Source organism: Populus nigra, chromosome 2, assembly GCF_951802175.1.
Source record: "Populus nigra chromosome 2, ddPopNigr1.1, whole genome shotgun sequence".
Classification (NCBI taxonomy): Eukaryota; Viridiplantae; Streptophyta; class Magnoliopsida; order Malpighiales; family Salicaceae; genus Populus; species Populus nigra.
Window position 1 is genome coordinate 33,472,368 of NC_084853.1, and position 114,567 is coordinate 33,586,934.

The 114,567-nt window shown below is 35.7% G+C and overlaps 3 protein-coding genes and 2 pseudogenes across 3 annotated transcripts; 1 reads left to right on the forward strand and 4 right to left on the reverse strand.

The window, feature by feature from the left end:
* Nucleotides 1-18,028: 18,028 nt before the first annotated feature.
* LOC133682932 (glucan endo-1,3-beta-glucosidase 7-like) lies at nucleotides 18,029-31,758 on the forward strand (annotated as a pseudogene).
* A 6,404-nt stretch (nucleotides 31,759-38,162) lies between these two features.
* LOC133681401 (probable cytokinin riboside 5'-monophosphate phosphoribohydrolase LOGL10) lies at nucleotides 38,163-40,884 on the reverse strand. Its single transcript, XM_062104440.1, has one exon. The coding sequence runs from the start codon at nucleotides 40,882-40,884 to the stop codon at nucleotides 40,231-40,233; it is 654 nt and encodes a 217-aa protein (XP_061960424.1). The 3' UTR covers nucleotides 38,163-40,230.
* LOC133681402 (uncharacterized) lies at nucleotides 38,163-41,854 on the reverse strand. The gene has a single exon (XM_062104441.1). The coding sequence runs from the start codon at nucleotides 41,683-41,685 to the stop codon at nucleotides 41,137-41,139; it is 549 nt and encodes a 182-aa protein (XP_061960425.1). The 5' UTR covers nucleotides 41,686-41,854; the 3' UTR covers nucleotides 38,163-41,136.
* Nucleotides 41,854-111,285, reverse strand: LOC133681400 (uncharacterized; annotated as a pseudogene).
* LOC133682426 (deoxyuridine 5'-triphosphate nucleotidohydrolase-like) lies at nucleotides 52,321-53,161 on the reverse strand. Its single transcript, XM_062105776.1, is given in 4 exon segments — nucleotides 52,321-52,565; nucleotides 52,646-52,727; nucleotides 52,808-52,978; nucleotides 53,117-53,161. Coding segments are annotated over 4 exon segments (543 nt in total).
* Nucleotides 111,286-114,567: the final 3,282 nt, after the last annotated feature.

Consider the following 114,567-nt stretch of genomic DNA (forward strand, 5'->3'; position numbering starts at 1 on the left):
TGAGTTGTCTCTTTCTTCTTTTGACCCAAAATAATGTCACAATGTCCCCTCCAGCTTTCCATCCATGTGCTTGCCCTCTTGGATCAATGAATTACCCAAATAAATCAAATGTTATTTATTGTGTGGACAATAGGATCATGGATTGTGTTTGGGCTGATTTGGAGGGTGATTTGGGGCTGAATTTAAACATCAAATAAGGATACAAATATACCTATTATTTGGGCTAAGATTGATATTGAAACCTTGAGTGTTTGATGGTTGAAGTTTGCACACAACATAAGGCATGTTTGGGCTTGAAATAGATCATATGATATTCTTTTCTAGAATTGGACTAGAATTGATTTTTGGGGCAAATTTGGAGCACTTATTTGAACCAAGATTTGCTTCAATCTTCAACTTAATTTCTCTTCAATTCTTTGTTCCGAATTCCGACGTTGAATTTTCTGAAATAATTCATTTAAGCTCCAAAAACCTATCGAGACATTAAAAGAAACTTCATTACTAAAAAGCACATCAATTATTATAAAAAACCCAAATAAAAATAATAAATACATATGTAAAATAAGAGACTTAATGATACTTTTGATGCACAATCAGTATTCATAGCTCAAGATGTTGTCATAAGTTCTTTGTTGAACTTCTTTTGCAAAGTTTCAATGAAATAATGAGTTTGTCATTCAATCGTGTTTACGACCAAGCATTATTCATTTTTCTGAGAGAGTTTTCTTATAAAGACTCATAAATACATCTTTAAAGCCTTGCGCGATCTCATAGACGCAATTCATCTCTTTTACCAAAATCAGTTTCCCTATTGGAGTTTTGAAAAATTGATCTTGCATTTTGATTTCGAAAATAATTTGATGTTTATTCAAAAACTATATTTTTGACATTCTACTTGTATAATGACAAGTGAATCAAGCAACTCCATCATTGAGGTGACTAAATTATAAACCAAAAAAGAAAAGAAAAAAGAAATGAATAAACACCCTTACCCCATGACTCTTGAATCATGTGTTTTTAAATGTATGAATAATGGTATGTAGTGAACTCGTTGCTCATGATTCATGAAATGCATCTTTGCAAATACCAAACCATCATATTGGATGAGGTCAAAGTTTATTGATCTTAACTGCTTGCGCTTGAAATGAGGAAAGGCCATCTTTGTTATTCCTTTCACGTTTTGAAATAAATATATCCCTTGCAATCCTTTTTTGAGACTGAATAATTTTTCTTTCATGAAAAAAATCTCGACTAGGATCACACCCTACACTAGGGGGCAAGAGAAAATTTCAATGAGAAAAGAGAAAAAGCCGTGAGAAAGCAAAAAAGGCATAAGAGCTCAAGAAACTCAAATGCTAGGAGGCATGCCCAAATCACTAGAAAAAGTGACATCTAAGATAAAGTAAGTATGCCATAGCAAAGCAATAAAAAAGAAGAAGCGGCAAATCAAAGAAGAGCGGCAAAATAAAATATGAATGACGTCAAGAGTCAAACTGTTAATAGTGATCCTCAGTCTTTGAAACCCTGAAACACTCTTTGAGCCTTATGAATCCTTTTTCTTTCATAGCCAAAAACCACAGCCTACGTTACGTGCCTGTAGAAGTCCCTTCTAATCAAGCAAGCAAACAAGCAACCTAGAACAATAAACAATGCTCTCAAAATGCAAAGAATAATTTTTTCATAAGATTCATGGCATCAAGAACAAACTATTCATTATTATTCATGCTAATAAAAATGAGTGTTAAAAAAGAGACAAGTTTTTCTCAAACAAAACCTTGAGCTTTTTCTCGAGGCCTTCACTTTGAAAACCTATAAAAACAAAAGGTCACCTCATGGCGTATTCTCACCGAAGACAATAATGCCAAACACAAGAGCAAGTCATCTCTTTTCCAAGAAAAAAAATAATAGCCAAGGAGTTGCAAGATTTCAAAAACAAATTGTTTTAAACTCACATCGAAAGAATTTTTGTTTTCAAAATGCAAGATCAAGATTTTAAGCTTTATTCTCGACCCATATTCTTTCACCAAAATGTAAAGAAGAGAAATGAGAGATTGGTCTCTTAAAACTATTATTTGTCTAAGTCGCTGATAGAGCACACTTGGGGCCAATGGCCAGTACAAGGGGGCAACAGTGTGTTTAGAAGGAAAAAATTCTAGAAAAAGATATGGGGGCATTTTGATGTATAAAAGACAGCTTCATCCTTTCAGCAAGTGACACCGAATGTTTTTAGCAGTGAAACGAGGAGTAATGAGTGATCCTCTCAACTTACTTGACGAGACAAAAAATCCTTAGCAAGCAAGTGGGTCATGATGGGCATCACAAAGGCTAAGTTGTGTAAACAAATCTGGGAATAAACTTACATGGGCCAATTTGAGTGGGCTAGAAGCCAAACGACAAAGATGATCCAAATCAGAGGTAACAAGTCCTCATCAATCAAGTAACAAGAAGACTAAGAAGAAATGGGGGCCTATATTTCAAATCAGGTAAAGATGCATGCATATCATCTAAACTTTGAGACATTGGACAATGAGTTTTGCAAATTTCATAAGAGAAAATTCTGACAGAATCCATCAAGTGGAAGGCCAACTTGAAATGGCCAAGATTGAAATTGCTTTTGAAAATTTTTCACTTTTGAGAATTTTTCAACCTGGGCAAGCCGCCCATAAGAATTAGGCCACCTAAAAAATCTTTGTATTTTTCCACCTCTTTCGAGTGTGCCTTCGAGCTCTCATTTCCTTTCAAGTGCGCCTTCAAGCCCTCGACCATTCAAAGTAGTGCGTTTCCTAACCCTACCTCCTTTTGAGTGCACTTTTGAGCCCTCGACCATTCAAAGTAGTGTGTTTCCTAACCCTACCTCTTTTTTATTGCGCCTACGAGCCCTCACCTCTTTCGAGTGCGCCTTCGAGCCCTTGACCATTCAAGGTAGTGCATTTCCTAACCCTACGTTCTTTTGAATACACCCTTGAGCCCTCATTTCCTTTCAATCGCGCCCGCGAGCCCTCATTTCCTTCGAGCTTCCATCTCTTGAACAGTGCACCTTCAAACCCTATCATGTCATCTTTTGAAAAATCCTTGTATTTTTCCACTGGGAAGGTTACCCATTACAATATGACCAATCTAAAAAAATCCTCGTACTTTTCCACTGGGCAGGTAACCATTACAATGTGACCACTTTTGAAAAATCCTCGTATTTTTCCCCTGGGCAGGTAACCCATTACAATGTGACTATCTGAAAAATCCTTGTATTTTTCCACTGGGCAGGTAACCCATTATAATGTAACCACTTTTGAAAAATCCTCGTATTTTCCCCTAGGTAGGTAACCCATTACAATGTGACCACTTTTGAAAAATCCTCGTATTTCCCCCTGGGCAGGAAACCCATTATAATGTGACCATCTTGAAAAATCCTTGTATTTTTCCACTAGGCAGGTAACCCATTACAATGTGACCAATCTGAAAAATCCTCGTATTTTTCAATCATCAGGCAGGTTGCCTGGAACAATTAGACAACTCGCGAAAATCTTCGCATTCTTTTATCATCGAGCAGGTCGCCCAAAACAATTTGATCCATTAAAAAAAACAAAACAAAACAAAAAAAGGGGTCGTCTTCCAAATGACTTGTTTCTTGATTTCTACATCTCCATGTGAAAGTCATATCTCAATCTACTGTTTTCAAAGTTTTCAAGACTCTAAAAAAAAAAAGCAAAAGTTCTTTTCGTGTCTACTTTTCTTTATAAATTTACTATGCAAAGCCAAAAGAAAACAAAATTTTCCAATATCTTTGTATCGTAAATATTATGAAGAGGGGGCAACTTTCATAACCCAAATTTTGACTTCTTCTATTTTATTAAAAAAATAAAGAATGAAATAAATAAAGAATGAATTAAAATTTGGGTTAAGGGAAACATGTTTGGAAGTTTAGAGATTAATTAAACTCTTGACTAGTTTAATTAATCAAATCAAGGGCTTAAATGAAGAATTGATAAGTTTTGAGACTTAATTGAACTTGGAATTAATTTAATTAATGGAATCAGGGACTTAATTGAAGACATATCAAAGTTTGGGGTTTAATTGGGGTCCAAATTGCTAAAATTAAAATCCAAGGACTAGCTTGAAAATAGCGCGGAAATGCAAGGATCCAATTACATTTTAACCAGGGGCTTGATTGCAAAATTACAAGAATTCCAAGGACCAAATTGAAAGCAGCCTTTAGAATTGGAAAACGGAGTCGTTTTGCAGGCGACCATTCGCTCGTCTTCTTCCTCTGCAACGACTCCTCCATTAAAGGTAGAGATGTTTCTCTATTGAATGGAGCGCCCCACGCCATTACTGCCGACCGTTACCACCACCGGGGCTGTCTATGGCCTTATAAAAGCTGGGTAAAGGCAACCTCGCGAAAGAATGGAGAAAAACACTGAGGAGCAGAAATAAGAAACCTAGAAAACAAAGACATAAAAATAGTACACACAGCAAAAACAGAGACAAATACAAGCAGTAAACCCAGAAAACCAACGTTAACATCACCGTCTTCTCGATCACCCCCTGCAAATCAGAAAAAAGAAGAACCCAAGCAGCAAGACGTCACCTTCATCATCACCAAAACAAAAGGAAAATTGAAGGGGAAAGTCATACACAGACGAGAGCAAAAATAAAAATGTATTTTTATTAATTTATTCACTGATATTAGGATAAGGAATAATATATATATATATATATATATACACACACACACCTTTTTTTTAGCTATGAACTTTTACCAACGCCAGAGTTTGGATTATTCATGGTGGAGTTTTTAATTGGAGTTATTCGTGGTGGAATATTTACCAACGCCAGAGTTGGAATTATTCGTGGTGAAATTTTTACCAATGCCAGAGTTGAAATTATTGATGGTGGAATATTTACCACCACCAGAGTTGGAAATATTCGAGATCGAATATTCATTGACGCCAGAGTCAAGAATATTATGATTAAACCATTATTTTTTAAAAAGTAAAAAAAATAAATATACATGCATTGATTTAAATTTATTTCGTAGGTTTAATCATTGATGTTAGAGTCAAGAATATCATATGTTTTTACACACAAATCAATAAAATTTGTTTTTGCAATTTAAGACTAAAACAGCAATGCAGCTTACTTGATGTACGCTAGGAGTGCTAATACCTGTCCTAGCCTCAACCGGTCCCGTGCCATAGGATCTCTCTTGACCCGTTAGGGTTCCTAGTGACCATAATACTAGGTGGCGACTCCTAAATAAAAACATTTTCCTAAAAGAATAAGATGGTAGAAATCTGTTTTCTTTAAAAATAAATCAAGATTATTTTTAGGGTCGCCGCGATGTTGGGTGCGACACATGTCTTATCATTTTTATCTTATTCACTCTTAATACCTTGCTTGTTAAATGGTTAATCTAGATTTATGTTGTATAATAATTGGTACAATAAATGTTTGATCGTTCATAGTCTTCGGTCGACATCGTTGTTATGAGAGGAACTTGATTTGTTGTTAACATAAGTTAGCATCATGAATACCTGACAATATTTACAAGTATGATGTTACTTAGATAAGATGATTAATATGATCATGTGAATAATTTATAATGAGCTAATAACGATAAATCATCCAATTGGATCCTCTTTTGTGTGTGGTTTCCAGTTGAGTAATAAAAAGAGTTTATATTATATTTATTTGAAATACCATTAGTGGATCCTTTAACCTTGATAATTGTTTTTATCTTCGATTAAATCTTTACATCAATATCACATCTCAAAAGTTCTCTTCAACTTTTCTCCTTTTATTATTGATAATTTATATAGTTCATCTCCCTGTGGTTCGACCTCGGTCTTTCCGGGTTATTTATTACTTTGACACTCCCGCACCTGGGATAAGACATCAACTCTTTGATCGTGTCAATGACTAGATAGAAAGATTAAGGATAATGGTGGATGGATGGGGGGACTTATTCTAGAAATAATGACAAAAAAGAAATGGATGAACATGATGAACAACAACTAGACTAAGGGCCACCCAAGGGAAAAAATTAGAAAAGGATGAAATGAAATGATAAAACCTGAAATTTGTGACCTTGTTTAACTCATGGAAACATGCATGAGCTGAGTTGAGGCAAAAATTCATGTTCTTGATAATTGATGGATTTAGCATGCATGAGTGAAGAGTTGTGTGAAAATAAAATGGAAGAATGTGCAGAATTATGATCTTGTTGAACCCTTAGGATGATAACTGAGTTGAAATAGAATTTGTGTTAATGTTAATGCTTTGATTTTATTATGAGGTTAATGAACTTGCATGAATATGGTTCAAGTGAATGAGAATGTGGTTGCGACATGATTGTTGTGATTATACTTGTGTTAATGACATAAATTCTACATACATGGTGGATGAAGTTATGCGAAAATGTGTTGAAATGATAATAAATGTGCAGAATTGTGTTGTTGTTAAGCCTTAGGGGCATGTTGAAACTGAAGTGGAAATCACACCATGTTAATGCCTTGATTTTTGCACAGGTAATGGATGAACTTGTTTAATTAGAAATCAAATGGTTAAATGTATGATCATGTCATGTTGTTGGGAATATGTTTGTGTTAGACTTGATAAAATGCATGCGAAAGATTGAATAAAATGGGGCAACTATGTTTCGGCCATGAAGAGTAAAACTAGAAATGACTTAAAAGTCACTGACGATTACTGAATCGGTAGCGACATAGATTGCATTCACGATTTCTAGATCAGCAGCAACTCAATTTTTGTCAATGATTTTTGTATCAATAGTGGGACATGTGCTGATGAATTATGTGTCAGCAGTGAACCAGTTTTCGCCGCCTAATTATATTGTCAGCAGCGAATCAGTTTTCTTGAGCTTAATAAAAAGGACAGAATCATGACTACTAGAAAAAAATCCAATAACGAGAAAATTTCTGAAACCAAGAACGAGGTGCTTGTTTGAGACCATATAACGCTTTCTTGAGCTTAGAAACATACCCAAAGTCATGTGAAACACCAGGACGGGGTGCTATATAAACTTTTTCTTGAAGATCTCCATTCAAGAAGACACTTTTAACATCAAGTTGAGAGATGTGCCACTAACAAACTGAAGCTACAACAATAAGAGCATGAATAATAGTCATTTTTGCAATTGAGGCAAATGTCTCCTCATAATCCATACCATATTGTTGCATATTGTTTAGAGTATGCTTTTGCAACTAACTTAGCTTTGTATCGCTCAATAGACCTATCAGAATTAGTCTTGATCTTATACACCCAACATCGTTGTCGATCCAAAAATCGGTAGCGAAAACCATGTTGCTGCCAATTCAAAAATCAACCATAAAACCGTGTCACTGTCGATTCAGAAATTGCGTCACTGCCAATGTAGAAATCGGTAGCAAAAATAGCGTCGCTGTCGATGCAGAAATTGGCAGCGATAGTGGGGTTGTTTGGACTTTCAAATTTTTTTTTTGGTGTTTACATTCTCCCTCTCTTAACATGAATTTCATCCTCGAAATTTAAGAGGTTTCAAAATCCATACCTAGTAGTTCAAATAAATTAGGGCACTTTTCCTCATTTCAGACTCCCTCTCACAAGTTTCCTCTTCTATTTGAGCATTTCACCATAAGATTCTGATGATGGGGATGTAAACACCCAAGAGAAAATATAGGCATATATATAAATTGATGATGCAGTTTTTGCTACCGATCTTAATTTTTGCTGCCGATCATGAAATCGGCAGCAACACAGTTTTCGCTGCCGCAGCGACGCAGTTTTCGCAACCGATCTCAGTTTTCGCTGCCGATTTCATGATCGGCAGCGACACAGTTTTCGCTGCCGATCTTAGTTTTTGCTGCTGATTTCATGATCGGCAGCGACACAGTTCTTGCTCCCGATCTCAGTTTTCGCCGCTGATTTCATGATCGGCAGCGACGCAGTTTTCGCTGCCCATTTCTGCATCGGCAGCGACGCACTTACTGTTTAAAAAAAAATTAAAATTAAATTAATTAACTTAAAGAGCTGGGAGGGAGGGGTAAAACCGGTTTTCGATAAACCAAAACAAGGATGAGAACACATCTAAACCAACCCCCAAACAACCCACCTCATTTCATGGGGAGTATAAATACAAGGAGGAGAGAGAGAGGATGATCCATCCTCTTCCCAGAACAGCAGCTGCATGTCATTCTTCCCTTCCTCTTTCACAACAGAAACCTAAACCAAACCAGTATAGAGTGCTTTGTGAACGTGTGAGGGTAAGATGAGACCTTGAGAGAAGACTGGACAGCTGCCTAGAGGAAAGGAAGAAGAGGGCTGGAAAACGTGAGAGGAAGAAGAAGGAGGAGAACCAGCAGGAGAAGAGAAAGAATAGTGTCAAACCTTCCTCAAACTTAGTTAGTTTCGAAAGGTATGGGTCATGAAACTCCCTTCCTCTTCCCCTTAAGACCAAAAAATGGAAATGAAGAAGAAAAACCCTAAGGAAATTGACCTAAGACCTAAGCTAGCTATGAAGGAAACTGAAATTAACTAGGAGAACAAGGAAACTGAAATGAAATGAAGCCAATTTCAGAACATCTAACAAAGAAATATGAATAAAATGGAAATAACAAATCATGGTAGAGGGCTGACTTTAACTAGGGGGTTGGCCAGCATACAAGTGTGTGTTATGTTGGGATTTGTTGAAGGATTATGTGCTGAAATTGATGGTTTCGGTGTGTGTGTGTTATGCTGGAACTTATTGAAAGATTATATGCTGAAATTGATGGTTTTTGATGTGTGTGTTTTGCTGGAATTTATTGAAAGATTATATGTTGTAATTGATGGTTTTTAATGTGTGTGTTCTGCTGGAATTTATTGAAAGATTATATGCTGAAATTGATGGTTTTCAATGTGTGTGTTTTGCTGGGATTTTGTTGAATGATTAGGTGCAGAAATTGATGGTTTCAATGTGTGTATTCTGCTGGAACTTAGTGAAAGTGTATATGCTGGGGTTGTTAAAGCATGTGTGGTGTGTGTGATTCGCTGCTGAATTGTGTGTTGTGCAGCGAAACTCTTATCCGCTGCCGAAACTGTGTCAGCTGCAGCGAATTTGTGATTCGCTGCCGAAACTGAGTCTTCTGCAGCGAACTAGCATACGCTGCCGAATTGTGTGTTGTGCAGCGAAACTCTGATTCCCTGCTGAAACTGTGTCAGCTGCAGCGAGTTAGCATTCGCTGCCGAAACTGAGTCTTCTACAGCGAACTAGCATGCGCTGCTGAATTGTGTGTTGTGCAGCGACACTCTGATTCGCTGCCGAAACCGTGATGGTTGCAGCGAAATTGTGATTCGTTGCCGAATTGTGTGTTGTGCAGCGAAACTTTGATCCGCTGCCGAAACTGTGTCAGCTGCAGTGAATTTGTGATTCGCTGCCGAAACTGAGTCTTCTACAGCGAACTAGCATACGCTGCCGAATTTTGTGTTGTGCAGCGAAACTCTGATTCGCTGCTGAAACTGTGTCAGCTGCAGTGAGTTAGCGTTCGATGCCGAAACTGAGTCTTCTGTAGCGAACTAGCATTCGCTGCCGAATTGTGTGTTGTGCAGCGAAACTCTGATTCGCTGCCGAAACCGTGATGGCTGCAGCGAAATTGTGATTCGCTGCCAAATTGTGTGTTGTGCAGCGAAACTCTAATCCACTGCCGAAACCGTGTCAGCTGTAGCGAATTTGTGATTCGCTGCCGAAACTGAGTCTTCTGCAGCGTACTAGCATACGCTGCCGAATTGTGTGTTGTGCAGCGAAACTCTGATTCGCTGCTGAAACTGTGTCAGCTGCAGCGAGTTAGCATTCGCTGCTGAAACTGAGTCTTCTGCAGCGAACTAGCATTCGCTGCCGAATTGTGTGTTTTGCAGCGAAACTCTGATTCGCTGCCGAAACCGTGATGGCTGCAGCGAAATTGTGATTCGCTGCCAAATTGTGTGTTGTGCAGCAAAACTCTGATCCACTGCCGAAACTGTGTCAGCTGCAGCGAATTTGTGATTCGCTGCCGAAACTGAGTTTTCTGCAGCGTACTAGCATACGTTGCTGAATTGTGTGTTGTGCAGCGAAACTCTGATTCGCTGCTGAAACTGTGTCAGCTGCAGCGAGTTAGCATTCGCTGCCGAAATTGAGTCTTCTGCAGCGAACTAGCATTCGCTGTCGAATTGTGTGTTGTGCAGCGAAACTCTGATTCGCTGCCGAAACTATGATGGTTGCAGCGAAATTGTGATTCGCTGCCGAATTGTGTGTTCTGCAGCAAAGTAGCATTCGCTGCTGAAACTGAGTCTTCTGCAGCGAACTAGCATTCGCTGCTGAATTGTGTGTTGTGCAGCGAAACTCTAATTCGCTGCCGAAACCGTGTTGGCTGCAGTGAAATTGTGATTCGCTGCCGAAACTGTGGCGCCAGCAGCGAAACAGTTTTCGCTGCCGAAATAGCTGCCTGCACCGAAACAGTTTTCGCTGCCGAATTGGGCAGCCTGCAGCGAACAAGTTTTCGCTGCCAATTTCTAAAATAAGCCTCCTAGGCAAAAATGACTTAAATGCTAGTAACAATTTCATAGTATGATGGTGTAAAATGTGGAAAACTTGAATATGAACATATGAACTCTTGAAATAAGTGTGGTGACGAATGTGATTCAAAAATATAAATGTGTTGATTTATGACCGTTGATGTCTTAGGTGGTGCGGTCGGGATTGGACCATCGTCAAGACAAGAACAACCCACAGGTGGAGCAGGTAGGTGACTTGCACCTTCTTTTTTTTCATACGCTAATTAATGAAATACTTTAACATGATTATTATCATATTGTGTTAGAACTGATATTAGATCGTCGAACGTTTAAATGTTGACAAATGGTTGATTAGCGTCGGCTAATGGCATCCGAATGGATGGCCGAGACAAAGAATGATTAGCTTCAGCTAGTGGCATCCGAAGGGATGGCCGGGACAAATGAATGATTAGCTTCGGCTAATGGCATCTGAATTGATGGCCGGGACAAAGAATGATTAGCTTCGGCTACTGGCATCCGAAGGGATGGCGGGGACAAATGAATGATTAGCTTCAGCTAATGGCATCCGAATGGATGGCCGGGACAAAGAATGATTAGCTTCGGCTAATGGCATCTGATGGGATGGCCAGGACAAATCAATGATTAGCTTTGGCTAATGGCATCCGAATGGATGGCCGGGATAAATGAATGCTTAGCTTCGGCTAATGGCATCCGAAGAGGATGACCGGGGTGAGTGAATGGTTAACCTCAGCAAATGATGCCTTAAGAGGATAGCCGGGTTTAAGATTATGGTTGATTGCAAAAATTGGTGCATTTATATACACTACAAGTTGTTTATACCAAGTACATGAAGAAATTATAAATGACAATGCTTCACTTAACTGCCAGACTGTTTAGTTACCATTATTATTATTTAGTAATTACATTCTCTTAAATGTTTTGTACTGCTGCAGGGACGTCACACCCACGAGATGTCTAGGGAACCCGATACACGGGGACCTACTTTGCAAGGGATCATGTAGATGCATTCTAAATCACAATTGTATTTTGTATGAATCAATGTACTGAATGTATAACTTTTATTAGATCCTTTTTGTTTAAATTTGTAATGGCTATTAGTAGGATAGGAATGCAAACTCATGTCTATGTGTGTATATTTTTTTATTATGAACTTTTAATCATGCAGCCATAATATTACGTGTTTATGTAAGATTCACTTTTAAATGAAATGTTGATTGTATGGATTGTATTTTGATGATGTGAGGGATCAAGTTCGCTGATTATATATATATATATATATAAAACCGGGTTGTTACAGGGGGATCTTTTTGTTTCGTAGCTCCTTCACTTCCCGATCTAGTATCCTTATGGGCCTCAATTCGAGCGTTAAATCTTTCTTGACTTCTACTGGAACTTGAGGTAGGATCCGAGCGGGGTGCACATCAGCCTTCCTTAACAATGAGACATGGAACACATTATGGACCTAGGCTAATTGTGGGGGCAAGTCCACTTTGTAGGCTATTGACCCCACTCGTTGTAAGATTTTGAAGGGTTTGATGACGCGGGGAGTTAACTTCCCTTTCAATCCGAACCATAATATGTTCTTCCACGGGGCTACCTTTAAGAACACCTGGTCCCTCACACTAAACTTGAGAGGTCTCCTCCTCACATGAGCATACTTCTGTATATCTTGTGCGGCTTTGATGCGATCCTTGATAGTTCTCACTTTTTCCGTGGTGACTTGAACCAACTCTGTGCCATCCAACTTCTGGTCCCCAACTTCTTCTCAACATAAAGGAGTATTGTTGTAGTATTGTTGTGTAATTGTCTATAACTTTGAGGTGGTCTATGAGCATTAGATTGTGATTGGCTGGCAAACTTCCAAGCTTGATTCTATTGTCTTAACCTGGGACATTGAGCCTTCCAATGACCTTTCTACTTATAAAAACTACACTCGTCGAAGGCAACCTTTGTGTAAGGCTTATTTTGATGATTAGAGAATGGCTTGGAGGGTACTACTAGTACAGATGAATTTGAAGTAGAAAGAATTACATTTTCAGAATAAGACCAGATACGTATTTCTTCAGCCAATAACTCACTAACAATAGAGTCAACAGAAGGCAGTGGAGAATGATGTAGAATTAAACCTCTGAGTCCTTCAAAATCATTGTGAATTGCTATTAAAAACTGTACCAATCATTGTTGTTCCCTACGATCAATATAAACACTAAATGCCTTTAATTCTGCTATTCTATAAGAGCCAATTGATCCTAAAGATTTGTCATTGCAGAATAGAACTCATGAATACTCATATTCTTCTAGTGAAGAGCTCGTATGTCATTCTCTAATTGATATTGTTTTGTAAAGTTTGATTGCATGAATAACCTTTGCAGATGATCCCAAACCTCCTTCGTTGTCTCTTACTTCGCCAACTGCGTACCTATGGAATCCTCAACAAAATTGTTAATCCAAGTAATTATCTTTGTATTGTTTGCTTCCCATGCATCTATCAAAGCAACATCCCCTTCCTCAGTATTCTTAGGTATCACATAGGTTCCACTAACATATTCCCACATCTTTTTACTCTTAAAGAAATTTCGCATTACATAACTCCAATACGAATAGTTCTTCCCATGCAACCTCACACTCACAGACTGAAGCGATTAATCTCTTTCAGTAGCCTTAATCAACAATTACAGAGAACTAGAATGCAAAAGCAATAAAGAACAAAAAACCAAATTGAAAAAGCTGAATAGATATCGCAGAAACTAAACAAAAATTTTCTCGAAGTTATATGATTACTCCAAAACAAAAATTGTAGAAACAGAATGCAAATACAAAGTTACAGAAACCGAAGAGAAGATGAAATACAAGATTTGCAGAAACTAAAGGGAAGAAAAAAAAAATACTAGATTTGCAAAAATAAAGCAAATAATACTCAAAATAAAACCAAAAACGATCAAATCGACAAGATTGTGCAACCGAGTCTCTTCAAAATCCATCTAGTTCTAATTATTATTTCTATTTCTTTTCAGTTTTATCGCATATTAATTTAGTCTTTTGAAAAAACCAAACTGATTAATTATTCTATTCAATAATATTTTTTATTGCCTTGGTTAATCCTATATATTCGAATCTAATACATAACTATGTTTTCAACCATTTTTAAAGTGTATTTGCAGTTGTTTTTTTTTCTTAGGACCATTGACCTGCCTTTTGGTTATGTGGAAAACAAGAGGGAAAGGCAAAGAACTCAAATCGATTGGAAAGTTATGGTACGACGACAAACACTTCAAAGCTAGCTTGTTAACGTATAGTTCCTGCAGCCCTAACAACTAACACTAGGCATTGTCACAACCATTGCATTTGCTTATAAATTCTTTGAAGACAATTTCTCCTTCCAAGTTTCAAAGCTTCTCTGTGGAAATAAACATCCATAGTTTTCCTTTATCTGAACCTACTAATACGTGGGCACAACGTCATCTATCTTTAGGGTTCTAGAACTCTGTTGCTTTAATAATAGTTTATGTAGAGCTCGTGAAGATAAAATAAGGATCCGAGATCAGGGTTAGATAAAGGAACAGGGTTCTAACGCTTAAAATAAGGCAGGGTAAATTGTGAATTGAGAATAATTAGGAGGCTTAACCTAATGGTTAACCAACCATTTCTATATATATGTGTAGGGCAATATACAATAGCAATAGTGGAGGTTACCACACAAGAGTATGTCTACAATATTTCCTATATACAATATTTCCTATATAAGTACTGTTGCGATGTCGCGGTCGCACAAATTAATCACCCTAGCTTAAAACACAACACACAAGATAGTATATAGCAAGCAAGGGGTCGATCTCACGAGGAAGGTTCAAGTCAGATTTTTATGCTAGATGATATGCAATTTGGGGGGGGGGTTTGGACGTTATCTAGGATAAAGCAAAAGAAAATAAAAAACTATCAAGGAAAATTAAATAAAATCAGAAAATTATCAAGAGAACAAACCTTGGATGCAAGCACACATCCACCTACAGAAATCAGAACTGATCATGAAAACGAAACATCAATTTATATTCTGAATATTTATCTCTTCTTACCATTGGTTAGTTAACGGATCCATGCTCTTCCATGTTTTATTTTCTTGCCTTAGATTTCTAGAAAGGTATGGATGTTAGATTTTTAATTCCACTAGAATCACTTCATTTCAACCTCTAGAGCTCACGCTCTGCACAAAACATCGACTGAAGGTCAAATCTGCCAATTATCTCAAATTTACTCCTTTTTGCATCTTTCATCTAAAAGTGCCTTCAAAACATAAAACAAAGAATATCAAGGCATTTTATATATAAAACATAGGCAAAACACTAGTTAAATGTGGGTGAAACTATCGAATAATATGGTTGCATCAAGTACATTTTATAATATGCCCCCTCAAGCTGAGGGTGGAGGATCAACCCGAAGCTTGAAACGAAAAACAGTAAACGAAGAAGTAGGAAGTGGCTTAGTGAAGACATCGGCAAGTTGATCCTGAGAGGAAATAAAATGAATCTGAATCTCCTTCTTTGCAACTCTATCTTGGACAAAAAGTAGGAAGTGGCACCAAGGTTGTCACACCAGATGCTAGGAGTAGAAGCAAATGGAATCTGAAGATCTGTTAATAAGTACTGAAGCCAGATAACCTCAACAGTGCCATCATCTAAGGCTTTGTACTCAGATTTAGTAGAAGAGCGAGCAATTGTGCGTTGCTTATCGGATTTCCACGAAATCGGTGTCTGACCAAAGAACATAAGGTAACCACCCGTAGATTTTCTATCCTCAACACTGCCGGCCCAATCTGCATCTGTAAAACCATGTAAGGCATAAGAAGAACTGCGAGTAATATGTAAGCCATGTGATGTCGTACCCCGAAGATAACGTAAGATGCGTTTCACAGCAGCCCAATAACAATCTGTAGGAGCATGCATAAACTGACAGACTCTGTTAATAGCAAAGGAAATATTCGGGCGCGTAAAAGTGAGATATTGAAGAGCACCCACAATTTGAGTATGAGGACAGATTAACCGATGATGAATACCAATGGTCTGAAATTTTTTATTTAATTTACGATATTCATCGCCCCAATCAGTTTGAATAGATTTAATTTTAAGTGAAAACTGACGCTTAATAAGTGTTTGAAAACGTTGAAGAGTGGAAAAGACATCAGATTTCGCAACAAGCGGATAATACCATAAATGTTTGGTATGCACATCGACAAAAATAACAAGCGGAAGCCATCAAAAGAAAACATAGGAGCAGGGCCCCAAACATCACTAAAAATTAAATAAAGTGGGGCAGAAGTTTTGTGACCTGTAGGTCGCAATGAGAAACGGGACGACTTGCCTAAAGGACAAGCTTGACAGTGGGTAAGAGAACGTCTAGATGTATATATGATTTTATTGTCAGAAACTAACAAATTTAAAATGTGAGGGGTTGGATGACCCAAACGACGATGTCATAGGTCGGCAGTCGCGAAGATGCAAGGAGACCAAAAAGCTTGAGGAACTGACATGACAGAAGACTCGGAGAGAACATAAAGACCATCATGACTCTGACCGGAAAGGAGAACTTCCTCGGTGATGAGATCCTTCACATAAAACATAGAAGCGTGAAATTCAAAATAAACATGATTATCACGACATAATTTTTTAACAGATAACAACGGTTTGGTAATGTGAAGCACATGGAGAACATTAGATAATGTAAACATGTGTTTTGGGGAATGTAATGTATTATGTCCAATATGGGATATGTCAAGGCCCTTACCATCACCAACATGCAAATAGTCATTACCAAGATAGTGTGCAGAATCGGTTAGAGTTCCAAGATCAGGTGTGACGTGTTGATTTGCACCGGTGTCGGGGAACCAAGTCACAGCAAAAACATTCCCAACAACAAGGTGAGCAGAGGGCTGCTGAGTGCTGCTACAAAACTGGGAACAATGGGGAGCTATGTGACCGAAACTAGAGCACAATTGACAGCGTACATGCCAATCTGCAACAGATTGGCCCTTGTTCTGGGGAGTGTAACGATTGCTGTTGGGACTCCAATTACCTCTAGAGCGACCCCTATTGCGACTGAAGTTGGGGCTGTGATGAGACATAGCATGGTGAGCAGAAAATTGTGGTGTTGGCAGCAGTGGTGGCTGCTACAGCAGAGAGGAAGAAGACAACAGAGAGGGAGCGGCAGTCATGGAATGGAGGAGTTCTTGTGCAGAAATTCATGGGTAAAAAGATGGCTGTGAAGATCAACATATAGTAGCAGTTCTGCCTTGGTTATGAGACTCATTACCAAGTCTTTGAAATCACCACGAAGGCCACGAAACACATAGAGATTGAAGTCTTCAAGAGACATTGGGCGACCAGCAACAACCAATTTGTCAAATAACGATTTGGCTTGCTGCATGTATATACTAACCGATGAGTCACCTTGCCGAAGGTCTTGAAAGGAGCCATTGAGTTGAACGATGGGAGAATTAGATGGAGAGGCAAACGTTTTCTCAAGAGTGCGCCAAACACAATGTGAGGTAGAACAATCTACCACGAGATGGAACACATCTACGGAGAGAGAGGAGAGTAAAGCACTCAAAATAAGTTGATCATGTTGCTTCCATTGAAGAAAAGATGGGCTGATGGCAGAGGAAGAACTAACAGAACTATCAAAAATATGAGATGGAGGACACGACATTGAGCCGTCAACGAAGTGAAAAACACCTTGACCAAGGAGATATAGCTTCATCTGCATTCGCCAATAGAGATAATTTGTGTTCGTAAGTTTCAACAAAACAACTTGGTGGGTGTTTGATAAAGGAATGGTAGCTGGAGTGTGTGTTCCCATGAGAGGCAAAGGAACGACAGAGACTTGTAAAGAAGAATAGGAGACATGCTCTGCAAGTGGAGGCTGCAGTTGGGGAGAAAAGACACCATTGGTAGCAGCTTGGGGATGGTTGGCCGGCTGTGTTGCACCACTAGTGGAGAGAGAGAAGTCGGCGGCAACAGTAGAATCCATGTAGGAAAAGTAGAGAGAGGGCTGGCTGCAAAGGGAGGGAGGGAGAAAAGAGTTCTGACTGCATAAAGCTCTGACACCAAGTTGAGAATAATTAGAAGGCTAAACCTAATGGTTAGCCAACCCTTTCTATATATATGTATAGGGCAATATATAATAGCAATGGTGGAGGTTACCACACAAGAGTATATCTGCAATATTTCATGTATACAATATTTTCTTTATAAGTACATTCTCTAATATTGTGCAACAAAATAAATCAAATTTTCCTTTATTATCAACAGAGTAATTTGATTTAATCCAATTTGCGTTCTGTTGCACAATTTTCCTTTATTACTCGCTCAGGTGAGAGTAAATCAAATTGCAAGTGCGAAATTTTTGTATCAATAGATGATCTAATAAAAATGCTAGTGACAAGTAGTTTAATCAATTCTAGGTGGATACAGTTTGTTCTGCACTGAATTCTATGGGATTTAAGAATGTTGAGATTGTGGTTGCTGAGACTGGATGGCCATTTAAAGGAGATGACAACGACGTAGGACCAAGCATTGAGAATGCGAAGACTTACAGTGGCAATTTGATTGCACACCTTTGCTCTTTATGACGAAGACTTGAAACCTGGACCTGGTTCTGAGCGATCATTTCGACTTTTCAAGACTGATCTCACCATGGTTTATGAAGTTGGACTCTCTACAGAGCCTTTTGGAGGTGATGGGTGCTTTATGCCATTCACTTTCTCACTTAAAGCGGTGAAGCCATCATCTTTTTACTAGTAAATTAGGGAGATTCAGTGTGTGTGTGTGTAAGCTTGCAAAGAAATGTTCATACCGTATTTTTTGCTAGAACGACCTATCCTCCATGTATTTGTGAAATTAGTCGGTCAAGTTTCTTACAACTGAGTAATGCTTCAGGTTATGGAGCAAGATAGTGTGATTTGATGAATGCAAACAACAATAAAATATATATAGCCTTGTTGCAACTTGTACTGCTTAGTCCACCATACGTGGCAGGGCATGATTGCCTAGCACCAGGTGTCTACAACCGGGTCTGTAGTCCTACTATGCCCTATCAAAATTTACATTGATTATTTTTTTCTAACCATTTCTTTAATGTTAAATGTATCCCAATAAAAAGACAACCCGGCCCACCCTCCCTCTATAGTCTTTGCACCTCTCTGTGACAAGGACAACTCTGTTATTACACTACTCCAATACACAGTGCCATGAATCTTGATGAACATGACTTTTGTTAACACTGTTTGAATTCACGGTACAATTAGTCTTTATAAGTAGGATTTTCCTCACATGATATAGTTTTATGTATAATAATTTGCAGTTATGGGGAAAACAAGAGGGAAAGGCTAAGAACTCAAATCCATCCAAGTCCTTGGAAAGTTATGGTGGGACGACAAACACTTCAAAGCTAGCTTGTTAACGTATAGTTCCTCCAGCCCTAACAACTAACACTAGGCATTGTCACAACCGTTGCATCTGCTTATAAATTCTTTGAAGACAAGTTCTCCTTCCAAGTTTCAAAGCTTCTCTGTAGAAATAAACATGCACAATTTTCCTTTATCTGAACCTACTAGTACGTGGGCACAACATCTATAGATGACGTTGAAATAAACCACGACTTCTAGATTTAGAAACGCGTGCTAACTAAGTACGCTACAACACAAAATTATTATCATATGAATCAAATAAATATATTGAACAATGAAGTACAAAAAAATAAAATCGAAGCTCAGCATAGCAATTTGTGCTAATAAATAGATGATTTCCCTTGTTGTTGTTTAGTGTATACAAATCAAAGCTCAAACAAATTTTCAGAAGTTTACATAGCAATTTGATATATGGATTGCACACCATTAACACTTTGTGAGTCTCAAAAAAGAGAAACCTTCTCGTCTAGTTCTCCGTTTCACTTGCAGGATTGAAGGGTGGAGAATGCTTTTCAGTTTGCAATACTTCTTTTCAACATGAACTTGGCCCCTAACGATCTACATACAGGATTTCAACGTCATCTACGGTGTGCCCACGTATTAGTAGGTTCAGATAAAAGGAAAATTGTGCATTTTATTTCTACAAAGAAGCTTTGAAACTTAGAAGGAGAACTTGTCTTCAAAGAATCTATAAGCAGATGCAATGGTTGTGACAATGCTGCTTAGTGTTAGTTGTTAGGGCTGGAGGAACTATACGTTAACAAGCTAGCTTTGAAGTGTTTGTCAGCGTACCATAACTTTCCAATCGATTTGAGTTCTCTGCCTTTCCCTCTTGTTTTCCACATAATAACCAAAAGCCAGGTCAATGGTCCTAAGAAAAAAAAAAACATAGTTATCTATTACATTCGAATATATATGATTAACCAAGGCAATAAAAAAAAAAAAGAAGAGAATAATTAATCAGTTCGCTTTGACTAAATTAATATGCGATAAAAGGCAAAAGTACATTATTTTCTTACGAATTCTAGAAAAGCCATGCTATTTTTTAATGTTTGGTATTTTTTTCTTTTAAATATGTTTTTAAGCTATAAATTTAAATTTTTATCTCATCAACTTCGCTTCCAAGAATATATAAATTTAAGAGATCATCAACTCAAAAAAATCACATGAAATAAATAAAAAATTTAATTCCTAAGACATAATGTTAAGGGCCTTACCTTTAAAGAATTAGTTTATATAAATTTAACTTGAAGTTTCACAACCCATATTCTATAATAAGAATATATCCGAAGTCATCATTACGCTTCTGCCCTCGACTTGTAGCATCTTCTATATTTAATGCCCACTCCAGTTTCAAAAAATGCAGAATAGAAACCACTCCTCCTGAGCCATGGTGGTGCTTCCTTATACTGTTGCTTTCCTACTCCTTTCCTCCTTACAGACTGTAAAAATCGCAAGTAAGTTTGCGTCTCTTTCTATTTTAATTACCTCCTTCCATTTCTAAAGAATTTACCTTAACTGAGCTGTCTTCATTTCAGTCTATGAAAACAAAAAGTGTTGGTGTTCTGTTTTGTCGTTTAAAAATTGATGTTTCATCATCTGCTTTAAATTTTGCTGCTTTCTGTGCAGCCTCGCAATCATTCATCGGTATAAACTATGGCCAAGTTGCGGACAACCTTCCACCACCACCATCCACTGCAAAGCTTCTTCAATCCACTTCAATCCAAAAGGTCCGATTATATGGATCGGACCCCGCCATAATCAAAGCCTTAGCCAACACTGGAATTGGAATTGTTATCGGCACTACAAATGGTGACATCCCAGGACTAGCCTCTGATCCCAATTTTGCCAAGAGCTGGATCAACACGAACGTGCTTCCCTTCTATCCAGCTAGCAATATCATCCTCATCACTGTTGGCAACGAGGTCATGACTTCCAATGACCAGAATCTCATGAACAAGCTCTTACCAGCAATGCAAAATGTACAGAATGCTCTAAATGATGCATCGCTCGGGGGTAAAATGAAGGTCTCCACAGTTCATTCGATGGGAGTGCTTAAGCAGTCTGAGCCACCTTCTTCTAGAAGCTTTGATCCAAGTTATGGGGATCTGATGAAGGGCTTGTTGGAGTTTAATAGTGCGAATGGTTCGCCTTTCGCAATCAATCCCTACCCTTACTATGCCTACAGAAGCCATACAGGGCCTGAGACTCTTGCTTTTTGCCTTTTCCAGCCGAATGCAGGACGAACGGATGGAAACACTAAGATCAAGTACATGAACATGTTCGATGCTCAGGTGAGAGTAAATCAAATTGCAAGTGCGTAAATTTTGTATCAATAGATGATCGAATAAAAATGCTACTGACAAGTGGTTTAATCAATTGCAGGTGGATGCAGTTCATTCTGCACTGAATTCTATGGGATTTAAGAATGTTGAGATTGTGGTGACTGAGACTGGATGGCCATTTAAAGGAGATGACAACGACGTAGGGCCAAGCATTGAGAATGCCAAGGCTTACAATGGCAATTTGATTGCACACCTTCGATCGATGGAAAATCAGTGGATACATACCTCTTTGCTCTTTATGACGAAGACTTGAAACCTGAACCTGGTTCTGAGCGATCATTTGGACTTTTCAAGACTGATCTCACCATGGTTTATGATGTTGTACTCTCTACAAGTAGTCAGGTAAGAACAAAATTTACGTGCATTTCATTGGTATTTCGAGTTTTCAACAGCCAAGTGTTCTATTCCTGAGCTTTCCTTTGATTTGGCATTTAAATTTCTGTGTTTGGTTGGGTTTTAAAACATCACTACGCATTTTGTTTGTTAACAGAATGGACAGTTCCTTTTCAGGAAAGAAAAAAGCCAAATTGTACTAAAAAAAACACCTTGAACTTAACTTCTGAACAAAAAAAATCCTGATTTTCTATCCTAAACATTATGATTTTTGGAATAGGCTTCATCTGTTACGAAATTAACAAAAAAAAAACCCAGCCCACAACATCTTTTTAATCTTTTTAATTGCTCTATATATCTCTATTAATAATGATAAAAAAAAGATAGAAAGAAATATTTAATTTTTCAATCTAAAATCTTTATCAACAATATTTGAAATACATGAAATTATTATTTTTAGACAAATAAATCCAAAATATTCTTGCATATTTCACCTGCAAAAACCTAATTAATTTATTAAAACAGAACCAGTCACTAGCAGCAGCACAACCGCTACTAGCAGCAGCACCACAACCGTTAGAAGCAGCAGCCACCAACACCAGCACCAACACTAGCACAAGCAACAATAACAGCAGCACGAGCACGAGCACGAGCACAGGCACTGGTACAAGCACGAGCACGAGCTCGAGCACGAACATCATCAACATCAGCAGAGGCAACAACAGTAGCAACGAAGTATATTTAAATAGGATTTTCAATTTAGGTTTGTTGTATGGGTTTATGGGACTTTCTTTGATTTGCCTTTTGTTTTTGGTGTTTCTCGGGTATCCTCACATCCTTTTTAAAGGGTGAGACTAGTCTCATTCGAAGCTTGTGGCTGCCTCTCCCAACAAGCACGCTTCTCAATGATTGAACTTGTATTCTCATCCTTGCAGGGATATAACGGTACCTAACTACTAAACCAACACTTCATTGGTTTTTGCCTTTTCTTTTATGACTTGAAAACTTAGAATATGAAGTTGTAAAGAGATGATGAAGATGGGTTAAGGTTTTTCTCTCTATTTTATAAGTTTCTCACTTAAAATGGTGAAGCCATCATCTTTTTACTTGTAAATTAGGGAGATTCAGTGTGTGCATGTAAGCTTGCGAAGAAATGTTCATACAATATCTTTTACTAGAACGACCTATCCTCCATGTATTTGTGAAATTAGTCGGTGAAGTTTCTTACAACTGAGTAATGCTTGAGGTTAAGCAGCAAGATAGTGTGATTTGATCAGTGCAAATAGCAATAAAATATATATAGACTTGTCCCCCAGGTCTTGTAGCCCTTCCTAGCACCAGATAATTGGGTCAAGAGTCAGACCCTAGGTTAATGGGTTCACGTGAGGACCCAATGCTCTTGAGTTTTTCGTCTTCACCCAACTCTAATGGGTTCGGAATGCAATAAGACTCAAGGCTTTTAGATTCGTTATTTAAGAGGGGTCCAAAACTTTCGGCCTGGTGTTACAGCCAGATCCACTTAAACTTGAGTAATTGTATTGTTATTATTAATATTAAAAATATTATTATTTGTATTATAATTAATATTGCTAATATTAAAAATATTATTATTTATATTATAAATTTTATTGTTTTTATTAATATCATAATTACAAAATTTTAAAAATATATAATTAATTTTGAAAAACAATCATAGATTTGATTTGAAGGGGAAAAATATTATTATTACTACTAATATTATTATTAAATTAATAAATTTGAAGAAAAATATTATTATTATTGAACAAAAACAACAAGTTTTATTTGAGGGGATTAAAATTTATAAAAACTTAGGTCAGATAAGTTTAATATTATTATTAATATCATAAATATTATTAAATTTGAAATAAATTTTATTACTATGAAAATAAAAAACATAGATGTTATTTGAAGGGTAAATTAAATTATTTTTATTATTTTTAACTTGGGTATGGAAGGACTTACCAGACCCAAGTTGCTTGCGACTGGTAAGGGGCAGACCTAAGTCCTTTAGGTTGTGCAACCTTCTGTGGCCCAAGACAATCGGGTAAAGCATCAGACCCTAGGCTAATGGTTCCACGTCATGACCCAATACTCTTCGATCTTGCGTCTCACCCAACTCTAATAGGTTCGGATTGTGGCTATACCCAAGGCTTTTGGGTCCCTCATTTTAGAGGAGCCTAAAGCTTTTGAACCTTGTGTTGCAGTCAGACCTACTTAAACTTGGATAAGTTTATTATTCTTATTAATATTTAAAATATTATTATTTATATTATAATTAATACTGCTAATATTAAAAATATTATTATTTGTATTATAAATTTTATTTGGTTTTATTATAATTAATATTTTTAATATCATAATTAAGAAATTTTAAAAATATATTATTAATTTTGAAAAATAGCCATAGACTTTATTTGAAGGGTAAAATTATTAATATTATTATTATTAAATTAATAAATTTGAAGAAAAATATTATTATTATTGAAGAAAAACAATAAGTTTTACTTGAGGGGATTAAAAACTATAAAAACTTAGGTAAGATAAGTTTAATGTTATTATTAATATCATAAATATTATTAAATTTGAAATAAATTTTATTACTATAAAAAAAAACATATATGTGATTTGAAGCATAAAATTAATTATTTTTATTATTATTAACTTAGATATGGAAGGGCATGCCAGAGTCAAATTGCTTGAAAGAGACTGCGGGAAGACCTTGTTGTTTGTTGTTGTTGTTGTTATTAAGTTAAGTTAATAAATTTGAAGAAAAATATTATAATTATCGAAGAAAAACAATAAATTTTATTTGAGGGGATTGAAAACTATAAAAACTTAGGTAAGATAAGTTTAATATTATTAAATTCATTCATATTATTAAATTTGAAATTAATTTTATTATTATAAAAAAACATATATTTAATTTAAAGAATAAAATCAATTTTTTATTATTATTAACTTGGATTTGGAAGGGCATGTTAGACCCAAGTTGCTTGAGAGTGACAGGGGGTAAACCCAAGTCCCTTGGGTCTTGTAGCAAAACCTGACCCACGACAATTAGGCCAAGAGCCAGACTCTAGGTTAATGGGTTCGGAATGCAGCCAGACCCAAGGCTTGTGGGTCTGCCATTTAAGAGGGGCCGAAAGCTCTTGAACCTGGTGTTTAGTCAGACACACTTAAACTTGGGTAAGTTTATTGTTATTGTCATAATCCATTTTTGAATTATTCTCAAATTCATTTTCTTTTGTTTTTTTTTTAAATGAAACAGTGTCGTTTTAAACCACCCTATTCATATCCACACAACCAATAAGTTAGCTTTTTATTCAATCAACATGTTCATATAGCAATGTTTCTTCCTATTCTTACACAATAATTGTTGTTACCCATTTTTTCTCTCATCTTTTTGATAAAATTTTTGAAAAATCTAAAAAATAGTGAAAAACAATGAAAATCCAAAAAAATATGTTTTTAATATATTTGCATCGTTTTTAGTATTTTCAACATCGTTTAAAAAAGAATTTAAATTTTCAAATGTCTTTGGAACGCCTTCGACTTTTCACGCGTCATTTTTAAAAGCATTGATTTTCCTCATTGAGTCGGCATTGATATTGCTCATTTTCAAAAAATACAAGAAAAAACAAGAAAAATTAAAATTTACAAAAAAAGAAAACTTGAGGGACCAATTGTGAGGCCCAGGCAACATTTTACCTATAAATATGGGTCCACAATTCACACAAGAGAAGGGGGCAATTTTGAAGCATTAAAAAAAAAACCCTAACCCTACAAACCCATCTTTTCCAAAACACCCGGCCGCCCCCCACTTGGCCAAAAAAGAAGAGCACCGCCGGCAGTAAAGTGAAGAGGGGAGCAAGCCGTGACTGACCCCTACTTGCCTGTTTTTTCTGGTCCACGCGCCGCCAGTGGCAGTGGCGCGTGCAGCAAACACGCCAAAACTGTCTTGTGGCTCCAAAAGTCTGCCTGCCTCTATTCTTGATGTCCTTGAGGCTTCACAGAACCCTTCATGCAATTCCTGGAGTTTTAGGGGTTGTTTTGTAATTTTTAAAGTGTTTAATGTAATTTTTGTTCAGTTTTTGAATTTTGTATAATTTGTAGTGTGTAAGAAAAAAAGAAAAAAAATATAGTACTAGGTGTATGTGTGTGTTTGTATTTGTTTTATGGATGTTTTTTTTATTTATGATAAAATTGCAAAGAATAAAGAAGAATTTAATATTTTGATTTGATCACGGTCAATAATTATGAATTGACACGTAAGTTGTATTTCTAATATCTGATGAAAAGACAAAATTTTTAAAACTTCTTTAACACATCAAAGCCACGAAGCAGCTTACCTTAGGTAGGGTGCGTTAGGGGTGCTAATACCTTTCCTAACAACAACCAGTCCCTTACCCGTGAATCTCTGACAAGACCAGTACACCCGGGTTTGGTTTCCTAGTAACCCTCAATGAAATACTAGTTGGCGACTCCCAAGAACCAATCAAGCAACGAACCGAAAGATCGCCAAATAGACGTCGCACGGTTGACGTGCGACAGAATGACAACTTCACTAAGGAAGGTATTGTTTCTGACGATATTGGACTAAGCTTTGTGTATTTGATGTGTTTAAGTTTTTGCTTTTTTGTCTCTTTTTTGTTAATGTATTTTCCATGCATTTTTGTAGAATTATCTCATGCATCATATGTTTTTAGTTTTTGAAAGCGCACACAAGCGTCTAGGTAAGGTGGGGAACTAGTGATCTGCCCTATGACTATTGGTCAGGGTTCAGATGTGTGAAACACCTAACTCATATCTGAGTGCCTGTTTGGTAATGGTGGGTATACGTGCCTTAACCATTTCTTGCAACGCCCCTATACTATCTTTATGAAGATCATCATTAGGTAGATATGAGACCCTTTTGAGACCAGGTAGAAAACCCATCCATGTTCACATAATGAATAGAACCTGTCCTTAGGTTGTATGTGCTATTTTTATTTGCATCAGGGCAAACCCTTCTTGAAGTATCTTGAACTCAAGACTTGTGGGTAACACAATGATCGTCACTCAAAAAATTTTCATTGTAGAGTTTGGGCAGGAATCAAGATTCTTGTTTCATAATGCAATAGTTACGATCATATATCACCCCTCAAAGAGCGAGTTCATCATATAGATTACATGTCATATATTTATCATGCATGTACCGGGATGAAAAATAGGTCCCCCGCGAGTTTACAACACCCGACTGTGAGCGAGAAACATGAAAGATGAAGAGCGTGCTCACCGTAACGTCTATTTTCAAGAAGAGTTGGAGTCTCTGAAGACAAACTTGACTCACCTCTAGCTTACTCCAGCAAATACTAAAAAATAACTCTAGGGAATGTTCTTTCCAATCGACCTATCATCTTTGTTCAAACTCCAACAACGAGTCAACCTAAAGAAATTGGGGGCAAACATGGTCAAGAGCCTCTACACAATCCAACACTTCTGCAAAAGCTTTTGTAGGAAGGCTGATCGAAGGGGAATTGCACCACATTTGCATAATGGAGCCTATTCTTTTTCTGTCAAAAAAAAAACTACCTCTGTTTGATCATGTCTTCAAAGCTTCTTGTTTTTTTTTATTCAACCTATTTTAGTCTTGTTGGTAAGCTCGTAATGCCACAAGACTTTCTCTGTCAAATGAGCCTTTCTTGTTAATAAGATCATGTGTTTTCCTGTGTTCTTGACATACCTTTATTTTGTTGCTGTTTCATACAAATAACGCATTGAGCATAACCTTTAAGCATGAAACTATTGCGCCAAAAATCTTTTGGTGTGTTTCCCTCTTTCTTCCAAAACTATGTATGATCACACATGTTCACAAGGATTTTTGGGAATTCAAAGTTTAGTACAAAACAGAAATCATATTGGTATTTGTCCAAACAAACAAGTTCTGAAAATTCAAGTGATTCCTTAGAAAGGTAACCATACACCTAGAAAACCTGAAAAAAAAAAGTTTGAGCAAAACAAAAAAACACCATGAAGTGACTTAAAAGTTGAGTTTTATTTGAATGAATAATGAGAAATCACTTTGCATACTCGCATGTAAGCAAGGCTTACCGATCCTAAATGCATGCATTTGGAATGAAGAAAAACCATCTTTGATAATCTTTTCACGAGGCTAAAATATATCATTCGCGATCCTCTTTTGAGCCTAGTAATGTTTTTGAAAATAACCTTGACTAGGGTCACACCCTACACTGAGGGCAAGTGCAAGAGACAGAAAAAACCTCAATGATTGAAAGTGTCCAAGCAACACTGGGGGTATAAAAGAAAATTTTCAATCATTAAAAGTGTCCAAACAAAGTTGGGGGCATGAAGAAAAAAAAAACCAAAGGGTCCAAAAGAATTGAGCTTCTCACAAAAATAACTGATATAATGATGCTCAACCAAGTGAAGAAAGAAAAAAACAAATGAAAAACCTAAGCCCAACACTGGGGGCACAATAGACCATTTTGAAAAGACATTCAAATGACAAAAAGGTCAAGAAATAAGCACAAGCGATCCTTAGTCTTGAAATCCCTTAAACACCTTTTGAGCTTGTAAATATCATTTTTCTTCATAACCAATAGCTCAAGCCTACATTACGTGCCTAATCAAGCCCTTTCTGATCAAAGGCAAGCAATTTGGACGGTAAGCAGTGTTTTCTCAAGCAAACCAAATTATTATTCATGCAAATAAAATGAATGCCTTGAACATTGGTTCTCTGTAACCCTCAAATTGAATTTTGAACCATTTTTTGACCAACCAAACGTCACTTCACATTTTTCACCAAAAGCAAAACAAAGAGTTTTCATCACTTTTGAAAACTTCTTCATAGGAATCACTTGAATTTCTTCAGAATGAGTTTGCTTTGAATTGATTTCAAAATGATTTTTGTGTCTAGAATAGCTTTGAAATTCCAAAAATTCTACATGTAAACAACTCCTTGTCAAACCTTCCTTCACATAGCCTCATCCCTAAACCCGCATTGAATACTTGGGGGCATGATCAAGCTGGGGGGCAATCAAAAACTCCTTATAGGGCTGGCTCTATGATTCCCTTCCTAAGAAAAATGTTGGGCAAAATTGGCAACCCTTGAGATAAAGGGGCGGTAGACAAAGAAGTATGATGATATCAAGTCTTTCCTAGAGGTCAAGATCACAAGAGATGACTCAAGTAAGAGCGAAAAAGCCATCAAAGTCTAATGCTAACACTCCAACTTTTGAGAAAAGAAAGACACCATGAAGGAATGGGGACCTATATTTCTCAGGTATATTGATCATAATGCATTGCTTTCAACATTGTCTGATCGGTGTTTCATCATCACCTTTTGGGTAGTGTGTTTTCTAACCCTGCCTCATTTCGAGTGCACCTTTGTGCCCTCACTTCCTTTTGAGTGTGCCTTTGAGCCCTCACTTCTCAGGTAGTGCGTTTTCTAACCCTACCTCATTTCAAGTGTGCCTTTGAGCCACCATCTCTAGGGTAGTGCATTTTCTAACCCTACCTCCTTTTAACTGCGTCTTTGAGCCCTCACTTTTCAAGTAATGCATTTTCTAACCCTACCTTCTTTCGAGTGCGCCTTTGAGCCCTCGCCAACATTTTTTCTAGGTAGGTCACCCATTACAACGCGACCATTTCACCATGTTTTTTTCACTTGGGTAGGTCACCCATTACAATGAGACCACTCTTTCACTTGGGTAGGTCACCCATTACAATGAGATCAACATTTTTCTGGGTAGATCACCCATTACAACGCGACCAATTCTCCATGTTGTTTTCACTTGGGTAGGTCACCCATTACAATGAGACCAATTTTTTCTTTTTTCCTTGGGTAGGTCACCCATTACAATAAGACCAACATTTTTTATGGGTAGGTCACCCATTATAACGTGACCAATTCTCCATATTTTTTTATCTGGGTATGTCACCTATTACAATGAAGCCATTCTTCCACATGGGTAGGTCACCCATTACAATCACCCATTACAATGAAGCCATTCTTCCACATGGGTAGGTCACCCATTACAATCACCCATTACAATGAAGCCATTCTTCCATCTGGGTAGGTCACCCATTACAATGAGACCACTCTTTCCTTTTTTTCTTGGGTAGGTCACCCATTACAACGCGACTAATTCTCCATGTTTTTTTTATCTGGGTAGGTCACCTATTACAATGAGACCATTCTTCCACTTGGGTAGGTCACTCATTATAATGAGACCATTCTTTTCTTTTTTCTTGGGTAGGTCACCCATTACAATGAGACCAACATTTTTCTAGGTAGATCACCCATTACAACGCGACCGATTCTCCATGGTTTTTTTATCTGGGTAGGTCACCCATTACAATGAAGTCATTCTTCCACCTGGGTAGGTCACCCATTACAATGAGACCACTCTTTCTTTTTTTCACTTGGGTAGGTCGCCCACAAAATAGACCAGGGTAAGTGTGTGTGGGTGGTCGCCCCTGAAAATAGACCATTGTGAGTGTGTATGGGCAAGTCGCCTGTGAAAATAGACTAGTGTGAGTTTGTAGGGGCAGGTCGCCCGTGAAAATAGATCATTGTGAGTGTGTGGGTTGGTTGCCCCTGAAAATAGACCACTTTTCTTCAAAAGGGGCAGGTTGCCCAAGATAATAAGATCTTTTTTTTTTCTTTATAAAGCTTACTATGAAAAACATTGAGGAGTTTTGCTTCGTAAGCATTGTAAAGAGGGGCATCTGTTGTTATCCATTTTTTGACCCGCCTTTTTGATAAAATTTTTAGAAAATCCAAAGAATAGCAAAAAACAACAAAAATCCAAAAAAAATATGTTTTTAATATATTTGCATCGTTTTTAGCATTTTCAATGTCATCTAAAAAAGAATTTAAATTTTCAAATGCGTTTAAAACGCGTTCGACTTTTCACGCGTTATTTTTAAAAGCATTGATTTTCCTCATTGAGTCGACGTTGATATTGCTTATTTTCAAAAATATAAGAAATAACAAGAAAAATCAAAATTTACAAAAAAGAAAAGAAAAGTTAAGGGACCAATTTTGAGGCCCAAGTAACATTTTACTTATTAATATAGGTCCATAACTCACACAAGAGGAGGGGGGTAATTTTGAAGCATTAAAAAAAAAAACACAAGAAAAAACTCTAACCTTACAAACCCATCTTTTCCAAAACACCCGGTCGCCCCCCATTTGGCCAAAAAAGAAGAGAACCGCTGCCCCTCGGTCTCTCTTCCCTCACACTACATCACCAGGCTCCCCTCTCCCAGCCAACAAAAAGAGGTCGTCGTTCTCCCTCTTAAAAAATAAAGTCGTAGCCCCCATCTCCTCCCTGCACACAACCTCTCGGCCAGCCCCTTCTCCTCAGCCAAAAAAACCAAGACCAACCCCTCACTTCCTTTAGTTCTCCCTGAAGCCGACTAAGAAGAAAACTAGCCCTCATTTTCCTTCCTTCTCCCAAAGCCCGGTCATCAACACACAACCCTCATTTCCAGCTTCTTTTCCCAAACCAGAGCAGCCACATCTGCACTCCCCCATCTCCCCGTCATCTTCCCTCTCTCGGCTGTCTCTCCCTACTGTTAGCCTCTCACCCTCCAAAACCAAAGTCATTTCCCCCTCAGCCGACTTAGAGCATCCGGCCAAGACCAAAGAGAAGTCGCGCCTTCACTTTGACAGAACAAAATCCCCTCATCTCTCTCAACCACCGAGAGCATCACCTTGTAGGGCACAACCAACAGATCTTCCCTCTTCAATCAGCGACAGACCCACAGTCTCCCTCTTCAGCCTTAGACGCCATTTCTCCCTTTCCCCCTGATCGGAGAGCCACACCCATCTCCACCGCGGCTTCAGCAGCCACGGACGACAACCGCCAGATGTAGCACCGGAGGAAGAGAGAAAATAGAAATGAGATGGACCTGAAAAAGAGACAGAACTAGATCTGAGAATGAGAAAATAAAATTAAAATCAATTATTTGTGCATTTTTCTCTTGTTGCAGGTGACGGTGATCCTTATCGCCGGCAGTAAAGTGAAGAAGGGAGCAAGCTGTGACTGACCCTTGCTTGCCTGTTTTTTCTGGTGGCGGCGGCGCGTGTAGCAAACGCGCCACAACTGTCTTGTGGCTCCAGAAGTCTACCTACCAATGTTCCTGCTATCCCTGAGGCTTTACAGAACCCTTCCTGCAATTCCTGGAGTTTTAGGGCTTGTTTTTTAATTTTTAAAGTGTTTAATGTAATTTTTGTTCAGTTTTTGAATTTTGTATAATTTGTAGTGTGTAAGAAAAAAAGAAAAAAAGAAAAAAAATATAGTAAAAGTGTATGTGTCTGTTTGTATTTGTTTTATGGATTTTTTTTATTTATGATAAAATTGCAAACAATAAAAAATAATTTAATATTTTGATTTGATCATGGTCAAGAATTATGAACTTACACGTAAGTCATATTTCTAATATCCGATGAAAAGATAAAATTTTTAAAACTTCTTTAACACATCAAAGCCACGAAGCAGCTTACCTCAGATAGGGTGCGTTAGGGGTGCTAATACCTTTCCTAACCACAATTAGTCCCTTACCCGTGAATCTCTGACAAGACCAGTACACTCGGGTTTCCTAGTAACCCTCAATGAAATACTAGGTGACGAGTCCCAAGAACCAATTAAGCAACGAAATGGAAAATCGCCAAACGGATGCCGCGCGGTTGACGTGCGACAATAATAATTCTTCCCCTTATATAAAGAATACTCAATTAATCTAAAAAATACTAATAACAAGAACATATTTTACCATTACATCTTCTATAAACCCTAACACCCACACAATTCTAATTTCATCAAAACATGTATTTAATCAAGCTTCCTAAATTTTTCCAAAACTAGCAATCGATTTAAAAGGCAATACATCATCCACCTTAGATTTTATTTCCAAACCCAACGGTCAGAATATAGAGCTTAGAGTTGCGCATAATATATTTTAAAATCAGAATCATCCAACGGTTGGAGCTCCCTAGATCTGAATAAAACTGAGTTAAACTGAAAATTGACGAGCTACTATTAAACATGTACGAACCCTTGCCAGAGAGTGGGCTTTCAATCTCCACCATCCAGAATGAAGGCAACATCTAGATGCACCACATATCCAAAAATAGACATGATCCAACGATGGAAGAGAGAGCAATCAATCGACAACCAAAACTACCGTGCAGGTTTATTTCCTTTTGTTTTATAGGAAATGTCCAATGATGCTTTCTAACAAACACATTGTGTGCCTTAAAATCCCTCATGTCAGTTAGTAGAGGAGTGTGATAAGAACAGTATATCCAAAAATCAGTATAATCCAACAATGGATTCCAGAGATATAGCCATCGGAGAATTATTGGCTCCTCTAAATTCTGCACTTCTCTCTCTAGCTGAATTTTCGCTATTGTCTCTCACCTTTTTTTTTTTTTTGAACTGGTGGCCTCTTTGCTGTTTTAGAAGCATTTTTACCCCTAATTACAATTTTTTCCCCTCATTTATGCCTTTATGTCTTTTATTTTATTTTTCATGTAAACTATCCGGTTTGTTTCTGCTTAAATCGCTGGTCTTTATCGAACTCTGATTGGGATGAAATCTTTAATCAAGATAGGAAAACATATTAATAGACTTCATGTAAATTTTCATCCCGATCCAACGATTGGATTTAGAGCTCTACTTTCTAATGTAAAATTGATTAGGTCATGACTTTTCACTAACGATCCAAATTTTCTTGTTTAATTTTCACATAAAATCATATCAATTATCCTTCTAAACCTTTAAGCTCATTTTATTATTTTATAATGTATTCATTTTAAAATTCCACCTTTATTTATTTATCTGATATTATTATCGTTTCAAAGTAGCGTCCCTGATTTTTAATCGGTGCTTGCACCTTCAGTCTTGCCATTTTGATTGCACCATCCCTTATTATAATTTATTCTTTATTACCTCACTTATTCCTTAGATCATTTTCCTCATTATTTTATCCATCAAAATTAGTTACAAGTTTCTCTATACTTGTGAATTCCAAACCAAAATTTATTTTATGGAGGTCATCCCCTTCATTATATATCATTATTTATCTATTATTTCTTATCTTGGTTTTTATCACTAATTGAGATCATATCACTTTCAATCTTATGTTTACATGAAAGTTTACACATCTGCATATTTAAATTATAAATTTCTAGGGTTTCACAATTATATTATATTATATATGAATTCTTTTAATGGATTTTATTGTTAAAAAAATTATCTTATATAATACAAATATATAAAGTATATTATGTGAATAAATAATTTATTTAGAGCTCCATCAACTTTAATATGGCAATATTAGAATTATAATTTTTCTGAATGCTTTTATTTGAAAAAAAAATTCAAGAAGAAAAAAATTTAAAATAAAGAAATAAATTTATTGTTAAAACATTCTTTTATATAATACAAATATATAAAATATATTATGTGAATAAAAAATTTATTTAGACGAGAAGGTTTCCTCTTTTTTGAGACTCACAAAGGGTCATTGGTGTGAAATCCATAGATCGAATTGCTATGTAAACTTCTGAAAATTGGTTTGAGCTATGATTTGTATACGCTAAACAACAACAAAAATTGTCTCTTGTCTAGATCTCTTCATAAATTAATCATTCACTTGCAAGAAAGACATCTCATCAAACAACTGAAACCTCAATTTCACAAAACTTAGGTTAACTTCGCACTTCTTTAAGTACTAGACTTGTCTTCCTCCTAAAAAAAAACCGTCATTAAAGGGAAGAATTTGAGTATTTTTTTGAAAGGTGGTGTTGTTGGGTGTGATAGTTTTTCTTTTAAAAAATATACAACCCTTTTAATGCACAAAACATCATAATTAAAAGCAAGTTTTTCATACTTTTTTCTATTTTTTATGTGAGTTTCATAAAAAAAAAAACTCATCATATCGCACTCTCAAACACACACTTCATAAAATAACAATACATCTTCAAAACTATAGAAAAAAAATAATAGAGATTATATAGTTTTTAATATAGTTGTTAAATTTAATTCGAGATCCAACCTAACCTAACTTAGAGTTTGAATTATTAGTTGGTTAAGTTAATTTATGAATCATTGGGTCAATTTAAATCTATTGTTGGTGGTTGTTATTATATTTTGGTACTTCATTGTTCAATATATTTATTTGATTCATATGATAATAATTTTGTGTTGTAGCGTACTTAGTTAGCACACGTTTCTAAATCTAGAGGTCGCGGTTTATCTCAACGTTCTGCCCACGTATTAGCAGGTTCAGATAAAGGAAAATTGTGCATGTTTATTTCTACAGAGAAGCTTTGAAACTTGGAAGGAGAACTTGTCTTCAAAGAATTTATAAGCAGATGCAACGGTTGTGACAATGCCTAGTGTTAGTTGTTAGGGCTGGAGAAACTATACGTTAACAAGCTAGCTTTGAAGTGTTTGTCATCGTACCATAACTTTGCAATCGATTTGATCAGTTCATTTTATCCACATAACCCCAAGAAAAAAAAATTAATGAACAGAATAATTAACCAGTTTGGTTTGACTAAATTAATTTGCCATAAAAGACAAAAGTATATTTTCACATGAATTCTAGAAAAGCCATGCTATTTTTTAATGTTTTTATGCTATAAATTTAAACTTTATCTCATCAACTTTGCCTTGGATCAAGTTCGAACAATTAATTGCATGAAATAAATAATAATAAAAAAGCATTATTGAAATTTGTTGGGATTTATAAGAAGCATAGTGTTAAAGCGTACTAGTAAAACACCTTTAAAGAATTAGTTTATATATATATATATATATATATATATATATATATTAAAGATTGGAATTTAACAAGGCATTCTTTAAAATTTTAAAGAATTAATTTTAATAAATGTTGGATAAATAATATTACTCACTCATTTACAAACATATTTAAACATATTAGAATACCATTCTTTTTTTTACTTTTTTTTTTGAAGTTCGATAGTCAATTTAAAACTTGATACGTTTTAGAAATACCTTAAATTTAACTCCAATTGTATTACTTAATTATAAATTACATCTCAAATATTTTTATTTTATCATTGATATGATTCAAGATATTGACAGATTGTATAGCTATAATTTAGGCAATTGATTATATCTCTTAGCTAACATCTAGGTTATAAATTAGACAAACAATATGATATTGTATAACTGTTGCAGATTTGCATCGCCATGTATGATGACTATAAATACAATAGAATCCCAACCTTCAAGGGTTGAGCTATTCTTTCAAAATATTCTCTCTATTCTTTCATGGTATCAGAGCTCTGACTATGTATTCTTAAAGGAAATCTCTTTCTCACACAATGACCACCCTTACAGATCCTTCCTTTGTCTCTGTCACCTCCTTCGACCTTCCTATCTCTCCAACTGCTTTAACAAATAACTTTTACACCCACCTCAATGCTGATAACTACTTGCTTTGGCATGATCAAATCACTCCCCTCCTCATCTGCAATGACCTCTATAGCCATATTGATGGCACTGATCCGCCCCCTCCAAAAACCATTCTTGTTGACGGCACTACTTCTCCAAATCCAGACTACGCTGAAGAATATGCTTGCTGGTTTAAGATTGATCAACTTGTTGTAGGTGGTATTAAGAATACGCTTTTGTCAACCGCTTGCGTGGAGGTCCTAGGTAAAAAATGTCACCAAGGATGTTTAGGACACACTAGAAATGCTCTTTCATCAGCAAACTTTATCTCGTGTTGATATCTTGCATGATATCCTTCTTGACACTTACAAAAATGATCTCCATTGAAGCATACCTCGCCAAAATTAAAGGTATCGCGGATCAACTTGATACCATTAACCAACTGATTCTAGACAGTTAATTAGTAAACAGGACTCTTCGTGGCCTTCCTCATACACTTGAGTATCAGCCATTTGCTCAAGGCATTACTAATCGACATACTCCAATTTGCTTCACAGAGCTTCATGCACAACTTCTTGTTCATGAACAAGAACGTGAACGTATTCGTGGACGTGCAACTCCACCATTGACTCCACTCTCACATCATACTTTGGTCGCCCAACAACATTATCAACCTTTCCGTAATACTACTCATGGAAACTCTCGTCGCTCAAATCATCCAAAGCAAGGTACTGCTTCTCAAAATTTTAGTAGTTCCTCTACAAGCATACTTGGTCAGTATCCTACTCATACCTCTTCACCTCTTGATGGCTTCCCTAATAAAACTTTCAGTAATAGTTTGCATAATGGTAAACACCAATTCAATAATGGATACAATCATCCTTGGTTTAGCAGGTCACGTTATCATGGTCGTTGTCAAATATGCAAACTGGAAGGTCATTCTGCTTCCAATTGCAATTATCGTTATATTCGCCCTGATTCAAATCACAATGATAATATATCTACTGAGTTTGCTGGCATTCATGTCTCTGAATCGCTAGCATCAATAAAGACTTCTCTTAAATTGTGTCTCACCTCTTTGGCTTGGAGATACAGGTGCAACAAACCACATGGCTTCTCACATTGATCTAGTTCAACAACCTATTCCTTTTACTAGTCACTCAACTGTGTATGTTGGTAATGGTGACTCTCTCTGTATTTCACATATTGGTAATTCTTTAATCAAAATGGGTGACACGACCAAAAGATTGATGTCTTTTCCCAAGTGCAGGAGTGTCGAAGTAATAAATAACCCGGCAAGACCGGGGTCGAACCACAGGGAGGTTAATTGTATAAATTATAGATAACAATAATACAACAACAACAATAACAACAACAACAACAATAATAATAATAGTGTTAATAATAATAGTGAAGAAGAAGAGGAAGAAGTCGATGAGAACTTTGAGATGGCAGATTAACGTAAGAATTAAACAATGATAACAACAAATGTCAAGGTTAGAGGATCCACTAATGGTATTTCAAACAAGTATAGTATAAACTCTTATTATTCAATTGGAAACCACACACAAGGAGGTTCCAATCAGATTATAAATTGTTAACATGATTACATTAGTTATCTTATTCGAATAATGCTAATACTTGTAAATGTTTTCAGGCATTCATGATTATAACTTATGTTAACAACAAATCAAGTTCCTTTCATAGCTCAGGTGTCGGTTATACCATACAGTATGGGCTATGAAAGTGCCAAGTATTTGTTGTACCAAATGTTATACAACATAAATCTAGATTAACCATTTAACAAGCAAAGTATTAAAAGTGAACAAGATAGCAAATATAAAGCATGTTAGTATCCAACATTAAGGTCCATGTTGAGTTTATATTATACTTATCCTTACACCATTAGTGTAACCTTTTCACCTTGACATAATTAACTTAGCTAGACATAATGAAAGAAAGAAACATAAATAAACAAGATAAGAACATAAGTAAGATAAAAGTTAACTAAGTAAAGGAAAGGAAATGAAAGGCATAAACTTGATATTAATGAAAGCAAAGCATAAGCAATACAAAGAGAGAAAGCAAGAGCATGATCTTGATCTGAACACCAAGATGCCTAAATACATGGCAAATGCCTCCTTTTATAGGCCAAAATTCGGAACTATTGATTTGTTGACTAATTGATGAGTGGGTGGCCACATCTTGACTTGGTGACAATTCTTATCTTCTTGTCTGCCAAAAACGTCATTGATGACGTCATAATTTGAACAAACTTGAATCATGAAAGTTCTAGGAAATTGTCTCATCTTTCCAGGGTAAAAATTTGAGATCATTTGGACTTCTAGAACTCGAGATATGGGCTGAACACTGAACAGTGTCTGGGCTGCAGGACAGATTCGGACTTCTTCTTTGTTGCTACAATTTGGACTTGAAAACGGCCTTGTTAAATCTTGGGCTCCACATGAAAGTTGTAGGCCTATGTCTTATCTTTCCATCCATATAAAATGGACCTAAATCCAAGATCTACAGCTCCAGATATGACCCAATTACCGAACCGTGTTCCAGTTTGGATTGCACCAGCATCTCTTTGGCCATCTTTTTGTCCTTTCAATTTCAGTACTTCAACTCATCAATCAATTCTTTCATTTATGTGATAGGCCTGCATTTAAGATGAACATTTACCATAAATTAAAGGTATCTTATATAATTAGATATGTTATTATAAAACACGCTTTAGTTAAGGAGTTATTGATACTTCAAGTGCAAAATGATGATATAAAACCTTGATAAAAATGCACTTTTAAGTACTAATCACACCCCCCAACCAGCTTATTACTAGTCCCTAGTAATTAAAGCGTTAAAATAGAAAAACAATTTGCAAAATCCACAAAGCAAGGCATTCATCATTCAACTTCCATTAATCTATCCAGATAAACAAACTCTCATTAAATTTTATATATCTGCTCAATACCTCTTAAACAAAATATTAATAAACCTTCCTTGTTATGTGCTCAATGTATGAAACATAGATGATGGGGCTTTTGTTGGAAGAAAACAATATTTTGTTCTAATGTTTAAGGTTAACTTCCTTGGGTTGGGATTATTTTATTTTATTTTACTCTTTTTTTTTTTTTTAATATCTATACATAAAACACAATGCATCTTTAACCCATGTAACGAGCTTTCGGCTAATGACTCCCAGACCAGTTGATCTTAGGGCATTAGGTGTTGAGACACCCCTACGAGCTTAGTAACTCGGGTTGCAGATACTGATACGTAGATAGTGCAATGTTTGATTCCCTTAAGCTTTTCTCCTTAACCCATGTAACAAGCTTTGGGCCAATAACTCCCAAGTCAGTTGACTTTAGGGTATTAGGTGTTAAAACACCCCTTCGGGCTTAATTGCTTAGGTTAGGGAGGCTACGAAATCAAACTTATCTACGTTTTTATTATCATCATTTTCTTCTTTTTTTTTTTTTTTTTCTTTCTTTTTTTTTTTTTTTTTTTTTTTTTTGCAAATTATAGACTATCCCTATCCCTTAGTTGTTACCTTTAACAAAAGAACATAAATAATGTAATAATCCAATGTGCAACCCACAATCATATGTTAAAGTGTGTGTGTGAAAATGAAGGTTTACGAATACTTGTTAAATGAGTATATGAGCAGAATTAAGTGATAGCAATGCGAGAGTTTGTAAACCTGAATATTTCAAGAAGTATTCTAATAGGCCTTGTTATGAATATTGCAAATAACCATTAGAAAATGTTTACTAAGATGCGTCTCAAGAGTCATTCCCCCTTACTCTACCATCCTAGTAATAACAGTTTTGCCCAATGGTTTTTAAACAAAAACAGTTAGTTGGTTAGTTTTTTTTTTTTTTTTTTTTTTTTTTTTTTTTAATTACTACTACCCTCTCCCCCCAACCAAAACGAGACATTGTCCTCAATGTTCTAAGGTAGAAAGATAGAGTATAGAAGACATCACCTGAAACAACGAACATTAACAAACCTGAAACACACTTAAACAAATATAAAATATAACAGAACAAAATACTATGTTAGAAATAAAACCAAAAGACACAAGGATTCACAAACGAAGGCTCAAATCCAATCTAAGCTTTTTACGGCTTTCTGTAGTTGACCAATTGATGCGACTCATGGAAGGATCAATGACAGGGGTGAAAGATTGTAGTTTGTCGATCAATTGTTCAGCCGTAGCAGCAGAGATTATGATTTGTCGTGCCGAAGATGTTAGAAATTCCTGTTCCACAGCTTGATCAAGAAAAGACAACAAAGTATCATAAAAACCATTAACATTGAGCAAACCTATAGGTTTATGGTGAATGTGAAGTTGGGCCCAAGAGGAAATATGAAAGATCTCTTCCAATGTGCCCAGACCACCTGGTAAGGCAATGAAGGCATCAGCATGGTTAAACATTGTATTCATTCGATCAAACATTGTGGAGACCTGTAGTTCCTCTCCAATTGTTCTTCCAATGATGTCCCCTTTTGTTAAAGCTTCGGGGACGACCCCCAAAACTTGACTACCTCCTAAAAATGCAGCTATTGCCACACCCCCCATTAACCCAAGGTTGCCTCCCCCATACACTAAATGAATCTTTTTCTCAGCTAGTACCTGACCAAGATGATTTGCTGCTTCTAAAAAAGCTATTTCCTTCCCAGGACTGGATCCACCGAAAACACAAATATTTTTGATGTGATAACTTGAGGGACCTGCCATTTCTACACACTTCTATATCTGTCTAATGTAAGGGATAAGTAGAAATGAGGGGAAGGAAGAGAAGATTTTATAGATGAGAAATTGAAGATGCAATCATACCACCTATATGTAGGCCAGCTGGAGTCTCACACTCTTTCTCTCTCTTTATTTATTTATTTATTTATTTTGAAAAAGCATGTGTATGTACAGGTAGTTGTGATTGTGGCTCACATCTTCCCTTGGTTTTACGTCCAAGAACGGCTTAAACGCCCTCTATGGGTCGGGGATAGGCTTCCCATCCAGTTTTCTTAAAAACTGGCAAACAGGGTCTTTTTTAGTCAGATTCCCAAGACTAAGTCTATCATGTTCTTTATGAAAATGGGGCCATAAATCATGAATTGCACGATGCACATCTCCACTAGGATGCGTCTCAAGGGTCAACAAAAGATTATCTAAAGACCCCTTACTCAGGCCATCCTTAATGAATTGTATTTTATCTTCACGGTTTATAGATACCATTCCTAAAGAACGACATGTTGCATTACAAGTCCATCTGGCACATCGGTGACAGACTTTCAGTCGTTTTGCACGACGTTTCTTTGCAAAAGTGCTTTTACCTGTTCCAGGCATGTGTGAAATGAAAGAATCGGAGGACTCACCTAATAATCGGACCTTTGCTTCAATCAGCCAGCGAATATCTTCAGGAATTCCATGATTCATCAACAACTTCAATCTTGCACACCTAGCACGGTAAATTTTTGTAATCGCATTCTGAGGCAGAGCGGGAAAATACTTTTTCAATTTTTCAAGAGTGGTGTCCATTTTGAAATGAGAATTGGAGAAGAGATTCAAAGAAGAGAGAAAGAGCAAAGAATTGCACAAATATATACAGATATCAGTTATTATGGGAAACTGAAAGAACCGACTAAAGTCACGGAGTACCGTTATCCGCCTTTTGACCGGGGTGAGAGAAACTAACAAAACACAAAACAATGTGAGAAAACGAATCAATCTTTATATACAGGATCACTCAATTCAATAGAGGCATTTTCAACTGAAAAATTGTCAAAGTAGACTTTCAAACGATGTCCATTTACCTTGAAAACATTGCCATTCTTTGGATTCTCGATATCACAGGCCCCATATGGATACACATGTTTCACAATGAAAGGACCACTCCATCTTGATCTTAGTTTTCCAGGAAATAAATGGAGTCGAGAATTATAAAGCAAGACTTTTTGACCAACATTGAATGTTTTTCTCAATATTTTCTTGTCATGCAACTCTTTGATTCTTGCTTTATGAATTCTTGAATTTTCATATGCATCATTTCTTATTTCCTCAAGCTCATTTATTTGTAATTTTCGTAGTTGACCAGCATCATCAAGGTTTGAATTAAAAGCTTTAATAGCCCAATAAGCTTTATGTTCAAGTTCCACAGGCAAGTGACAAGGTTTTCCATAGACTAGTCTATAAGGTGACATACCTAATGATGTTTTATAAGCAGTTCGATAAGCCCAAAGTGCATCATTAAGTCTTAAAGACCAGTCTTTCCTATTAGGGTTCACTGTTTTCTCCAAGATTTGTTTGATCTCCCTATTAGCAAGCTCTACCTGTCCACTAGTCTGAGGGTGATAAGGGGTGGCAACTTTGTGAGTGATTCCATATTTCTTCATTAAAGACTCAAATGGCTTATTGCAGAAATGTGTTCCACCATCACTTATCATGGCTCGAGGGATTCCAAATCGACTTAAGATATTTTCTTTCAAGAATTTTATCACTGTTTTGTGATCATTGTTTCGACTTGGAATTGCCTCTATCCATTTTGAAACATAATCTACTGCGACTAATATGTACACGAAACCAAATGATGAAGGAAATGGACCCATGAAATCTATACCCCAACAGTCAAAGATCTCAATGACAAGAATAGGATTTAAAGGCATCATGTGACGTTTTGAAATAGATCCCAACTTTTGACAATTTTCACAAATCTTACAGAATGCATGTGAGTCCTTGAACATGGTGGGCCAGTAAAATCCGCATTGTAAGATTTTTGCAGTTGTCTTTCTTGATGAGAAATGGCCCCCACATGCCTCAGAATGACAAAATTTAATGACACTACTTACCTCATTGTCAGGAATGCATCTTCGAAATATTTGATCAGGACAATATTTGAATAAATAAGGGTCATCCCAATAAAAGTTCTTTACTTCGTTCAAGAACTTCCTTTTGTCTTGGGTACTCCAATGAGCTGGCAATTGTCCTGAAACAAGAAAATTAACAATATTAGCAAACCAAGGCATCGTAGAGACAGAAAATAAAGATTCATCAGGAAAGTAGTCATCGATTGGTGTGATGTCAGATTTTGAATCTGTTGTCAATCTTGACAAATGATCGGCGACAACATTTTCGGTGCCTTTCTTGTCTTTGATTGTGATATCAAATTCCTGAAGTAACAAAATCCACCGAACCAATCTAGCCTTAGAATCTTTCTTAGAAAGAAGATATTTCAATGCTGCATGATCACTAAAAACAACAACAGGTGAGCCAACAAGATAAGACCTGAATTTTTCACATGCAAATACTACTGCAAGTAATTCTTTTTCAGTGGTGGTGTAATTCATTTGAGCACTATTCAAAGTTTTACTTGCATAGTAAATCACATAGGGTTTCTTTTCTTTTCTTTGTCCCAAGACAGCACCCACGGCATAGTCACTAGCGTCACACATTATTTCAAAAGGTAAAGACCAATCAGGAGGTTGAATGACTGGAGCAGAAGTAAGCTGGTTTTTAAGTTTAACAAAGGCTTCTTCACAATGTTCAGTCCATTCAAAGATATTATCCTTTGTCAGAAGGTTACTCAAGGGCTTAGATATTACGCTAAAATCCTTGATGAACCTTCTATAAAAACCAGCATGTCCTAAGAATGATCTAACATCTTTAATAGATTTTGGTGTTGGCAAGTTAGCAATTAACTCGATTTTAGATTTATCAACCTCAATTCCTTTTGATGAAACAATGTGACCAAGTACAATGCCGTCTGTTACCATAAAGTGACATTTTTCCCAATTCAGTACAAGATTCTTCTCTTCACACCTACTCAAAACCTTTTCTAAGTTAGTCAAACAATCATCAAATGAATCACCAAAAACAGAAAAATCATCCATAAAAATCTCAAGAAAACGTTCAACCATATCACTGAATATACTAAGCATGCATCTTTGAAACGTGGCTGGTGCATTACATAATCCGAAAGGCATTCTTCGATATGCAAAGGTACCAAATGGACATGTGAAAGTAGTTTTCTCTTGATCTTCTAATGCAATTTCAATTTGGTTGTAGCCTGAATAGCCATCTAGGAAACAATAAAATTCATGACCTGCAACTCTTTCTAGAATTTGATCCATGAAAGGTAAAGGAAAATGATCTTTTCTAGTCATTGAATTAAGTTTCCTATAATCAATGCACATGCGCCAACCAGTAATAGTCCTAGTTGGAATTAACTCATTTTTTTCATTTGTTATCACAGTAACTCCAGACTTCTTAGGTACCACTTGAGTAGGACTTACCCATTTGCTGTCAGAAATAGGATAAATGATTCCATTATCTAGAAGCTTAATGACTTCATTTTTCACTACTTCTTTCATATTAGGATTAAGCCTTCGTTGCATTTCTCTAGAGGGTTTAGCATTTTCCTCCAAATAAATCCTGTGAGTGCAAATCAAAGGACTAATTCCTTTTATGTCAGCTATGGTCCATCCTAATGCATTTTTGTGCATTTTCAGAGTTTGTAATAACTTACCTTCTTGCTGTGCATTAAGTTTGGAAGAGATTATTACCGGAAAAGTTTCATTTTCTCCCAAAAATGAGTATTTGAGATTGAGGGGTAACGGCTTCAAATCAGGTTTTGGTGGTTGAACACTTGAAGGTATTGGCTTAATTGATCGTGGCGGCAATTCCTCAATTTGTGGTCTCCAATTACTTGCCTTTAATTCTTCCTGAAAATAAACCATTTGCAAATCATCAGATTCATCAATCTCAATTTCATTGGAAGTGGTTTGAAATTGATCATGAACTAATTTTTCAGTAAAGTCCACTTCCTGTAAATCATTATCATCCCCAGGTTGCTTGCAAATGTTGAAAATATTCATCTCCAATGTCATGTTTCCAAAAGATAGCTTCATTAGTCCATTCCTACAATTAATCAATGCATTAGAAGTTGCAAGAAATGGACGTCCTAAAATAACAGGAAATGAATTACATGCTTCAACAGGTTGTGTATCCAAGACAATAAAATCCACAGGATAAATGAATTTATCGACTTGTACTAACACATCTTCAACTATTCCTCTAGGCACTTTTACAGATCTATCGGCAAGTAAAAGAGTCACAGAAGTTGGTTTTAACTCACCTAGATTGAGACTTTGAAAAACTGAATATGGAAGTAAATTCACACTAGCTCCAAGATCAAGTAAAGCTCTTTCAATTTTATGTTCTCCAATAAAGCATGAAATTGTAGGACAACCAGGGTCTTTATATTTCAATGCATTATTGTTCTGAAGAATGGCACTTACTTGTTCGGCTAAAAAGGCTTTCTTTTTCACATTCAGTTTTCTCTTCACAGTGCACAGATCTTTCAAAAATTTAGCATAAGAAGGAACCTGTTTAATAGCATCCAGCAAAGGTATATTGATCCTTACCTGTTTGAAGGTTTCAAAAATTTCAGAGTTGTTATTGACTTTCCTTTGTTTGGTCATGGCATGAGGAAATGGAAGTGCTGGCGGAGAATCAGTCTTTTCTTTGCAATGATCAGATTCAACCCCTTCCTTACCCTCAGAGATTGACTCATCATCATTCTCACAAGGTTCAAGAATGGGTTTTTTAATAACCTTACCACTACGAAGAGTGATGACTGATTTGGCTTGATCCATGTGTTGGCTTCCAGAACTACTTGCATTTACATTGTATTGCCCCTTTGGATTTTGTTGTGGTTGAGAAGGAAACTTACCTTTCTCTTGGAAACTGAGAGCAGATGTGAACTTTGCAAGAGTATCTTTAAAATCTGTCATGCTTTGAGCAAGTTGAGTGTTAATTGCCTCTTGCTTTTCCATAAATGCATGCAATGTTTCCTCAAGATTTCTTCTATGAGGGGGAGCATAAGGAGGTGCATATCCATGAGAATTTTGGAAATTATGATGTGCTTGAAACGGTGGCTGTGAAGTTTGAGCATTATTGTTCTCACTCTTCCAACTAAAATTTGGATGATTTCTCCAACCAGGGTTATATGTTTGTGAATATGGGTTATGGTTGGGCCTTTGAAAATTGTTTAATGCATGGGCTTGTTCATGGAGACATTCTTTAAAAGAAGGCAAGGTTGGACAGTCATTGGTTGAATGTTCGTTGGTTTCACAGATTTGACATGCAATGTCTTGAACAGATTTTAGTTGACCACTCTTTTTTAATTCTAGTGCCTCGACCTTTCTAGCTAAAGATGAAAACTTGGCTTGGAGGTCATGATCTTCCCTAAGGTTGTACATACCTCCACTAGATGTATGAGGTTGGGTTTTACTTGGTGCCTCATAAGTTCCTGTATTGTCCCAATTTTGCGCATTTTCAACTAGCAAGTCTAGGTATTCCATTGCTTCATTAGGGTCTTTATCCTCAAAAGTTCCATTGCACATCAATTCAACCATTTGCCTATCTCTAGGAGTTAACCCTTCATAAAAATGTGAAACTAATCTCCATGTTTCAAAACCATGATGGGGGCAAGTATTAAGTAAGTCTCGATACCTATCCCAACATTGATAAAATGTTTCTCCTGGTTTTTGAGAGAAAGTAATGATTTGTCTTTTGAAAGAGTTTGTTCTGTGGGATGGAAAAAACTTCTTTAAAAATTGTTGTTGCATTTCATCCCAAGCACGAATGGATCCAGGTCTCAAATTTTGTAGCCATGTTTTAGCTTTATCTTTTAATGAAAAAGGAAAAAGCTTCAATCTAATGGTGTTCATGCTACAATTTGAGTCATTATATGTGTTGCAAACCTCCTCAAATTCCCTTAAATGCAAGTATGGATTTTCTAAATCTAAGCCATGAAAAGATGGTAAAAGTTGAATAATGCCTGTCTTAAAATTAAAATGAGATGCATCAGGAGGAAAAACTATGCATGAGGGTGCACTTGTTCTTGTGGGATTCATGTGGTCTCTAAGAGTTCTAACCCGAATATTCTCATTATTCTCATTATGAAGCGATTGGTTATCTTCTTCAGCCATATTTTCTGAAAATGATGAGGATACCCTACAAAGTCTACCACTTAATGTACGTGACCACACTCTCATGCACGTGTAAGAAAAGAATAAAAGGAAGAAGAAAACAAAAGAAAGAGAAACAAAACAAAAGAAACAAAGTTAGATACAAGAAAAGAGAAAAGAGAAAAGAGAAAATAAAATAAATACTATAATTTGTACAAGAATTTACCTCCCCGGCAACGGCGCCAAAAACTTGACACGACCAAAAGATTGATGTCTTTTCCCAAGTGCAGGAGTGTCGAAGTAATAAATAACCCGGCAAGACCGGGGTCGAACCACAGGGAGGTTAATTGTATAAATTATAGATAACAATAATACAACAACAACAATAACAACAACAACAACAATAATAATAATAGTGTTAATAATAATAGTGAAGAAGAAGAGGAAGAAGTCGATGAGAACTTTGAGATGGCAGATTAACGTAAGAATTAAACAATGATAACAACAAATGTCAAGGTTAGAGGATCCACTAATGGTATTTCAAACAAGTATAGTATAAACTCTTATTATTCAATTGGAAACCACACACAAGGAGGTTCCAATCAGATTATAAATTGTTAACATGATTACATTAGTTATCTTATTCGAATAATGCTAATACTTGTAAATGTTTTCAGGCATTCATGATTATAACTTATGTTAACAACAAATCAAGTTCCTTTCATAGCTCAGGTGTCGGTTATACCATACAGTATGGGCTATGAAAGTGCCAAGTATTTGTTGTACCAAATGTTATACAACATAAATCTAGATTAACCATTTAACAAGCAAAGTATTAAAAGTGAACAAGATAGCAAATATAAAGCATGTTAGTATCCAACATTAAGGTCCATGTTGAGTTTATATTATACTTATCCTTACACCATTAGTGTAACCTTTTCACCTTGACATAATTAACTTAGCTAGACATAATGAAAGAAAGAAACATAAATAAACAAGATAAGAACATAAGTAAGATAAAAGTTAACTAAGTAAAGGAAAGGAAATGAAAGGCATAAACTTGATATTAATGAAAGCAAAGCATAAGCAATACAAAGAGAGAAAGCAAGAGCATGATCTTGATCTGAACACCAAGATGCCTAAATACATGGCAAATGCCTCCTTTTATAGGCCAAAATTCGGAACTATTGATTTGTTGACTAATTGATGAGTGGGTGGCCACATCTTGACTTGGTGACAATTCTTATCTTCTTGTCTGCCAAAAACGTCATTGATGACGTCATAATTTGAACAAACTTGAATCATGAAAGTTCTAGGAAATTGTCTCATCTTTCCAGGGTAAAAATTTGAGATCATTTGGACTTCTAGAACTCGAGATATGGGCTGAACACTGAACAGTGTCTGGGCTGCAGGACAGATTCGGACTTCTTCTTTGTTGCTACAATTTGGACTTGAAAACGGCCTTGTTAAATCTTGGGCTCCACATGAAAGTTGTAGGCCTATGTCTTATCTTTCCATCCATATAAAATGGACCTAAATCCAAGATCTACAGCTCCAGATATGACCCAATTACCGAACCGTGTTCCAGTTTGGATTGCACCAGCATCTCTTTGGCCATCTTTTTGTCCTTTCAATTTCAGTACTTCAACTCATCAATCAATTCTTTCATTTATGTGATAGGCCTGCATTTAAGATGAACATTTACCATAAATTAAAGGTATCTTATATAATTAGATATGTTATTATAAAACACGCTTTAGTTAAGGAGTTATTGATACTTCAAGTGCAAAATGATGATATAAAACCTTGATAAAAATGCACTTTTAAGTACTAATCAATGGGCTCCAAATCGCTTTCTTTGAATGGTATTCTAGTGGTTCCGCAATTAAAGGAAAATCTTGTCTCTATTGCTAAACTAACAAAAGATAACAATTGTGTTTTTGCTTGTTTTCCATGGGGGTTCATTATAAAGGATTTGGCAACAGGGTGACACTTTTGAAGTGACCAGTTAAAGACAACCTCTATCCAATACCAGTTCATGCACTCTCTTGTTCTCTTTCCAAATTCTCCTGCAATAATGCAACCTTTGTTGCTCACACTGCTAAGGCTGCTCCTAGTTTAACATGGCACTGCCGGCTTAGCCATCTCGGTTCTAAAGTCTTGCAGCAGTTAGTTTCTAATAAATTAATTTGTACTTCAGATAAAATTTCCTCTATGATGTTCTGTGATGCTTGTCAAGCTGGGAAAATACTTGCCCTTTCATTTATCCAGTAGTTTCTAATAAAATTAATTTGTACTCCTAGTTTAACACTTGCCCTTTCATTTATCCAATAGACTTTCTACTCATGTTTTGGAATTGGTGCATTGTAATATTTTAGGTCCCTCTCCTACTATTACTACTTCTAGTTATCCTTATTACATTATTTTTGTTGATGATTATAACAGATACTGTTGGCTTTATCCTATGACGCATCGTTCTGATAGTCTTGCATGCTTTATCACCTTTAAAAATATGGGTGAAAATCAATTTCATCAGTGCTTAAAACTATTTCAGTGTGATGGTGCTAAATAACTCGTTGAAGGAGTTTTTCGTTCATTTCTAGATACAAAATGGCATTTCTCTAAGAGTTTCCTGCCCCATACTTCTCAACAGAATGGTATTGCTAAAAGAAAGCATCGTCATATTCGGGAAATTGGTTTATCTCTCTTACACCAGGCATTGCTACTGCAACATTTTTAGCTTGAAGCTTTCTTTAGTCCTGTATTCCTAATTAATAGGCTGCCAACTCCAGTCCTTTCAGGACGGTCCCCTTATGAGGCTCTTTTTGGTGCTCGCCCAAACTACACTTTTCTCTAGACTTTTGGATGTTCTTGTTACCCATTTCTTGGTGACTATGGTCAAGACAAGCTTACTCCCAAAACACACCACTGTATTTTCATTGGGTATAACACTATCCATAAAGGTTATCATTGCTTGGATTCCTATAGTGGTCGTATCTTCATTTCTCGGTATGTAGTGTTCAATGAAACTGAATTTCCTTATAGGTTATCTTCTGTTTTACCCACTATTGTTTCCCTACCTATTCCTCCATCACAATTACCCTTGGCTTTGGCCTTTGAGCTAGCCTTGCTCAGTCATTCACTATCTGTTGTTGAACCTCTTAACGTACCAACTACTACCTCGCATGTGAAATCTACACCACCACCTTCACAATCTGCTATTGAACCTCCTAAAGCACCAACTACTGCTCCATGTGTGGAATCTACATCACTTGTTGCTCCTCACCCCTACCACTTCCAATAGTTGTGTTGCACCCAACCAGCCTGCCATCCAACCGCCAACTTCCCCACCGGTTACTCCGGCTCCGATACTTTCCGATCATCATCCCATGATTACTCGTGCAAAAGTTGGCATCCGCAAACCCCGTGCTTTTTGTGCCAGTAATTATCCCTTACCTCAATGCTATGTTGCACTGTTTACATCCTCCATACCCTGTGAACCTTCATCCTTCAAAGTTGCTAGCCTCGATTCACATTGGGATTCTGCAATGACAGATGAGTGTCATGCACTCCTTGATAATTAGACTTGGACTTTAGTGCCTCGTACATCCTCTATGAACGTTGTTGGCTATTGTTGGGTTTACAAAATCAAGGAATGAGTTGATGGTTCCGTTGAACGTTACAAAGCACGTCTTATAGCTAAAGGCTTCAATCAAGAGCAGGGCATTGATTTTACAAACACTTTCACTCCAGTCGCTAAAGCCACAACAGTTCACATCCTTCTCTCACTTGGTCTCTCTTGTCAATGGAGCATTCGACAGCTTGACATCAAAAACACATTTCTACATGGTGCTTTAACTAAAGAGGTTTATATGTCGCAACCTCCTAGTTTCATCCACTCTTCTTTTCCTAACCATGTTTGTAAATTACACCGATCAATTTATGGCTTGCGTCAAGCACCACGAGTATGGTTTTAGAGTTTTAGTCAAGCCTTAACTTTCCTTGGCTTCAAATCTAGCAAGGCTGATAATTCTCTTTTTACCAATCATTCTTATGTTGGCACCGTATTGCTTCTTGTCTATGTTGATGATATTATTATTATGGGTTCTTCAGATTCTCTTGTTAACCATTTCGTTAATCAACTCTCTCAACGCTTTCATACGAAAGACCTTGGTGACATTCATTACTTCCTTGGTCTTGAGGTCCATCGCACCTCTACTCAACTTTAGCTCAATCAAACTAAGTATCTACTGTCCATACTTAAGTCTGCCAGCATGCTTGACTGTAAATCGCAACCTACTCCTATCATCTCTGTTCGCAAACTCTCCATGTCTAATGGCCACTTGTTACTTAATCCTCACGAATATCGACGTCTAGTGATAGCTTTTCAATACCTCACATTTACACGGCCATATATATCTTCTTTTGTTTAACAAGTCTGCCAATTTATGCACTCTCCACGTGATGCTCACCTTCAAGCCGTTAAGCACATTTTACGTTACCTCATAGGTACACTTTGTTAATAATAATAATAATAAACTCAGACCTTGAGAGAAAAAATGATTTGTTTAGTTTTGTTATATATAGTTTTGGTTTTTTGGGTGTGATTTCTTGGTTCAATTTTGTTGGTTTCTAAAATGTAAAACCAAAATCAAATGGACCATTTTTAAAAAAATCTTCTAATTGGTTTTTTTGTTTTGATTTATCGAGTAGATTTTTTCAATTAATTTTAAATCAATTTTTAAGAATATTCTGGATAATCTGACTCTCCTACATAAAGGTTATAGGTTTGATTTCTATTTGGTTTCTATTTAAAGAATATATCCTAATAAGAATGAAAATTATTATTATTATTATTCAACATTGTGACTTCTTTATATATTTTATATCTGAACCAATTGGCTCATTTGGAAGAAATTTGATCTTTATAAGTATAGAAATCCCAATTTTGGTAGATTTTGTTGGTGGAATAGTGAATATTTTTACATGATGCTTCTTTTACAGTTCCTATCCATGCAAACAACAATAAATATATATAGCCTTGTTGCATGTGGAAATGAAACCATATAACACCCGTGTCTTCATTAACAAAAGGAAGTCCTTCACCAAACCCCAAACTTTTACTGCTTAGTCCGCCATCTATTCGCTAAATTTAAACACAAGAAACAGAAACATTTAAGAAAAAACATTACAAATCACAGGAAGCTCAAACACCAGTAGATCCAAACCCTCCAACACCTCTCATAGTTGCATCCAAATCCTCAACTTCCATGACATCAGGAGTTACAATTTTCTCAAAAATCAATTACGCAATTCAATCGCCAACCTTTACCTCGAAATCAACAGTAGATTGGTTAAACAAGATAACTCCAACAGGGCCTCTGTAATCATCATCTATGACACCAACACCCACATCAATCGAGTGCTTCCATGCCAATCCCGATCTGGGTGCTAAAACAACAAAACTCAATTTTAGAAACAAAACCAAACCATCTGTGAACATAAATAAAAAGGTACGAAGTAAGATTTACTAATATGAGCATAAGTTCCTTTAGTTATAGCAATGCTCAAATCTATTAGGATAAGGGCTTTTCCTCCAGCTAGAACCTCTATCTATGAGGCACTACAGAACATGAGAAACAAAAACCCATGAATTTGCAAATAATCTTGCATCCTTCAAAAAACAAAAACACTAGAAGAGGGTTTGGCTTAATCCTAGAGAGATCATAGCTAGCAGCAAGCAGAGAGCATCTAGAAGACAAAGCAATGCTTTCAGAGAGCTTTTCCACTTTCAAGAGAGATGATGGGATTGGAGCGGCTTTGTGAATGCCATTTTGTTGGAGCTTGGGGATTTCATGAGAAGGCTCTTTGATTTTAGGGTTGTTGTTTCATAATTTTGCTTGGGGCATTTTGAGGACTTGAGGGTTCAGATGATAACAAAATTTGAGTTGAGAAGATGAGAAATGGGAGAGATCTTGGGGATTAAGTAGAGAGAGACTCGCCCATGGTAAGGATTTCCACTTGATGGCGCTAGAAGTTCCCGCCATGTTTGCATGGTTTATAAGGTACTCTCGAAGCTGCAGACTGTAGAGGGATTACGTGTCCGAACCTTGAAAACTTCTTGTATTGTAAATGTGCCTACGAATCCATATCATTACCAAAGATATATTGCGCGTGGGGTTTTTTTACTGTATCACTTTATAGATTATCATTGATTGTTACTGTAGCCTGAAAAGAAAATGCTTAAAATGAATGGTTAATGTTAAAATAATAATAATAATAAAATATTTCTCATATTGACTAGTTTCACGCTATTAAGCAGAAAGTTCAATCCGACTGTTAGATCGAACTAAACTTTTACAAGAAATCTCATAACATATAGTTCTACATTTTATTAAAATTTTAGGGCAATCCAAGTTCGGAAATATATTTTAAAAAATGCTAATAGTCGGATTGTAAATAACATAAAATTATTCAATGGCAGTTTTGTAAATAATCTGATGAGCTAGCAAAGTCCAACAATTTATTCTCCCTTCTTTTGATGCAAGAAATAGAGGTAACAGAGGAATAAAACAGAATGGCGAGAAAAGAAGGAGGGAAAAATGCTTGAAACAAAAACTTACCTTGAGTAAAAGAGTAGAAATTGTGTAGAATCAATGATCTAAAAGGGGTAAAACAACAAATCACTCCCTCAAGCAAGGATTTAAGAAGAAAACTAAGTGAGGGTGAAGGGAGACAAAGAGGTTGTAAGTCATGGCAAAGAAGAAAAATTGAAGGGAGGAAAAAAAAGCATACCGGGTTAGCTTTCGAAGTTCATTTTAGTGTTGGGAAATGAGTTCAAAGTTGTTTAAACATGTTTGGGTGGAAAGTAATAGATTTAATGCATTGTTCTTAGATTTCTTGAATTAGGATTTTTATGAGAGAATTTGAAAAAAAACGTGAAATTGTTGAAATTGATACATTGTGATAGGATAGGTTGATAATGATGCTAAATAATGAAGGATGGAAGATAAAAATTGGGTGTTATGAAAAACAACAATGCGGTCACATTTGAAAAAAAAATTGAGGATGAACATGGAATGTATTAAAGCTTGTATAATTGTGTGTGATTGTGGTGTGTTGATGCATAAATGATTAAGTTGTATATAGGGATATAATAATATGTGGAAAAGTTAAGTAAATATATGGTTAATGTCAATGCATGCTAATATGTATAGGTAGAGAAATTAATGTATTGCAATGCAAATTATTGGAAAGAGTATTAAATTATATGTTCATGAAGTTAGTTAATTATGAAGGTATAAGGAATGGTATGAGGATTTATTTGGATGATCATATGACAGTTATTTTGTCATGCTTAGTAAATCACATATAAAAAAAAATTTAATTAAGGAGTTATCAAAAAGAAATAATTGAAGTATAAAAGTGTAAATCAATGAGGATTGAAGGTATTTACTACCGAAAATAAAAGATGCATTTTAAGGGAAATTAAGTTATCCGATTCTAGGTTTGTCTTCCCAAACAGGAATGAGGCCTGGCTCTCCTAGATATCAGGGCTCATAACAAAGGTTTTTTGGTGAAGCAACTATGGAACTTTCACCTTAAAACAGACTCTTTATGGATTCGTTGGGTGGCACATTATTACCTTTCTCATACCACAATCTAGGATGTGGGTGTAAGGAGTGTTTCATCACCTCTATGGAAGTCCATTTGCAGTCTTAAAAACCAGCTGGTAGAACAATGCGGAGGCGTTCCTGCTGCAATCAATACTCTTGAAAGTTGGGATACTGGTTCAGGGACACTTCTTGTTAATGCTCATGAGTTCTTTAGGTCTAAAGGTGAGAGGGTCCAGTGGACTACGGTTGTTTGAGAGGAATGGTCTTTGCCTCGAAATAAATTCATTCTTTGGCTCGCAGCCCTCGGTAGACTCCGAACAAGGGACCGACTCAGCTACCTCTCCACAGAAACTCTTTGTTCTTTATGAAATAGTGATGACGAGACACACGCCCATCTTTTTTTCATTTGCAACTGGACTTCTTTACTATGGAATCGTGCTAAGAGCTGGTTAAGAATCAACCGGCCTATGTATACACTTTCCAGTGCCATCAGTGGTCTCAATGGTAGGAGAACAGAGCTGACGCAAAGAATGAGACGTGTGTCCCTTGCCCTGCTTGTGTATTTGATTTGGGATGAAAGAAACAACCGCATCTTTGCACACAAGTCAACCTCTGTAGATGCCACATTCCGAAGATTCCAAATTCTTTTCTACACAGTTTTGCATTTCCTTGAAAAAGACCACTCTCTTTACCACGTTGCTGCATGAGCAAGGCTAATCGATTCCCTTCCCCTACGTGACTGCATGGGGAAGCCTTGGCCATGCATGCTTGATGTGCTGGTCTTTTTTGTTGGGTCCCTTGTCTCTACATGAATAGCTATTATCCACTGTTCCTGGCTGCTAGTGAATTAATTTGTATGGTCGTCATTTTGCGTGGACGGCTGGGTTTTGTCCTTGCATGGATGAACCGAATCTTTCTTCATACCTGCATGGAGGAGCTGTTGTTTTTCTGTTTCTTGGTTGTTGTGTTGCTTCCCTCTGCATGGAGGAGGTGTTGTTTTATATTTCTTAGCTGCTGCCTCTGTCTCTGCATGGAGGAGTCAAAGCTTGTCGCTGGTCTCGGCTGGTTCTGAGCTCCTGTTGTTGTTTTGTGTCCTCTGTATCGCCTAAAGTGATTGGTTGCTGCTGTAGCTGTTTCAGCTCCTTGTCGCCTTGATGCTTGCTCTTGTGGCTTATTCATCAAATCAGGCTCTCCTTTCTGGGCCCACTAGGCTTTGTCTTCGGGTGGCTGTGCGCTCACATATTTTTGGGTGTTGGAATTTTGAAAAAAGTACTCTCAGTTATGGTTTTTCTATAGAGAAATGTTGCTTCGTGAATGCATGGTTCATGCATATTGGCTACACATGCATCACTTTGCTTTCGGGTCCACCTGCTTTTATCCGTGGTCTCTATCCATGGCTCTTGGGATTTTGGGTAAATGTAGTTAAGCATTTTTGTCTTGATGGCTTGTGGATTTCTGTTTCCCTTGGTTATTTTTGGCACCTATATCTTTGGGTTCTTGGCACCTGTAGAGAGTCTACCTTCTTTCTATATATGAGAAGGTTTGTTTCTCTGGGTTGTATTTTTTGTTTGCGCTTGTTGGGATCCTGTTTTCACCGGCTTGTTCTGTACACATGTATTTTTGGCATGCTGGTTTTCTAGCTAATCTTGCTCTTTGATCTATAAAATTCTAACATTTGATAAAAAAAAAAGTTAGGAAAATATGTATTTTTGATAAGAGATACCAACAGAAGAATTAATTAGTATGAATGGAATTAATGTTGAGACGAGAAATTATTGGAATATGTAATGTTGAAATATGTAACGTGACAATGAAATTATGTACTTGTTTAAATTCTAGATATGAATATTGTAACAAGCATGCCTTCCTTTTATTTATAGGAGGAGAATTTGTGGCGGAAACTTTAGTGGAGTGAGCTCGAACACTTGGAGCTGCAGGTAGGTGTTTCGCTCTTTAACTATGTAAAGTTGTTGTAGTTATTCTTTTGTTTTCTTTATGTGATTTGGGTTGTCTTTATTATGTACGTTTGATAATTATTAGAACTGAACTGTGTTATAGATGTAAGAGAATAATGAGAACACATGGTTAAGAATGAAAAGAATTATTTGATGAATGAAATGAATTAATATAAAAGATAATGAGTATGACTTAGTTGTCTAAATGGTCAGAAACTAATGAGATATAAACATTTGATTTTGACTTAGTTTCCAAAGTGGTGGAAAGCTAAGGTGAATAGTATTAGACTTAGCCATTTGCAGAGGCATGGCTAAGGTGGTACGGACAAATGACTTAGTTGTCCGTATGAACATAAACTAAGGTGTGGATATAGAATTTAGTCATCTATATATGAAATGGCTAAGGTGCTAATGAATTTGATCAGGAATTGAGGAAGACCTGGATTATTTGTGTGATTACTTGGTTGTCATTAAGATGGGGACCAAGGTGTCAAAAGAAGTAAACTTTATAACCAAACTATGAAGCTTGGTAATCTAGAATCCATCTCAAGTAACCAAAGTTCGAGGATATGTCTACAGAAAATTTATTAGAGATTATAGTGAGAGAAAAAAAAGAATGTGTGTGAACTATATATATGTGTAAATAAATTAAATTAGTATTACTAAAAAAATTGTGTTGCATTGTTATAGGTCATTTTCATACTGCAGGACAACCTTGATTCTCTTCTTTTGTGGGTAGTTATTTACTACGTATATTTTAGGTACGTGGATTATGTAATATTCTAGTTCACAAGGATTTGAAGTTATCTTTTGGGCTTGTAATTAATGTTTAGTCATATACCACTTTTTAGATAATTAAATCTCTTTTGTGTAGACATTAAAGAATTTTAGTATGCATGTAGATAACTTTATAATATGCTTTGTATTAATGAAATCATGTATGAAGAGAAAAGATATATGACACTACTATTAGAATGGAAAATGGTGAAGGTATAAGTCGAAGTGGATGAAGTGATGAGAATTCAGTTTTTGTTGAAGATGTTCTAGAATGGTTGAATCATAACTACGTAGGATAAATTGTGTTTTAAGTTGATGTCGACACTTGAAAAGATCAATTTATAAAGGAGACTCTGCTAAATTTTTGGTAGCCAGTATAATAATAATAATAATAAGCTTAAAAATTATTGTCAGGATAGTTAGGGATCAGGGATCATGATACACACACACGCTCATATGCAAAAAAAAATCCTAATTTTTCAACGAGTATTGCATAAATTAAATTGAGGGTGTTACAAGTTCTATCTAATTTTAATGGCTCATTAATTATTAGAAAATTAATAAAGGGTATATTTATCTTACATAGTAAAATGAATTATTTATCCCAATATAAAAAAAATTAGAATTGTTTACCAATAGTTTTGTTTGTCTTTTTGTTTCTTAGAATATAGTAAAAAAAATATCTTCACCCTTAGAAAAAGACAAAAAAAAAAGGCATGCATTTATGGGTACTTTTTGTGAACTTCTAAAACATGAATGCATGAGATTTAGTAAATAGAGAAGAACCTATTGGTAAAAGACAATAGCTCTAACTTGAAGTATGAAACACACATAAGTGAATAAGGAGAAATTGAGATTTAATATGAGAAAGACAAAAGAGTGAGGGGACTAAACTAAAAATATATAAACAAATGAGGGACAAATGCAAAAAGAAAAAGAAAAAATGCTATTAGCCCTAAGAAGAATAAGAGGGTTGATGGTAGAAAAGAGAGGAGGGGAAAAGGAAGAGACACTCTTCTCTTCAGCATCTTATTCCAAAGAACAGGTGGAGAAAATCACATGCAAGCAAACACATAAGAGAAATTAAGAGGTTTGAGTGAAGATTAAAACATCAAAAGCAAAATAAATCGAGGGTAAGGAAGGCAAGAGGCTAGCGACAGTAAAGGAGGAGTGGAAAGAGACCAAGAAAATATGAGGGAGAAGAGTTTTTAGGGAGTAGAAAACGCAACTAGGATAAATCCAAAACCTTCCTAGAACAATTTCTAATACAATGGGTAAGTGTTGTACAAAAGTTGTCTCTTAGATTAAGGTTTTTGAGGATTTTTCTTGGGTAGATAGAAGTGAAAATAGAGTGTGAAATAGGAGAGAAAGCTTTCATCCAAACATGAAGGAGATGGGGGGGGGGGCATGTATTACATGTTAAAATAAACAAGTATGGATCATACAAGAGGCCATGGTATGTTGAAACATAAACATGTAAACAAATTTTTGTTATTTTATAAAATTTAAGAACTTAACCTTTCTCTAAAACTATTTTTTTAACTATATGAGAAAAAATAAAATATAAAAAAGCCAAGTTCAATTAAATAAAACCCACCAAATCCATAAACCGAGGCAACTTGGGTTACCTCGACAAACTTTCAAACCATACTAACCTCATAGAAAGATAAAATAAAAAGAAAAAAAAATTATAAAGCTAAATTTTAAACCATCTCAATATTAAAAAAATAAAATTGACAAAAATATCTTTGAAAAAATCATAAGAAAAAAAAACAAAAAGAAAAGTAAAAGGAAAAAAAAGAATCATGTGTTTAAGGGGGGAAAAAACAATGTAGGGAAACATTGTAACTCCATAGTGGTTTTTGTGAGAAGCTATAGTACTTGTAGTAAATGTTTTCGTGCTACCTATCTTAGCTAAAGTTATCTAGGATACACTATTGGTTCAAAACATGTTCCTTCTAAATGTTTTTTAGAATGCATTAGTTTATTAAATTATGTTTCACCGTCGTTGAGCTAAGATGTTTAAAATCTTGAAAAAATATCAAAATTATAGGAAATTTTTAAGTAGTGTCATTAAATTACAGGAAAAAAACAAATCAAAATCAATTAATGATACAAAAATCAAAATGAAACATATCATAATGATCAATTCAAAATAACTCAAATGCTTAAAAATAAATTTGATCAACATGAGCTATGCGGCCAACCTAACCTTTTAAGCCCACGATCTGGGTCATGGAATTCACTAGGTTTAATAATTTAATTTTTTTTGTGAGTATAGGATAAACAATAATAAATAAAAAACTAAAAGTTGAAAATGGAAGAAAAAAATAAAGGAAAATAAATTTGCAAGATGACTTTTTTTCTATAAAAAACATTAACATTGTGACATATTGAAGTAGCCCGGGTCAACCAAAGTTAAATTGTTATATCCATGAGAAGAAACATGAGACCGTGATAATCATATAAAAAGCAATTTTGAACAAATTAATTTCATAGGAAAAAGAAAAACAAAACGCATCGTGAAGACAAATTCAAAATAAAATAAATGTCTTTTTTTTCAATATGGCATATTTAAATATTGGAACAACAATTTATTAAATTGACTCGGATGTTATTGATTAACCTGTCAAACCTGTGACGCGGGTCATAGACTCAGTTAGGTTTAATAATGTTTTTTCTAAAATTTATTTTTTACCTAAAGATAAAATAATAAAGTTTTTAAAAAATAAAACAAAAAATGCCAAAAAAAACCCTAAACATGTGGACCTTCAAACTTAGGCGTGCGAACGAAGACCTGATTTTATTTTTTTATATATCTTATTAAGGGGAAAATGACTTGTCATTCAACCTTTTTTATAAAAAATAATAATTAAATGATGCTCAAATTCCGACCACCATAGTGGTAGCTCAGAAATTAGGGTAAAGTATTTTTTGACCTAAAAACTCATATTTCAACCCATTTTAACCTAAAAATACCTTGTAAACAACCTTAAAACATCTAGAAATCAATTTATCAACCTAGGAAACCCAAAAAAGGTCCAAAAACACAATAAAATTGGGTAAAAAAAAATTCTTCGACTTCAATATGATTTTTTAGGAAATATTGAGATTCTAAACAACCAAAATCAAACTTCTCTCATCAAATGAAAGCCATTGCCATCAAGATCAATCATTTTTGTTGTTGGGATATGTGTAAACAACAACTTTCTCTCTCTCCTTTCTCGAGGACGAGCAAGAGCTAAGTGTGGAGGTATTTGATGCAACCATATTATTTGATAGTTTTACTCACATTTAACTAGTATTTTGCCTATGTTTTATATATAAAATGCCTTAATTTTCTTTGTTTTATGTTTTGAAGGCACTTTTGGATGTAAGATTCAAAAAGAAGTAAATTGGAGATAATTGGCAGATTTGACCTCCGATCGATGTTTTGTACAGAACTTGACCTCTAGAGGTCGAAACGAAGTGATTGCAGTGGCATTAGAAAGCTAATATCCATACCTTTCTATAAATATATGGCAAGAAAAGTAAAAAGAGAAATTACATAGAGATCACAGCCTTCAAAGACAAATCTTGCATTCTACCAGTGTTGATCTTTGCTATTACGACTTGAATATCTTGAGCTAGAAAAGTTCATTTGATGCAAACTCAATTTGGTTGGATTCCTAACTCAAAGACCTATCATCATACCAAATTTCATTAGAAAATGAGCTCATATGAGTTTTCTAAGATGCCATATGAATTCTTCCAGCAAACAAGTTTTGTGAAGAAACAAGTCCAAATTACTTCCAAAAGCATCCAAACCGACATCCAAATCTTTAGTTCGGCAATTTAACTCTTATAAGTCCAAAATCAAAGTTTGAGGATTTTATGCAAGACTATTTCTCCTTATTTAGGAAAATAGTTATTGAACTACTTAAATATAAATTGTCTACTTAGGTAAGGATTATTTTGTAGAAAAGAGATATAAGGGTTTCCTATCAAATAAAAAGAAAGAGAGAAAGGAAGAGGGGGCGACCAACCAAGAGAGAAAAAATGGACCTTCCTCTAAAAAACCCAAAATCATCCATTCTTCTTCATTTTTGATTAGTTGTTCAATAGACATGCAAGGCTAAACTCTTTTTCTTGGTTGCAAGGACACAAAAACCTTCGGATTTCAAGAACTGTGAGATTTATTTTACCTTTTCTTTTTTGTTTATATGATGAATGAATATGTTTGTTCTCTTATGCTTATTTTCTCTGATTATTTATTTTAATTGCTAGAGCGGACTCTAAGTTATTTTTGTGAATAATCTATTGCTAATTTTGCTATTAAAACCAGAGTTGTGATATATAAAGTTGTGAAGCAACTGAGTTTAATAATTATGGCAGATCTATGTTATTAATCTTAAGAAGAACATTCAATCAAATCAAACATGAACGACAGACAATTATGTTGTCTAGATTAATCAACTTATCTAGTTCTTAAAGCTGCCATTGAATTTTAATTAGTGTGGACATCGTGATTGTTTGATGGTTATGGTTAGTTATACGGCGAATCTGTTAACTAACCAATGTTAAGAAAAGATAAGGATTCAGAATATAAATTGATGTTTTGTTTTAATGATCAGTTCTGATTTCTGTAGATGGATGTTTACTTGAAACTAAGATTTGTTCTCTTGATAATTTTCTGATTTATGTAATTTAGCTTGATTGTTTAATTCTACTATAGTCTAGATAATCTCAAAATTCCCCCTAATTGCATATCATATAACATAAAAATCTGAACTAAAACTTCCTCGTGGGATTGATCCCTTACTTGCTCTATACTATCTTGTTTATTTAAGCTAGGGTAATTAATTTGTGCGATCACGACATCACACCAAATTTTGGTGTCGTTGTCGGGAAAATGATTTTAGTTCATTCTTATGATGTGATTGTTATTTATTTTGTTAAAAAAACAAAACAAACTTTTTTGCTTCCGACCATACTATACAGTACAACCGGTACTGCTTAAAACTAATTTTTTTGTGGAATTAGGTCTTGGCCTTTTATGTCCTTAAGGGAAACGATGTTCTGAACAAGACTGATGACTTATAGCCATAAACTCCACCCTATTGAGGCCAAATTCAGCTTTTTTCTAGGGTTTTTAGGCAATTTTTGTGTTCTAGCGTAGGATTTTCATTCAATTTGCACTACTTTAAATCTCATGTGTGGTTAGTTTCTTTTGAGTTTTCTTAACAATTTATGCTTGTAACCCGTTCTACTAACCAGAGACAAGTGCATGTAGATCTTGAAATAGAAAACATTTTACGTAGGTTATGAAAAGAAGCTTGCATTAACACTATAGTTGTTACACGACAACAGACACTCATGGAGCTTGGTGCTCCTAATATGGAGAATCAACTATTGTGCAAAAACATCGACAACAATGCCAACTTCAAGCTCAAGTTTGGTTTTATACATTTACTGTTAATATTTAATGGACTTGCCGGAGAAGATCCTTATACTCATCTCAAAGAGTTTCGCATGGTTTGTGTTGGCATCAAACCAAATGGAGTTGACAAAGAACAAGTTAAGTTGAAAGCTTTCCTTTTCTCTTTAAAAAGGGCAGCAAAGACATGGCTTTTATCTATTCTCCCAGGTTCCATTGGAACTTGGAATGACATGAAGAAGATTTTCCTTGAAAAGTATTTCCTAGCCTCTCGAGTTACCAACATAAGAAAAGAAATATGTAGGATTCAACAATCTCATGGGGGGACTCTTTGAGTGTTGAGAAAGATTTGAGCCATTGTGCATTCAATGCCCTCATCATTAGATACCCAGTCAACTGCTCCCTTTTTTTTCTATATTCTTTATTTAATAAAATAAAAAATTTGAATAAATATAAAAAATGAAAGATTTGAAAGAAGGATAAAAAATATCTTTGTAATTAAAACATCTTTATCTTATTAACATGCTTTTCTTTTTTTAGTATTTTATTATAATAATATTTTTTTACAACACCTCACCATAATCATAAAAGGAAGTTTAAAATAAAAAAAAACTAAAGTTTTGATAATTTGAACACAAATGCATTAAAAATATATATAAGAAAGATACGAAAATTGTGTGTTTATTCAGAGAACATTTTGGCTAATTTATCAAATCCAGTCTAGCTCTGCGGGGCAATCTAGAGACCCTTATACTCGGTTCCTTGCTTGACCCGAGTTTTAAATTAAATTAGGTTGAAGTTGACTTGATATGACTCGGTTGACATGGTAGGTCCAAACACAACTCGGTCAAAACACAATTTGACTTAAAAAAAATTCAAAACAACTTTGTTTAATTTTTTTGAAAAAAACATTTAGAAGATGTTTTGAATCAATCGACGTTTACCTAAGTTAACTCGTCAAACTCACGATCCAAGTCATAGATCCAGTTAGGTTTGAAAACTTTTTTTAATCTATTTTTTTTAATTATGAAATAATAAAAATAAAGTTGCATATGAAAGCAACGAATAAAATTCAAGCAAAAGAAGAAATACAATACATGAAGGGTTGTACAAAAAGAGTGCTTGCTATATTATAATATCATTCAAAAACAAACAAAGAATTTAATGGTATTTGATAAAATAATATCCCAAATATATATTGAATTAATTAATTTTAATAAAATGACATCGAAGACTCATTGTGCAGACCCATTACCTGAATAAGTTTCAAATTAAAACGGGTTGAAGTTGATTTGATGTGACTTGTTTCATAATCCATCGAGAGTCGTTCATATTGTTGTTTCAAGGCCATAAACTCCCCGACTGGGTACTCGATACTGATGGAGAGCTCCCAATTGTTGAGACACTACGGGCCGACCGCAAGTTTTCGGCTGTAGTGTTGAAGAGCCCGTAGACCTGATTTTTATCGGGTCCACTAGATGATCCTACCTCCATCCATAAATCCGGATCGAAATCCAAATGGCTCGAAGGATCGTCCCCATATCTCTCCTTCAACCAACTACTATTGGTCTCCTGAAATTTTTTTAAAAAATCATCATATTCAATTCAAGAAAATAATAACTTACAAAATAAAATGATTGAATGAACATATCACGAAGTGTTGAGCATGGTTGTCCATGAACTGTTGCACCCCCTTTTGACGGTCTTCACTCCGCATGTGCGTCTCGACAAACAACTCTATTGGGCTCGGCTCGCGTCCAAGAGACGTAGCTTAGAAGAAAAAAAATGTTGCAAGTTAAATATATTTATAAGCAACAACAAATTAATTAACGATATATTTCATTTAAATTAATCTTACCATCTACTTCGCATGTGCACTGGACCATGAATTTGTCGGTTCTGGTTGTCGGCACCAGACTGTGAGCATCGTGCGAACTGCTCAGATATCACATGCGCAATATATTACATCCATTTATCCCCCGAGATATCTCTCGCATTCCAATCTTCTAGACCGTTATCTCTCGCATATCTTTTTGCTTTTTTTTGTGTATCATACAAAAAATTACACAACCTACTTCTATAGTAACAAATTAGAATTTAGAACATAAAATTATAAAACAAAAAATTATATTATTTTCAGTGTTGCCTAGTTGCTGCGTGATTCTCCCATACCCTCCTCACAACATTGGTGTTCATGTTATCCCACTCAAATTTGTGTTGTGTATAAATAATTCATTTAAAATAAAAATAGTACAAGATATAAAATTAAAAAAATAATTTATTAAAAATAAGCTAGAAAATAGAAGTTAACACCTACCTGAAATCATCGAAACCATGCATCGATATTAGGTCTCCACTCAGGATGTCTAGAAACCTGACTCCATTGAAATAATAGAATCTCCATCGACAATTTAAACGCTGATGTTATTGTCCAGGCATCCTTAATGTTTGTGAACCTGAAATTAAATAAAATTAATAAAATTTTAATTAGTTGTTCATAAATTATGTTATAAGTATAAAAAAAACTAAAACCTAAATAAATTGACATTGAAAGGTCATCCTTCCAATGTGCTTGGTACTTGCGGGTGAATTGACCCCGCTATGAAGGCACAACACCTATGCGCTGTGAAATCGCGCTAGAAGAGGCAGCATTACAAGTTGGCGCAGGTGCCTCTTCTTGATTAGCATCTAAGGATAAGTCATCCTCGCTGCTAGAAGAACTAGCTGCAACCGTCTGCTGATGATGTCCTGTTGATTTTATTCTACGCATCTACACAAATTTATATGAAAAATTACATAATTAAATTTTATTATTTAAAAACAATTCGGTAGCACCTCCCCTATATTGGAGACTACCCACAATTTTCAAACTTGCAAATATTTACAATAACCACAAACCAATTTACTCCATTGGAAAATCTTATATACAACCTAACATCTATAGAAATTTAACATCTATATATTTTCAACTAACATCTATAAAAATACATAAATGGCAAAATAATAAAAAACATAACAAGCAATAATAGAATAAAATTGAGATAAAATAATTAAATTTAATTCTTCCTTTTCAATTACCATTTTCAAAGTAAATTCAATAATAACAATTAAAATTCAACAAAATTTTCAGATAATTATTACAATACAAACAATAAAATAATTAAATTTTCATTCAACACATTTACATAAATTTATATGAATAATTATATAATTAAATTCAATTATTTTAAAAACATTTGCTAGCACCTCTCCTATATTAGAGACTACCCACAGTTTTCATACCTACAAATATTGATAATATCCACAAGCCAATTTAATTGAGTCAATTGCAAAATCTTATATACAACCTAACATCTATAGAAATTTAATATCTATATATTTTCAACTAACATCTATACAAATTCATAAATAACAATTAAAATTAATCGAAATAATAAAAAACATAACAAGCAATAATATAATAAAATTAAGATAAAATAATTCAATTTATTTCTATATTTCAATTAACATTTTTAAGGTAAATTCAACAATAACAATTCAAATTTAACAAAATTTTCATTTATTATGGCAATACAAACAATAAAAAGAAAAAAAACTAAAGACTTTATGAATGAAAAATGTTTACCTTAATAGTGTGTTGATTTCAAGATTTTATCTACGAATAACACACAAAACAGAAAACAAAACAAAAATAACATAACAACCATTACTATGATAAAGATAAAGAAAGGAAAATACATATCTTTTAATATGTTGAAAACTATAATCAAAACAATTAAAATCCGCACCAATTCTTGCAAAAACAAAACACAAACGGAGAGGAGAAGAGAAGGTTAATTGATAAACGGAGAAAAAAATGAACCATGAAAGGGGTGGTGGGTTTTATACTACAATTTTACCGACGGCTTTGCCGACGGACATTTGAATAATATTTTCATGGCAGTGGCATTAAATTTCCGTCGGTAAATTCCATTGGTATATTTTGAATTTCGCAGTAAAAATTTTAAAAATCTTTCCAAAATTTTGGAAGTCCGTCGGCACATCCATCGGTATAGAGGTGTCAGAGCACGCACGCATTGGAATTTGCAGTGTTCGTCGGTGATTCCGTAGGTATCGGCACCGATAGACCTAGCACTCTGACAGTCGCACACACCTCTATGATGATATACCGATGGTGTGTCTGTCGCAAATAATGTTGATGATTGTGGCATGGGCAGGAAATATTTTGCAATTCTCGGTATGGTCGTTCATGATTGTGGAAAATGCAATAAATATTTTGCAACTCTCGGTAAAATATTGGCGGATGGTTTCCGTTAGTGTGTATGTTGGTATTTTTGCCATACTTTTACATATTTTTGTTGTATTGCCTATTTATCCTCCTACTCATACACTTAAATTGCTAACTTACCGAACAACACAATAACAACAACAAACAATTATAAAATAAATATTTCATGTTCCAAAATATCATCCATAATATTGCATTATAAAAAAAGGCTTTACACTTTGATGTTCTAATCATATTTAGTCAAAATTTTCATCTTCGTCGTCAATTGAATTGTTATCAGCTCCATCGCACTCTTCAATGTGCTTATCATCATCTTCATCGACATTTGCTAGTCCACTAGAGTTTAAAATAACATTTAACTCCTTTGCATCAACATCAACAAGACTATCATCAAAAACATGAAAATTCAAATTTTCTTCCAAGTCAATCGAAGGAGCAACTCAATATGGTTCAACCAACTCACTAACTTAAAAGACTTCATCTATCACACTTGTGTCTTCATTCTCATCCTGAACAACCTCGACACGACCCCTAGGTTTTGTTTTTAAAATGGATAACCAATCAACTCTTGATCGGTCCTTTCTAAAGGAAGAGGTGTATATGTAATAAACTTGATGTGTAACAGTCTGACTGTACGACTTGATAAATGTTAAAAGATCCTAACATACTTGATCAATGTTAAAAGATCCCAATATATCCTCTTAATTTGAGGGTAATTTTTTTTTAATTTACCAAAAATTCGGCAGAGTTTCGTTTGCATTTAGAATATCCCAAGTTATCGATTACTATCAATTTACTCAATCAACCCATCATCACAAGGTCCCATAATTTTGGACATTATATCAAACATCATAAGTCAACGCTTCATACAATCCACACAATATATATATCCTACGAGTAAGTTCAATATGAACATGGTCCACATATCATATCATAAAATTTAAAAGAAAAGGAAAACTAATATGCAAAGAAAGCATTTACAACATAATAAGTCTTCTTAAATATTTCAAAAGGGTTAATTACATCATAACTAAAATACTACATGCTAAACTGAACTTTTATACATACGTCAAGGTTTACACAACTATACTACATAAACGCGTTAATTCCCTTTTGTTTAAGTTAAATATTTAAATAAGTTTGACAAAGTAGAGTCCTAAACTAATAATTTCCTTGGATATTTGATGGACCTGTTACATAAATAAACATACCATTATGTTGATAAAGAATATATATATGCTCATGTAATGTATACGAATGAAGTACTAATTTTCTATTGGATCCATAATAATTATAACAGAGAACTTATATTTTGCTTGTAAATCTTTTAAACCTAATTAACACTCATTTACATATTCTTAATTTGAATACTCTTATTTACTTGCATGAACTAAGTGACCTTGCAAAGTCTAATCTTGAAATTCATTTCTCGACAATCCTATCACGGATGCCATTAGCCAAAGCTAATCTTGTAATTCATCTCCCGACAATCCTATCAAAAAATTATATTCAAAAATTTCTGAATTCCTGTTTTTCTTTAACCATATGTATGAATTTCTTCACTTTTATTTATTTATTTTTTTCTCAGGTTTTACATTCTGCCCTCCTAATAGAAATTTCGCCCTCGAAATTTGAGTGTTGTACTTAAGTTTATAAACAAGTTAGGGAATTTTCGTCTCATTTCTGATTCTCTCTCCCATGTTTCTTCCTCAATTTGTGAGCTTCGCCATAAGACTTTGATGATGGGAACTTTCTTATTACGAAGTTCTTTCTCGTCCCAATCGAGTATCTTTATCGGTCTTACCTCAAGTGTTAAGTCTTCTTTTACCTCTACTGACACTTAAGGTAACACTCTCGAAGGGTCCACATCAGCTTTTAACAACAAACAAACATGAAATACATTGTGAACTTTGGCCAACTGTGAAAGCAGGTTTATTTCATATGCTACAGGTCTGATAAGTTTTCAGATTTCAAATGGTCCAATGAACCTTAGAGCTAACTTCCCCTTCATGTCGAATCTCAGCATATGCTTCCATATAGCTACCTTCAGAAATATTTTATCTCTAGGACAAAATTCAAGTGGTCTTCTTCAAATATCTGCATACTTCTTCTGTCTATCCTGAGCCACTTTCATTCGATCCTTAATAATCCTCACTTTTTCAGTAGTGATTTGTACTAATTCTGCCCCATACAGCTTTTTGTCTCGAACTTCTTCCCAACAAAAGGGTGTCCTCCACTTTCTGCCATAAAGAGTTTCAAATGGGGCCATTCAAATTGTTGTCTGATAACTGTTGTTATACGTGAATTCTACTAGTGATAGGTGCTCCTCCCAGTTTTCATCAAATTCCAAAGCACATGCCCTTAGTAAATCCTCTAAGATCTAAATAACTCTCTCAGATTGACCATTAATCTGCGGATGAAAGGCAGTACTGATACTCAAATTTGTTCTCTAGGCACATTGTATGCTCGGCTAGAGACGTGAAGTAAATCTTGGATCTTGATCTGAAACAATTGATGTTGGGACTCTATGAAGCCTTACAACTTCGTTCACATAAATCTTAACCAACTCGTCAATTGGAGCAATCATCTTTATTGGTAGGAAAAGGGCAGACTTAGTTAATCGATCCACAATGACCCAGATTGCATCATTTCCCCTCTTTCCTCTGGGTAGTCTCGACACAAAGTCCATTATGATCATCTCCCACTTCCATTTAGGGATTGGTAATGGTTGTAAAGCCCTGCCGATTTTCAGTGTTGTACTTTTACTTGTTGGCAAATACTATATTTTTCCATATAGTGAACCACTTCTTTTCTCATATTTGGCCACCAGTACTACTGTTTCAGATCCTGGCACATCTTAATACTACCTAGATGATGGAATAGTGATGTTGGGGCAATGTATGTATGTGCCTGACAACAAAGCCCTTAAACAAAAGTTACTACGAGAGGCTCATGAGTCTAAGTTCATCTTAGACTACAAAGCCTTTTGTTCCGGATGGAAGGATTAGTACGGGGGCAGTAGTAAGCCTTCTCTTCAATTCTTGAAAGCTCTCATCGCATTCCTTTGACTACTCTCATCTTATGTTCTTCATGGTGAGTCGTGTAAATGGAGTTGCTATCGTTGAAAACCCTTCAATAAACCTTCTATAATACCCTGCCAATCCAAGAAAACTACGAATTTCAGTTACCGTAGTAGGCCTTTCCCATCTCAAAACCGCTTCCACCTTCCGAGGGTCCACAAAAATGCCTTTTGAAGACACTACATGCCCCAAAAAGGTAACTTCTTTTAACCAGAAGTCACATTTATCCAACTTGGCATACAACTGGCGGCTCCTCAGAGTTTATAGTGTCTGTCTCATGTGTTGTTCATGCTCCTCATAGGATTTGGAGTAAACCAAGATGTCATCAATGAATATGACAATATGGTTGGAATACTCGGTTCATTAAATCCATAAAAAGTGTTGGAGCATTAGTTAATCCAAAGGGTAGCACCAAGAACTCAAAGTGTCCGTAGCGAGTTATGAAGGCAGTTTTTGGCACATTTTACCCTTTGATTTGCATCTGGTAGTATCCTAATCTTAAATCAATCTTTGACAATACTTTAGCACCCTTCAACTGATCGAACAAATCATCTATCCGCGAAAACGGATATCTGTTCTTTACTGTTACTTTATTCAGCTGACGGTAATCTATGCAAAGTCTCAATGTTCCATCTTTCTTCTTCACAAATAATACGAGTGCCCCCCAAGGTGAGTTGCTTGGTCGCATGAACCTTTTGTCTAAAAGCTCCTACAATTGAATTTTCAACTCATCCAATTCTTTTGGGGCCATTCTATATGGTGGTTGGGCTATAGGAGACACCTCATGCAATATATCGAAGGTGACTTCAACTTCTCTTTCTGGGGGTAGTCCTGGCAATTCTTTCTAAAATATGTCCGGAAATTCCCTCAAAATTGGAATGTCAGACGGTCCTATTTTACCCTTTTTTGAATTTATCACATAAGCAAGGTATGTTGTACAACCTTTCTTTAGTAGTTTTCTTACAACCATACTCGAGATTATATTTGTAAAGTTGGAAATTCTTTCCCCCTTAAAGACCATCATTTCACCCATAGCCCCTTAGAAGGTTACTATTTTTGTAAAGCAATCTAAACGAGCCTTGTTTTTGCCCAACCAATTCATACATGGAATTGTATCAAAATCACCTAATTCTAGGGGTATTAAATCTGCTTCTAGTTCACTCCCATTAATGTTAATTCCTACCCCTTCAAATACAACATTTGTTTCTATAGTTTCACCCAAAGGTGTCCCAATAATAAATACTTTTTCTACCCTTTTTGTTTCCTTACTCAGTTTGGTTACATTTTTATTTGCCATAAAGGAGTGAGTGACACCATAATCAAACAAAACATGCATTTGATAGTCATTCATTTGCAGCATACCTATTACCACATCTGATGCTGCTCTAACATCCTCTTAGGTCATATGGAAAACCCTTTTTTGATCCCTTTCATTTTGCACTCTAGGTCGTCCCTTATTTGAGTTAACTCCTGACTGAGTCGACCTTCCCGGTCTATTTACTGTGATGGACTGCTGATGACTTTGACTTTTTACCTATATCTCTGAGGCTGTTCAATGTTTAACTGGGGGCATTCCCTTTTAAAATGACCTTTCTCACCATAGTGATGACATCCTCTTCCCAAGTACTAGCAAGTTCTCCACTTATGACCTTCTCCTCGACATATGTAGCATCGTCCAAGAGAAACCAAGCAACTCCCGGGGTGTTTTTGTTCATACTGAGCACATGAAGGGTAAACAATTTCCTTCTGCTCATTAGGCTCCCTCGCAGATATAGACCTAGAACGGGTCTGACCACTTCTCGACTTCCCACCGATATCCTATCGGGAGTTAGTTGATGTCCCCCCTTTATTTTTCAATTGAAGGAACTATTCGCCTCTACCTTTCTTTGGAAGCGGTGGCCAACCTAAAAATTCTTTTCGTGCACCTTGTGACTCTGTTGGCCTTCTTCCATACAAGCCTCTAAGGCTTGTGCTGCTTCAATCAGTTTCCTTACTATCTTGAATTGTAAAGCAATCAACCCCTGCTTCAATTCTTGTCTGAAGCCATCCCTTAATATAATGTGGTGCGAATAGTGAGAAGTCATGAAATCGTATCTCGTACTCGAGTACTGACATTCCCTCCTATCTTCAGGCTATGAATTCTTGTTCCTTCATCTTTCGATGATATTTGGAGTAATATTGATTCTCAAACTCTGTCTTGAAATCATCCCAGGATAGGGTTTCTGTAGCCCTCCTCAACTGAACTCTCTCCCACCAAGTCATAGCTTTGTCTGATAGTAATTGTCTAGCACAATCTACCCGCAGATCATGTGGTATCTTAATTTGAATAATTGTTTTCTCCACCTTTCTAATTCATCTTCCTACCACTTCAGCATCGTATTCACCTGAGTAGGGTTCACAACCCATTTCTCTCATACTTTTCACCAAACAAACTAGATGTACTACATCATTAGTAGCTGTAGCTGCTTCTGAAACGATTGGTATGATGGGTGTGGGAGGGGGTGCTAGCATAGGAGTGGCACCTTTAGCCATACCTTCCATTACTGCTTTGACTAGCTAAGCTAGAAGCATCAGATCAACATAGGAAACAGATGGCCTTGCAGGTGTAGTCTGAGGGGGCTCCTCTACTCGTTCTCGTGGGGCTAACATGGTCGGCCGAACATCCCTAGTTTGTCTTGGTGCTTGTATAATTTGAGGCCCCGTCAATTCTTCATGCCCTGCTTGAGTCGATACTACCGGTGCAAGTGAAGTAGTATCTTCCAAAGGGCTCTCTTCTTACCCCTCAGAAAAGTCTATATCTCTATTCCCCCTCCCTGTAGAGGTTAGATCTGTTCTAATCTCTTGACGGGTACGTACCATCCTGCAATAAAGTAATGAACATCAACAACCTCTTTTGAATTCTTCCCAGAACCTATACTAAGGCTCTGATACCAACTGTAACAGTCTGACTGTACGACTTGATCAATGTTAAAAGATCCCAACATATCTTCTTAATTTGAGGGTAATTTTTTTTTAATTTACCAAAAATTCAGTAGAGTTTCGTTTGCATTTAGGACATCCCAAGTTATCGACTACTATTAATTTACTCAATCAACCCATCAGCACAAGGTCCCATAAGTCCAGACCTTGTATCAAACATCATAATTCAACGCCTCATACAATCCACACAATATAGATATTCTACGAATAAGTTCAATACGAACTTGGTCCACATATCATATCATAAAATTTAAAAGAAAAGGAAAACTAACATGCAAAGAAAGCATTTACAACATAATAAGTGTTCTTAAACATTTCAAAATGGTTAATTACAAGATAACTAAAATACTACATACTAAGCTGAACTTTTCTAAATACATCAAGGTTCACACAACTATACTACATAAACGCGTTAATTCCCTTTTGTTTAAGTTAAATATTTACATAAACTTAACAAAGTAGAGTCCTAAACTAATGATCTCCCTGGATATTTGATGTACTTATTACATAAATAAACATATCATTATGTTGATAAAGAATATATATATATATATATATATATATATATATATATATATATATATGCTCATGTAATGTATATGAATGAAGTATTAATTTTCTATCGGATCCATAAGAATTCTAACAGAGAACTTATATTTTGCTTATAAATATTTTAAACCCAATTAACACTCATTTGCATATTCTTAATTTGAATACTCTTATTTACTTGCATGAACTGGATGACCTTGCAAAGTCTAATCTTGAAATTCATTTCTTGGCAATCTTATCATGGATGCCATTAGACAAAGCTAATCTTGTAATTCATCTCCCGACAATCCTAGCACGGATGCCATTAGCCAAAGCTAATCTTGTAAATCATCTCTCGGCATTCCTATCACAGATGCCATTAGCCGAAGCTAATCTTGCAATTCATTTCCCGGAGATTCTATCACGGATGCCATTGAACATGATATTTATTATAATTGCCTTCATCAGAAGAATTTTAAATTGTATAAGTGCAAATAGGAGGGAAAATCACGCACCTGCTTCGCTTGTCTCGTGACCTCCCCTAACAGAAGATCCAATCCTGGTTGCTCCTCCTGAATCACAAGGAAGTTTTCGGTCATGATTCCTTCAAGCCGATATTATAGAGAATCCATATTCATCCATTACTCATATGTTACTTTCAATGCATGTTCATTTCCTCATAATAACATACATACATATATCATGTATATTTTCAGAGTTAGTATCTCAATGTACAAGTGTTCATATGACTCAATTCTTTTATATTCTTATATATAGTATTCACGTGAAAGTCTATTGTTACTGTGTAACTTTGAACTATTACTGTCAAATTTCCAATTGTTACTATCCAACTATTACCGTCTAGACATTAAACTATTACTGTCCAACCGTTACTGTCTAAACATTGAACTGTTACTGTCTAAACATTTGAACTATTACTGTCCAACTGTTATTATCTAGACATTGAACTATTACTGTCTAAACACTCATAAGATTTTTAACTATATCTAAAGTTCTAAAACTCTATTTTAAGTGAGATTAATCTCGTTAAAAAGCTAAGACATGAGGCTACAAGTTCTCTAAAGGAAGGAGAACCCAGTTCTGCCTTCAAGATAGTCAAAATTGCTCATCAACTAATCAGTCCTCCTGCCTTACATAATCAGTAACGACTCAGTCTCGATTGGTAACCCATAACTAGAGTTCTACATCTCCAAATTGAGCAAAACCAGTTTTCTTAGTTAGCTAACATTCAAATCTACAATTTCTATGAGGGAACCCGATCCTAATTCCCTCTTCCTCCTACCTGAAATCTCACCAAAAGTCAGAAGATCAGTCTATCCAGATTTGTCACCCTTTTCCCTTCACACAGTACTTCCATAAACTACATACCACACATGAATTAACTTAATTTTAACAACAAATACTTTTCCCCCAATTCATGTCTAAGAGCCCTAACTTATAATTCAATATCAAGGCATCAATTCATTATCGAATTTAAAATGAATTTTTAAGATCATGTTTAGAACACCTTACCTAGTGCGAATTAAGATTTTGATCTTCAATCAGTTGAAGATTTTCAACTCCTTCCTTTCTTTTGTTCTTGTTTAATTTTTTTGTTAATCCCTTGCACACAAGTGTTTATCCCATCTATATACCCTTAATCTTGGATGGGTTCTTGAAATTTTAGTGTTTCTCTTTTGATTTTGTAAGAATGGGTATAAAACTCCCTTTTTTCTTTCCTTATGGTTCTTGCAGATTTTTTTTTGGTGACGAGAGGGTATTTATACTCTATAATTTCCCTTATTTGCATTTAGGCTCCCCTTTTCTTTTAAGTGTATTATTTTCTTCAATTAAATCCAACCCTCAACAATACCGGGTTTATTATAATGTCTTATATTATTTCGCCCTAAAATTTATATTTAAAAATTTCTAAATTCCTATTTTTATTTAACCATATGTATGAATTTCTTCACTTTTATTTATTTATTTTTCTTGGGTTTTACATGTTGGCATTGCTTTGCAAAAACAAAGACATTGTTTATGTTGCAGAGTCTAGCTTTTGAGTTGATTTCGACTAGACCATATTGAGGATCTACTCTGATTCCTCTATCAGTGGTGTCATACCAATAGCATTTGAACAAAAACACTCTATTCTGCTTGCTATTATATTGTAATTTCCTATAGCAGTCAACTTCAAACTCACTACAAGTCGATCCTTTAATACAAACACCGTTGTTGTATGTCTTTCTTCCATGCTTGTATTCTTTAGTATGAAACACATATCCATTGACAAAATACTCATTATAGCACTTGACTTTTCTTTCAGGGCCCAGGCTTCGTAAAGACAATGAAATAATAGTACTACCTCCCATTTGATATACCTTGTATATCAAATACAACAATAATCAATAAATAGACATTATGTAATGTTGACGTACAGTTACCTTGCAAGAGATAATGAGTTTGTAATAGAACTTACATGTGTTTTAAACCACGTGGCAAATTGTTCATCTTGTAATTGAAAGATTTGGGATTCGGTCAACTGTGAGTTATTGGACAGTAAATATCATCGATGTTGCCTACAAGGTTGTTCCAAATTATATGAGTTTATGATATCACAATATATAAGTAGTACACTTTTGACAAAGTTTAAGTAGTATATCTACTTACTTAATAAAAGGTCTCAGCTCATCACAGTTAAGTAGAACATAATTGTGTGTTTGTCTGAACCCCTTAAGAAATTTTTAGGTGTGGGTCATCCAGGATTGAAGAATATTGACAAGTTCTCACTTGAAGACACTTCACCATTATCATCATGTCGTGGAACACGGTTGATTCTCGTTCTCAAATGAGGTTCGAAATAGTATGAGATAAATGTTGAGATCTTCTCAACAATATAGGTCTCACATATTGAAGCCTAAACATGCACCTTGTTCTTAACCTTTTTATTAAGATTGAACAAGTACCTGCATATATAGAATTAAAAAAAAAATTATCAATTAAAAAAAACAATGAAAATTTTTTAATTATGAATTACATTGCAACTGTAATATCTAACCTCTCGAATGGATACATTCATCTATACTGGACTAGTCCTCCAACTTTTACCTCATATGGTAAATGTACAGGTAGATGCTCCATTGAGTCAAAAAATGATGGAGGGAATATCATCTCAAGTTTGCATATCGTCTCGATGATATTCGTTTTAAGCCTTTCAATGTGATCAACATTCAACTTGTTGGAGCATGTATCTCTAAAGAAATGAGTGATCTCTATGAGTGCATCCCATATCACATTTGGCAACAAATCATGAATAGCTAATGGAATAAGTGTTTGCATAAACACATGGCAGTCATGACTCTTCATTCCATATAATCTGCATTCCTCCATATTAACCAGCCTTGATATGTTCGAGGCATGTCCATCAGGAAAATACAGACTCTTAAGCCATTTGTAGACTAATAGTTGTGCATTTTTCTCTAACATAAAGCTTGCTCTAGGTTTTGTGACCCGTGACTCATCAAAAACAAACTCCATATTTTTTCTGTTACAAAACAATGCTAAATCCAATCTAGTCTTGATGTTGTTCTTTGTCTTCCCCTTCACATCTATGACGGTGTTGAAAATGTTCTCAAACACGTTCTTTTCTATGTGCATGATATCAAGGTTATGGTGGAGGAGATTGGTCTTTCAATAAAAAAGCTTCCAAAAAATACTTCAGTTTACCCAATTATGGGTCAAACCAAAACTAGGAAACTTTTGCTTACCTGATTGGAAACCAAACACAATGTCACCGTACTGTGATACAACATCATGCAATTCATCACCAAAAAGACACGGGGGTGCAACATCCTTTCAACTCTGCTAATAAAAAATCCTTTGTGTTCTTTCTGTACATGTGATTCGGTGGCAAGAAACGATGGTGACAGAACAAAAAAGAAGCTTTACCTCTGTTTGTTAGCATGAAAGCCTTGTTGTTTTCCATGCAATATGGACAAGCTAGTTTTCCATGCGTGCTCTAACCAGAAACCATTCCATAAGTTGGGAAATCATTGATAGTCCACATCAAAGCGCCCTTATAACTAAATTTTTTTTCCTCAATATATCATAAGTCAAAGCTCTGGAGGACCACAACTGCGGCAACTCATCAATCAACTGTCGAAGACAAACATCTATATTTCAGCCTGGACTCCTCGGACTTGGTATAACTATATATGGTTTGCCTTTCGCAATCAATCCCTACCTTTACTTTGCCTATAGAAGCGATACAAGGCTTGAGACTCTTGCTTTTTGCCTTTTCCAGCCGAATGCAGGATGAATGGATGGAAACACTAAGATCAAGTACATGAACATGTTCGATGCTCGGGTGAGAGTAAATGAAATTGCAAGTGCGAAAATTTTGTATCAATAGATGATCTAATAAAAATGCTACTGACAAGTGGTTTAATCAATTGCAAGTGGATGCAGTTTATTCTGCATTGAATTCTATGGGATTTAAGAATGGTGAGATTGTGGTGGCTAAGATTGGATGGTCGTATAAAGGAGATGACAATGAAGTAGGGCCAAGCATTGAGGATGCCAAGGCTTACAATGGCAATTTGATTGCACACCTTCGATCGATGGTGGGCACTCCACTCATGCTAGGAAAATCAGTGGATACATACCTCTTTGCTCTTTATGACGAAGATTAGAAACCTGGACCTGGTTTTGAGTGATCATCTGGACTTTTCAAGACTGGTCTCACCATGGTTTATGATGTTAGACTCTCTACAAGTAGCCAGTTGATCCCAAAGATCTGTCATTGTAGAATAGAACTCCTGAATACTTATATTTTTATGGTGAAGAGCTCATATGTCATTCTTTAATTGATTCTACTTTGTAAAATTTGATTGCGTGAATAACCTTTGCAGATGATCCCAAACCTCCTTTGTTGTCTCATACTTCGCTAACTATGTACCTATGGAATGCTCAACAAAATTGTTAATCCAAGTAATAATCTTTGCATTGTTTGCTTCTCATTTATCTATTAAAGCAACATCCCCTTCCTCAGTATTCTTAGATACCACTAGGTTCCACTGACATATCCCCATATCTTTTTGCCCTTAAAGAAATTTCACATTACATAACTCCAATACGAATAGTTCTTCCCATCCAACCTCACACTCACAGATTGAACCAAATCATCTCTTTCAATAGCTATAATCAACAATTACAGAGAACCAGAATGCAAAAGCAGCGAAAAACAAAATACCAAATTATAGAAACTAAACAGATATCTCAAAAACTAAACAAATATCTTCTCGAAGTTATATGATTACTCAAAAACAAAATGTTGAAAAAATAGAATGCAAATGCTAAGTTGTAGAAACTGAAGAGAAGATGAAATACCAAATTGTAGAAACTTAAGGGAAGATTAAATACCAGATTTGCAAAAACAAAGCGAATATTACTAAAAAAAATAAACCGACAAGATTGTGCAACCAAGTCTCTTCAAAATCCTTCTAGTTCTAATTATTATTTCTATCTCTTTTTAGTTTTATCGCATATTAATTTAGTCTTTTATAAAAACTGAACTAATTAATTATTATGTTCATTACTTTTTTTTATTGCCTTGGTTAATCATATATATTCGACTATAATAGATAACTATGTTTTCAACCATTTTTAAAGTGTACTAGTTCTGTGACCTGTGCTTTGTCGCTGGTCAAATATTTTTATTTTTTATAAAAAATATTTATGTATATTTTTTAACGCATTTTGATAGTTCAAAAAATATAACAAATTAAAAAAATATATTTTTATGACAACTATAGTTACGAAACCCGACCTAGGGGTTGAATTGGCAAAGGGGTTGGGTTTTGGGTTATAAGGGTTGATTCGAGTCAAACCGGGAAAATTGAAAAAAATTATTTGAGGTTTTAATATTTTATATGAAAAAATCTAGAAATAATCCATGTGAATATAGGCTATACATGTTGTAAACAATTAAATTAAAAAAATTACCTCAAAAATGTTTATCCCACATTGAAAAGATACTATTTTATTCTTCTAACTTGAAGTATTTAAACCAAAAATATTTTTTATCCCACATTGAAAAAATAAAACATTCTTCTAATATTTATATAGTGAACTTTGAAATGAATTAGTAATTAACTGAAAAATATGAAACAAGAGGGGTCTTTAGGTTGGACAAAAAAGATTTAAAAAAAGGGGACTCTACCGGGTTTTAGTCAAGTCGCCCAAGTTACGGGTTGACCTGGCGAGACCAGTTTCCTCCGGCCCAATTACAAGCCCAAATTTCAAATGAAACAAACTTGGCCAACGCTACTGGGTCCTGGTGATAGAAATACCCAGCAGCAGTGGGTCTTGTTGGCAACTGGGCCCATCTCTACTTAGTCCTGGTGGAAGCAGGGCCTAACTTTAGTGGGTCCTACTTCAGCTAGGTACCCATACCCACCATTATTGGGTCTGGCAGCAGAGTTAGGCCCAATAAACTTAGGTCCAACATCGTTATTGGGTCCTGCTGGCAACAATACACAACAATGAAGGGTCTTATTGTCAGCAATATTGATAAGTGCAAAATGTACATGTATTTTTCTTCCTTTTACACTATGTTTTTTAAGGGATTTTGAACTTATTTGAGTTGATTGGAAGTTATTTTTATGAGTTTGGCATGCAGAAGAGACTTCGTGAATTAATCACTAAAAGATAAGAAATTCTACATTTTACTTTTTGGATCTAGCTTCTTGTGATAGGTTTTTTGCCAAGTTAGAGTTCTAGAATGAGAATGTGGGCTTAATATAAGTTGAAGTACACGTGTCAAGATTTCCAGGAAGTTATATGGGCAAAAATCTGATCTCATTAGGACCTCAAATCAGACCTGCAAACTCAGATCAGAATCCTACTCACAGCAGGATTCTCTACTTTCATACTAGATATTCAAACGAGAATATCTTCAGCTTCAGATATCAAAATCAGGATATTTAAAAGCCCAAATTCATCTGCACATCCATACAATTTTAATGAAGGACTCCAATTCATATAAAATTGTTTTGAAGGCCAAACTCCAGACGCAATTTGGAGGACGAGATGGGTTTTCTACTATGATCAGGAAACCAATAGTGTTGAGTATCCTAATACGGCTGAGAGTCTGACATAAAAATGGTGGGCCTCAAGACCCAAGAAAGATGAAGATTAAGCCTCTAACATATCATGAATGAATGAATACAGCTAGGATAGTTGAATATTGCAAGAAATCAAGTCAGAAACAAAGTCTAAGTTGCAACAGAGTTGGAATTATAACAGAATTGTGACAGCAGCAGAATCAGCCTAATTAGATAAAGAAGGAATGAATTTAGCATCATGAAGAATCCTAATTAGCCTAATAATCTTGAAGATTTCGGTAGCAAATGGGGTGGATTAAGAGAGCAAAACATACCTGAAATAAGATCAGAAACCATTCATTTCTTCTCTGCTTTTGTCAATTTTCCAGCAACCATGAACTAAACTCCTGAATTTGGTTCAAGAGGGATACACTTCATCTCCATTAGCACGTTGTGAGAAGTAATGTTATCATTGTAATTCTTTTAAATTCAAGTAAAGAAAAAAATTTATTGTTAAAAAATTATTTTATATAATACAAATATATAAAGTATATTATGTGAATAAAAATTTATTTAGAGCGCCATCAACTTTAATATGAAAATATTAGAATTATAATTTTTCTAAATGCTTTTATTTTGAAAAAAAAATCAAGAGGAAAGAAATAAAAATCTTAATTTGAAGTAAAGAAAAAAAATTTATTTATTTTTAAAAGCATTTTTGAAAGGCAAAAATAAACATGCTTTAATAAGGAAATTCAACCCAACCTCAAATGAAAAAAATATATCACCACTCAATTTTTGTACAATATAAAAAAATTCTCATCTATTTATGTGCTCTTTACCGTATGAGAAAAAAAAAATTAAAGTCTTGAGTCCTATTAGGGGGAGCACCCAACTCTAATGGGTCCAGCAAGACCCAATGCAATTGGGTCCTGGTGTAAGCCAGACCCAACACTATTAGGTTCTACTGTAATGACCCAGCAACCCTTTAGACCCCAGGTGCGTGGTTCTGCCGACCTGCTTGCCTGGGTCTATAGCCAAGCACTCGTGTCTGGACCTAGCACCCAAGGCATGGCAGCCCAGCGCCAAGTGTTTGCAGCCTAGGGCACAACCTGATAAACCAAGAAGATCAGTCAGAGTAGCAGTGAAGAACCCAAAGTATTTGGACTAAGATGCTGTCACTTAAAAGACAACTTCATGTGTAGGAGACATGTAGGGAGAAGTTGTCACGTAAACTTTCATGTGCAGGAAACATGCAGGGAGAAGTTATGTTTGCCAAAGACTTTGTCTAAGTTGTTAGTCATGTCCACAAAGCATGCTTGCTTAAGAATAGGTCTAGCAGTTAGTATTTGATTTTTCATAATGTGATCGTGTCCTAATTCTTAGAGATATGATCTCAGAATTAGGAGTGGTTGGAGCATTTTTTTTTTTGAGTTCACCGAAATTATTAATGAAATTTCGGCAAAGTCTCCCCTATATCAAGAGGTCCCAAGTTATCAACAATTTACCCTGCACACAATTATAATCACATCCCACCTAAAATCACATTCATAATTGGTACAAATCAACCATTTAATTCATTCGAGAATAAACTCAGGACAATTCTTCATACTCAATCTCCATCTCATATCACATGCATAAGTTAGTATGTAAGAGAACCATCCAAGCACTGAAATTTTATATATAAGCACAACACAGTTTAGCATTGTAAACATAAACTAGTACACTATAATTTCCCAATCATAGAGTAATACATAAATATTCCAAAAACAAAATAATATAAGGAGTATACTATTCTATTCAGGTTACATGTTTACTACATAACAAAATTACATGAATAATCTCTAAGTTCCTAACTTATACGAAAAGGGATCAAAGAACCTAAATTCTACTCCAAACGTGAATGGAAGGGACTTGCAAAACATAAATTTTCCATATAATTAAAAATAAATAAAATACAAACAATTCATAGAAGAAAATTTATACAGCTCATCTACCTACATAAGTCATATGCAATTCAATACACCACTACCAACCCCTTTTAAGGATTATCCAATTTATTTCCTTTAACTACTTCTCCCTACATTAGAAAGACTATTGCTGACACTAATGACCTCCATTAGTGTATTTAGTTGCTCATCCTAGGGTCAACTAATCAAATTCATGAAAATGTTGACACTAACACAACCATTGGTGTCATTAACTACTTTTGGACCGAAATAGTTAATCAATGTTCTATCTTACCTCGGGAGGTCCTCGGGTATTCTGATGTCAAGGATTCTTGACATCATTAGCTTTCACCTCGGAAAGCTTATCAAGTCTATAAATTTTGTCGATATTGACGTCACCCGCCGATATGATTAACTATTCTGAACCCGAATAGTTAATCAAATTTTATATTTCTCCTCTCACGTACCATGTAATGCCGATGTTAACCAACTTGGCTAACATCATTAGCCTCTCATATCTAGGACAGGCTAATCAAATTCGATAAATAGTGATTCCCAAAATTCATTATTACTATTCATTTCCTCCAAAAGAACCCATAAATTAAATCTAGTTCTCCATTTATATTTTCCCGTCGTTTAACCTTTCCTTTCCCCCTTTTCTTTTCCTCATCAATAAGCATCAAATTTTTTAGTTCAATAGTTAGTTAAAATAATTATTAACTAGAGGAGATATAGGTACGGAGTACCTACCTATTGTAGACGCTCGACTTGCGTTCCCCTGTTGTTGCTGCATTCCTCCCGCGGTTCCTCCTGAAACCATAAACACCCATGATTATTCCATATTAGTCCACATATCACAACACAACAACAACAATGGCAATAATATTCATTTCTCTTTTACCAATCTTTTCTTTCTCACTTACATTCCTCATTATTATCCTTTAACATTTTCAGCTCGTTAGTAGTCCAAGTGGACATCATGAATTCAATTTTGATCACAATTTATTCCTTTTTGAAGATCAAGACACAATGTTACACACTTTACGAAGGGCAAGAAAACAAATTCTACCCTTAATATGGCTAAATTTTGTCGTTTTATCGACTTGACCGAATCTACCAATAGGGGTGGCAGCTTGACCTCTCCTCATATTTTTATTTGTATCTGGAGTTTCAGGACTCCACATTAGGCGGGTTTAGACTCCTTGGAAAGCTAACACTCCTGGCTATAACTTCTATGAAGGGACCCTCCCTGGATTCTATCATCTTCAAGTCCAATTTCTCTAAGAAACCAGGGCAATGAACCTGCCATGTTTTGTCAATGGAAAAGGTATCTCCAATTTATATTCAATCCCTACTTCCTCATCAGGTACAAATATGCCTTTCCTTTATTCATGGCAACCCGTCTCATTTGTGTCCTCCTAAAGTCATTTATACCAAGTTAATTAATTAAGCAATCATAAGTTCTCCTCCCCTCTTTTCTTCCCTTATAGTGGTCGGTCACCCTGCATTTGTTCTCTCTCTGTTTTTTTTATTCCTTGCATCCATCCACATTCAAGACCATTTCTATCACTAAATTATGCATCAAGAATTACTTAATCCACCATTTCTATCACTAAATTATGCATCAAGAATTACTTAATGCATCAGAATTTCTCTTCCCTCCCTGCATTGTCTTTTAGTCGAAATATGCCCAAGGAAACCAAGAGTTCCTTTCCTGTCTTTTATGCACTCATTTCATTTTTTTTCTGAGGCACTTATACTATCCTAGTCCATTTAATTTCAATCATTTCTACATTTTTCCAAAATTTTATATTCAAGAACCCTAATTTGCAATTCAAGAAAATTATGAACTTCTAATCAAATTGAAGTTAATTTCATAGAAATTGGGATTAGAACTCCTTACTTGGATGAAATCTAAACTTTACTTCACAAACTTTAAAAGAATCTTAGCCTTCTTCTCCTTGCATATAGTTGGTCACTCTTCCCCCTCTTTTCATGATGTTATCAGTCGACCATGGGTGAGAGAAGGAATGGGTATTGATAGTCCCATTTCATTTTAATTCCATTTTGGCCTTATCTTTCTCCCTTTTTCTTAATTAAGCCTCTTTTGTTTTTTGTTCTCCTTAACTAATAAATTTTATCATCATTATTATTATTTTTTGTAGTTACATTATTTCTATATTTTAATAAAATTTAAATTATTATAAATCCCCTTTTTTTTGGTATAATTTGTTCTCGGGTTTCACATGTTTAGTCTGTTGGGGTACAGCAGAGGGCAGAACATGAGTGTTGTTTGGGTCGGTTGGTAAAGTGGTAGGTGAAAGAATTGGGGAGGATTCAAGGGTGAAAGGTGTGTTGGCTGTGTGGAGTGTACTAGGGTATGTGTTATCTGTCAAGAGTTCGCAAAAAGAAAGACATTTTCATGAAAACAAACATGACGGGAGATATAAATATGATGAGAAGTTAAATTAAAAGAACGATAACCAAGATGAGATGAGCTATATCCTAAGAACACACATGGTATAGGTACATTCTATAATACTCACAAAGGGTTATTGGTGTGAAATCTATAGATCAAATTGCTATGTAAACTTCTGGACGTTGGTTTCACAAGGGAGATTGTCTCTTGTTTAGATCTCTTAATAAATTAGTCATTCACTCCTAGAAAGACATCTCATCAAAAAACTGAAACCCAAATTTCACCAAACTTAGGTTAACTTTGCACTTTCCTATATTTGTGCGTGTATCTTCCTTAAGTACTAGACTTGTCTTATCCTAGAAAAACTAAAAGCTAACGTTCCTTAAAAAAAAAACGTCTATAAAGGTAAGAATTTGATTATCTTTTTGGGAAGTGGTGTTGTTTGATGTGATAGTTTTTGTTTTTATATATAATCCTTTTAATGCACAAAACATCATCATTAAAAGCAACTTTTTCATACCTTTTCTTATTTTTTTTATATATCACAATACCACACTCTCAAACATACAATATAAAATAACAATACATTTTCAAAATTATAGGAAAAAAATAATAGATATTATATAGTTCTTAAAATAGTTGTTAAATTTGATTCGAGATGCAACCTAACTTGACTTGGAGTTTAAATTAGTAGTTGGTTAAGTCAATTTATGAGTTGTTAGGTCAATTTAAATCTATTATTTTTATCTAGAATAATGTTGTTTGGTTGGGAAGATGGGTTTTAAAACATCACTACGCATTTTGTTTGTTAACAGAATGGACAGTTCCTTTTCAGGAAAGAAAAAGGCCAAATTGTACTAAAAGAAAAAGCCCCTTGAACTTAACTTCTGAACAAAAAAAGTCCTGATTTTCTATCCTAAACATTATGATTTTTTGAATATGCTTGTTTTGTTAGGAAATTAACAAAAAAAAGAAAGAAAAACCCAGGCCCATAACATTTTTTTAATCGCTCTCTATGTCTCTATTAATAATGATAAAAAAAAGGTAGAAAGAAATATTCAATTTTTTAATCTATCTTTATCAACAATTTTTGTAATACATGGAATCATCATTTCTAGACAAATAAATCCAAAATATTCTTGCATATTTCACCTACGAAAACCTTTCTAATTTATTGAAATAGACCCAGTCACTAGCAGCAACACCACAAACACTACTAGCAGCAACCACCAGCACCAGCAACAATAACAATAGCATGAGCACGAGCACTATCAACATCAGTAGTGACAACAACCAAGTATATTTAATTAGGATTTTCAATTTCGATTTGTTTTATGGGTTTATGAGACTTTTTTTTATTTGCCTTTTCTTTTATGACTTGCAAACTTAGAATTAGAAATTTTAAAGAGATGATGAAGATGGGTTAAAGTTTTTCTCTCTATTTTATAAGTTTTTTTGTCGATTCTATTGTTTAGGAGTAAATTGAAAAAATAATTGAAAAATCAGTTCAGAGAATATTTGTTGGTTGAGTATTATTATTAATTTTAAAAAAAAAAACAATTTAGCCAAAGAAAAAAGAAAGGAAAAGTTAAGTTTATGAGCAAGCTCCATTTACACTTTTTCATGGTGCGCTAAGTTCCCAATCTAATGGGACAAGGGAAGGTGTTGCGTATTTAACGTATTTAGCATTGTGACTTCTTTATATATTTTATATCTAAACCAATTGGCTCATTTGATAGAAATTTGATCCTTATGAGTATTAGGAATCCTAATTTTGGTAGATTTCGTTGGTGGAATATTTTTACATGATGCTTATTTTATAGTTCCTATCCATGCAAACAGCAATAAAATATATATAGCCTTGTTGCAGGTGGTTAATAAAAAGATAAAAAAGGAAATGAAACCATAAAACACTCGTGTATTCATTAACAAAAGAAAGCCCATCACCAAACCCAAAACTTTTACTGCTTAGTCCACCATCTGCTTGCTAAATTTAAACACTAAGAAACAGAAACATTTCAGAAAAAACATTACAAATCACAGGAAGCTCAAACACCAATAGATCCAAACCCTCCAATACCTCTCATAGTTGCATCCAAATCCTCGACTTCCATGACATCAAGAGTTACAATTTTCTCAAGAATCAACTGCACTATTCTATCGCCAACCTTTACCTCGAAATCAACATTAGATTGATAACCCCAACAGGGCCTCTGTAATCAGCATTTATGACACCAGCACCCACATCAATCTAATATTGTTTCGATGCGTTTTTGAGTGAAAAATATTTTGAAAAGCAACTGCAACCACATTCCTTAACACTTTATAGATTATCGTTGATTGTTACAGTAGCCTAGGAGCAATTTTATCTTTTTTTAATGGCTCATTAATTATTAGAAAATCAATAAAAGGTATATTTACCTTTTCTAGTTTTTCTAAACAGTAAAATGAATTATTTACACCACCACAAAAAAAAAATAGAATTGTTACCAATAGTTTTGTTTGTCTTTTAGTTTCTTATAAAAATATCTTCACACCTATATAAAGACAAAAAAAAAAGGCATGCATTTATGGGTATTTTTTGGTAAACCCTTAAAAATAGATGCATAAGATTTAGTAAATAGAGAGGAACCCACTAGTAACAGACAAGAGCTTTAACTTGAAGTATGAAACACACATAAGTAAATAAGGAGAAATTAGGACCTAATGTGGAAAGACTTTGTGAGGGGACTAAACTAAAAATATATAAACAAATGAGGGATAAAAGCAAAAAAAAAAGAAAAAAACTTGTCCGCCTTAAGAAGAATAAAGGGGTTGATGGCAGAATAGAGATGAAGGGAAAAGGAAGAGACATTCTGCTCTTCAGCACCTTATTCCAAAGAACAGGTGGAGAAAATCACATGCAAGCAAACACATGAGAGAAAATAAAAGGTTTGAGTGAAGATTAAAGCATCAAAAGCAAAAAAAAATTGAGGGCAAGGAAGAGAGGAGGCTAGCAGCAATAGAGGAGGAGTGGAAAGAGACCAAGAAAATCTGAGGGACAAGAGTTTTAGGGAGTAGAAAATGCAGTGAGGATAAACCAAAAACCTTCCTAGAACAATTTCTAATACATTGGGTAAGTGTTGTACAAACGTTTTATTGTGGATGTGTTTACTGTGGACTGTGAGCGATTTCACTATGAATTGCACTATTTCGAATCACTGTTGATTGTGATTGATTTCACTATGGATTGCACTGTTTGGGTTTACTCTAGTCTCTTTCAAAACGTGTGAGAGTGGACACAGACACATTGCATTGTGGACGACACTGTAGGCATAGACTATTTTCATTGTGGACATCATTGTAGCGCCCCGGGGGGCGTTCCTCTACTGTGTTTTTGGTAAAAAAATTATGGTTGGGGGTGTTGCTTTCTCTGCCAAAAGTTTTTGGGTTTGACATGGCAGCGGAACCCAACGTTGTTGGGTCTGGATGCCAAGCCAAATCCAAAAATCTGACTAGAACCTTTCTCGTGGGATCAACCCCTTACTTGTTCTATACTATCTTGTGTGTTGTGTTTTAAGCTAGAGTAATTAATTTGTGCGACCACGACATCGCAACAAAGCTCCATCAATATAAAATTTTAAGAACACTAAGGAACACTTTTCTTTTCCTTCTTTTTTCTTTTTTCTTTTTTTTTTCTTTCACCTTTGGCAACTTTGCCCATTCTTTTCATTAAGCATAACTTTTTTTTTCTTTTCACATAATTTCCAACAATAATCCCATAAGATATCATCAAGTATAAGCTTTACTAATCCTTGGCCAGGGGAAAAGGAAAACATATAAAAAGTTAAGGCTTACAAATGGGTAAAGCAAAGAAAAGATAAACAAGCTCAATAATGATAATATACGTACTTTAGGATGACTTTTTGGCTTAAGTGGTTAAAATTCCTAATGCCTTTATCATCTTCATGTACACATGTAATGTGAATAGAATCTCAACAAGATATGAAGCAAGTTGTAAACACCCAAAAGAATATATATATATATATATATATATATATATATATATATATATATATATGGAATTGATGACTCCACCATCACTTTTGATTTCTGAATCGGTCAGCAGCTACGCAGTTTTAGCTGCTGATTTCCTGAATCAACACCAATGCAGTTTTAGCTGTTGATTTCTTGAATTGGCAACGACGCAGGTTTTCGTTTCCAGAAATCGTTAGGGACGTAGTTTTCGTTATCGATTTCTGAATCGATAGCGACGCAGTTTTTGTTACTGATTTCTGAATCGATAGTGACGCAGTTTTCGCTCCCGATATCTAAATCGACAGTGACACACTTTTTAAATTGTCTTAAGGAGCTGGGAGGGAGGGGTAAAACCAATTTTGGAGAGACCAAAACAAGGATAAGAATACATCTAAACCAACCCCAAACACCCCACCTCATTTAATGGGGAGTATAAATACAAGGAGGAGAGAGAAGGTGACCCTTCCTCTTCCCAAAGTTGTTTGCAGCAGCTGCATGTCTAGGTGCATGTTGCTCTTCCCTTCCTCCTTCCCAAAAGAAACCTAAACCAAACCAACAGAGAATGCCTTGTAAACGTGTGAGGGAGAGTTGAGACCTTGAGAGAAAAGTGGATAGCTGCCTAGAGGAAAAAGGAAAAGGGGGCCAGAAAACATGAGAGGAAGAAGGAGGAGAACCAGCAGGAGAGGAGAAAGAATATTGTCAAACCTTCCCCAAACTTAGTTAGATTCGAAAGGTATGGGTCATGAAACTCCCTTCCTCTTCTCCTTAAGACCCACAACTAGAAATGAAGAAAAAGACCTTAAGAAAATTGACCTAAGACCTAAGCTAGTTGTGAAGGAAACTGAAATTAACTAAAAGGACAAGGAAACAAAAAAGGAAATGAGGCTAATTCCAAGAACATCTAACAAACAAAAATGAATAAAATGGAAAGAACAAATCATGGTAGAGGGTTGGCATTAACTATGGGGTTGACCAGCATGCATATGTGTGTTTTGCTGAAATTTATTGAAAGATTATATGCTGGAATTGATGGTTTCAATGTGTGTGTTCTGCTGGAACTTCGTGACAGTTTATGTGCTAGGGTTGTTACAGCATGTGTGATGTGTGTTCATGCTGAAATGTGTGTTGGGCAGTGAAATTGTGATTTTCTGCCGAAACAGTTTTGTCTACAGCGAAGTAGCATTCGCTGTCAAAGTTGAGTTGTCTGCAGTGAATTTGTGATTCGCTGCCGCAACTGAGTTCCTACAGTGAATTAGCATTCGCTGCCGAATTGCGTGGTCTATAGCGAATTTGTGATTCATTGTCGAAGTTGTTGTCTGCAGTGAATCTATGATTCGCTGCCGAATTGAGTTGTCTGCAGCGAATCTGTGATTATCTGCTGAAATTGACTTGTTTGCAAGGAATTAGCATTCGCTGTCGAAATGGGTGTTCTGCAGCAAATTAGTGATTCGCTGGCGAAACTGAGTTGCCTGCAATGAATTAGTACTAGCTGCCAAAGTTGTATTGTTTGCAGCGAATTTGTGACTCGCTGCCGAAATTGAGTTGTCTGCAGCGAAGTAACATTTGCTACTGCAATACATGTTGGCTGCAGCAAACTAGTCTTCGCTGCCGAATTGGCAGCCAGCAGCGAACTAGTTTTCGCTGCCGATTTTTACAATAGGCCTCCTAGGCAAAAATGACTTAATTGCTAGTAACAATTTCATGGTATGGTGATGTAAAATGTGGAACACTTGAATGTGAACATATGAACTCTTGGAATAAGTTTGGTGATGAATGTGATTCAAAGATAGAAATGTACTGATTTGTGACCATTGATGTCTTAGGTGGTGCGGTCGGGATTGGACCATCGTCAAGACAAGAACAACCCACAGGTGCAGCAGGTAGGTGACTTTCACCTTCCTTTTTCATACGTTGAATAATGAAATACTTTATCATAAATGTTACCATATTATGTTAGAACAGATATTAGATTGTCAAATGCTTAAATGTTGACAAAGGGTCAATTAGCTTTGGCTAATGGCATCCGAATGGATGACTGGTACAAATGAATGATTAGCTTCGGCTAATGGCATCTGAATGGTTAACCGGGAAAAATGAATGATTAGCTTCGGCTAATGGCATCCGAATGGATGACCTGGACAAATGATTGATTAGCCGCGGCTAATGGCATCTGAATGGATGATGACCGGGACAATGATTGATCAACTTTAGTTGATGGCATCCGAAGTGGATAACCAAGGTGTATGAACGGTTAGCCTCAACAAATGATGCCTTAAGATGATAGTCGGGTTTAAGATTATGGTTGATTGCAAAAAATTGCTGCATCTATATGTACTACAAGTTGATTATACCAAGTACATGAAGAAACTATAAATGTTATGCTTCAAACATGGGATAATATTAACGCTTCATTAAACTACAAGACCGTTTAATTATCATTATTATTGTTAAGTAATTGCATTCTCTTAAATGTTTTGTACTGCAGCAGGGATGTCACACCAACGAGGTGCCTAGGAAACCCAATACACGGGGACCTACTTTTGCAAGGAATCATGTAGTTTGCATTCTAAATCACAATGTATTTTGTATGAATCAATGTACTGAACGTGTAACTTTTATTAGATCCTTTTGTTTAAATTCGTGATGATTATTAGTAGGATAGGAATGCAAACTCATGTCTATGTATGTATATTTTTAATGTGAACTTCTAATCATGCAAACATAATATTATGTGTTTATATAAGATTCACTTTTAAATGAAAGGTTGATTGTTATTGATGTATGGATTGTATCTCTAGAACTTGCTTCATATCTTGTTGAGATTACATTCACATTACATATATACATGAAGATGATAAAGGCATTATAAATTTTAACCACTTGAGCCAAAAAGTCAACCTAAAGCATATTATCCTCAGTGAGCCCCTTTTGAGCTTGTTTATCTTTTCTTTGCTTTATCCATGTATAAGCCTTAACTTTATATTTGTTTTTCTTTTCCCCTGGCCAAGGATTAGTAGAGCATATACTTGTGATATCTCATGGAATTATAGTTGGAAATTATGTGAAAAGAAAGAAGAAGTAATGCTTGATGAAAAGATGGGCAAAGTTGCCAAAGGTAAAAAAAAAAAGAAAAAAAAAAGAAAAAAAGAAAAAAGTGTTCCTTTATGTTCTTAAGATTTTATGTTGAAAGAGCTTGAAATCAAAAGAAGTTAAGCATTGGTGATTAAAGATGGAAATTTTATGTGCTTTGATGGAATATCTTGTTTGAAATATCATTTTTCAGAATGCTCTACTTTCTTTGGTTTGAACCTTTTTTTTACTCTCTATTACCCCACCTTAACCTTAGCCCCATTACAACCAGAAAATAAGACCTTTTGATTCATGTATTACTTGTAATATGTTAGTAATGGAGATGAGATTGAAGAGCAAGCTTATGGTAGAATATATTCATTGATTGAATTTGAGAGATTTAGAGCAAGCTTATGGTAGAATATATTCATTGATTGAATTTGAGAGATTTAAACACATAAGCCCTAAACACATGAGTGTTGGAGTGTATATCAATGAGAGGATCTATCACTTTGGCATGGCATAGATTTCATTTAAATCCCGACAATTAATTGAGTTTTAAAGTTTGCATGCAAATAAATTCATGAAAATTTATACTCTTTATCCTTCTTGATTGTGTTCTTGTTTATAATGCATATATTCTTGGATATTGATGGGAGATTAGGAGATTAGTCATAGTGATTTGATTTAATTTAACTTCAATTTGATTTTACCTATCCTTTCTCGAGGACAAGCAAGAGCTAAGTGTGGGGGTATTTGATGCAACTATATTATTCGATAGTTTCACCCACATTTAACTAGTGTTTTGCCTATGTTTGATATATAAAAAGTCTTGATATTTTTTATTTTATGTTTTGAAGGCACTTTTGGATGAAAGATGCAAAAAAGAGTAAATTGGAGGTAATTGACATATTTAACTTTCAGTCGATGTTTTGTGCAGAGCGTGAGCTCTAGAGGTCGAAATGAAGTGATTCTAGTGGTATTAAAAAGCTAACATCTATACCTTTCTTGAAATCTAAGATAAGAAAATAAAATAAGGAAGAGCATGCAAATCGCAACCTTCAAAGTCAATTCTCGCAATCTGTCAATGTTGACCTTTGGTCATTCCGACTTGAATATTTGGATCTATAGAAGTCCAATTGATACAAACTCAATTGTTTTGGATTCCTGACTCAATGGCTATCAACGATCCAAATTTCAGCCAAAAATGATGTCATATGAGGGAGATATGATTTTTCAAAGATGACAACTGAATTCTGCCAGCAAACAGGTTTCATGAAGAAACGAGTCCAAATTACATTCCGAAGCATCTAAACCGATATCCAAGTTTTTTATTTCATAAATTTAGCTCCTCTAATAAACCTCAAATCATGCATTCCTCCTTTTTGATTAGTTGTTCAACAAACATGCAAGGCTAAACTCGTTTGCTTGGTTGCAAGCACACGAAAACTTTCGGATTTCAAGAACTGTGAGATTTATTTTATCTTTTCTTTTCAGTTTATATGATGAATATGTTTGTTCTTCTATGTTTATTTTTCCTATGATTGTTTATTTTAATTGCTAGAGCGGACTCTAAGTTATTATTGTAGACAATCTATTGCTAAGTTTGATATCAAAACAGGAGTTGTGGTATATGAACTTGTGAAGCAACTGAGTTTAACAATTATGGCGGATCTACATTATTAATCTTAGGGAGAACATTCAATCAAATCAAACATAGACTACAGACAATTATATTTTCTTGATTAATCAACTTATCTAGTTTTTAAGCCTGCTATTGAATTAAATTACTAGTGCAAACACTGTGGTTGTTTGATGGTTAGGGTTAGTTATACGGCGGATCCGTTAACTAACCAATAGTTAAATATTCAGAATATAAATTGATATTTCGTTTCCATGATTAGTTCTGATTTCTGTAGGTGGATGTGTGCTTGCGACTAAGGTTTGTTCTCTTGATAATTTTCTGATTTTATTTAATTTCGCTTGATAGTTTTCTATTTTCTTTTACTTTAGCCTAGATAACATCCAAAACTCCCTCAAATTGCATATCATCTATCATAAAAATCTGACTTGAACCTTCCTCGTTGGATTGACCCCTTGCTTGCTCTATACTATCTTGTGTGTTGTGTTTTAAATTAAGGTAATTAATTTGTGCGACCGCGACATTGCAACACTACTCCTGTTACTTCTTAGCAAAAACTTATTGCTTTGGGTTTGGTGCTCCCCAGGTTAAAGAAATGGCTGGATTTGTTCACAGCCCCTTGACTGGGTGATGTTCTCTATCTGACGATATTTCTGTGAACTTCATAGCCTTTGGTACCAAAGACGGTCAATGATGAGAATTTCGTACAATGACAGGCATGCTGATTAAAAATTTTGCTCTTAGGTATTTTATTTACTCATTCTTTGCTTCTGTCTAGTCACAAATAATTTCCATCTTGCTCTCTTAGTACTGAATGTGAGCATAAAGAAACAAAATGCTTCAGAAACTGTCCTCAAACCCAAAATTTTAATCAGATGCACAATTGCAGGCTAATCTGGATTTTGTTTGTGGATGAGGGATTGACCGTTGTCCGATCCAACCAGGTGGGGCTTGCTTTGAACCGAACACAATAGCATCTCATGCTGCTTATGCCATGAATCTCTTCTATCAAACTTCTGATAAAAATCCTTGGAACTGTGATTTCTCACAATCAGCCATTTTCTCTTCCAACAACCCACTGATTTTTCTCATAACACTTCCTTTTTGGTTTTACTAATCCCTCTTCATGTTACTGCTTTTGCGCATAAACTACAGGCTATAATTCTTGCACACTTACCCTGTTGGAGTGCACCTGAAGAGGAACCATGTACAGAGCCTTTTGGAGGTGATGGGTGCTTTATACCATTCTCTTTCTCACTTAAAATGTTGAAGCCATCATCTTTTTACTATTAAATTAGGGAGATTCAGAGTGAGTGTGTGTGTAGGCTTGCAAAGAAATGTTCATACAGTATTTTTTTTCTAGAACGACCTATCCTCCATGTATTTGTGATAAGCAGCAGCTGGAACCAAGTGATGAGCTGGAGCCAAGAAGATCGCACAGAGTTCCTAAAAAGAATCGCAGGTTCATAGAGTTGTGAAGAGCAAGTCAAGGGAAGAACGAGTCAAGGGGATCCAGTCACTGTAGTGTCCTCAGTGCATGGGAGGAAGAAGTCAAGTCTTATTTATCAAATTAAATAAATGCCAACTATGTAGCAAGAGTCAGTTGCTAAGAATCCTGATTGTATGTAGTCGTGCCAGTATTTTAGGAAAGTTTGTTATTTCATTTCTGTATTTAAACTCTGGTATGAGACAGAGAAACCATTCATTCAAATTCAATAATATCAACTTATGGCTTATTCTCGCCTAAAGCAGAATACAATTGTGATTTATCTTTGTCTTTTATTACTAGCTGTGACAGGGACCTATCAATTGGTATCAGAGCTGGTCAACAATGACAACAAACAAGGAGCGGATAGAAAATTTGGAAGTGGGTCTGGGAGGACTTCAGGATGGAATGAGTCGAATGGAGATTACCCTTGTTGACAGAATGCATCAGATGGAAGCCAACATCAACAAATTGACAGAGGCGTTACTGTCCAACAAAGAAGGATCCAACAGCCAATCCATTGAGCGCAACGGACGACCACGCCATCAGCGTGAAGAATTCACAGAATGAACAGATGGGAACAGACAGATGTTCTCTTCCAAACTGGCGAAGCTTGAGTTTCCAATATACTCAGGAAACGACCCCACTGAATGGTTCAACAGAGTTGATCAATTCTTTGAGTATTAAGGCACTGCCGAAACACAAAAGGTGTCGTTAGCATCTTTTCATCTTCAAGGGGAGGCGAACCAGTGGTGGCAATGGCTGAGACGTGCTTACAAAAACAAAGACAGAGAGGTGAAATGGCCAATTTTTTAGGAGGAATTGTGGGCAAGGTTTGGACCACCAGAATGTGAGGATTTTGATGAAGCATTGTCAAGGGTGAGACAAGGGGGCTCATTACAGGAGTACCAAAGAGAATTCGAGAGGCTGGGTAATCGTGTGCAAGGCTGGACTCAAAAGGCACTAGTGGGGACTTTTATGGGAGGCTTGAAACCAGACATAGCAGAAGGGATTAGGATGTTTAAACCTAAATCATTGAAAGAAGCAATAAGCCTAGCCAGAATGCGAGATGAACAATTAACTTGCCAACGACGTAACAGTAATCCATTTTCCATCAATCATAATCCAATTGCTTCCTTTTCTCCAACAAAGTCACCAGCGGCCATGCCCATGAAACGTCTTGCTTGGGACAAGATGCAGAAGAGACGATCTCAAGGTCTCTGCTTTAATTGTGATGAAAAATTCACTCTTGGCCATAAGTGTCAAAAGCCCCGTCTATTGCTACTGGAAGGGGATGATGAGACGAGCTTGCAAGATGACGAGGAATTTGAAGGTGATGAACCTCAAATATCATTACATGCTCTTACTGGTTGGTCAACTGCCAGAACAATGCGAATTATGGCAAGAATTGAGAATCAAGATTTGACTGTCCTCATTGACAGTGGCTCCACGCACAATTTCATTAGCAAACGGATTGCTAATTGGCTACACCTGCCAGTGATACCAACACAGCCCTTCAACGTGAAGGTGGCAAATGGGAATCCATTGAAATGTCAGGGCAGATTTGAAAACATACATGTCCTACTTCAAGGTATTCCATTTATTCTGACTTTATATGCCCTGCCATTATGTGGATTGGATTTGGTTTTGGGAGTGCAGTGGCTAGAGCAATTGGGAACAGTGGCCTGTGATTGGAAGAAAATGACCATGGAATTTATGTGAAAGAATCAAATGCAGAAACTACAGGGAATTGATGCCCAACACATTCAACCCGCATCTCTAAAAGATGTTTTGAAGGAGCTGCGCCAAAGCAAAACAATGTTTGCTATCTGTTTGCAAACTGAAGCCGAGATACCTGTCAGCAAAGTGGAGTTTGAAATGCAGCAGATGTTGGAGGAATTTGGAGATATTTTTCAAACTCCAGCTCAATTGCCACCGGTTCGGAAGATTGACCACACCATCACTGTCAAAGAAGGAACCGAGCCTGTCAATGTCAGACCATACAGGTATGCCTATTTTCAAAAAGCTGAAATTGAAAAACAAGTTCAAGACATGTTAAAATTGGGATTTATAAGATCAAGTACTAGCCCTTTTTCATCTCCTGTTTTGTTAGTTAAAAAGAAAGATGGCACATGGCATTTTTGCACTGATTATAGAGCCCTTAATGCAGTAACAGTTAAAGACCGATTTCCTATTCCTACGGCAGATGACATGTTAGACGAACTACATAGGGCTGTTTATTTTACCAAACTAGATTTGACAGCTAGTTACCACCAGGTTAGGGTATCCCCAAATGATATTCATAAAACTGCTTTCCGCACCCATAATGGTCATTACGAATACTTAGTCATGCCATTTGGTCTTTGTAATGCCCCCTCTATTTTTCAAGCCCTTATGAATGCCATATTTCGACCCTATCTTTGTAAATTTGTGTTAGTTTTTTTTGACGATATCTTGATCTATAGTCCCAATTGGACCATGCATCTTGAACATGTTCGCAATGCTTTTGAAATTCTAAGGCAATACAAATTTTTTGCAAAATTGAAGAAATGTGCATTTGGCCATCAGGAATTGGAGTACTTGGGGCATATTATTACTCCAATGGGGGTTAAGGTTGATCAAGCAAAAATCCAGGCAATGCTATCCTGGACAAGACCTACTAATATATCTAAGTTTCGTGGATTTTTAGGTCTTACAGGTTATTACAGGAAATTTGTTCATAATTATGGGATTCTTGCTCGTCCATTGACATCCTTATTACGCAAAAGTCAATTTTGCTGGAATGATGACGCCGAGGCAGCTTTTGTGATTGAGTCTGATGCTTCCGGAGATGGCATCGGTGATGTTCTAACTCAACAAGGGCGGCCAATAGCTTTCATGAGTCACGCTTTAGGGCTATCCAAGCGTGCATGGTCAACTTATGCGAGAGAAATGTTGGCTATTGTAGTGGTTGTCTAACTGTGGAGACCATACTTGTTAGGCCGTAAATTTGTGATCCAAACAGATCAACGCAGCTTAAAGTACCTATTGGAGCAACATATTACTACCCTAGAACAGCAGAAATAGGTATCGAAATTACTTGGCTATGATTATGAAATCATGTATAAGCCAGGCAAGGAGAATTCGGCTGCAGATGCATTGTCACGTATGACGAGCAGCCCTTGCCTTTCACACTTATCTGTTCCATAAATTCACGTGTGGGATCAACTTAAGGCCAAAGCTGTTTCCCATCCTTACATGAAGAAAATTGGCAAGCTGGATACTGAGAATCCGGACAGCCCCTATACATGGCGAAATGGGTTGCTTCACTACAAAAACAGAGTAGTAATTGCCCCCAACTCTGATATCATTCAGCAACTGTTACGTGAATTCCATGATTCACCTCTTGGGGGGCATTCGGGTGTATTGCGCACCTATAAACGGCTGGCGCAACAGTTTTATTGGCCATCAATGGCTCACATAGTGAAGGAATATGTAGCTTCTTGTGATGTATGTCAACGGGTGAAGTCAGACACACTGTCACCAGCAGGTTTATTGCAGCCATTACCCGTCCCCTGTCAAGTTTGGGATGACATCACGATGGATTTTATTGAGGGTCTCCCACAATCTGGCGAAAAGAACACAATTTTTGTTGTTGTTGATCGACTTAGTAAGTCAGCATATTTCTTGGCATTGGCTCATCCTTATACGGCCAAAATGGTGGCTAAGAAATTCGTTGAAGGTGTGGTGAAGCTACATGGTATGCCACGATCCATTATTAGTGATAGAGATCCTATCTTTATCAGTCACTTTTGGGGTGAGTTCTTTAAATTGTCAGGTACCAAGCTGAAGATGAGTTCTGCATATCATCCACAGACGGATGGGCAATCTGAGGTTGTCAATCGCTGTGTCGAACAATATCTTTGGTGCTTTGTTCACCAGCAGCCCACCAAATGGAATTCACTTATACCTTGGGCTGAGTTATGGTATAATACCACTTATCATGCTTCCACAGGTATGACACCATTCCAGGCTCTTTATGGACGTTTACCACCGACAATTCCCCATTACCACATTGGCATGTCTCCGGTGAATGAAGTGGATCAGCAACTCGCCTCTAGAGATGAATTATTGAGTCTGCTCAAGGCCAACTTGCATGCTGCTAGTAATCGCATGCAACAACTCGCTAAATCTAAGCGACGTGATGTTGAATTTCAAGTGGGAGATTGGGTTTTTCTTAAGCTTCATCCTTACCGTCAGCAATCAGTGGTCAAATGTGTATGCAAAAAATTGGCTAGTCGCTATTATGGACCCTATTAGATTGAAGAACGAATTGGCACAGTGGCGTATAGGCTGAAGTTGCCTACCCAGGCTTGTATTCATCCTGTTTTTCATGTGTCCTTGCTCAAAAAGAAAATTGGTGACGAGGCCGTCGATACGATCGATTTGCCTCCTATGACTACTGCGGGTGAAATGCTAATCGAACCTGAGGCCATCTTAGACACTCGTTGGATCAAGAAGGGGTCTCGGTTTGTCGAAGAAATTCTGGTGAAATGGAAACACCTGCAGACTGATGATGCAACTTGGGAAGATGTTGTGGCGTTACAGGAGCGATTTACCAACTTGAACCTTAAGGACAAGGTTCCTTTAAATGGGGGAGGTATTGATAAGCAGCAGCTGGAACCAAGTGATGAGCTGGAGCCAAGTGAAGAGCCAAGAAGATCGCACAGAGTTCCTAAAAAGAATCGCAGGTTCATAGAGCTGTGAAGAGCCAGTCAAGGGGATCCAGTCACTGCATCGCACAGAGTTCCTAAAAAGAATTGCAGGTTCATAGAGCTGTGAAGAGCCAGTCAAGGGAAGAATGAGTCAAGGGGATCCAGTCACTGCAGTGTCCTCAGTGCACGGGAGGAAGAAGTCAAGTCTTATTTATCAAATTAAATAAATGCCAACTATGTAGCAGGAGTCAGTTGCTAAGAATCCTGATTGTATGTAGTCGTGCCAGTATTTTAGGAAAGTTTTGTTATTTCATTTCTGTATTTAAACTCTGGTATGAGACAGAGAAACCATTCATTCAAATTCAATAATATCAACTTGTGGCTTATTCTCGCCTAATGCAGAATACAATTGTGATTTATCTTTATCTTTTATTATTAGTTGTGACAGGGACCTATCAATTTGTGAAATTAGTCGGTCAAGTTTCTTACAACTGAGTAATGCTTGAGGTTAAGCAGCAAGATAGTGTGATTTGATCAATGCAAACAGCAATAAAATATATATAGCCTTGTTGCAGGTGGTTAATAAAAAGATAAAAAAGGAAATGAAACCATAAAACACGAACTACATGAAAAATATATTTATAGCTTTATATATAATAATTTGCAGTTGTTTTTTCAGTCCTTGGAAAGTTATGGTGCGACGACAAACACTTGAAAGCTAGCTTGTTCACGTATATTTCCTCCAGTCCTAACAACTAACACTAAGAATAGTCACAACCATTGCATCTGCTTATAAATTCTTTGAAGACAAAGTTATCCTTCCAAGTTTCAAAGCTTCTCTGTAGAAATAAACATGCACAATTTTCAATACTTCTTTTCAACATGAACTTGACCCCTAACGATCTACATACAGGATTTCAACGTCATCTACGGTGTGCCCACGTATTAGTAGGTTCAGATAAAAGGAAAATTGTGCATTTTATTTCTACAAAGAAGCTTTGAAACTTAGAAGGAGAACTTGTCTTCAAAGAATCTATAAGCAGATGCAATGGTTGTGACAACGCTTAGTGTTAGTTGTTAGGGCTGGAGGAACTATACGTTAACAAGCTAGCTTTGAAGTGTTTGTCATCGTACCATAACTTCCCAATCGATTTGAGTTCTCTGCCTTTCCCTCTTGTTTTCCACATAATAACTATACGTTACGCTTCTGCCCTCGACTTGTAGCACCACTTTCAAAAAATGCAGAATAGAAACAGCTCCTCCCGAGCCATGATGGTGCTTCCTTATACTGTTGCTTTCCTACTCCTTTCCTCCTTCCAGACTGTAAAAAGCACAAGTAAGTTTGCGTCTCTTTCTATTTTAATTACCTCCTTCCATTTCTAAAGAATTTACCTTAACTGAGCTGTCTTCATTTCAGTCTATGAAAACAAAAAATGTTGTTGTTCTGTTTTGTCGTTTAAAAAATGATGTTTGATCATCTGCTTTAAATTTTGCTGCTTTTTGTGCAGACTCGCAATCATTCATTGGTATAAACTATGGCCAAGTTGCGGACAACCTTCCACCACCACCATCCACCGCAAAGCTTCTTCAATCCACTCCAATCCAAAAGGTCCGATTATATGGATCGGACCCCGCCATAATCAAAGCCTTAGCCAACACCGGAATTGGAATTGTTATCGGCACTGCAAATGGTGACATTCCAGGACTAGCCTCTGATCCCAATTTTGCCAAGAGCTGGATCAACACAAACGTGCTTCCCTTCTATCCAGGTAGCAATATCATCCTCATCACTGTCGGCAACGAGGTCATGACTTCCAATGACCAGAATCTCGTGAACAAGCTCTTACCAGCAATGCAAAATGTACAGAATGCTCTAAATGATGCATCGCTCGGGGGTAAAATTAAGGTCTGCACAGTTCATCCGATGGGAGTGCTTAAGCAGTCTGAGCCACCTTCTTCTGGAAGCTTTGATCCAAGTTATGGGGATCTGATGAAGGGCTTGTTGGAGTTTAATAGTGCGAATGGTTCGCCTTTCGCAATCAATCCCTACCCTTACTTTGCCTACAGAAGCGATACAAGGCCTGAGACTCTTGCTTTTTGCCTTTTCCAGCCGAATGCAGGACGAATGGATGGAAACACTAAGATCAAGTACATGAATATGTTTGATGCCCAGGTGAGAGTAAATCAAATTGCAAGTGCGAAAATTTTGTATCAATAGATGATCTAATAAAAATGCACCTCCAATAACCTATTTAATTTATTGAAACAGACCCAGTCACTAAAAGCAACACCGCAACCGCCACCAGCAACCACAGCCACCACCACCAGCACCGGCACTAACAACAATGACAGCAGCACGAGCACAAGCACGAGCACGGGCACGGGCACGAGCACGAGCACGAGCTCGAGCACGAACACCATCAGCATTTAATTAGGATTTTTAATTTAGGTTTGTTGTATGGGTTTATGGGACTTTCTTTGATTTTCCTTTTCTTTTATGACTAGCATACTTAGAATAAGAAGCTGTAAAGAGATGATGAAGATGGGCTAAGGTTTTTCCCTTTATTTTATAAGTTTCTTTGTCGAATCTATTGTTTAGGAGTAAATTGAGCAAATAATTGGAAACTGAGTTCATGGGATATTTGTTGGTTGAGTATTATTATTAATGTTTTTTTAAAAAAAACAATTCAGCTAAAGAGAAAAAAAAAAGTTAAGTTTATGAACTAGCTCTATTTACACTTTTACGGTGGACAACGTTTTTAGATTTGCCATCTAAGTTTAATGTTTCCCATGATACGTACAAGACCAGACATTGCACAAGCAGCAGGAGCAGTTAGTTGATACATGGCAAATCTTGGTAGAGAGCATTGGAATACTATTAAGAGGATCTTGAGATACATCAAGGGTACCTTAGATACCACATTATGTTATGGAGGATCAGATTCTACTACCAGAGGTTATATTTATTCAAATTTTGCTGGTGACCTTGAGAAAAGAAAAGTCACTACAAGCTATATGTTCACAATTGCAGGAGGAGATGTAAGCTAGGTCTTTAAACTTCAGACTATTGTAAAGTTATCCACAACAACAACTGAGTACATGGTAGCTACACAAGCTTGTAAAGAAGCAATATGGATGAGGAAACTTATGGAGGAGCTCGAACATAAACAAGGGAAGATTCCTTTGTATTGTGATAGTCAGTGTATCTTGCATATTGCAAGGAATTCAGTGTTTCATTCAAGAACAAAACACATAGATGTTCAGTATCACTTTGTTTGCGAAGTGATGAAAGATAGAAGTGTGGATTTTATGAAGATTCACACTAAGAAAAACCTAGCAAATGCTTTGACCAAACCAGTAAACACAATAAGTACATATGGTGTAGATCCTCTTATGGCCTAGCAGAAACATAAGTACATAAAGATGAAAAGTATACGAAGGATAGAACAATCATAGATGATCAAGTGTGAAGATTTGATTAAATCATCAAAGTTTTCAAGTGGGAGAATGTAAAGCCAGCTGGACATTAATGGGTGCTGCCTAAGTCAACAATGTTAGGAACCAATTCGGTGCCACTTGCAACACCAATTAATGCCTCGTGTCTTTTGCAAGACAAAGGCATGGATGCCTGCCTATAAATAGGCAGTGCATCCAAGCCTGAAGATGTACACACAAGAGAGAAAGAAGAGAGAAAGGAAGGAAAGTGATCCCACAAAGTTGTGAGGTATTTGTGAGAGAGTAAAAGAGGTGTTTTCTCCTATTAATAGAGAGATTCTCAATTGTTCTCCTATTAGTCAATAGAGGTTGTAATTCACACATTACTTAGTAAAATCTTTTTATACTTGCCTGTGGACGTAGCCAAATTTGGGTCAACCATGTAAATCTCATGTGACTCATTTCTCATTTTATCTTGTTCCTTGTCTTTTGTCTTATTAGGTTTGCATGCTAGTATACTAAAAAAAACATTACAAATCACAAGAAGCTCAAACAAAAGTAGATCAAAACCCTCCAACACCTCTCACAGTTGCATCCAAAACCTCAACTTCCATGACATTAGGAGTTATAATTTTCTCAAGAATTAACTGTGCAATTCTATCGCCAACCTTTACCTCAAAATCAACACTAGAGTGGTTAAACAAGATAAACCCAACATAAATAAAATGAATTTTTGAACCAAATTATAAAATGCTAAAATTAAAAGGATCAAAAGATAAGTTTGTGGAGGATATGTGGACAAAAGTACATTTTCGCATGAATTCTAGAAAAGCCATGCTATTTTTTTATATTTGTTTTTTTTCTTTTAATTGTGTCTTTATGCTATAAATTTAAACTTTATCTCATCAACTCAGCCTTGGATCAAGTTCGGACATTTAATTTCCAAAAATATAAAAATATAAGACATCATCAACTCAAAAAAATCACATGAAATAAATAAAAAGTTTGATAACTAAAAAAGCACTATTGAAATTTATGTGCTTTGTGAGGAGAAGCATAGTGTCAAGCACCCTAGTAAAACACCTTTAAAGAATTAGTTTTTATATATACAACCAGTAAAGATTGAAATTTAACAAGGAATGATTAAAATTTTAAAGAATTCATTTTAATAAATGATTAGATAAATAATATTACTCTCTCATTTACAAAAAAATTTAAACATATTAGAATACCATTCTTTTTTTTTCTTTTTTTTTTTAAGTTTGATAGTCAATTTAAGACTCAATGCGTTTTAACAATACCTTAAATTTAACTCCAATTGTATTACTTTATTATAAATTACATCTCAAATATTTTTATTTTATTATTTTGTCTAAAAATTACACAAATATACCTCGTAATCTTTTCATTATCAAATGTAGTTTAAGTTTTGATGCACGAGCACCAGTGGTAGCAGCAGCAAAAGGTGGAGTGTTTTTTGGTGGGCTTTTTTAAAATTGGAAATTTTTAGATTGGAGTTTTTAGAGGTATATTTAATTAGTATTTTCAATTTAGGTTTGTTGTTTCGGTTTATGGGATTTTATTTGATTTGCCTTTTCTTTTATGACTTGCAAATCTAGAATCAGAAGTTGTAAAGAGACTATGAAGATAGGTTAGGGTTTTTCTCTCTATTTTATAAGTCTCTCTATCAGATTCTATTGTTTAGAAATAAATTGAAAAATCAATTCAGTGAATATTTGGTGCTTGATTATTATTATAATTAAAAAAAAAACAATTTAGCCAAAGAGAAAAGAAAGGAAAAGTTAAGTTTATGAGCTAGCTCCATTTACACTTTTGCATGGTGCGCTCAGTTCCTAATTTAATGAGACGAGGAAAGGTGTTGTTGTATTCAGCATTATGACATCTTTATATATTTTATATCTAGACCAATTGGCTGTTTTGGTACAAATTTGATTCTTATGAGTATCAGAAACGTCATTTTTGGTAGATTTCGTTGGTGGAACTGTGAATAGTTTTACATTTATAGTTCCTATGCATGCCTTCCCTGTTGCCACTGTTTCCTTTGATTCATCATGCCATAAAAATTTGTTTCAGAATAAGAGGTCATTACAACATTTAACAATTTTACCGACGGAAATATTCTGTCGGTGTAAGATTACAACTTCATCGGTAAAATTTTTACCAACTAATTCCCCGATGAAAACTTTCTGTCGGCATAGCATTCATTGGTAATTAAATTTTGTTGGTTAAAAAAAAATTCAAAACCAATGGATTTACATACAGAAAATACGAGCAAAAAAAAAATTCCCACTAGAAATATATCGATGGAATTATTCTATCGGTGTTTGTGGCATATGCAGTAAATATTTTGCAACTCTCGGTAAAATACCGATGGACTTTGTCTGTTTGGAAATCTGTTGGTGAAAGTGGCATATGCAATAAATATTTTGCAACTCTCAGAAAAATATTGACGAACTACGTTCGTCTGGAAATCTATCGATGAAAGTGGCATTTACAGTAAATATTTTTTAACTCTCTATAAAATACCAACAAACTATTTCCATCTGAAAATCCGTTGCTTGTTATTTAAAAATTATTTAGAATAAAATAATATAAAATTATATTAATTAATAGTAAAAAAAACCAATTATGCAATTAAAATTATATGAAACATTTAAAATATAAAAATAAAGTTAAATAATATTCATCCAAATATTCATTAAAAATTTAATGTGTTTTGAAAAAAAAATTAAACTAGAGCAATGGTAGAGTTAGAGGAGGAGGAGGAGATTGGTTGTTCCTAGGACTAAACGACCAAAAAGGGGGCGCACATTTATCACCAATCTGTAATCTAATGTCCACGATCATTTGGGGGAACTGTTCATAATCCACTAAGAGTCGCTCGTATTATTGTTTCAAGGCCATGAATTCCTCAAACTGGGTGCTCGATAATGATTGGGAGCTCCCAACGGTTGAGACACTATAGGCTGCTTGCAAGTTCTCGGCCGTAGTGTTGGAGAGTCTGTACACCTGATTTTTATTGGGTCCACCAGATGATCCTACCTCCATCCACAAATCCAGATTGAAATTCAAATGAGTTGAAGGATTGTCCCTATATCTCTCCCTAAACCTACTATTATAGGTCTCCTGAAAATTAAAAAAAAAATCATCATATTCAATTCAAAACAATAATAACTTACAAAATAAAATGAAATAACGAACATATCACAAAGTGTTGAGCGCGATTGTCCACGAACTATTACACCCCCTTTTGGCACTCTTCACTCTGCATGTGCGTCTCAACAAACAGCTTTATTGGGCTCGACTCACGTCTAAAAGATGTAGCCTATAAGAAAAAAAAATGTTGCAAGCTAAATGTATTTATAGGTAACAACAAATTAATTAATGATATATTTCATTTAAACTAATATTACCATCCATTTAGCATGTGCAGGAAACAGAACGGAGCCACCGGTATGCGTGGTCATCGAACCATGAATTTATCGGTTCCGGTTGTCGGCACTGAACTATGAGCGTCGTGTGAACCATTTAGATATCACGTGCTAAATATATTACGGCCATATATCCCCTAAGATGTATGGCGGTTTGCAATCCCTCCAAACTGTCATGTCATTCTAGCCTTAGAGATCGTTATCTCTCGCGTATTTTTTGGCTTTTTTTTTTGTGATTCATACCAAAAATCACGCAACCTACTTCCATAGTGACAAATTATATTTTAAAACATAAATTTTTTAAACAAAATATCATATTGCAACAGAATATGTTACCTAGTTGTCTAGTGATTTTCCCACACCCTCCTCACAACATTGTCATGCGCGCCGTCCCACTTGAATTTGTGATGTGTATAAATAATTTATTTAAAATAAAAATAATAATTTATTTACAATTATAATAATAATATATTAAAAATAAGTTGGAAATTAGAATTAACACCAACCTAAAATGTTTGAAACCATGCATCGATATAAGGTCTCCATTCAGGATATCTGGAAACCTGACTCCATTGAAATAATGGAATCTCAATTGATGATTTAAACGTTGATGTTATTACTCGGGCAGCGTCAATGTTTGTGAACCTGGAAAAAAAAATTCATGAAATATTACTATTCATAAATTATGTTATAATTTTAAAAAAAACTAAAACCGAAACAAAATTACATTGAAAGGTCATCCTTTCAATGTGCCTGGTATTTGTGAGTGAATTGATTTCGCTATGAAGGCACATCGCCTTTGCGCTATGAAACCGCGCTCGAAGAGGCAACATCATGAATCGGCGTAGGTGCCTCTTCTTGATCGGCACCTAAGGACAAGTCATCCTCGCTGCTAGAACAACTAGCTGCAACCATATGCTCACGACGTGCTGTTTATTTCATTATACGCATCAACATAAATTTATACAAATAATTACATAATTTAAATCGATTATTAAAAACAAAATTCGGCAGCACCTCCCCTATACTGGAGACTACCCAAAGTTTTCAAACCTGCAAATATTGACAACATCCAGAAACCAATTCACTCCATTAAGCATTATGCATATTAAATGAAAATACATACGTTTTAATTTGTTAAAGATTACAAGAAGCTAAAGATTACAAGAAAAAAATGAAAATTTTTGCAATAGAAGAGAGAAAAAATATGAGATGAAACGAAAGAGGAGAGATGAAATGAAGGGGCAGTCGCTGAGATTTATAGTGCAGTTTTTTCGATGGACTCATCGATGACCTATTTAAATAATATTATTTTTAATTATTTCATCAGTGAATTTTCAAACATCCATCAATAAATTTTGAATTTCGCACTTAAATTTTTAAATGACCCTCTAGAATTTTCGCAATTCATCGGCATATTCACGCGGTCAGAGATGCATTAATACCCGCCCTTTGGAATTTGCTCAGTCAATTAGTAATTGTGAACTGCACTGATAAATACTGATGGATTGTATCTGTCTGTAGAGACATCGGTGATTATGGCATATGCAGTAAATATCATTGAAAACATGAAAATTTGAATTTTCTTCTAAGTCAATCGACGGAGCAACTCGGTATGGTTCAACCAACTCACTAGCTTGAAAGACTTCATCTATCACACTTGTGTCTTCGTTCTCATCCTGAACAACCTCGACACGACCCTTGGGTTTTGTTTTTAAAACGGATAACCAATCAACTCTTGATCGGTCCTTTCTAAAGGAAGGGGTGTATGTGTAATAAACTTGTTGGCATTGCTTTGCCAAAACAAAGACGTCGTTTACATTGCGGTGTCTAGCTTTTGAGTTGATTTCAACGAGACCATAGTGAGGATCTACTCTGATTCCTCTGTCAATTGTGTCATACCAATAGCATTTGAATAAAAACACTCTATTTTGCTTGCTATGATATTGCAGTTCGATGATCTCTTCCAATCTACCGTAGTAGTCAACTTCAAACTCACTAGAAGTCGATCCCTTAATACAAACACCGCTGTTGTATGTCTTTCTTCCATGCTCGTATTCTTCAGTATGAAAGACATATCCATTGACAAAATACCCATTATAGCACTTGACTTTTCTTTTAGGGCCCAGACATAGTAAAGACAGTGAAATAGCAGCATTACCTCCCATTTGATAAACCTAGCTTGTAAATTAAATACAACAGTAATCAATAAATGAATATTATGTAACATTGACTACAATTAATTACATTGCAAGAGATAATGAGTTTGTGATAGGACTTACATGTGTTCTAAACCATGTGGCAAATTGTTCATCTTGTAATTGAAAGATCTGGGATTCGGTCAGCTATGAGTTATTAGACAGTAAGTATCATCGATGTTGCCTGCAAGGTTGTTCCAAATTATATGAGTGTATGGTATCACAAAACATAAATAGTACACTCTTGACAAAGTTTAAATCGAACATCTACTTACTTAATAAAAGGTCTCATCTCATCACAATTAAATAGGACATAATTGTGTGCTTGTCTGAACTCTATTTCAAGCAAATATCTTCCCCTCACGGCATTTTTAGGTGTGGGTCGTCCAGGATTGGAGAATATTGACAAGTTCCCACTTGAATGCACTTCACCACCATCATCATGCCGTGGAACACGGTTTATCCTCGTTCTCAAATGAGGTTTGAAATAGTATAAGATAAATGTTGAGATCTCCCAACAATATACGCCTCACATATTGACGCCTCAACATGCGCCTTGTTCTAAACCTTTTTTTTAAGATTGAACAAGTACATGCATATATATATATATATATATAAAACATTATCAATTAAAAACATTAAAATAAAAATAAAAACATTTAATTATAAATGTCATAGCAACTGTAATATCTAACCTCTCGAATGGATACATCCATCTGTACTGAACCGGTCCTCTAACTTTTATCTCAAACGATAAATGTACAGGTAGATGCTCCATTGAGTCAAAAAATGATGGAGGGAATATCATCTCAAGTTTGCATATTGTCTCGACGATATTCTTTTCAAGCCTTTCAATGTGATCAACATTCAACTTGCTGGAGCATATATCTCTAAAGAAATGACTAATCTCCGTTAGTGCATCCCATATCCCCTTTGGCAACAAATCACGAAAAGCTAATGGGATGAGTGTTTGCATAAACACATGGCAGTCATGACTCTTCATTCCATATAATTTGCATTCCTCCATATTAACCAGCCTTGATATGTTCGAGGCATGTCCATCGGGGAAACGCAGACTCTTAAGCCATTTGTAGACTAGTAGTTGTGCATTTTTCTCTAGCACAAAGCTTGCTCTTGGTTTTGCGACCCGTGACCCATCCCAAACCAACTCCATATTTTTACGGTTACAGAACAGCGCTACATCCAATCTAGCCTTGATGTTGTCCTTTGTCTTCCCCTTCACATCCATGACGGTGTTGAAAATGTTCTAAAACACGTTCTTTTCAATGTGCATGACGTCAAGGTTATGGCGAAGAAGATTGGTCTTCCAATAAGGAAGCTCCCAAAACATACTTCGCTTCACCCAATTATGGGTCAAACCAAAACCAGGAAACTTCTACTTACCTGATTGGAGACCAAACACAATTTCATCGTACTCTGACACAACATCAAACAATTCTTCACCGGAAAGACGCGGGGGTGCAACATCATTTTCAACTCTGCCAACAAAGAAATCCTTTATGTTCTTTCTGTACCTGTGGTTATGTGGCAAGAAACGACGGTGACAGTCAAAAAAAGAAGCTTTACCCCTGTTTGTTAGCGTGAATGCCTTGTTGTTCTCCATACAGTATGGACATGCTAGCTTTTCATGCGTGCTCCAACCAGAAACCATTCCATAAGCTGAGAAATCATTGATAGTCCACATCAAAGCCGCTCTCATAACAAAATTTTATTTCCTTGAGATGTCATAAGTCAAAGCTCCAGAGGACCACAACTGCATCAACTCATCAATCAATGGACGAAGACAAACATCTATATTCCGCCCCGGACTGCTCGGACCTGGTATGACCATAGATAAAAACATGAACTCCGGCCTCATATACATCCCCGGTGGCAAGTTATAAACCGTCAGTATGACCGGCCAACAAGAATAAGGAGGAGCAAATGACTCGAATGGGTTGAATCCGTCTGTATACAACCCAAGATGCACGTTGCTTGATTCAACTGAAAAGTGAGGATGCATACTGTTAAAGTGTTTCCAGGCTTCACCATAAGAAGGATGAACCATCACTCCATTAACCGCATGGTGTGATTGGTGCCATGTCATGTGCTCAGCAGTCCTTGGTGACATGAATAACCTCTGCAGTCTAGGTGTGATTGGGAAGTATCTAAGTTTTTTATATGCCACGAGAGTCTTCCCTCTACCAGTTCTGGGTTTGTAACGCGAATGCCCGCATGTCATGCACTTGATTATCTCAGCATTTTCAAGGTAGTATAACATGCAGAAGTTAGGGCATATATCAATTTTCTGGTATCCTAAACCGAGGGGTTTCATCATGGACTTAGCAGCATAGAAGTTCTCTTTCAGCCTGTTCCCTTCAAGTAAAATGCTTCTCGCCCATTCAATAATCTTGTCATAACCGGCCTCACTCAACCCGTGATCTGACTTGATGGTGAATACCTGTGCTACGATTGATAATTTATTGTGGTTTGTGCAGCCATCCCATAATGGTTCATTAGAATCTCTCAACAGATCAAAAAACCTTGTTGCATCTGCATTAGGTTCTTCTTCTACAATTGAACATTCCCTGACATTACCTTCACTCATTCTCATTGCATCCATAACCATATTCCTATAAGGATTACTGCTCTCATTTCCAACTTCATGCATGTTGCTAGCATTAGAAGTTGACCCAACCACCTATTTTTCCATGTTCTCATCAGGAACAAATAGTTCTCCGTGAGCATACCAACACAAGTAATCTTTCATGAACCCTTTGGTTAGAAGATGCATCGTTACAACATCTTGATGCAGAAACTTTCAATTTTTACACTTCCTGCATGGACACCTAATACCGCCATCAGTAAAATTCCTCGGAATAGATGTTGCGAAATTAATAAAACCATGGACACCGTTACAATAATCCATCCTCCGCAATCCTTGGGGTGAGTCCCGATACATTCATGAACGATCCATGACTTCTATTGAACCTCTATAAAACATAACAAAAATATTGGTTTTCCTCGACATTATCGATCCAACAAACTAAAACAACACTTATGTTAAATTAATATTCATTATCAATTATCAACTATCAACATTCATACATACAAATTTATACATATATAAATTTACAGAAATCACAACTTCGAAATAGAATTGATAACAATTAAACAAGACTTGTTAAACAAGTCATTAATTATTTATTTCATCACAACGACACATTTAATTCGGTGTAATTCAAACAAAATTTCAACAATTTAATTACAAACAAATATAATTTGACAAAATCTAAAACAAACTATATCAACTACAAAATTATACATTTATACTACAAGTTTCTTTGACAAATAACAATTCAACAAGTACAAACGTTAACAAAATATATATACTAAAACAATAAAATTCCCAATTAAATATTAAAACTAAAAAGGATAGATTTACTTACAAAAAAATGATAAAATCTACAAGAAACAGATATTGTGACCACGTACAAGATATAAAAAACTTGAGTGCTCGTGTTGAGAATAGTGGAGAGTTGGGATAGGTGTTTGGCTGCAGCTTGGGAGGGGAGGTGCAGTTTGGGAGGGGAGAGGTGGGATGGGAAAGAAGAAGAAGGAGAAACAGAGGAAGAGAGTGTCGACAGCTTATAATGGTTTTTTCCGATGGAATCACCGACGGATTCATGCTGTCGCTGATTCCATCGGTGATTCCGTCGGTGACAGTGCCACGTCACTGTACGGTGACCTCCGTTTGAATCCCTCGGTACGTCCGTCGGTAAAATCATCTGACGTCACTGTCGCACCCTCACGAGCGGAGCGCGACGTCGCGGCAATCCTCGGTTGGTTTCGGGGTCTTTGTTTTGTTTGTAAAGGAGTCGCCACCTAGTATTTGGTCACTAGGAAACCTAACTGGTCTTTCAGAAATTCTAAGGGCAAGGGACTCATTGCGTAAAGGGAAGGTATTAGCACCCCTAGTACGCCCTACCTAAGGTAAGCTGCTTGGTGTTTGGTTTGTCTTATAATTGCTATGGTGTTGGTGTTTTCTAATCCCATCAGTTTTCTAGGTTTTGATGCAAACTAAAGTTATTAGGATAGAAATCCAAGGAAGTTCCATGTGCTTTAAAAGCTCATTTTCCCCTTAGTTTTTCAAGAGTTTGCGACTCGTAAATTGCAAGGAGGAGGGAGAAAAATTTAGAAATCTAGGGTGCTTTTAAAAACCTATTTTTTTTATCTTAGTGTTCTATACTCTCATATCTCGTAAACCGTGGAATAAAAAAAATTGAAATGTCCTCGATTATAATCAAGGCTTCTTTCAAGGATTTGTGCGGATTTATTACTCCCAATAATATTTTGGATATTCGTCCTTTAAGGATTTCTTTATCCAAACATTAGCGGTGAATAATAGATGAATTCCTTCCAAAACAAGATTTTTATATTTTTTTTTGAAATATTGGCCAATACCCTTTGGAGTTTTACAAACATGTTGTAAAATCCAGAAATGCAAGAAAATAATTTTTGTTGTGTTTAAGAAATCCATGCGAAAACACATTTTTCAAAACTTCAAGTATTTTTTGTATATAAGAAAAATATTCAAAACATGTTAGGGTATTGGCCGTATGCAACACACAAGAAAACAGATTTTTTTTATCGAAACATAAGCATCACAGTTAATCACAATTAAAGGTAACCAATCGTCACATATATTCTAAAATTTACAAGAAAACTTAAAGCAACTAAAAAAATCATAACTGGAGAGAAATAAAACAGAATTTAGTGACAGTGTTCATCCCCATAAACCCCTTTCTTTGACAAAACTAAAACCCAACGTAACGATCACACGCAGACGGCAAGAAGAAAATAAAAATAAAAACTGGAAGCATGTTCTCTAAATATAAAAGCCATGGCCGGCTAATCTCTTCTTCAGCGGCACAAGGAATACACACAGTGAAGGTCCCTAAATGTAAACGTTCAACATGAAGGCAACCCCTTTTACATGGATTGCCGCTAAACTCCAACATCATGAAAGAATAATGGGCAAGCGTTGGCTTTGTCTAAACAGAACCAATTATTCAGAAGGAAGAAAGTTTTACAACCGAATAACCAACGAATGCCTAGTATAAAAATAACAAAGGAGTAGAGATTGGGACTTATACCTGCAGCTCCTTGTATATTGGTAACTGACGGAAGAAAATAGAGATACTGAAGTGGATGAAATAATTCAGCTATGGGCTGCAGATCTCAACGTTTTTTTCTGCAGAAAATGAAAATGGAAAACCAAGCGCACGTTGCTGTCAAGATTTAACAGCAAATCTCCCTCTCCGTCTTCTCTTTTTGCTCTCCTCTTTCC

Excerpts from the sequence above, each read along its gene's own strand:
- LOC133681401 (XM_062104440.1), bottom strand. The coding sequence starts at position 40,884 with ATGGCAGGTCCCTCAAGTTATCACATCAAAAATATTTGTGTTTTCGGT.
- LOC133681402 (XM_062104441.1), bottom strand. The coding sequence starts at position 41,685 with ATGGACACCACTCTTGAAAAATTGAAAAAGTATTTTCCCGCTCTGCCT.